The sequence below is a fragment of the Molothrus ater genome, chromosome 4, assembly GCF_012460135.2.
Source record: "Molothrus ater isolate BHLD 08-10-18 breed brown headed cowbird chromosome 4, BPBGC_Mater_1.1, whole genome shotgun sequence".
Taxonomy (NCBI): Eukaryota; Metazoa; Chordata; class Aves; order Passeriformes; family Icteridae; genus Molothrus; species Molothrus ater.
Genome location: NC_050481.2, coordinates 54,245,522 through 54,376,160, shown reverse-complemented (window position 1 = coordinate 54,376,160; position 130,639 = coordinate 54,245,522). Strand labels below are relative to the sequence as shown.

General features: G+C 38.8%; 5 protein-coding genes across 5 annotated transcripts in view; 4 read left to right on the top strand and 1 right to left on the bottom strand.

Annotated features, from left to right (window-relative positions):
- Positions 1-13,763: 13,763 nt before the first annotated feature.
- On the bottom strand, positions 13,764-39,354 carry SEPSECS (Sep (O-phosphoserine) tRNA:Sec (selenocysteine) tRNA synthase). Its single transcript, XM_036382867.2, has 11 exons — positions 39,227-39,354; positions 37,692-37,846; positions 35,294-35,412; positions 35,048-35,206; positions 34,352-34,505; positions 30,782-30,884; positions 28,588-28,717; positions 28,373-28,464; positions 21,311-21,404; positions 20,614-20,704; positions 13,764-19,476 (listed from the first exon to the last, which is right to left on the bottom strand). Exons 1-11 carry the CDS (start codon positions 39,338-39,340, stop codon positions 19,227-19,229), a joined length of 1,461 nt encoding a protein of 486 aa, XP_036238760.1. The 5' UTR covers positions 39,341-39,354; the 3' UTR covers positions 13,764-19,226.
- A 3,127-nt stretch (positions 39,355-42,481) lies between these two features.
- On the top strand, positions 42,482-63,344 carry PI4K2B (phosphatidylinositol 4-kinase type 2 beta). The gene is given in 11 exon segments (XM_036382019.2): positions 42,482-42,634; positions 42,636-42,792; positions 46,853-47,010; positions 51,944-52,144; positions 52,661-52,792; positions 54,114-54,267; positions 54,975-55,042; positions 55,533-55,629; positions 58,071-58,204; positions 59,278-59,337; positions 61,871-63,344. Coding segments are annotated over 11 exon segments (1,476 nt in total). The 5' UTR covers positions 42,482-42,493; the 3' UTR covers positions 62,045-63,344.
- A 292-nt stretch (positions 63,345-63,636) lies between these two features.
- Positions 63,637-74,110, top strand: ZCCHC4 (zinc finger CCHC-type containing 4). Its single transcript, XM_036381992.2, has 13 exons — positions 63,637-63,724; positions 63,910-64,028; positions 65,558-65,640; positions 66,322-66,597; positions 67,091-67,171; positions 67,482-67,554; positions 68,035-68,185; positions 68,699-68,799; positions 70,005-70,126; positions 70,707-70,782; positions 71,269-71,320; positions 72,018-72,162; positions 73,878-74,110. The coding sequence occupies exons 1-13, from the start codon at positions 63,637-63,639 to the stop codon at positions 73,999-74,001; spliced, it is 1,491 nt and encodes a 496-aa protein (XP_036237885.1). The 3' UTR covers positions 74,002-74,110.
- A 1,143-nt stretch (positions 74,111-75,253) lies between these two features.
- On the top strand, positions 75,254-92,624 carry ANAPC4 (anaphase promoting complex subunit 4). The gene is made up of 28 exons (XM_036382642.2): positions 75,254-75,432; positions 76,031-76,136; positions 77,016-77,148; positions 77,767-77,841; positions 77,969-77,995; positions 78,095-78,139; positions 79,618-79,702; positions 80,067-80,177; positions 80,742-80,825; positions 81,082-81,168; positions 81,897-81,961; positions 82,055-82,097; positions 82,196-82,272; positions 82,718-82,818; positions 82,903-82,954; positions 83,242-83,297; positions 84,477-84,523; positions 85,445-85,501; positions 85,662-85,718; positions 86,287-86,380; positions 87,038-87,135; positions 87,666-87,727; positions 87,820-87,858; positions 87,951-88,052; positions 88,676-88,753; positions 89,471-89,641; positions 90,809-90,932; positions 91,284-92,624. The coding sequence occupies exons 1-28, from the start codon at positions 75,325-75,327 to the stop codon at positions 91,497-91,499; spliced, it is 2,400 nt and encodes a 799-aa protein (XP_036238535.1). The 5' UTR covers positions 75,254-75,324; the 3' UTR covers positions 91,500-92,624.
- Positions 92,625-129,991: 37,367 nt separating this feature from the next.
- SLC34A2 (solute carrier family 34 member 2) overlaps positions 129,992-130,639 on the top strand; it is a 17,931-nt gene continuing 17,283 nt past the window's right edge. The window contains exon 1 of the mRNA XM_036382503.1: positions 129,992-130,045. The gene's annotated coding sequence lies outside the window, so the exon portion shown is untranslated. The remainder of the gene's footprint in view (positions 130,046-130,639) is intronic.

The window sequence follows — 130,639 nt, the reverse complement described above, 5'->3', positions numbered from 1 at the left end:
CCCTGCTCTGAGCTGAGGCTGGACCAGTGATCTCCTGAGGATCCTGTCAATGTGGATCATCCTGGGATCACAGAAGTCTGTGGTAATGGAGCCTTGTTTATAGACTCCATAAACAAGGATCCTGGTTGTAGGTGGTATTGCTGAGAATAAGAGATGCAGTTTTGAGGTTTTTTGCTTCCTCTAAATTTAAATTATCATTAAAAATGATGGATTATTTCAGCCTTTTTTTTTTTTGCATCACCCAGATATATTCATGTATATGCACATCCATATATATAGAAACAGAGATTGTCTGTGCATTTTCCTCTGTGTATTTATCCACTAAATGCATGTTTTATAATCCTCAGTGTTTTGCAAGGCTACAGGGTAATCTGCTTCATTCAGTAGTTACTCTTGCTCAGGAAATGCACAACAGCCACAAATGCTCCACAGCTTGGTTGCTGGGTAAACTGTAGCTCATTTGTATTCAGCACACTGTGTAAAAGTGATAAGAAGCCAAATACTCCTAGGAAACAGCACAAATGAAATACAGCACGCAGGAGGCAAAGTATTTATAGAAACAAAATATCAGCATTTTCCACACATTTACACAAAGCAATTTCAGTCTTTTCATAGGAAAAAAAGAACATCTCTGGCACTCATTTACTCATTTCCCTGCAGTCATATATTTTGGCCAAAAAGCACTGACTACATGGAAAACCTTCAGGTCATAGCAAATTAAAGATCAATGACAACCTAAAATAGATGCTGTCATATTTTCACTCCTAACATGTCTTTGCAATAAGAGCATTGTTTTAGCAAGTAAATAACGTGACATTTCTGCTTGAATGGGATTTTAGCATTGTGGCTGAACCCTGTCCGCAGATCCCCAGCCTGTTATGAGAGAAGGAATTATATCTATGTTTAACTCCTTGGGACCTCGGGATTGATTCACTGAAGCCCATTAAGTGCAAGACAGAGGCTGCCCATTGGAAAAGCAGCTGACCGCATCTGCCTTTGTGTGCACTTCTCAGCCACGGGTTCTGTTTGGAGCTTTGGGATGGGGAAGCCTGGCTATGTCCAGGTGTGATGCCCACTACAGCCCTTGAGACAAGCCCCTGTGCCACCAGGGCTGAAATGCTTCAGGTGTGCTCCAGGGAAGGGCTCTCCCCACTCGTGCCAGACTGGCTACGCTGGCAGAGGGAGAAGCAGGTAGGGCCACAGGCTCCCATTGTCCCCCAGTGCCCGGTGTTGTGGCACAATCCCCTCAAGCCACTGAGCACAGAACCCTGTGCCACTGCCTCTGGCACCCAGCTGACAGTCACTTGTCCTCTGTCTTTGAGTGAACAGGTAGGAAGAGAGAACTGTTTTTAAAGTGTAATTGGTTCTTCAGTCTATCACTGATGTTTTGAGACTCTGACTGTTATGTGCCATCAGCCCTCCTGTCACTCATAAAGCCTTATGAGCACCATTAAGCCTATGCAAGGACTGGAGCAAAACCACAGTAATTCCACAGTAAAGTGATAGAATAGGTAACCCTTTTTTTGCATTAAGCTTAGAGAATAAACACCTGTGCAACTAATTTCAAGTAGTATTTCCATTTGACTAACATGTGAGTGAAGGTTGGGAGACACCACTTAGTTGTACCTTCTCCTAAGATCCCCTGGCTTTAACGATTTCCTATTTGTGGATTTTGGGTGTAGGGCTTTGGAAATTCATGGAAAATATATGAAAAAATTCCATCTGAAGTGTGAATTTAGCTTTTATTGACATTTTATTATTGGAATTTTCATTAGGAACATTGAGAAACAGGAAGAGCAAGAGAAAATGCTGTCTAGTACAAAGCAAAGAAATAAAACAGTGGAAAAAAACTTGGAAACAGCAGAAAGACCTAAAAATGTCTTTTTGTTGCCATAGCGTACAACTGAGACAAAAATGTTTTAGACAGAAATTGTCTTATCAATTAGCAGAAAGTACACTAAATTTAATTGTACTAAGTAATCATTTGCACATCTCTATTTTACACATCTCTGTTCTCTTCAATCTTTACCAACATTGAATAAGCAACTAAACATGTAGTGGTCAGTCCAGTCCAATGATTTATAAAGAGAAAAACAAGGCTTGGACAGCAGTGGAGGCTGTGCAGCAGGAGCCACAAGGTGCTGTTGTGTTCATAGTTCAACAAAGTATTTTCTTGAATCTATACCTACACTGACAGTGTCTGCAGGTAAAACAAAGACGTTTACAAAATGTGTTCCTGCAGAACAGGTTTTGTGCAAAACTTCAAATCTGTTCCTACCTGGCAGAGGATTGACAATATGTACCAGTTCTAGACAAGTCTGAAAAAATGGAATAAACTGGGGTAAAAAAGGATGCAGTTACAAAAGCTGATCCTGAAGCAGCTGCAAAGCAGCAAAGCTAAAACTCTTCCTGGCTAAAAATGTGGAGGATTTGCAAGTTATTTGGCTTAGGAGAAATTGGTGCTGCGCTGTTTCTAACAAAATTTCTGAGCGCTATTCCTTTGGGCACTGGAGAGATTAAGAAAACAAAGATAGTTTCTGGGCTTCTAACAAGCCTTTTCTAGGCAGCCTATTTCCAAAACTGCTTTTCTGGTCTTGGGACCATACTTATTTTGGGTAGGTCTGGCTTTCTGCTCAGTTCTGTGTTTTACTCTTCCCTTACACCTATAGTCATAATTTCTCTGCCCAGACCATTTGTTTTCTTCAGTGAATATGTCATACACTGTATCTGGTGCTGATAATAAGTGAAAGATGTTTGCTTCACCAATTTCTGTAAAACAGCAAGATTTGTATGAAACCTACTAGAGACATTGATGAATATTCATGCTCAGGACATTTGTTTCACCCTTCAAGATGCTTGCTGATTTACTGGCATCTTTAAAATTAATGTGTAGGCTCATTATGTTTTGGATCATGTGGCTAAACCGATCCAGTTTCCCCAGAGCTGTAACAGGGATGTCAATGTTTCTCAGCGTGTACCCAAACAATATCTCTTTTCCTCATATCAGATTTCTATTTCCCATGCCAGGATCCTTTTTATTTTTCAATACTCATAAATCATACTCATGCAACAAGACAATTCCTTTTATTGTGGAATCTTATACGGGGTCAGCAAGATCTTATCTAGAGCAATGCACACATGTTAGAAGCTGAAGTTTAGGAGTTGTACTTTTCAGTTAAACTCACAAAGACAGGCTGGGAAAGTAAGGTTAAACCTCTCTGTACAGGGTGCAGGTGCAGAGCACTGAAACTTCAGTAATGTATCAGATAGACCTTGGAGGGCACAAAACACATCCTTCCCACAGCAGGAGGATGGATCAGTAACAACAACTAACCCAGGGTAGGCTGGAGGGAAAAAAAGAAAACCTGACTTAGAGATGCAAGAATGAGGACAGAGGCATCCCTTCTTGTGCCTCGTCTGAAGTCAAACAGGCTGCATAGCTTGGGAATTTGGGCATCATCTACAGAATGTGATTTTCAATAGTGAGGTGGCTGCCTGTCAAATAACTTCATTGTTGCCCAGCTCTGGTGGGTCCTAAGGTCAAAAGGTGCCGATGTCCAAAACAGCCCAAAACTAAGGGTTTCAGATCAGGCCTGCTTAAATTCAAAGGTGATGCAGAAATGGGGTGTTTATTGGTGTCTGCCCCCATGAAAGCCTTGAGCCACTCTATTTCATTAGAGCATAACAAGGGATCAAGACATTCAAGAAATGCAGTTCTGGACACCATTTTTAAAACATTATGATGATCACCATGTTCCTCCCTCACACAGTGCTTTTCTGATCATCATTCAATGAGGAAATGACAAATCTATTCTCAATATTTCTCCAAAATATTCTCTAAGCCTTGGGGAAAGAGTCTGACTCTGAGGCTTAGAGTCTCCTCCTCCCTGGAAGGAGGAGAGATGCACTTCATCCTTCCAGATGTGACAAACAGAAAGAAAAAAATAATCCCCTCAACATTCATTAAGCTGAGCAGAAGGAAAAAATAGCTTGACAACCTTTGGCCTCCTAATTCGGGAGGTAAAGAGCAGTGTTCCAAGGATGCCACTGCTCTCTCTCCAAGTGCATAGCACAGGTTCCCCAGCTGAGGCCAAGCCAGGAGCCTTCCATGGTTGCCTGCACCTCCAAGTGAAGCACTCCAGCCCTTTGGACATGTCAGAGAGCTCAGAGTATCTATGCCTTTAAGGTCAGAAGGACTTCTGGCAGCTACCTTATATATACTCTAGAGGCTGTGGATGATGTTCAAAATGGTTAGAGAGCACAGGATTGCACAAAAGACTTGGGGGTGATGGTTGATGAAAATCTTAACATGAGCCAGCAATGTGCAGTTGCAGGCCAGAAACCCAAGAGAATCCTGGGCTGTATCAAAAGGAGAGTGGCAGCAGGTCAAAGGAGGTGATTCTCCCCCTCCATTTGGCCCTTGTGAGACATCACCTGAAGTACTGTGTACAGTTCTGGTGCTGCCAACCTAAGGAGAACATGGAACTGCTGCAGCAAGTCCAGAGGAGGACCATGGAGTTGGTAAGAGGACTGGAGCACCTCCCCTGTGATGAGAGGCTGTGAAGGTTTGGGCTGTTCATCTTGGAGAAGACTTTGTGGAGACCTCATAACAACCTTACAGTTCCTGAATGGACCTGCAGGGAAGACAGAGAGGGACTTTTCATCAGGAACCACAGTGATAGGGAGTATTGGGCACAAATTGAAAGAGAGGAAATTTAGGTTAGATACTAGGAAGATATTCTTTACTGTGAGGGTGGTGAGACACTGGATCAGGTTGCCCAGGGAGGTTGTGGATGCTCCAACCCTGTCAGTGTTCAAGGCTAGGCTGGATAAGACCTTGAGCCACTTGGTCTAGTGGGAGATCTCCCTGCCCCTTGCAAAGGGGGCTTAGGACTACAGGATCTTTAAGGCCCATTGTAACCCCTTGACATTCTATGATGCTAAAATGCTATGATCCTGAAATACTCACTTCTCTCTTTCCTGGCAATTAGGAATCAAGCCTCTGGGGATGCAGTGTCTTACCAAAAGTGTTCTGGCCTACATATACCCTCTAAGAGTCGAGAGGTAGCCAAGGGACATGGACAGACCATGTACTGCAGGGGTGCTGGAACTGGCAGCTTTCCTCCTCTTGCAGGGTATGCCCTGCTCCAGATCCAGGCTAGCAGAAGTACCCCAGTCAGAATTTGCTAAGAGTTAAGTCTATTGCTTTTTATAGGCAGCACTGGAAAAAAGTCTTACCAAAGCTGTTATAAATGCAAAGATGCACCCTGAATATCACAGCTATGAGAGGAGCTATGTTGGTCTCCAATGTGGAGGCTTGGCTCATGTGGTCCCACTGGTCCAGTTGGCACTGGCACTTTCTGCTCCTGCATGGGGCTCAGAAAACACAAAGTGCATGCTGACAGCTGGATGTGATGAACCTTGCTCTCCCCATCAGTGCAAATCTGATGTGATGGCTTCCATCAGGGGAATCATCACTGGATAACTGCAAGCTGGAGTTGCAGGATATTGCCCTGAGCCAGTCACTGAAAGCAGAACACACCTATCAGTTTGAATTCTGAATCAATGAGCAAAAAGAATATCCTTGCTTAAGATAAAAGACTGCTATCACCAGATCTGCTCTACACCATTTGACAGATTTTGCTTTATGTTTATATAACCTTTTCCTTTCTTTAAGTTTTTTGCTTCTGCATTCAAATGCAGAATTTTATACAAGTTGTAGTAAAGATGACTTTGAGTGAAAATGATTCATTTGTTTTGGAGCACTGTTAAGACCCATTTCAGAAAGAATGGAAAAATACAGTCATGATAAAAGAACTTTGAATGAGGACAAAGGTAAGCTCTTTGGGAGTGCAGCCAAAGCTCTGGGTGTGGGAATCACGTTCCCAGAAGTTCCCACTTGACAGCTGGCTGCAAAAGACTGGAGCATGGGGAAAAACCAGAGACTAGTGTGCAAGAGCAACTAAAGGTCAGAGCAGCAAAGAAGGAATATGAAAATATGAGATCATTCTGTTGGGAATTGTGTATCTATCAACAAAAGGCTTTGAGAAAGATCTGTCAGGAAAATGAGGCATGCAGGAGAATTTGCTTGAGAGACAAACAGGAGGAATCTTGCATTGAAATCGGAAAGAGCAGCACCACCTATTGGTGACCATTTGGGGTGGCAAAATGCTGGCATATTCCCAATTACACTTATGCAGATAAAAGGAGAAAAGCTGCTGCTACTATGACATCTGTTTTTTTAATGGCACCTGAAATATTTATAAAGATGGGAATCTTAGTTGCTCTTGTGACAGAGTTGATGTTAATTCTCAATAATGTCCTAAGTACTCAAAAAATATATTGGTTTGAGCTTAACAAGACAGTATTTGGCCAGCATTATATCTGGCCTAACTTAAATTAAAATAAGAGAAAATCCATAGAAGAACCTTTCCCCTGTGTCTCACACTTACAAGTATTTAAAAATACAAGCAAAACTCTCCATATGCACTAACAAACATCAGAGTGGAAAAGACTACAAGACAAATATCTGTAATAAAGAACTTGGTGCTTTCTCTCCGAAGTGTCTAATCAATCAAAATGTATTTTGCTCTGCATATTTGCCTATTATATTTGCTGACTTGTGTGAGTAAAGCTTATAAATATTGACAGTCTTGTGCTTTTTGGGAAAGAAGTTTTCAAGTAAGGAGCCATCCATCATAGCATCAGTGCTCTTAGGAGCTGTTTAGAAATAAACTAGGACTTCTTGGGTTGTTCTAGCGGCCCTCAGCTATCATTTATCATTGCTATAGGAATGGTTACCCTCAGTAAAGGGGTTTCTATCCCAGCACATGTAGCTTGGATATGGTGCAATTAATTTGTCTATTGCTAGAGTTTTGTACCTCCTTGATGTTTCTTGTAGGCAGCTCCTCTGGGCACTGACTCTTCCTTATCCTCACAGCAGCCAACTGAGTCCAGCTCCCCTCCACCAACCAATCCACTCTTTTATATCACTCTTCTGACTGGCTACAGCTGTGGCCTGGTAAAGTCAGGCCTGCTCCTAATCCTTAATAATTGGCTCAGCTGCAACTCTTTAGGAGGGAGTAAGATTACTTTCTATACTACCTTTATTTATGTTACACCCTTATGTTCTATCCCCCTGTGCCCATCTTCCCTTATGTAATTTTTTTTTGGTGTTTGAGTTTGTTGTTTAGGTGCTTTTTTTTCTTTTATGGCTGGCCTGTCGGAAACCTCCTCTCACAGGAAGCAGACTTGTGTGCAGTTCAGACAGGTTAGATACTAGTGGGACAGACTGATGTGGAGAGAGGTGATGAAGGTCCATCAGGAGCTGCAGTGGATGCCCAGGTTGATGCTAAGTCCAGCAAGAGCCTCAGCTTTCCCTGAGGTTCATTTGCTGTTTGTCAGCAGCTGGTGGGATCAGGCCACGTTCCTGCAAGCTCTATTAAAGCATAACTGGATATGTTCAGTGGTGCTCCCAAAGAGCACTGTTTTATCTCTTGCCTCAGTTATCTTTCCCTCATTTAACAGCTGGTTCAATGACAGCTACAGGCAAGAGGGAGCAATTCTGCAGGGGCCTGCCTGAGCCCTGCCCTCGCACCCACACAGGCTGGCCTGAGACACAGAGCTTGGGTCTCTGTCTGCTGCAGCTGCAGGTTACTCTGGAGGAAAAGCAGCTTAATTTCTCTCTGTTTGACATTTCTGAATGCAGTGGTTAATTCCATCAACTAATATATTATATAACTACACTATGGTTCTGTAATAAGCGTATTAACATAACTAAATTATTATCTGAATTTTGGAAAAAACTTGGAAAGGTGTATCCATGATATTTTCTGAAAAATCCTTTCCTTAGGATTTTTCCTCCTGAGAAGCTGAGAGGCCTCAGGAACAAAATGTAGACAATGGTTATCTGCTGCTGTGGAATGCAACAGGTGCATCTGTGATTGGTCTCATGGAGTTGTTTCTAATTAATGGCCAATCACAGTCAGCTGGCTCAGACTCTCTGTCCAAGCCACAAGCCTTTGTTATTCATTCTTGCTTTTTCTATTCTTAGCTAGCCTTCTGATGAAATCCTTTCTTCTATTCTTTTAGTATAGTTTTAATATAATATGTATCATAAAATAATAAATCAAGCCTTCTGAAACATGGAGTCAGATCCTCATCTCTTCCCTCATCCTCAGACCCCTGGAACACGGTCACAGAAAGGTACTTATATACTGAAAGTGGTCTTGGAAAATGTGCAATCTCAGGGGAAATTTCGTGTAGTATGGATGAATTGTGGCTTAGATGAGCAGGACTTACGGCACCTATATTTTAATGATTCAAACTACTCTCTAAGAAGGATTTTAAAATAAAACATGTCTTAGAAATGACTGGTTTGGATAATGGTTGCCTTAGTTGAGACTTTGCAGTAAAATTGAAAACAGACCTCAGCAACAACCTAAGTTTGGACAAAAATTATAAACTCTTTGAAAAACAACCCAAATCTCTGTGTATAGAAGAAGCATATGATTCCTCTGTTCTGCACTCTGTGTGTTCTATCCTGAGATAGAACCAGAAAGAGAATGAATGTTTCAAACTAACTGATAACACTGAATTTTTCCTGAAAAAATCTTATTTTAGACACCTGGTTTTCTGGAAATCTACAAGTAACAGCTTACAAAAGAATAACATTTTATAATGTCAGTAAGTTATTTGCTTAATTTTCAGCAACTTGTATTAAATTTTCCTAAAACCATAGACTTCAAAGGTAGGATTGGTAGCATGCAAGAGGCTATGTAACAATAATTGCTGAGATATTATTTTTAATTATTTGAAGTGTCTGTTAATAGTCCTGAAAACTGACTTTTTTTTTTCTGGCAGTGCATATTCAATAAACTGAGAGCAGCAGAAGTGGTGATGGCTCTCTTCACTGCTCCTCCATCCCTCTGGTAGGAAATCAGAGATCTTTTCTAAGCTCCTTTCACCTTAGGCCATTTGAAATTATTGAAGGAGCTACCTAATCAAACCCAGTAGCTTGCAACTTGGGAGCTGCTGATTTTATACCCATATATTGCCATAATGTGGTATTGAGTCTTGTGGGTCCTATACCAAACATTATTCAGGAAAATATGTATTTATTGTATTGTCCTTGTTTAAGTAAAAAAAAAAAAGTTTAAAATGGAAGATTCGAAGCAATCTGCATGTGAAAGAGAGAGAGGCAAGGACAGGGAGAGTGTGTGTCCTGAGCTACCCATCTGTACCTCACACTTTGACCTGCTGCTTTGGGCTTCTGAGACAGCCAAAGGGCATAACCAGCACAGCTACATGAAAGGCAATCGGTCTTCTCAGGAGATCTTGCTGTCTTGTCCTTGTTACCTATAAAATGGGAAAGATCCTTACTCAGCTCATCTCACAGACTGATGGAAAAATCCATGCTTTCCATTTCAGGCTTTGGAGACCTCAGGCAAAAATAAAAGATACATGCAACCAAAATTATAAAATAAAGAATGAAACTGAATTTTTAAATGAAAACATTTATGGGATTTTTTGTACATGCAAAGGCTTCTCTGAGATCAGCTCTCCTCTTTTGCCACTGTGAGTTTCTGTTGGTCTTTTTGGAAGGACTTGAACCAAGTCCCTGATGACATATGTGTTCTTAGTCTGGACCAGTGACATGATCAGTCTCCTGAGTCATCCCTATGCTTTCATGACACAGTGCTTGCACTGCTAAGTCTTACTGAGACTCACAGATTCCTAAATACAAATGCCTGTTACTGTAGAGTAAGGCAGAAAAACAGGAGCAGTTACAATCCCTGCACAGCCCTGCCACATAGGACACACCACCAGGATATACTTGAGCATGGGGCTGTGTAGCAAGACCCTAAACACAGGATTTCTGCCAAGGAAATCTGTTTATCTCCAGCCAGCACAGGGGTGAGGAAGAAAGAAAGGAGCTACAGCACTGCCCTGTACATGAAAACAATATCAGCCCTGCATGCAGGAACAACAAAACTGGGGCAAACAGTGGGGAGGGAAAAGTTGAAGGTGCCTTACAATTTAATAAATTCATGCCTGATTAATAAAGGAGCAGAAGTAAATGCAAGAATCCACAGGCCTGCCTATACAAAGGACTGGGGGAAAGCCTAAAGTAAGGCTAATCCCTTCACAAGCCCCTACAGTTCTTCTACTCCTCACTGAGTTTAAGACCCATTTAAACCTTATCCAAACAATTCCAATCAGTGCTTTATGGACATCAGCTGCAGCCATGGCACTGACATTAGCCCTGGAGGCAGCACCACCTGTGTGTTCTCCTCTGACAGATACCACAGGTGGAATGAAGCAGAAGGTGGAATGCAGCAGAAGGTGGGATGGAGTTGCAGAAATTCAAAGCAGCAGCAAGCAGAAAACCAAATTTGTAAGGTAAAGAGAAGAAGAACACACAGCCACTGTAAGAAAAAAGGCAGGGGGTGACAGCAACCTGGTAAAGTGAAAAAGGAGGAGAATGGGTAAGATTGGAAAGGATCACAGTCATTTGGTCCAAACTCCCTGCTCAAACAGGGCCATCCTAGAGCACATGGCACAGGACTGTGTCCAGATGGTTCTTCAGTATCTCCATGGAAGGAGTTTCCACAAGCTCTTTGGGCAACCTGTTCCAGCACCTGGTCACTCACACAATGAAGAAGTTCTTCCTCATATTGATGAGCTTCCCTCTCAGTCATCTCATCTTAGGGTTGAACAGGCCCAGCTCCCTCAGCCTTTTCTTGTAATAGAGGTGTTCCCATCCTTTAATTATCCTGATAGCCCTCTGTTGGGCCTGTTCCAGGAGCTCCATGTCTCTCTTGTACTGAGGAGCCCAGAACTGGACACAGAACTCCAGATGAGCTTCACCAGGGCTGAGTAGAGGGGCAGGATCACCTCCCTCAGCCTGTTGGCAATGCTCTCCCTAATGCACCCCAGGGTATCCGCTGGCCCTCCTGGCCACAAGGGCACTGCTGGCTCAAGGACACTTGGTGTCCACCAGGTCCTTCTTTGCAGAGCTGCTTTCCAGCAGTTTGGCCCCAAGCGTGTGCTGGTCCCTGGGGTTATTCTTCCCCAGGTGCAGGATCCTGCATTTGCCTTTGTTGAATTTCAAATGGTCCCTTCCTGCCCATCTCCCAAATCTGCCCAGGTCCTTCTGGAAGGCTGCACAGCACTCAGGGGGATCAGTCCAAAGCTTCTACCCACTTTATGTCATCCATGAACTTGCTGAGGAGGCATCTGACCTTCATCCAAGCCACTGATGAATAAATTAAACAGTACTGGACCCAGTATTGAACCTTGGGGGACACCCCTTGTGACAGGCCTCAAACTAGAGCCCATAGTATTGATTATGACCCTCTGGGATCTGCTGTTCAGCCAGTTCTCAATCCATGAGGAAGGAGGAACTGTTAGAAGAGTGAAAAGATTTATCATTAAAAAAACCCCTCTGCTCTTCCCAATGTGTTTATTTTGAGAACACATTCATTGTGCAGGTGCAGCTTATCTCTATAGCTCAGAGAAGAGAATAGATCAGCTTTCTGCTGTCACCTCGACTGACAGACAGCTGTTGCTGTGGCAGAGTGACAGCTGAAAAGCCATGTGATTGATTCCAACACCGTCTTGCTCGATTGAGGCTTGTGTTCACTCTGCCTTTATTGAAGTGATTTCTTCTAATTGTCTATTTAACACATTAAAAAATACTGGGAGATACAGGTCAGTGCTCCAGTAAGCTGATGTTCGGGCAATGTTTCCCAGGTACAAATGAAGATTTGCTTACGCTCAACACAAAGGCTGAAGAGAAAAAAATTAATGATCTTATCAGGTAAAGCAGGTGTTGTGGTCACACCACCAAGGTCACTAGCATTAACAAAACACTTTGAAAACAGAGCTGTGGCGTGTTCCCAGCAAGGTGCTGGAGGGTTGTAGAGATAATGTACTCAGCCTCGAGGGGAAAAAATATGATGTGCTAACACTCGCTAACAGCTGTTAATGGCAGAGAATTGTGGACAGGAGAAGGATGTTTGACCTAGCAGTCCTTTGGAGGAAAATGTAAACAATTGGCTCGATTCCCCACTGTCTTGCCCCTACTATGGCCTTCTATGCTTATGCCAAGTAAATGCAGCATATATGCTAAATGCTCTCACAGCAAAAGAGCTGAGCTTTGCCACCACTTGCATGGATGTAAAAATCTACAAAAACTGCAAGGTAGAGGAAAACTAGGGCGTGCAAATGTAGGGAGAGGGGTTTATGCAAGAACAAAGCAAATAGGGATACTCAGAAATGCAGATATTTAGCAACTAAATGTAAGTGGCATATTTTAACTCTGCTAAGTGGTGCCCCAGGAGTCCTGAGTCACTGCTGCTACCTTCCATGACAAAAATACATTGCTACTGCCTCTGCTTCCTGAGCCCTGGCAGGGCCATCCCATCTAGGAAAGAGAAAACACCACTCCCTTCTGCATCAGCAGACTGGACACCCCAAGGCCAGCTGCACACTTTGCTTCTGCCTAGCTGACACCTGCAGGAGGGCCACCACAGGCCCTGCCTCCCTTGCAGAGCAATGGCATTTCAGGATGAGGAGCACAGGCTGTGCCATCATCTGAGCTCAAACACCCTCGGGTCCTGCTCCACCCCTGCTAGCAAATCCACACATGCCTTACAGCCTTGCTTGAGGCTGCAGCAGTGTTTCACTCGCCATAACTTTAAATACTGATAAGGGTGTAGAAGCAATAAAGAAGCATTTATACTGCCCATTGCAGTGCAAAAAGAGATGGAAAGCAATTTACTTGTAAATGAGCATATGGATCCAGAAGTCACTGGGTGAAGCCAGCACAAGACACTCTGAAGAGCCCACAAAGACCTCCACTTTCTCAGTGACACAGCACCACTGAGAAATATCTCCCTTCAAGAGGCTTTGGATTAATGAGGCTGAAATTCCTAAGCCTGTCTCCAGAGATGGAAAATGAACTAACTCTGTGGGGCCCAATGAAAACATGCACTGCTAGGCCAACATGAGGTGCTTCTTTTCTGAAACTTGAAGTGCTATCCTTTAGCAGATTTAGACACAGATTTAACATTCAGCAGAAATTTTTAGAAACCAAACCAAAGAGAAAACCAGAGCGTGACAGCTTGTGCCATCTGCATGGGATACGAGCATGAGTTTTAATGACACTAGTTAAAACATTATTAAAAAAAATATATTCAAATCCATTTACTGATTATAAGCCCTCTAACAAAAAAAAAAGCTAGTGGCATGTGCACTTGCACCTGCTGCTGTTGTGTGCTCCAGCTGACTTCTTGCATAGGAGGTTCTGCATCAGTGGGATGGCAACTCACTGCTAGGCATCCTTCCTCCCTTCCCATCCTTTTTCTGCTGCACTAGTAAAGCAGAGTCTAAAAAAACATACCCAAAATTACCCAGTGGGGTGAGGGCCAAACTGAAAATGCATACTATTAGAGAGTAGGCTACCACAGTGATGAAATGAGAGCTACATTTTGACAGTATTCTCTGGTGCTTGCACTGTGCAGGAGGGCAAGACTTTACTACGCAGACTCTGATCCTTCTGGACTCAACACCTCCTCAATGGCACAGCAAGCATTTCAGGCTATTTCTATTTTTATGAAGTTTCTAGACACTTTCCTCATCTTCCATTTAAAAATGTGTCTTTACTGGATCCCAAGCCTCTCCACCCACTAAGCTATTTGCAATTCCTCTACCACTATTGAAATAGATGTCATATAGAAGCAGAAGCCACAAGAAAACAATGAGTAGTAAGCAGATCTGTATTTAATAAAGAATTTATACAGTATGTTGCAATTTTTAAAAGACATTTCTATAGAAAATAACAGACATATTATTTTCCCTCAACAGCTACATTTCTCAATTTGACATATTGTAGACCAAACTAAGCTCTTTTCCCTTCTGCAGTTCCTCAGACTCCAGAAAGTTGCAGGTTCAACTCCTCAACAGTAGCTGTGTCTGCAGACTAGTTCCACTTCCCGTGTGCTTGGCAGCCCAATATCAAAGGAAAGCAGAAATGCTTTCCCCTACTGGGCACTGAATTCTCCTGCAGCCAGAGCTCAGGACTGCACCTGTGACCCACCAGCTGCAGTGCTGCAGCAGTGCACCTTGCCCCAGTCCCTACAGAGGTAGCACAGAAATAGTTCAGGTAAGGGACAAGGATGGCTGCAAACGTTCTTTACATGAGTTTCCATAGCAATATAGGCTTTATACATCACAAGAGCCAAACACATCGAACCAACATAGAAAGCTTCAAAAGTGTTGGAGACCTTGCTCCTTTATCCTCTATTTTGGCCATGTATTCCTCTGGTACACTTCAATCACAAGAAATTTACCTCAGAAAGAGTTTTTGGAGAAAACAGATCAGGAGTAATGCTACATGTTCATCTTGAATTCCCAAGTGGTGTGCTCCTACTTGGGGTACCCCGAAGAAGATTAATAACACTCACACACCTCTGCTGCTGTCATTGTACGTGTACATGACCAATGCCACCCTCCAAACAACACAGGGGTAAGACAGCTGCCTAGTATCTGTAGCCCTTTGAGAACAAGTAATAGGAATGGCAGCACCCAGCTGAAACCCCTGATTCTTTCTATTCACGTTACGTTAAAAATCAAACAGTTATAACTCTGCCTGGATTAGAATACAGGATCTAAAGGCAAATTAAATTCCACCATCCACATTAAGAAATCAATTCAGCTTCTGAACTGGATCCGCTTTGAATTTAGTTGAAATGCGGTTTGATGAAAGACTCCTGTTCAGCAGCAGATATAATTATCACACCCATCTTAATTAGACCATGAACTTGACTTTAGGATCCCCAAAGGAGTATTGAAAGCTTGGTCCAGTTACACTGAACTTGGTCCAGAACACTGAAGCTTATCCATCAAGATAAATATATTACCAGTTCTTTGATACAACAGATGCTTGATGAGTAATGGAGCAAATGCCTTTTTAAGCATGGTTTTTTAAAGGGATTATTAAACTGCACTAAAGTGTGTGCTGTTATCGTTGAGAGGGAAAAAAGTATAACATATGAAAAACAATTACTACAGAGCACACGGAACACAATTTTTCAAGCACTAGTTTCAGAATTAAAAACATTTAAACAAAGGTTCTCTGTGGAGTGTCACTTTGTAACCAATTCAAGGCTTTAAATAGCTATTGTTTAAAAAAATTGTCAGCTATAGAAATTGTTTTCCCTTCAGATTCCAAATCCTGTCAGACCAGGGTGATTAAAATGTTGCATTAAAAAAAAGCAGGGGGAGGCAATCTAATCTCCCCTTATAAAAGTAAAAGCAGCAACTCAGTTTTTAAAGTATCATGACCAAAAAGCTGTAGCCCATCTATCATTCACATATGGATCCATGTAATGATTCTTCAATTAGAATTATTATCTGTACAGCAGCTGAAGACTGAGAACTGCTGATACACTGCAGATGAGAACATTTGCTAGTCTCTGGGCTCCAGCCTTTCTTAAAAAATGATGATCACACAATATAGATTGCTCGGTTTATATGTGTATTAAGCTGCAATGCCAGCATTTACATTTGCAACATTACAATTTTGCTTTCTTAGGCTCAAGAGAATTTGCTGCATCTGGTAGATTTTATTTGCTTTGTATCTTAGGCAATTGTTACGAGCAAAGCACAAATAGGCAATATTATTGCTCCAAGTCCTTTGTTTTGTTGATTATCTCAGATACTACAAAAAAAAGTAAACTAAGAGTGGGCCTGTGAGATGGGTCATTCAGTGTCAATTCACTTGCACTCTATTATCCCAGAGCTATTTTTATAAGGCAGAGCCATCTGCTCCCTCATTTCTTCCACCTGTATAGATCCAGATAGTCTAAGATGCAACATTAGAGGGAAAGAAAAGCATCTCACACAACAGTTGCAGGCCCTGTTTAAGAGGAGAAAGCCACTTTGGTGATTCAGGCTGCAGCAACCTGAGCAGTCCCTGCCTACCCTTGCACCCGAGCTACATGCTGTGACCCAGAGATGATGGAGAAAGGTAGATACATAAATAATAGCTGTGAGACAGCCTTACTAAATGGGCATCTCTGCTTGGTGTTTCTACTAAGGATTCCTGCTCTATGAGCCCTGAGTATGTTCTGGAGCCCAGGCAGCCTTCCCAGATGTCTCCCTCAGAATGTAGAAGCTGGAGGCAGCAGGTTGGCTCTTACAGATTTTTGAGCCACGTGAAAGCCTTTAGTGATGTGCGTATGTAGAGATTAGAAAAAGGGCTGCAACTTAATTAAGAAGCTTTTCTACTTCACTGTACAATCCTGGAGAGATCTTCATAGAAGGCAAATACTGCTAATGTATTTGTTATTTGTTTTACACTGCACAGTTTGGCCACTGCCATCTTTCACAGGACTGCTTTTAGTGGGCAAGAGCTGCCATAGCCATGAAATCTCCCTGTAACTCTTATACAAAGGAAATGAAACCTCTGCTCATGGGTACATGCTCCAGTGTTATTTCACTACTTTATTATAGACATTACTGAACAGAGACTAAGAAATTTATACCCTTACTTGAAAAATACTTTTTATTCTCTACTGAATCTCCTGTTTCAGATACACTGTAAAGAAACATGTCTTCTCCACTTACTTGAAAGGATATTGCCATTTGAATTACTTAAAATTTCCTTATATTTATGTGACATTATAGAATGGTTCTGTCTCTAAAAAATTAATATTAATTAAAACTGAAGACATTTATGGGGATAAAGCAAGCAAACAGAACTGAAAACTGGTACAAAAGCTTACCAAAGCAATATAACCCGAACACTTAGTTCAAGAGTTCTTACATTGTGGTGGGACACATTTCTCAAAATATTTTAGATTTTCTCACTTCAGGTGGCTTCCCTAAGATCTGTGAAGAACTTAAATGATACAAAATTTAATTTTGTATTTGTTTTTAATTAAAGCCATTGCCTTATTTTTTTAATAAAAAAAAGTTTAAGAAGTAAAAACCAAAAACTATTTAGGTCTATGAACTCTTTTTCAGAGCTTTGTTGAAATTTTCAGCTTTGATTGCAAATGGGAAACATTTCAAAGACAGAAAAAAACATTAATCAAGGAAGCAGTTCAATCTGTGTTAGAAGTGACTGAATTACTTTCAGCAGACAATAAATTATGAGACCAAAAAAGGCAGAAATGTCTTCCTCTCAGAGAAGGCAAATGCTATTTTCTTTATTCAGAATCAGTGTACTACTCATCAAAATGCTCATTTTAGCTGCTGTCACACATCTCCCTAAACTCTTGTATTAATAGTGCTACCATTCACATTCTATGACTGGTCATCTAAATCAGTAACTTATACTCATTTAGGCAATATCAAAAATCAGGAAGAAAGGTATTACTAAAACCTGGTGGCTTTCACTGGCTGCTCCAATATACAGAATACTGAGGCAGTAAGCTGCAGAGATGTGGCTCCAAAGTTTGTGGAAGTTTTACTGACTGGAAAAACTGAGGTACAGCATGTTCTCATAAAAAAAAAAAGGTGGGGGGGGGGAGGGAAATGAGGGAGGGAGGGAGGGGAAAGAAAGAGGGAGAAAGAAAGAAAAGACAAGCTATTTACATCTCCTTACAGCCACAAGGGCTCAGAGGCCAAGTTACCTGACATGTCTCCAAGGATGTGTTTGTGCAGCAAACAACAATGGTGACTGCAGTCTGGGGAGCTGTACCTGCACAAGCTTTAATCAATCTCATGTGTACCTCCAGCAATAACAATGTGGAAACAGCAGTTCAACTTAAGCTGAAGATACAAGGGACCTCATTAAGAGAGAGCACCTTCATGATGATCAGCACATTATTAACTCCCACATACTAGCATCACCTCTTGCATGAATTCATTTGAATGTGCTGGACAGACAATCTCTCAAAAGCATCACTGTTTTGATAAAGTGATTTACAGAGGGCTCTGAAGGATACATGCCTCAGATCTCACTCAACAAAGTAACTAAAACATTTCCTGACACTTAGAACTCATTAATGGTGGTATCCTGAACAACACTATGTTACAGACTAACAAAGAAAATGTCTTCGAACATGATGCTTACTTTGAACAGTAAATTACACAGAAGCTATGTACAATGTAGTAACCACGTTTAAGAATAACTACACATTTTGCAACCTGCAGCACTGTCACTCCAGTGATATGGAACCTTTGTCTGAGGAACAGACTCTGAATCTATTGTTTGCTTAATGAATTCAAATCAGCAACTGCACAGATCCACAGAAGCAACAGTGCCAATGGCAGGAGACACTACAAAAATGGAAGTATATCTATTTCAACAACAGTGGACTAAAAATGCCAAAATACTCTCAGATCTCACTGGCTCTTAAAACTGCCTTACTCCTACGTGGTATTCCTCCTTTCCAGTGAGTTTTTGATCTGATCACCCTATCAAATCAGAAGAACAACAACAAAAAAACCAAAGCCAAATACCCCCAGTGACTGTACCTCTTCACTTCACAACTTCACAACCCCTGACATTCAGTATTAAAGCTCCTTTGGGCTGCTGAACTAAGCAAATGTTTTCAAGAGCTGAGTACTGACAGGATATGAGGTACTCTAGGTTCCTCTTTGCCACTGGAGGCTGACTAGTTCTAGGTAGTTCATGACAGGTGAGAACACCTGAAAAACATTACTATTCCAACTCTGTCATTTACCATGCAGTCTGAACACTGTATTTAGTAAGTGCTATCCTAACATTTGCATAAATCTTTGAAAGAAATTAAAAGTGACACATTCATTTATGAAAAAAGTATTTTGAGAGCAGAGAAATGTTGCTTGGATGGTCTGTATCTAGGAGGGAATTCAGTCACTGCCACAGACAATACTGTTAAACAAAAACATGTGAATAAAGATACTGTGATTTGGTAAACACTGTCCAAATAGCCACACACAGATTGAAAGGCAAACTGTAAGTCTTTGAACATAAAGCTTTACTTTGGCAGATATTAAGTGCATTTTTCATACACTGCAAAATAATTTGTGTCTGGTCCCTTGTTCTTGGAGAGAGTATCACCTACTTTCTTACAGCTGAATTCCATCCAAATTTTTATTATTGTTTTCAATAAAAAGAACATAAGATCAAGAATAAATTTCTGCAGTGCAGATGCATAGTCCTAGCCCAATACAAACCTGACATATTTCAGACAAAATCTTATCTTCCTGTGTTACTAAATCTGTATCTTCTAGTCTTCAAGTTGTTCTGTAGCTGCATTAGCATCACTGATTTCATTTATAGTTTTTTCTTGCTTTGCTTCTTTTCTAAAAGTCTTCAAACACTTGTCAAGTCTTTTCAGGAATACATCTACATCTTGCTTTTTAATTCCAATTGCTGAGGCAGCATTGAGGTAAGCACAAGGATAGTCATTTGTATGTGACATAAAGCCTTTAAAAGTGTAGTTATTCACAGTTTGTACAGACCCACAGGGAACAACCCTGAAACAAACAAACAAAATCACGATTCAGTTAAAGATGCCTTGACATTTTATGTGGTACTCTAGGTTGAACACAATTACAAAAGTTCCTATTGAAGTAGGGAGTTGCTATTCCTACCACTGATGCTCAATACCAGCATAACTTAAAATCTGTTGAAATGCCAGGTCAAACAGCATATATTACAAAATATTTACTTATGTAACAAAAGGGAAAACCTGAAACTTTCACATCAGGGAAAGATTTTGAAAGCTTTAACTTCAAAAATGTAAACTCAAAAAATTTCAGCCTAAAATGGTTAAAATTACAGGACCAGCCAAGGTTAGGGCAGGCAAATTAAAAAGTGCATCTAACCACAGTACATATAGATTTACTGTCATTCATCTGTGCAGGAAGTGGAATAATCCAGGCTAATGAAGCATACCTTCTGATGTGGAAACATTCAGCTCTGCTACAAAAAAATAACATTAAGGCTATGGCAGAAGTTAGCATGGCAGCAGTAATATGCAGATTAAGGAATGCTGCCAAAACAAATTTTTAAATCATTCTCTTCTTCTAAAAGGTTTAAACCAAAATCATTAAAGATTATTTGGCTTGCATTTCATTTTAACAGTGTCTCTAAGAATAAATTCAGCTCAGACTGGCTCAGATTATAGATTTTTAATTTTAAATTTTTTTTGAACACAATTAGTTCCAGAAAGCAGAATTTTTTTCCATTTGACAAAAAGCTTTGTAGGATATTAAAAGCTTATTCTCTTGACAGCCGGCATAACCATATTTGTGCTGCAATAAACAAAACAAAGATCCTCCATTGTAGCTTACACCTATATTGTAAGATCAGACAACATCTGAAAAGTAAATGCAATCAAGGGATACTAGGGAATAGTGACACTAAATTAAATGGGCATAGATTATCTATTTAGGATACCAAAGTAGACATAGAAAGCCTCACTGCCAACTCAGGCAGGGAGATATGACTGCTCTATAACAGTGATGACAAAGGGTAATTACTCTCTAACTCGTTAGGCTGCCTTCTGTAATCGTGACACAATTGGTATAAAACACTTCACAGGATTTCCTACGATATATGCTAATACATCCCCCCACTCCCCCAATCTTTTAAATTCATAATATCCTTACCTAGCTCCAGAAACTTGTCTTGTGAAAAGCATAGATCCAAGCTGGGTAACAGCAGCATCATTAGTTTCATCTAGAGTCTTCAGTGACATGGCTAAAGTAACATAAGGTCAGGTTAAAACTGCTACAAAGCTACTTTTTCTCCAAAGAACTACCACAAATGACAAGTTGCTTTCCAACAGCAAGAATCTAGTCACATACTTGTGTTCACATACAAAGGAAAAAAAAAAAAGAAACACATAATTTTTAATTTTTCCACAAGCTGTCACAGATTACTTCCTGGTTAGACTGTATGCAGATTCTGCACAGGTGGGCAGTATTATTTTGGTGTTGAGCAGAATTTTTGGTTAAAACAAATACCCTGAGTAGGAATTCCATAATTTCTTTTACAACTAAGAGGATGAGTAATTATACCCTAATTTAATTTTAAATCTAATTTTTATGAAGTATTACTACATGCTAATATCTTCAGCCTGTCTTGAATTAATTTCTGTCAAATGAATATGTTGGACAGGAGCAAAATAATGGGTCCAAGTTGCTACACTACTTTTATAGTAGATAACCTTTTTAGTAACCTTATTGAATTATTATTCAATTGAGTAGAGTGTAGTAACGTTTAATATGTAGGAATGGTATGTGGAAATGCATTATGAATCCACAGTATATTAGATTTTTTTAAAGTTAAAACCCCAACAATTACCTAAGGAAATGGGATTATGTGGTGTGTCTAACAGTCTCTCATTGTGGTTATCTGCCAGCTTCTTCAGCTCACTTGAAAGATATGAAAACATCTCCTGAAAAAAAGATGCAATGTTTTTATTATTAACTATCAAACAGAGAAAATAGCATCTATTTCACAAAACTGTTATGTCTCCTTTACATCCTACAGGTGCTCAGTTGATTCTCTTTTCATGTGTACCAAGTGAGTGGATCAGACAATTCTCTGAAATAATTCTATAAAGGAACAGCTCCATTTCCTGAGCACCGTTCTTATCTCTCAAGCTGATACAAAAGTCTCTATCTGGTCTAATATATGTGCTTGGGATGTCACTCATTCTCTCTGTGGCCCTGAAACCTAGGGAGGTAAAAAGTTTTGAAGAGATTCCCACTGCAGAGCAGGTCTTACCCCACACTACTTTTCAAGAGCCTCCCCATGCCCTAGCCCCCTAAACCACTGAGAATGAACTGCTGCCATCACAGATGGCCACGTTTGGGCAAATTGCTCCTTACTTTGTCTTCTCTCCTTTAATACATTCCAGACTAAAAGCAGTATATCTTGCTACCATGTATCACACAACCACATTTCCCCCTAGTGCAGAGATTTCTTTTTCTGTATGAGAATAAAAATCCAGTCTCTTAAAGAGACTATAAGTACACATTTGACTGTATTTTGTTTCACACAATATACACTCTCCTGAATACTCAGCTCTGTTGAGCAGTCTGTCCTTTCCCTAGGACCCCACTCCTGTTCAAGCTGACTATAAGAATGGAAATATCTGAATTTCTGCTATCACTTAATTGGATTGCACCTTTATTGTGAAAGTGTCATAAGACTGAGATTCATAAATACTTTGGCACAGATACAAGCCACACTGCACATAAAAGGCTGTTTCTCTTACTTCATCTGTATTTTATATCCTCCCTCTTCCCCTGTAATAAGCTCTGATAATTGCTCATGCTCTTCCTCAGTTTAATATATTCCTCTTCAGATATCAGCTCAAAACACTTATGGGCAGAGTGAGAATAAACACCATTCTTATTGTAAGCTTTAGCATTTTTTCCATCCTTTTTAATGCTTAGTCTCTCATAAAAACTAGCAAAACCATACAGACACTGGGTAGCCTTTTTAAAAGATATTAAACACCAGGCTTCTCCTCTTTGAGGCCATAAAAATTGTCCTGCTTATCTGCTTCAGTGTGACTGCCTGTTTAAGCATCCTCATCAATTTCTGGACCTGACAAGTGATTTTTCATTCTTTAAATAGAATTACCTCTTCTGTTTGTAGAGCAGTATCCTGCTTTGACCTATGGACTCTGACAGATATAAATTACAGCTTGTGATCAACATTATGCTTTTGAACAGAACCTCCCCAAGGTCTTAGGAAACCAAATGAGGTTTGTGGTACCTAAGTTAGAAGAATGTTACAGCTGCTTTTCTTGAACCCCTGCAGGAAACCTTGCCTCCCTTCATGAGCAACTAAATGAACACAGCTCCCCACCTGTACTTCCTAATATCACAGAACAAATACAGATGGAGAGAAAAAATACCCTCTTACTGTCTAAATGAATTAGGCTATTGACACAACTATCCACAAAAGCATAAAGCTTCTGTAATACTTGAAAAAACCAAAAAAAATTGAGAGGTATCTATGTTGAATTATCAAAATTGAAATCTGTGAAGAATCATTTTTATTTCTCAGAAATCAAGTGATTTTATGGTTTTAGTTCAGAGTTTATTTACGGTTCACTCACAGAAGCTGAAAAATATTCATGATTCAAATGTTCAGACACTCTGGTCCCTCACTGTATTTAAGCACATTATTAATTTGTTACTTTCTATAATAAGCAGCACTAGCTTATTATGGAAAGCATAACAAGCATCACTAATATACTAGCCTTTTATTAGTATTTATTTTGAAATACAAATCATAAATTAATTTGTGCTCCCTCTGCTGGCTATTTACTTCTAAAACTGAAGCAAACTATTGTAGAAATACACAAATTGTGAGATAAATTCAGATATAAATTCTCTGGAGATACTATTGTTGAAATTAGTACTGAGAAAAAATATACTGGAACAAGACCAATTTCCAAATAATTTTTGTGTGTTTTATCTAGGAAATTCTCTGATACATCTCTTAAAGTATTACTGAAAGGACTGCTGAAAGGAATACTGGAATTATTACTGAAAGTTGGTATAAAAAGTTACCCACTGCATAAATATGTTATATTTATTTAAATCTATTCAATGAAATTAGGTTACTAGATTTTTTTAAATCTAGTAACCTAACATACATAGGAATTTGTTAAAACAAAGGATAATGGAAAGATGGAAAAAAACCCCAAGTGTGTATTTTCATTAGTTTGACTAAAGCTACATGAACACAAATTCAAATTTTCCTGGTTTTATGAACAATATTTTGCATCTTTCTATTGGAAGCCCTCTAGACATTTTCTAGTTTCAAAAGTTTGTTGCAAAATAGATTAACTTCCTTTCCAAAAAAAAAGGATTAAAGCAATATTTTTGTGAGGTCAAATCTATAACCAACCTCCATTATAAAATATTTCTTATATATGGAAAATTTATAAGCACCCTAAGCAATTATATATAATTGAGCTCCTACATAATAGATTTTCTGTAGCAGGAAGTCAAGTTTTCTCCAAAGAAGCCAAATATTATGCTGAAGTTATACTGAACAACTCAAGCACTAAATGTCAGTTAAGTTTCATTATTAATTCACTCCTTTACCTTAGAAACTTATCAAAAAAACTCATTAGGCTAGACGAATGCTAAACTATGTGCCTTTCACTTCTGGTTCTTTGAGCACTTAAGCCAACAAAACACCTTAAAAAACAAAGAACAAGTCAGCAACACTGTCTGCATCAAACAGGCCAAATAACTCAACTTTTTGGATGAAACAGTCTACTTTCACATACATATACAAAAATATTTTCAAGAAGCGTTGTAACAATCATTAAAAATATCTGAATCATACTATATTTACACTATAAAACTATTTTTAATAGAACCTACACTAGTATAGGTGACTCTTCATTTGCTCCATTGTGATAGGCACTGTTCTTGCAAGCAAAAATAACATGAGGAAAACAAGTGAGGAAAAAGCCAACAACTCCAGAGAAAAAGAAAATGCAGGTACTGAATAAGCCATCAGTCCCATACCAGCTGACAAAGAGGTAATTGATGAAGGCAGGAAAGTTTTTGTGCAGAGCTGAAACTATCCTAGCTGGCTCTAAGCACCCAGCTTGCTTACACCCTGAGTTTGTAACACTCTGCCTTCCTCCCTGTGTCACTGTCACCTGAAAAGACGAGATGTCCTCAGGGAATGGTCACAGAGCTGGGGATGGTGCAGAAGAGCACATTGCACAGGAGTCATTTTACAGCCTCTTCACCCTCCACACAGACTGCCAGCTCTCCTACACTTGCCTGACCCTGATCTGGTCCCACCTCACTTTGCAGCAGCAGCTGTTTTCTGATGCAGCCATCACACCTCTCCTGCTCTGAGCTGTGATCTGACCAGAGCCCCTGGTGCACCACCCCCCCCAGCAGAGGGGCTGCAGGGCTGAGCATGGACACCCAGGAGGAGGCTTAGTTTCTTGAAATGCAGCCAAACACATGACAAATACATGTGTATGTGTGTGACACCTGCACATACTACACACCCTCCTAGGCAGATTCTCTTGCACTGCAAGAATTTTTGTTATGGATTTACACTAGAAAGTTTTAAAAACATGAAATTAATTACAGAACCTTGAAATCTTTATATCATCAGTATCTAACAAAGCGCCCAGTAAGCCTTGCCAATCTGATTTGGTAACACTAACATTCACATTTTTTTAAAGGTCTTTCTTAACAACAGCAATCAACACATTTTCCCTTCAGCACTTGTGAGACCTTCAGTTCAGACTCTGTGACCCACACTTTAACACACGTTTTTAGTATGGAGGCCTCTCTGAAATTTCCATTTGTGCTTGGCATTTGTTTAATTACACACAATTTAAAACAGGTAACTTAAACTAATTTGCCTCCAGCTACTCTAAAGTTTGAATATGGTTACATATACCTCACATGAGGAAAATCCTCCAATATTCTCATATTTGACATGCTACAGTGTAACAAGCCAACTAAGGAAAAAAAAAGAGGAGTAACAAATGTCTACCTTGCTTTGAGAATAGCTGATTTTTTTACATTTTAATGTCCCTCAATAAATGTCTTTCCTCTTCTTCCATTGTAAGTCGAGCAGCAATACAAACTCATACTGAACTATGCAAATAATTTATTCCAATCAGAACAATTACATCAATGATAACTCATGAAACATAAACCCAGTATTATACTGAATTGTAAAACCCAAACAACTTCCTCCCACTCAGTATGATTTTAAATATTTTAGATACATACTCCATAAGGACATAAAAATAACTCCAGTTTTACTCTCAAAGTATGCAGACAGATGGATACCAATATAAAAAGCTCTATCACATCCCACAGTAACACAGAAATGCATTTAAGAAAATGAGAATTATCTTGATTGTTAAGTCTAATGAGGAAATCCATAACTGCTGTAAACAAAACCATCACCTCTTCAATAATACTGGTATAATAATTAGTTAAGTGGATTAGAAGGACCATACTGGATAATAGCAGGTATTAAACCTGGCCTGTAGGGTTCTGAATGCAAACCCTGAACACAAAGCTCTTGTTCTCCATGAAATTTGAGATGATAACTAAGCCTGCTTATGCCATTACACAGTGCAACAACTATATTTACTTCACATGGCCTGGTTTAGACACACACATACATATATGAAAATAGCAACTTTTATGACCTAGAAATGTAAAATACAGGACATACATAACCTGTACTGAGGCATCTAAAGTTGCTATAAAAATACAACCTTTACATTAAGTTCTTTAAGAGCAAAGATATTAACAAATTTGACTATGGACCAACCGTTATCTGCACTGCAAAAGGACTGAGAATCATCTACTGAGATTAGAAAACCACTGTTATAACCATCACATGAACATATAAAAAGGAATTCTGAAAAAGTCAGTACTTCTTCATATTACTACCTATAATCTCATACTCTTGGACAATTGCACACTCCACAATTCCCAGCCTGTCAAAAAAATCTCACTCCATGTACATCCCTTCTTGTATTAAATAGCTAATCTGTGTAGAATAAAAACTGGGCAGATTATTTAGTTGTTTGTGTGAGACTAATCTCTTCTCAGTAATATTCTGGGCTTTCTGGCCTAAGCTCAAATAACCTGAAGTAACATCCATATGAATAAGGATCAGGTAAAAAGAGAAAGAAAAAAAAATACCCTGAAGTTTTTTATAGCTGATTTTTTTTTTGTGTGAGTAGGTGCAGCTGCACCAATATAGAAAGGAGTACTCAATGTCAAGCTATAAATAGTTCCCGCTGGAAGCTTAATAGCTCTGCCTCTGCTTCCTCAGAGCACAGGCAATAAACTACCACTATTGCACTTTTACAATTCAGGAACAAACAGATTTAAGCAAAAATGTTTCTCTTTCCACAGCAAATCCAATAAAAGAAACATATTTATGCCATATATAAGGCTCCGTTTATAGTGTATATTCTCATTTGAAATAAAAAGGCCTGAAGTTGTAAAAATATGATACTGTATTCACTTTAGAGTTCTACTTCCAAGAAAATTAGATGACTCAAAGTGTACAGCTATTCATTAAGACATTTATGAAAGAATTATTATTTATGACTCGGACAATATTTCTCATGCCCTTTATACATCAGCTACTGGTAGAAATCTAACAACAAAATCAGCTTCATAGAAAACAATAAATTCACTTGAGATTCTTCTGGACATAGCAGTAAAGGGGAAAAATGCAATTTGCTTTTAATGAACACACAAAACATAAATCAGAATACATACAACAGTCCAGAATAAAATGCTGCAGTAGAGGCAAAAGTAACTGCTTTCAGTGTTTCACAAGCTGGTTTCACTTCAGTTGCACAGATCACTTCTTAGTCATTGTAAGGCTGCTAAGTTGGTTTGGTTTTCTATAGCCTAGCTATTCCTATGGGACCTCAGTTCCAGTACAGAGTTTATGGATGCCCTTTAACCAGCTAGAAATAAGTCACAGCACCAAAAAATACTGCTCTGCCACATAATCAGAGACAGCAGCAAACTGTCAGCAGAAAACAACTGGAACATAGTTTTCAAATAGAATAATGAAACAGATAATGCATAGCTTAAAATTATTAATTTAATAGTACTTAATTCACAGCATTTCCTTATATGAAGACTCTATAAAAAGAATCTTCACGTAAAAAATCAGACGTATTAATTCCAGAACTAAGGATAACTCAAGATACACAATTTCCAACCTGACATGCACTGGATTTTTTGTGCAGTGCAATTATATCCAACTTAAAACCTACAGTCTGTGAAAAGCAGAGAAGAAACTAAGCTGTGTGTTTAGATGAATAACTAAAATGACAATATTCTTCTCTTTTTGTGGCAATGCACAGTATTTATAAGCCAACCAGAAGCTGTGATTCTCCAGAGAATGTGGCACACAAACATTTAATTAAGCACTATCACAGCACAAAGGCACAATAGGGACAAAAGAGGAAGAGCACAGACCGGGTTACTCTGGGTGTCCAATGTCCTGTCCTGGAAGCAGTGTGACCATGATAAAACAGTACAGTATTTCTCCATTTCAGTTTTTGTGGACAAAATCCTACTATATTATTCACATTTAGGAACAACAAACATGAATACTGTACAAGGTAGTACAGGCCCTCTGTTTAGCCTCCTGGATTGAACAAACAACAACATGGAAATCATGCTTACTCATGAGCACCATTTAGACAAGAAGTAATTGTATCACACTGACTTTCCAGATTCAGAGCTCTGGCTCAGATTAATTCAATGGCTTTCTAGACAGAAACTGGATTTACTACACAAAGCAGTTTTGCAACAAGACTTTGTTAACAGCTGACTTCAAGAAAATACTGCTTGCCAAAAAGCTTACCTTTCTCTCTTTCAGTAACTTTTTGTAGCCACTGGTTCCCAGAGACAGAAGTGTAATGAGGACATCTAAAGAAGGAGACGCAGATGCTCTTCCTGAAAAAAAAACCCAATGTACAGATTAAAGTGGCAAAAAAAAAAAATTATGTGAAAGAAAGCTGATAATCGAGTTTTCTACAGCAATTCTGTATGGCTGAAATCAGCCCATGAACTAGTTACCTGGATACATTTTGCTGATCTCCTGAATGAAGGACTCGTTGAAGCCAGCAATGATAGCACCACCTACTGGAACCATAAAATTTTTGTCCAAGCTCTGAACAAAAGCATCTATTCTGCCAACTCGAGCACCCTTTATCAAAAAAGACAAAAAAAAAAAAAATCCACAACATACATTAGAACTAAGGGAAATGGCATAGCATAATAACTATATAAAAGTATAGCTAAAATAAATATAATTCCTGAAACTCTCAGATACTGCATTTGTGATCAAAACATAAAAATCACGGTATTACCTCTTTTAGCACTGCTTACTATTAGTACCATTGTCTGCCTAACAGAGAACCTTACAAATTCCCATTTTGCTATGATTTAAAATATCAATTTTAGTTCCTGCAAGTCTAAGTGTGGCTCCATTTCAGCAACAATCAAAAAGAAATGCCTCAATGGGAATTATACAGTTAAAACTGTTCAATCCTGAACACTTCTTACAATTCTCACAATAAAAGGCTACAAGTTAATGCTTCATTAGCAAAGCTTTTTTCAATATATAAATTTTTTTATATAAAATTTTCAACATATATAAATTTGCATTAAACAAACAGGCTTATTACAGCATTCCTTCTTCTAAGGCTGCTTTCAAAAGCAAGATTCAAGTACCTTATAGCAGATATTCCCCACATCTTTATACCAAACCACTCATATTTTCAAAGGAAAAAATGTAGATTCTGCAGTACACCTTCAATTTGAGTGGCATGTAACTATGAACTGTACAATTAAAAAGTATGAAGCATAAGAACCTGAAAAGTAGGTTAAACCCCATACATATCAAAGTATATGCAAATACACATATTTTTAAAACTACATACTAAATGTAAGAAGTAGAAACATAGTTAATACCTGTGGCAAACAGACAGAACAAAAAGCAGAGCCAACTAAACCTCATTTATAAGTTCTATATTTTGATAGCTTAATGCACAGAAGACAGGAAAAACACTCCAAGTTTGTCAGCTTTTTGTTGGGAACATGAATGCCATTTGCTACCATTTGATTTAATTGACAGGAGAACACCAGAGGAAAAGCACAACATGAAATGGTAATAAAGTTTTGTAATAAAATGTAAAACAAATCAGAGCTCAAATATATACATTTGCATATGCAAGGAACAAACAACCTATTGAGTCTAGAAAAAACATCAAAACAAACACAGTAAAAATTGTATTTGTAGCATTATAGTCTGAACTGTTTATCATTAGAACATTTCATGTAGGAAAACCCAGCACTTCCACAGCCTCATTCATGTTAGTTTCTCACTAAACTTGAGCAAGTTAAATACAATAAACATGTACTAAGTACATTACAAATAAAGCATATAGCATTTTCTATTTCATAAACTCCCTCAGTCTTTCAAGATTTAGAAATGCCAACATGATGTTCTTTCACAATTGTACATTAAGCTGGTCTGTGTCCTGTAAGTAATGTCTTAGCAATCAGAAAAAAAGAAAAAAACCAGCATATTTTACATTACTAATAGTTCAGGATCCTCTGGATCCTATTAAAATATAACCCCCTATTCTTTTGAATAGGTAACAGAAAAGAGAATAATGTACATACAATACAATGAGGAAAAATGCAAGAATTCTGCTTCATGACTGATCTTAGATATCAAGCAACATCCTCTTCAAGCTAAACAGCAACAGAACTTAAACTTTTTTGAGCATAACATTGAACTTAAATCAGTTTCCTCAGCCATTCTCTGTGCCAACAATATTTTAACAGTGACAACGTCTATCAAGCGCTGCTGTAGAATTCTGTACCTTCAATTAAAAATTTGCAACTCATTCTGTTGAAGGCTTCATTTCTATTCAAGTATGATCCATTATGTCACTTTTGGTCAACAACTTTAGGAATGATTTTAAGAAAGCTTATTAAGGCTATTTTTCCATTATAAAGACACATGAACATACAAAAACCTAAATAAACTTAAGGTTACATAAAAAGCACGTAATAGAAATAACTACTATGCTTAAATTCTCTTTCTGTCTGTTGTGCTTTCCCTGAAAATTGTTCAAATGTCAGACATGCATGGGATTTCTCTCAAAGCTATGAAGCATCTGATAAAATTTGCTAGGTTGTCTACAACCACAAATTTACTTATACTTGCTAAAAAATATTATTGGAAATACACAGCTCCTACCTGCTGGATAAGATGCATACATTTTGAAGACTGAACTCCATATGCATTGTTGACAATATGTGGAATGTCATAATTAGCACAAATTACAGCCAGCTCCTCCAGCCTGTGAGCATAAAATCATAATTTAGAGAAGCATTGATTACTGTAGCTCAACTTACAAGTCAGACCATTAAAAGACTGAAAGGTCTACAAGGAAGTCAGAATGAGAAAAGTAACTCTTGATTAGTACCTCAAGGCAGTATTTGTCACCTTAAGCTAAAAAGTTAAGATGAAAATTCTATTGGCTTTTACATATCCTGCAAATTGTTGATCTAGTCTGACATTTTTCTTGCTTCACTTTAAGTTTTGTCTGCACAGCAGTTAATATATCCCAAACCATTAAGCTTTAGATACAAGCTATTTTTGTTGTTGTTGCTTTACTATTAACTGCATAGCTTTAGCTAGTCACTTTTTTTCTTTTCTCTATTATTCAACATGAAAAGTCTATAGTAGTTTCAACAGTGTCTTGGGAATCAAAAGCATCCTGTAACAGGAAGTTTTTATATTTTTCTGTTTATCTCAAAAGAACTAGTATTTTGATCCTTTGGCTGGAATTTCATGCTTCAGATAAACTGATTAAGAAAAAATAAATTCTTTAAAGGAATGGAAAGCCCTAAAATGTCTGAATATGGACATCAACAAATGGAAAATTTGTTCAGCTGTTTACTCTTCACTTGCCTTTAGAACCCCCTGAAATCTCAGTGAGCTCAACCTGGATTGATTAATCAGTCAAATTGAGGTTTATGTGAGCACACTGATCATTTTAAGTAAGATCCTTCAGCATTTTAAACATACTTATATGCAGTACCCTTTTCTGAAGCACTCCAATCATGCTATATTAAAAAAAAATACTCGTGATTTTCCCCAAACTTTTGAATCTATTTTAGAAATATAATCTATTTGAAAAAATTAGACAATATAAAATAATTTAAAGTGATCATAAAGGTAATATTACTTAAAAAAAAAAATCAGGAAACTCTGCTTCCAATGCATTTTTACTCTATCTCCTCCTGTACAGACTCTCACTGTTATTTACTGACATACATATAAAATGTGACAGAGTATGAAAACATTTTCCAAAAGGTGACATTCCTTTGCATTCTATTTCTATTACATTTTCTAGTGTTGTTCTGCAATGCAAAATTCTGCTGCAAGTGTCAAATTAATTTTTCCAAACATAAATTCTGAGGAAACCATCATTACCATATTATCCTCTAAAAAAATCAAAAGTACTTTATAATTAGGAAACACCAGCAATATAATGTACATATTGATCTTCTACAGTCAAGATAATTGTGAGGAATTGCATTTCCGATAATTTTTCACATTTATCAGCATAGAATTACAAAATATTCTGAGTTGGAAGGGACCCACAAGGATGATCGAGGCCAGCTCCTGGCCCTGCACAGCCCAATCCCCAGCAGTCACACCACACCTGAGAACATTGTCCAAATGCTTCTTGAACTCTGTCAGGCTTGGTGCTGTGACCCCTGCCCTGGGGAGCCTGTGCCAGTGCCCAGCCTCCCTCTGGGTGAGGAACCTTTTCCTGATATCCAACATAAACAAACCTCCCCAGCTCAGCTTCTGCCCATTCCCTTGGGTCCTGTCACTGTCACCACACAGAAGAGATCAGTGCCTGCCCCTCCTCTTTCTCTTATGAGGAATTTGTAACTGCAATGAGGTCTCCACTCAGTCTCCTCCAGAGTGAACAGACCAAGGGACCTCAGCTGCTCCTCATGTGGCTTCCCCTCATTAATAGAATACTTGAGGAAATCTATTATGCAGGGCAAAGTTTTTGCCTTCTGACCTGCTGGTTCTTAATCAGACACATTCCTCACCCTCTAGAGAGACTCAAAGGAACACAGTTTCCCTCTTACAGGCTTCTTGTCAAGTGCAGGCACAGAATTTCACCAAACTAGAAACAGAGAGGGTGTACAGCTATGTACATGTTTCTCACCTTCTTAAATTAAAGGAGCAGTAACCTATCTTCTACAAGTACTGAAAACAGAAAAGTCTTTTTTCCCTAAAAATATTCTATTGAACAATTAGATCCAGTGTGCAATACAGAATGAGGATGCCACAGTTTGAAGAGAACGTGTTAGTATGCAAGGGAAGCAAACGATGCACATCACCTGTATGCACCTGCACCTGTTTCCAAGGCCTGGAATGCAGCCTTGAAAATGCTACTAATCATACCATAAAAATAAAGCATTAACAGAAGTTGGCTACTGAAGTTCTTAATAGTCACAAATACAGAAGTATCTGCCACTTTATTCTTCCTTTCTTTCTCTCCTGTTTGTTAAAGTTCATGAAAAGAAAGCTTTGTTCTTTTTTTCTACTATTGAAAGTAAAAAGAGAATTCTGCTAAGTACACAGACCAACTGAAAAGGACACTTTCCCTTTGGTTCTCTTAAATACAGTAGTTTTACAAACTACTATATTTACAGTAGTTTTACAAACACCTTACAGCAACAGCAGGTAGAATACTGAGAAAGAGGGTTTATACACTAGAGAATTACCCCCATAGAGATAAATAGTACTTCAAAGGAAAGCCATAGGTATGGCAGCCATAAAACTACTAAAAATTTTAAAACACGGCCACCACAACTAAATAAAGCCTTAAAAATGCAGATATTTAAAAACAGACATTTAAAATTGCACCCTCCAGAAATGCTGTCAGGGTTTTCCTTCCAATAGGAAGATGAAGGTTATGGCCTTCAATAGTTGACAGTTTCTTTTAAACAGAAAGTACATTCAAATCTCCCTATATCTGTGGTATATTATAACATAGTGCCACTACCTAATAATTCATCTCTTAGTTGTAGAGGACAAAACAATAGCAGCACGTCAAAAGGAGGAAGCAGATAAGGAGAAGATTCATTTACCCAAGCTATAAAACAACCATTCAGTTTTGATAGCTGTGATTTAAGTTATCCAATAAATCTGCAAGTCAACTTCAAGCAATGTTCATAGTATTCTGGCAGAATTATATGGTTTTAACTCCCATCTTTCCCTCTAGCAACTAGGTTAACCTATGATAAATACTGGAGGACTTTTTAAGGTAGGAGAGGAGAGTGAAATATATTTTTACTTGCCACATTTTAGAGTCAATAACATTTCTTTCCTATGCTTGTGGAGGAGAGTAGAAAAGGCAACAGTAGCATCAAAAAAATGGCATTAGCTATGGAGCTACATTTCCTGGATTATGTTTCCATGAGAATCTACTTTTACTACTTCCATGAAATTTTATGAAAACCACGAGCAAAATGACATGAATTTCACCACAAGAGAGCAACATTAACCTCACTTACATAACAGAAGAAAAATCTTCTGTGTAATTCTCACTTTTCAAATATACTTTTCTGGAAGGGGATTAAAGAACCTTTACTAATTGTTGGCAGAAGCAATTTTAGGAAGATGGACGGTCAAAACATGGAGGTGTTGTTTGGATTTTATTGTTGTTGTTGGGGGGTAAGGAGGATGTTTGTTTTAAGAGTAACAAATAACACACCTCTTACCAAGACTGCTTACCTGTCAGGTACCCTTGGAGCAAAGCAAGATGTTGTAGAATGCACACAAAGGATATTTTCAGCACCAAGAGCCTTGATTTTGGCCTCCACTGCTTCAAGGTCTGTCCGTAGCTCATCACCTTCTAATACATTTTCTATCACTACAGGCTCAAAACCTGATCAAAAAAAGCAAGAACTTGATATAACTCAATAAATCTGACTAATTGTGGGGGTTTAGTGACAGTATACATTTGAAAAACACATTGTGCTATTATTGTTTTAATAGATTCTAAGAGAAAAGGCTGTGCAAATCAGACAGATTGTCACCTTCTGATCACAATTCCTAGGACACTAGTCTTTGCAAAAATTGGAGAGAGAGATTTGAACCATGAGCTTTGGTTTTACATAACTCTAAGGACAGTAGATTAGGCATCTTACTCTGAGGGTGAGCTGTAACTTCCTTAGTATTGTTCTCATTTGACTCCTTTATCCACCTCTGTACCACTGCACACACCTGCATTTTGCAAGGCATTAGGAAGACAGCATGCACGTTTTAATTACATGTTGGAAATCAGGAGTGCACAAATAAAGCAGAACTACCATGCCTTAGGCCTTTTTTGTATCTTACTACAAGATATGAATTGATCACTCTGATAGAGGTAAGTTCCATATCTGTTGGAAGAACACACACAGTGTCATCAATCAGTTACATTCTTACCTGCAGTTATCATTGATTTGAAGCAAGATTTCTGGTCTATACGTGGCCAGATAATGTACTTTGCCTTTGGTCTCTTGTGCCTCAATGTTAAAAAACACAGAGTTAGACTCATGCCTGTTGCCATAGGAACCACAAAGCAACTGGTCACTGTCCGGACACCTGCATGTAAAAGCAAGTCAGACATTAACATGAAGAATCCACGATGTAACTTCACAAATGAGAGAGATTTTTCAAATTTACACCTACCAGCCAGTTTTATAACATCCAGAACTACTGAATTAGTAAGTTTGTTCAAAAGGCTTGAACCTGCAGCTTTGGGCTGTACTGCAGAAATATCACCTGACCTTCCAATTCCATGGATCAACCTAGACAAAAGAAGTTGAAAACACACATCAGGATTTTCATGTTTCAAAGCCATAAACCTTGCTGACTGAAGAGAATTCAACTTGATAAATAATTGTGGAAAACTTTGTACACATCAGTACCTGCCACAATCAATTCTATTTTAACAAAGTACACATATTTGTATGAAATTTTGGGGATTTTTTAACAGTAGATTAACAATGTTTCTGCATGTAGGTAAAAACTTTGAGAAGATCCACAGCAGCAACACCTTTAGCCTCTGGCAGGTTACCTTTTAAGTTTCCTTTTTTCCTTTTCCCTTTAAGCTTCCTTTTAACACCTCAGCACTTCTTGATGTTTGTCAAAATAGCATTATAAATGCTGACATGTTCAGACACACAACTATGGAAAACAAAAATTAGTTGTCTGTAGTGTAGGGTAGCATAGGCATAGTGGTATTATAGATACTCCCTTGGCAAATGCTTCATCTCCATAAGGCAAGGAAATAATACATAGAAAGTGATATACATGGATATATGTATCGCTTTGCCCATCTTACACATCTTCACTTCATCTATCATTTTGCTATTCAATGTTATCTATCTTGGAATAATATGTTTCTCTGAATTCTGTTTATAAATTACGGTTATAAACTGTGTTTGTAAATATTGAACATTATTTAGTTCAGGAGTGGAGGATCCTGAAGTAATTTATAGAATACAAGCTTACAGAATGAATTTACCCATGGCTGAAATGCAGCAGCTGCTCAAGTAAGCTAGTAACAGTATACACCTACTTATGGCTTTAATTCCTTTTTTTTGTCTTGGCAACAGAATAAAATGCAGCCCAATGAGTATATGATATTCAGAACTTCTTGGAGCATGATTTTACATCTTAAATTTATTTTCCTGTTTCAAGTGCTAAGTTGAAATCAACAAACACTTGATAATTAATTAAAACTTACATATAATACTCCACCCAAAATATTTTCTTCCCTCATTCCTGCTATATTCTTAATAGCTGTCTCATATCAGTACTTTTTATTTTGTGCACTTACGTACTGCTTCCTGAGAAGTAATCTTCCCTAAGACTGCCCCTTTATTAAGCTAAAAGGAGAGACAGCTTGAAAACCATCTCCCTCTACCTCCATCACTCCCCAAGTCACCTGTAAAACTTATTGCAGAAATAAGTGGAGGGGAGGACACCTTGCTGTTGCTGACACTCACAGGAGAGGCAAGATGCCAGGTGACAGAGCTGCATTGGAACAGCAGCAGTGAGCACCAGTTCAGGCTCCCTCTGGCCAGGAGCCAGGAACAATTTCCCCAGCACTGTCCAAAAGCAGAACTTCCCCAGATATGCTCCCCTCCCCTACCATGCATATCCTAGCCGAGAGAGCTGCACACAAAACTAAAAAAGCCAAACTGATGTATCACTGGATTTCGACAGGAATTTATCATGGTACTGAAGGGCTTATGAAAGCCATCAAGCCTAAGTAACTCAGCCTCCATGTGCTTACCAAGCTTACTAAATTTCTGGTCTCTAATATACTTTTGTGTTTATCTTTTGAGGAGAAACATCCTGGAACTTTCACTTTGATTCACTCCTGCTGGATAAAACATCACAGCAAGATACTCAGCACAGCACTCAACACACACAATACAAAAAAGGACATTCATAAGGAAATTAATGCAGAGCCTCTAAAAGTATACCATCCAACATATCCATTAAGTAAGTCTGAAGGGCTACAAGCTAATAAAAGTACTTTTTGTCTTTAGAGATCTCCTTACTTCATATAAAATCTATTATAGATGGACTGGGGTTTCATCTGCTTATCAACTAATCACATTATAAAGCTATTAACAAATATTAAAAAATACAAATAGCTGTTCACTGTCAATGTTCAATAATGGGTAGTTACAATGTTCAATGTACAGTAGTTTTTAATAATATACAGATGAAAAGCTGCACCTTGTTATAAAAGGCATGTAATGCATAGATTATTTTAAAACAGTAAGATCTCTTCCTATTTCTGCTTCCCTTGTAAAGGACAACTCCACAACTTCAGCTTCTACAAATTCAATGTACAGGACATAATCCCGACAAAACATTTTTGCTTCATTCAAGACTTTCTATAGAGTTATTAATGAAAATTTAATATAGAAAGCTGTATCAATTCAATTATCACATTATATTATTTTTCTCAAATGCTACCAAGGTCTTAGATAAACAAACCACAATAAAATACACCATAGGAAAGCATTAATAATAACCTGAATAATTCAAAACAGTCAATAATTTGTACCTGTAATGCCTTCGGGCAACAAGACCTGATGCCACTCTTCCTTCCCTCTCACCAACGCCACAGTTGCCCAGGAAGTTATTGCTATCCATTATAGCAAGTTCATGAAGAAACAATTCAATGGTGCTTTCATCCCACCCATCTTCAGGACATTTCCCCTTAATAATAACAATAATAAAAAAATATGAAATTTGGAAATGAAAAATTAACAAAACTTTATGCAACTTGTTTGATAATTGTTACCCTTCTTTCTCATGCTAAGCAGCAGTCTGTATTTTCATTATTCTCTTTTATATTATCTAATGTTATGAAGCTGTATTCAGAGAAAAGTTAAATAATGATTTTTCCATGTGTTAAATACAATTACATTAGCACATCCCGACATTAAAACAATCAGGATATCTTTTACCTTCAAGTGTTCTCTATGGTACACACAAAACCACTGCAGGGCATACATGTTAATTACTCCCTAAAAGACTAGAGATTATTTGATGTATTCCCTAGACATGATGTACAACTACAAGAATTCAACAGCGAAAACTGCACAAAAGGCAAGATATTCAGATATTAGAGAACCAAAAACATGAGCAGAAGGGAAATATAGTTTTAATATAATACATCTTCCTATCTACACATATTACTTTCCAGTTAGTTATTATCTAATAGGGAAGGAAACCATTTCCAAAATATGTCAAAACCTGCAAGAAGAAACCTGCTCTTTCTTGTGCTCTTTACTGAATTAACAACTGCACCCATCTTTGCAAATTGCAGACAAGATTCTCAAAGCAGGGACCCATAAAACCGCGAAGATTTTTTATAGGTCCAGAGGCTTTTTCACATGCCCCAGCAACAAAACAGCCAATTCAGTAAGTCTGATTAGTTTATCAAGTGCGGTATCAAAGTTAAGTTGGAAACAGTAGATGACTGTTTCCAACACTAGACTGAGGATGCTCAAGAACTGAAACATTTGCTAATTCAATGACAATGATTTTTATACGCTGGAGGGAATGAAATACATTGGTTTGGCACCTTACAAGTATCGCTTTTTATCTCATGCAACAATGTGCTAGTATCTCACTGTTTTTAAACATTTATTTAACTGTTCTCTGGGCCTTTCTCGGGAAACGCACAACCCAGGGCAGTAATTTTCTCTTCCTGCCAAACGCGGCCTTTCACTCTGGGACTCCGTCAGGTCCCTGCCGTGCCGGCAGCGGCTCTCGCGGGCCGGACTCGGCGGTGCCGCCGTGCCAGAGGGCAGAGTCCGTGACCCGGGCCGGCCTGCGCGCTCACGGCGCTGCGCGGGGCCGCCGCGACCAGCCCGGCTCGCGGGAGGTTTCCCTGCCCGACCCGGTTGCTCGGAGGGCCGACGGGCGGCTCGAGGCCGCTCTGCCCTCGCGAACCCCGGTGCGCGGAGGGCGGGGGGTCAGCTCTGCCCCACTGCGGACGGTGGTGGCAGAGATGGGGCTGCTCGGTGCTGCCCGGGGCGGCGGTGCCCGCTCGGCCCCAGGGCGCAGGGCGGGGGGCGGCGGCCCCATTACCTGCTCCAGCAGCGCCCGCAGGCGCAGCTCGTGCGCACGGCGGCCCTGCGCCCCCTGGCGCACGTAGGCCGCCGTCACCAGCCGCTCGCTGCAGCCCTGGTTCTCCGCGTTCATGGCCGCGGCGCTCCCGACGCCGCCGCTCCCCCTCCGCGCCGAGCGGACCTCTGCGAGCAGAGTACTTCCCGCCGGGAAGGGGCGGGCGGGGGCGGTACGGTGCACGCCGCGCCGTGGAGCTCCGGGGCCCCGCCCCGCCGCCAGATCCGCGCAGCGGGCAGCGAGCGCTCCGCGGGGCCGCCCCCGTCCGGCCCCCTCGGGCCCTGCCCGGCCGCTGGGCGGGGCTGGGCTGGGCCGCCCCCGGCGCAGGTGCGGGGCCGCAGGGGAGCGGGTCCGAGCTTGGGCCTGTCACAGGCCGCGCCCCGCTGTGAGAGGCAGCTCGCCGGAACCCAGACCGCTGGGCTGGGCAGAGCCTGTTGGTGGGCTGGTTTTCCCGGCCTTGCTGAGTTTAACACTAGGCCGCTGAGAACAGCTGTGTACCTCCCTGCTGCTCCGCCGAGGCCAGGGCGTTCTCTGATCCTTGGGACCTGTCGGGGGGCACAAGTGGTTGTAGGACGATCCTCAGGGAATAGCAGCAGCCTGCTAGGGCTGCGGGCATAGCCCAAGACCGCATCACAAGGACAAAGACAAGTTACCCAGCGAGACCTAATTTTTTTTTTTTTTTTTTTTTTTTTTTTTTTTTTTTTTTAACACCAGCAGAGTATTTGCAGGCCAGGCTTTGCACCTTTGCTAGGAGCTGCCAGCAGGTGGAAGCTTCCCTGGAGCACGGGCAGCCGGCCGCAGTCGTTGTGCTTTGCCCGGCAGGTTCCCATTTGCCTCCTTGAAATAACTAGTAAGGAGCGTAAAAAATTCAAGAGGCGCGTTAAGTACGTGGTGTGTTTGTTCCAATGTTTAATTATAACCAGCCTGTATCTAGTCGACTGAATCTGTTTATAAAATCTTATCCGATTCTTCTGTTTTACAGTTTTAAGCTCAGACGGCTAATTGGCGTCTGAAGTGTACGTAGCTACCGTCCCGCTTCTGTAAGTCTAGTTAGCGTTTAAGTTTTGAACGTTTTGACAGAGAAATCTTACCCACCTGTTTGAATTGTTGGCTCATACTATAATTAACACAGTTTCATAGCCCTTTGAGCAGAACAGAGCTCCACAGGTCGAGCTCCCCGTTCGCGATGCCCGCAGTCCCCAGCGCTGCTCCTCCTGGTCCGTACCACAAGAGGGCGCTCACCTAAAGCGATAAGCGCACATTGTGCGGGAATTCCTCTTTTTTCCTTCTTTTTCTTCCGCTCCAGTGTTCCGACAAAGTGCTCAAATACATATGAGCAGATGACAAAATTTGCGCTGTTGGTTAGAAAGATAGGGACAAAAGCTATAGCAAGAGGAAAATGACCCGGCTTATTTATATGATGTAATTCTTAGGAATTTTAATCCAGGTGGCTAATTGAAAAGTATTAGCTATTTGGAATTAAAATTAATGGTTTGTTAATTACTATGACGGTAGTGTATATTTTTTTTAATTATGAGTTCTCGTAGTGTTTGAACTCTGCACTAGTGAAGAGTGAGGCAATGTAAAGGCTTTGTCAGATCAAGACCTGTGAGCAAGTTGCAGAATTCTTATTGAAGCAGAAGATGAAAACTATCAGTTAATTGCATTTAAAAATACAGTAGTATGTCTAGATGAATGCATAAACCAGAAAAAAATAAGGGTTTTAAATTTTTTTTTTTCTGGAACAGAGTGCTCACAGAAGTTGTGAATGCCCCATCTCTGCAAGTGTATAAGGCCAGGTTCAGTGGAGGTCTGAGCAACTTGTTTTAGTGGAAGGTGGCTTTGTCCATAGCAGAGGAGTTGCAAATATCTTTAAGGTCTTTAGGAAAATCATTAAGGTCCCTTCCAACCCAGGCCTTTCTATGAAATAACTAACGAGTTCTTTCTTATTTTCTTCAAAAGCATTACCTCTCAATCTTTTTAGAAGCTAGTGAATTGGCTGTTCAATTGAACATTATTGAAACAGATGCAACTTACTTGTAGCTAAAGGGAGGCGCAGTCTTACTTAACAGTATGCTGGGGAAAATGTCAGACTTCTCCCTTTTAGTTTGATCCTTTTGTTTGCTTCACACAGAAATTAACATCTGTTTAATTTTCTGTATGGAAAATTACATCCACTTGCTGTAACCTTCATATTTGTGTTTACTAGGCAACAAATTGGCTATTCATCTGGAGTCACAGCTGACTGAATTCACTTTTCATAGAAAGGAATAGGAACAGAAATGCAAGTGTGAACAGATTTTATCAAATAGTATAGATATTAATAGTTACACAGGTAAATGACACTCAGTGTAACTCCAAAGTCCACTGCCTGGCAGGCAACCCTAGACAAAACAAGCACAAGTCCGGCATTTCAGTAAGGTTATATTTTGTCGTAAATAAGAAAAGTGATTTTTTTTCCCCTGTAATCCAGATTATGCATATGTTAAATTCTTATACCATGCTCTTAACTGTGAGAATAATGAATAATAAATTTATACAATTACTAATTTTAGCTGAGAACTGATTTGCTCCCAGTATAACCCATAATCTCAATTCTGTGCAAATATTTAATGCATGTATCTTTCTCCCATATTTCACCAAAACTTGAGGAAAACCCCTCTTCAATAGACAGGATTGGGAGAACGCATCCAGGCTGAAATCCAATGCAGGGATTATAGTTGTATATGTTATATCGTTGTATATGTTGGGGTTATAGTTGCATTCGCTTTCTTCAGTTAATAACGCATGGATAGCGGGGGAACATGGAATTAATGGCAATGTATTCATACTGTTTTCTCTTATGCTGTTTTAGGCTTCGTTTGAGAAGTTACCGTGATGATGGTATAGAACAATGTTGTGCAAAGTTTGGGGAGGGAGAGCAGCTGGCTGTGGCAAGTGGTGGCCAGGAGGCAAGCATGTTCCAGGTGTAGAGCTAAGGCGAGTGTCAGGGATGTTTTAGTTAAACGTCCAGGGCTGAAAGCCGCCGTCCGAGCCCCTGACCGGTCTCTGCCCGGAGCAGCCCCAGGAGCTGGCGGCGCAGCCGCGGCCCCTTTAAGGCAGGTGGCGGGGCGGGCGCGCGCACGCGCGGGGCGGCGCAGTCGGAGCCGGAGCGGCGGGAGCGCCCCGAGCCCGCCCGGCCGCGCCGCCGCCGCCTCCTCCCGCCGCGCTCGGCCCCGGCCCCGGCCGCCCATGGCGGAGCCGGGCGCGGAGGAGCCCGACGAGCGGCTGCTGCTCCTCGTGGAGCCGCCGCCGTCGCCTCCTCAGGCGGAGCCGCCCCGGCGGGGGTCGCAGAGTGCGAGAGCCGCCCCCGGCGGGGCCGTGCGGCAGTGCAGGGGAGCCGGGGCTCGAGGAGGTGGAGGACTCGGAGGAGTCGGAGGACTCGGGGCCCGAAGGTGATGGGGAGGACGAGCCTCTCCTGCGGGCGTCGGGGAGCGGCCGCGGGCGGCGGGCGGGCGCCGCCTGGGCCAAGGAGCGCCGAGCCGCCGCAGGTACGGCCCGGCCCGGCCCGGGGACGCGCGGGGAGCGGCAGCGCCTGGGGAGGGTCTGGGGCAGAGGCAGCCCCTGCCTCGCTCTGCCCTTCCAGCGAGGCTACAAAAACACCTGGCGGGACTGAGGTGCGCTCGCTGTGCCGCGTCCGATGGCACAGCATCGGTGAGGGACAGAGGTGTGATGACCTCTCTAGACGTATGGGCTCGCTGACTGATAATGAAGATGCTGCAAAAGGGTAGAAATTGCACTGCTTTGTCCCTATGCTCAGGGCTGCATGAACTCGTTTACATCTTCATGAGTGTCTCCGCTGTCACTTCTCCCCGCTGTCTGCTCCTTTGTTGGGCCTTGTTTGTTTGTTCTGTCATGTTTGAAACTTGTGGCTTTGCCTGTTTTAAAGACTATTTTGTGGTGGGACTGGCTGCTGCTTCCCGAACACTTGGAGAAGTGTCAGGTTTTCAGTTTGACTTGCATATCCCACTAACTGCTTTTTTGGTGCCCTCATAGTTTCATCTTGAAAAACAAGTCAGTCTGTGTGTGTTGTTTTACTCATATGCTCACTTTGTAACCATCACATGCTTTAAGAGTTTTAGATGTGGGCTCTACTGTCATATTTTTGGTTTTCATAAAAATGCATCCTCTTTTTGTATTTTCAAATCAGTTCTTAAAGAGAGAAATAGAATGTGAAAGTCCAGAAATGCAAGAACTTAGTTATTAATTTGAAAGCAGATGTAAGGGTGCTAAATATTCTAAATATACTGGAAAAGTGATGAATTCCATTATATTTATTAATTACTTTCTTTTCTTTAGACTTTGAAGCTCTCTAATTCTGTGCAAGTTTCTATAAAAGTTTAAATCTAGGATGGGTTTGCTGACAGAAGTATGTGGAGTTCTATCACTTCTTTGTTTTTGCTGTTGTAATTATACTGTAGGATTTCTTGCCAGAGATTGGCAACACTGATTCTTTTGCAACAATAGAGTACTTGAAAAAAATTGAAACATCCCCCCCCATCGAGTTTAACAAAATAAGTTGTGCTAATAATTCTGTTTTAGTAACTACAGAGAACTTTTACTTGTTCAGCCATAAAGACAGAAAAATCTTGTCTTTTAAGCACTGGTCTCAAGTGTAGTGCATACCCGTAATGTAAACATGCCGTTAAACGTGAGAGTTTTCCTGTCTTTTTCCTACAAGACTTAAGATCTTCTAAGGAGATAATGCTTTTAGCAATGTATTTCTAGAAACTTTAAAAATAAGGTAATGCTTCAGAATGAAGGCTAGAGCCACGGGTCTTGCACCACTGAAGCAATTAGGATGGTGAAGGCAGTGTACTACTTGGAATCTGCCCCAAAAGTGTGTAAGAAAATCTCAGAACTGATACTGATTACAGCATCTCTTCCTTTGTTTCCTTGTCCTTACCTTTTCTGTGTGTGTGTAACCCTTGAAAGGTGCCGGATTGTTTCATGTGTCAGGTGGAGCCAACATGCACCAGATGTTATTCGTGAATCTTACTGAAACACAGTGTTTCCTTAATGGAGTTATGGTCAGAATAGGAGAAGATGCAATTGGTTAAAGTGGCTACCTTTAATCATGTTAATGTTTAAAAAGCATAAATCCAGCTTAGTGCTGAAGGAGTCCATACCTGTTACTCTTGCAAAGTGTGTTAGTTTAGCTTAGCTCATGTCACTGTTGACTTGATGAAAGAACAGGTTGAGGTGCATACATGGATGATAGCATTTGTATCTTCTTTGGCAAGTCTTCATCATTCCAATACAGAGGCTTCACAAACTTGGGCCTTGTCCAAATTAATGTGAAAAAAGTTCTCAAGCTTGTTAGTTTGACTGTGTGTGCGTGAGCCCTGTCTCCTTAGTGGGAGTTTAATGAGAAGAGTAATTTTCAACAGTAATTGCAAGAGAAACCTTAATTAGTTATAATTGTAAGTCTAGAGACTTTACTGGGAATAAGTTGTGACATAACATGCTTTCTCAGTGGAAAACTTGATTAAAATAATTTTTAAAAAAGAAACTAACTCAAAAAAACCCAAACCCTGCCACATTCAGCAAATACTATCTTCAATTAATATGGCTTATTTTCATATGGAGAGGGTTAATAAATTCCTTAAAAGTGCTAGTTTCCTTGTCAGCCTAAATGTTTTTGTACAGCCACATCACTGTTGTAACTGTGCTTCCTAGCAGCACAGTAGCAATATTGAGCAAATAATGAATTTCAAAAATTATTTATCTTTTCTTCTTTCAGCATGCAGTGTAATGGGGCTTTTTTGGTTTTAATTTATTTTTTCTGAAGTTGTCTTTTATGTTAGTAAAGACACTGTTGAAGAATTTCCTCAGACAGTGAGACTACTTAATGGTTCTAGATTCTAGAGTAAATGCACAGAAATTAAAAACTGACCTCTGAGTCTTCCACACAGTCAACTGCAATCCATGTGATACAAAGTTCATCTGTAGGTTTTCTTCATCTGGAAGGTAATTGTGCAGAATGACTTAGCACAGATGTTGCACTTCATTTGGTAACAGTATAATGCACAACACTGGTTTTGCTTTCCCTGACAAAAATATGAACTAGTTGGAGCTCAGCTGTGTGAGGTAATGTAGATGTGTGGAGATAGCTGAGGCTTGACTGTGAAATAAGAACCACTGATTTAAAATTACTTTTTCCATAAAAATAAGTTTGGTTTATTTCCTTAAGTAATTTGAGTACTTTGTGGCAGGAAAACCTTTGAACCTCTTCCCTCCCTCTTGTTGTCCAACTCTAAAGTCTTAAAGTGTAGTTTATCACAGCAGTATTGGCCAAGTAATTAAAACAGATTCTGATCTAATGGGCTGTAGCTGTTGATTTTTAAGAATGATCTATTAGCTTTAAGGTTTCTATTCCTTGTTGCAAACTTATATTAAGATTTTCCTATTTTTTAATGCTTTTTGACTATTTTTGTTTGGAGTCCATGTTACTATTTTAAATGGTACATGCAAGCAAGTGCTAATGTTCTAAAAAGCTTCAAAAACTGTCCTGAGCTACAAAAAAAAGTTTTGGGGTTTTTTTTTTTTTTGGTTGTTGTTTTTTTTTCTTTTTTCTTTATTATTTGGCTCTCCACGAACTGTTAAGGAGTATCTTTTTTGAATGGATTCTGTGTTGGTTGTCAATCCAGAAGGATGTATATTAAATTTCTTCAGTTGCTGAAATGGGAACAAAGCAACTTTATCTGTAAATGCTTTATTTAGAATAATGTAGCTGTTTGTTAATGGAGAAATGAGCCCTAATGCACAGGCCCTTTAGAATGCAATCGGTGAACATGTGAAACAATCCTAGCCTTAAAAGAAGATACAATAATCTACAGTATCAAAACTTGTGAAGAAATATTTTAAAAATTGTAAAGTCAGTGGTATTCTGGCACCTTCCTTTCTACTTGTCTTTCTAAATGCTTGCATGAAGTCCTAGAGTTTGCACAAATGTCTGCACAGACCTGACTTCTGGTCAGGCAAAGAAATGCTACAAGTTGCTTACAGTGTTAAATTTAAGGCTGGAATGGTGCTGGAGTGCAGGAGTCACTGCTGTGCCACTTGTGAGTGCTACATGTAGCAGATTATTCAGTGGATTAACTTCCTTGCATTTTAGCAGATAATAAACATGTTAGCCCAGCTCTTAAATGAATGGTACAATTCTATTCTAATAGTGGATAATGGGCGGGGCACAAAAATAATGTGTAAAATCTTTCATGCTTTTTTTATGTTGTGACTTCGAACTTTTTTTTTTCCTTAGACTTGTTTCAAAAATAAATATTAAAAAGAGAAATCCTTGAAAATTGTAAACACTTAGCAGTGGCAGTCTCAAATTTGTTGTTGCAGATTTGGCTGATTTACTTGAAACAAGAAGTTGATTAGACATGGATAAATGAGTGGAAAAACTTGCACTGATTGAATGGACCAGATTTTTTAGCCTGCTGTTGGATGGGTATCAGCAGGGAAGGCTGTTGGCTTATCAGGGTATTTGCTTATACTTAATTTGTAGTACAAGTTGCACTTAAGACTGGTTGTTTTCTTGTTTTTCAGGGCATACAGGACATACTGCAGATATGAATATATTTTTAGATGATCCAGAATTTGCAGAAATTGTTCTGAGGACAGAACAAGCTATAGAGTGTGGAGTTTTTCCAGAAAGAATCTCTCAAGGATCCAGTGGGAGTTACTTTGCTAAGGATCCAAAAGGGGTGAGCATGTTACTGCAAAGTCAGACACACCATCAGCAGCAAGCTGAAAATGGAAATTCAAAAATTCTGTCTAGATGCAAATTAATTTAAATAAGTTATTTAATAATTTATTGTGTGCCAAAATTTATTTTGGAAAAGTTAATGCAAGTAATACTTAGATTTCTAATTATGTCTTGCTACATAATCTAAGGCAAAATAACTATTATTTCTGCTGCAGCTTTATCATCTTTTTAATGATCTGTAACAAAGGAAAATGGAGAGAAAAAAAAGAGCCTCTAACATCTGAAAGCAATTCAGGAATTCCCTTGTGTAGAATCTTGTTCTCTTTATGTTTTAACTGATTTTTGCCCAACTGAGCTCCTGATTTCAGTGTGGTTTAAGTTTCTTTAGCTAAGCCTCTTATAGTTTTCTCTCTTTTCTTGTTAGCTGGGCCTTTATTTAGGTCATGTCTCCTTTCTCATATATGATTGGTATATGGGCAAGGAGAATGATATCATCAAATCTACCTTTTAACTTGTACCTGTCTGCTGGATCTTAGGTGCAAGATGTGGTTTCCCCTCTGCAAGATTTGGTTTTCCCTTCTGTACTTGGTAAATGGTACCTTGAATAGTGATCATCAGTGAGGTGTCCTAAATTTACTTTGAGACAGAGAAGAAATAGTTACCTGAATCTCTCTCTTGAAAAGTAACATGCAGTGAGCATTATTTAGTAAGAGGAAATGATGTCTCAGACACACTTTCACATTGTTTTCTTTAAATTAGAAATACTTTGCTACTGACCTGTTTCACAAAATAAGACCTCCAACTGCTCAACTTTTGTTAATTTGTCACATATGATTTTATTTTAAGCTCAATCAACAGCTTTTAGCTCTTAGATAGATGTAGATGTTCATTAATCCTGAAGATCCCAGTTGTGCTGGAAATGGAACACTTTGAATGCCTAGGCTTTCAGGGCATGTTCAAGATTTTTGTCATTCCCATGACAGTAATTTCCCTTTCATTCAGAAGGTTGTATGGTTTTTGTTTAGATTTTAGTCATATTATTGGTCATTAGAAAATATATTCCTGTTTTGCCAGTTAATTTTCATAGTTGTTTAGTTTGTTTTAATGGCAGTTTTCTGGTGATAGTTTTTACACTTTATTGAATAAGTGGTTTTGTTTGTTTTTTTTTAGTGGAGTTACCTGACATTAATATAAATAAATATGTCAATTTATGATTTTATTTTTATGTGGCAGAACCACCCCTTCAAAATCTTCTGAAAACTGCAGTTCATATGCCTGTGTTCCAGGAAAGTTTGTTAATAATGATCCCCTTCATTCTGGTGGAGAAAATAAAAAGGAGGGTCTCTCTCTTTTTGAAACCTGAAGGAAAACAAATCTTTCTGTAATGGCTTTGTGGGATTCTTGCTATCACGTGCAATGCTGTAAATATCAAAACTTCTTTAGAGTTCCAGCTTCAGGTCACTCTTTTATAGTAGCTTAGATCTCAAGTTCTTTGAGTTTTTCTTAATGCTGTGCAATCAAGATTTTTTTATTCTTAGAAAGTTAGTAGACAAATCACTAGGGAAAGGAAATCATACCATATGTGCAAATCTGTTTTGTCTTAAGCTTATCTAGGTTGATTTTGCTGGGTTTTGGTCACTAGCAAATGCCTGAGGTACTGAGCCCTCGCAGTGGTGAGAGTGTGTTTGTGCATCATTTTAGTGTAAATATAACCATAGTACTTTGAATGGGCCATATTATTCCCTGTTTCTTATGTGATGATTTTCTTATTTGTTTCACTTTTCTTTTGCTGTGTTGTTTTTGTTCCTACTTAGTTTCCAGTAGTGACTTGCCCTCCTCCCTTATGCAGGTCATTGATTTGAATATAAGTATTTAGGAGAAACAAAGATTGAGAGAAGAAGACTGATTATTTTATATGGTTCAGAAAAAATTTATTGCAAAATACGAAAGTAGTTGGGATATGGGACTGGGAGAATAATGATACTGAGTGCTTAGCAGACTTTAAATTTTGCTTTCACTATTTGCTTTTGTTCCAGAGCTTGTCTGTGTTTGCTATCTATATTAAAGGTCTGATAAAACTTCGTTTTGTCAATAGTGCAGCTTTCATGTGTAGAATGGATTTCAGATCCTGTTTGAGTATTGCATCATTCCACTTCAGACCGGTTCTGTCACTTTCTTTCTCCTATTCCTCTTGAGTAATCTCCTTTCTTATTCTGGAAAGGAGCTCATTAAAGATGTGCTAAGCCTTTTTACTGGTCACCTTCTGAAGTGCCCAAAATGAATACCAAATTACAGATAAAATAAGCAGTTTCCATTAGGTCACCTTATATGCTTATTTGGTTCTATCAGAAATATAAACTTCAAATTGCATAATTAAAATTAGCTTTTTGCATTTATTGGCTAAAGTTATATGGCTGCATACTGAAATGGAGTTTAGTACTTAAGCAGCACTATTACAGAAGGCTTGAATATATCTGTGTTTGTTGTTCATTATGTAAGCAATAAGTAAAAGACATGATGTCTATTACAAGTTGTTCTGCAATATGTTCCTGACAGTTTTAACTAATTGCCAGTGTTAATAGAGTCAGTCTATAAATGCGTTTTTACTGACAAAATTAGGACTGGCCTTGGTCGCTTGTTCTATAGATTTAACTTTTTTGTTCTGTTCTGGTCCTCGACAGCAGTGGCTCTGCAAAGTTTAGCAAAAGTTCTAACTTCAGCAAAGCCTTGAAAACCATATCTAGATTTGACTGTACAGCACAGTACAGTCCAGACTGCTAACAGAATGAGCTAAGCTCCTTTTTTAAATGGGCACTTACTAGGAAGTATTAGCCAGAGAGTGATTCAGAAGAGATAATTAAAGGTTTGGCATGTACTTCTAAATACACCACAGTGATTCCAAGAAAAGCAAAGCTACTAGCTTTGTTTTAAGCAGGTAGATACATGTGATTCAATAGGAAAAAAATAAATAATTTTTTAACAATTCTGAACCTAACAGTACGATTTTGACTAAAGTAGTATTCCAAATGCTGTGAATTAAAAATAAAAAAAAAAATTGTAAAGTATTCAAAAAACATGCTGGCCTCTCACATTGCATAGCATATTTATTGCATTTGTATAGGTCTAAGTGAAATTTTGTCTGTGCAGGTGTATTCAAGGTTTTGAATGCAACATTAGAATCACTGATAACAGCACACCAAACCCAAGAGAATTCTTGTCAATTTGTTGCTCGAGTCTGTTGATAGGACACTAATTCTATAGTATGACTGCAAATAATAGCATTTTGTAACTTAGTTTACTTTAGCTAATGAGAATTAATCAAAATAGATGGATGAGACATACAATGCTACTAATGCCTGGTGTCTTGTGTATTTGTTTACAAACTGAATGAATTAAATTTTCTGTAGTTAGTCTTGGGCAATCTTAGACAAAGCAAGATTGTCTTGGAAAAATTGGTTGAAAAATCTCTAGAACTTAAACCAGCTGGTCAGATCCTCTCCCAAATGCAGCTGAATCAGCAGCTACTGAAGAATACTGCTGGTTTCTGACTGCCAGCAAACGTGTTCATGACCTGAGTGTGAATCAGCTTTGAGTCTTGGTGCAACAACCGGTAGTGTTCAGCTTACTGGGATACTCACTTTTTTCCTATGGATTTAGTAAAGTACTAATATGTGAAAATGCTTCTTAAACAGTTGTCCTTAAGTATTTATCAGAAAGAATTTTATTTACTTGCCATTGTGCAGTGAGAAGGGATTTACTTGCCATTGTCCAGTGAGAAGATGCAGAATTTCTAAGGCATTCCACTTGAGCTACTGAAGAGTCATTATGAGAACTTTGTGTACTAGGCCAAAGTTTATCACAGACAATTGAAAAGTTATATATTTTAATGTGGAAATAACCCTGTGGACTGAGGTTAACAAATATAGAACCCTGTGCAGAAGGCACCTTGAGAAATTGCCAATTTAATGCTTGTGCTGTGGAGCAGCATTGTTTTAACATAACTCCTGAGGAATGTCTAACTAACCTTTTGTTAGTTGCACCCTGTTTAGGAGACTGCAGAACCTGGCTGGCTGTTCCAGTCTCAAGCTGCACTTAAGTTTCTAAAGGATTTCTTTTTTTGCAGCTTATCTGCTGGGTTTAACCCTGTCATATTTTGGCTCCTTAACAGTAAATGTGTTGTTCTTTTTTTTTCTATAGCAACATATTCTGTAGTTCATCATGCCTCAGTTTGCTCTTAGCTTAAACATTCACTGTTCCTACTGTCCTTCATTATTCACATATTTTGTGCTTATTCTTTTTTTTTCCAGCTTTCTCCAGTTTGTTAACAGATTTCTTAAAGCATAGTGTCCAAAATTGGGCTCTGACTAATTTTAAAAACAGGGCTCTGACTAATTTTAATATTTACTGTGTGTCTCTGATGTTAATGATGGCTGATGGTCATTTTGATCCATTCAAACTCAGGGTAATATGAAAAGTAGATTTAAAATAAAATAAATCACTTGATTTTTAGTGTTCTATATGTTTGTCACTTTTGTGGGGCCATTGCATCTCTGAAATAAGTGGTCAGTGTGTTCTTGGTGGGCTGAAAATTGTTTTTAAAGCTATTTTCAGAACCTCCTTTTTTAAGAACATAAATATATATTTTAAAATGCAATCCTTTTGAATTTTGACAGAATGTTTTGAAAAAGTAAATGTTAGTTTGGATTTTCTCTTACGAAGAGCTTATTTTGAATTTGTACTAATCCTAAAGAAGCACTTAGTGATAAATTTATTTGGAATTCTGTTTTGTTAGTTTCATCATCTGAAAAGAACAACTGTAAAACACACTGGATATGATTTTACCAATATTTTCAAATAACTACTTTTAAAACTAATTTTAATATTTTGCAGCTCAAAGTGCTCATATTTTAATTTTATGTTATTTACCTTAGAAAATTGTTGGAGTGTTCAAACCAAAATCTGAAGAGCCTTATGGACATCTAAATCCAAAATGGACCAAATATTTTCACAAAATATGTTGTCCTTGCTGCTTTGGCAGAGGCTGCCTCGTTCCAAATCAGGGATATCTCTCTGAAGCTGGTGCCTATCTTGTGGATGAGAAGCTGGGGCTTGGAGTTGTACCTAAAACTAAGGTAAAAGTTAAAACACATAAATTTCTGAATTAAAAAAAAAGTTCTGACATGTCTGTCAGTCTGTGAACTGTGGTTGTATAGATAGCCTTGTATATCATGTGTTATTTATAAGTTATTTATAAACTTCTGCAAGTACAAAGGCACAGTGGTTTGATGTAAAAAAAAGTGACTGTGATTTTTGATTTAATGGATAATTTTGAGATCTGAATTGAATCTCTTCTTTGGAACCACTTTCTAGCATTTTCCAATACCTTTTGTGCCTCATGTTTTGATGAGATTCAAATTGCAAAAGCCAGCATATAAAATTCTCATTTTTGTTTGGGATATGTAAAATAGAGAACATTCACCTTTTCATATAAAATTTATCTGTTGAAAATGCCTGATGCTTGCTTTTTATTTTTAATTTTTTTTTATAACTGAACATAACATGAATTGTAAATTTCCAGTTGAAATAATGAGGAATTCTGAGCTGTGTTTAACTTTGTTTAATTTTAAGGTTGTCTGTTTAACTTTAAGGTTGTCTGGCTTGTCAGCGAGACCTTTAATTACAGTGCAATAGATCGTGCAAAGTCAAGAGGAAAAAAATATGCTTTAGAGAAAGTGCCAAAAGTTGCTAAAAAATTTAATAGAATTGGACTACCTCCTAAGGTAAGATCAAAAATAGGTAATTTGTGCATGTCCTGATTCTTACATAAAACTTTTTTTTAAAAAAGGAGTATTTATAAGTAACTTCCATGATAGAAGAGAAAAACTTGCTGTTTGTTAAAAACTGTGTGAAATTTGATATGTCTGTTTCCATGTAACATGTATCCACTCTTACATCATTCCTTCTTCTGAACTATTTTAATAATCTTTTCACTTTTTGTTTCAGTTAACAGTTGAGTTTTCTGCTGGAGTAGTAACATATAAATTGTTATATATCTCATTTTTGCTCTATTGATTCTTTACTACCTGTCCTTTCAGTGTCATGTTTTGATATTGTCAGTCTGTTTTTTTCCCTGCAGTTTATATAATTTAAAATGTTTTAAGTTTTTTTTTTTGCCTGCTTTTGTTTTTATTCTTTTGGGTACCCTGCTGTTGTGTTCTCCCTACTTCCCTTTTGTCTTAAGTGAGGACTACACTGACTAAAAACCTCACATCTTTCTTGCCTAATGAGCCTTACTGTATCCCCAGAATATCATTACAGTGTTCTAATCCTAAGCTTCTAAAACACAGGTTACGTACAGTTGGGTAATCCACTTGTGGCAGTTCCCAGCAGTTTAGATCCATGTGACAGGGGTTGTGCAAGCTTGGATGAGCATGGTTATTCCACATGCTGTGTGTTTATCTGTCTGCATTTTAGTTCTGAAATAGAAGTTCTTGAGTTTCAATCTTGAGCACCTTTCACATATGTATGAAGTCTATGCCAGCTCTCCTGTTCTTCCTTGGACTCTTGGGAAATGTATTTCAGCCATTTTTTGCAAAAAAACATCTGTCTTGAAGAAAGTGGTTAATGCTGCTGTTCTTATCAGTGATGCTTTAAGGCTTTTCAGAGAGGAAGATTTTTCTCTTGTAATTTTTAGTGAGTGTTCTCTGAACTACTGAAACAAGTTTTCCAATGAAAAAGAGAAACAGGTGTTACATCTTCTGTTTCATATATTTCTTGTAATACTAACTGTTCATTTACACTGAGCTGCCTGGCTATATTTTATTCCTGGTAAGCTCACTGAGTATTTTAAACAAGTATTTTTTAAAAAATCACCACCAGAACCCCCAGAAACCCACCTTCACATGATTTGACTCTTACCTTTTTGTTACAAATATAGGAATAAAAGAGAAATTTACTTACTATTTAATTTAATTTATTTTAATGTCATACTTCCTGTGTCTGAACTTTGAAAGTATATAATGAATTTTTTCTGGTAATGTTGAGATTACTTATGTGACCTACCCATGTGCATTTTCCAAATACAGTTTCTTAATATTTTAGGTTGGCTCCTTCCAGCTGTTTGTTGAAGGATATAAGGAAGCTGACTACTGGCTCAGGAAGTTTGAAGCTGATCCTTTACCTGAGAACACAAGGAAAGAATTTCAGTCACAGTTTGAAAGATTGGTTGTCTTGGATTATGTCATCAGAAATACAGGTATTTGTTACTGTCTTTTGGTATTTGTCTATTTTTGTGAGGCAGAAAGCAATGCTGCCTGAAAGCCTGTACTTAAGGCTTTTAATGCATTTCATATGCTTTTCTCATATTGATTGAAGGCCATAAAGGTCCTACAAATCCATGCAGTCATCCTCTGTCTGAAAGACCTTGTCAGAGTGTTTAATCTCACAGTTTTTCTGAAGAGTGCAGGCATTTTCTGTTTCTTGCCCTTCTGTTCAATTTTGCCCCTTCTCCATCTTTGTAGAGTCTGTTTTCTCCATGTAGTCAAAGGTCACATTATCTACAATTTTGGAGGCCTCCTCCATTTCCTCACCAGCATTAAAACAAGCTGAAAAATTAAGTAATTTGAGTCCGATAGTGTTTTCCTCAGGAAAAATGCACACCCAACCAGTCTTTCTGCATAAAATGTAAGAAGATAGTTTCTTTTTGCCTTCTTGATATTTTGCTGCATATTCAGCCAGTTGGGGAACCTAAAGAAGGAACACATGGTAAATTTGGTCTTTCCACTGAATTGGTTGCCTGTACATTTCAGTAAAACTAAACCACATGTGATGGGAAAAACCCTTTTTGAACAGTTTTGCCTAACTCCATGGGTGAAGTGTCAGTTTACAATACTGTTGTATGTCACTCTAGATGATGATTTTTTTATAAATGACATGTTGTGACATGTATTTTCCTGTTTAAAGACAGAGGTAACGACAACTGGTTAGTCAGGTACGAAAAACAAGATGATGCACTTGATCTGTCAGATAAGGTAAGAATTGTACTCTGAAACTTATATTCTTTAAATTGTTTAGTTTTGTAACTTTTCTTTCTGAAGATTAAGGGCATATCCTTAAGCCTGGTGCATGGTCTCAAGAAATATGATAGCTACAAATTATTGTGGGCAAAATGAGTGGAAAAGCTGTTTTGATTAGACTAGGTAGAACAGTGCTAGAAACTATTTTTATTGTTCTGTATTTTCACTGTACTAGCTCTGGGCTATAACAGTAACAAAATCCACTGTTGCTCAGGTACATTTCTCATCCCTTTGTGCTCTGCTTATCTTGTGTTTGGGGAAGGGCTTCTCTTTCATGGTGGCAGAGTAAGAAATTATGCATGGTGGAGTTTATTTGGCTACTGGTTTATATTGTTTAAGTTGAATTTAAGCAGTGAAGCAACAAAGTATATCATTTAGTGTTTTTAATGAGTTTTGCTGTTTGTGTAAGCATGTATCACTTACTTTTTGAATATTCCTTCTGTAGGATAGCCAATGGACTACAACTAAAGAATCTATTAAAATTGCTGCAATTGACAACGGTTTAGCATTTCCTTTTAAGCATCCTGATGAGTGGAGGGCATGTAAGTACTGCATTCTTCAATCATTTTCCTTTTGGGAGTGTAACTTCCAAAGAAGTAATTTTTCTTTGTGTTGTTGTAGTAAGGAGGTAAGAAATCACCACTGTAACTGTCTATTGAATTTTTAAATAATGTACTCTTCTTCAGGAAGTTAGCAACAAATGCCATTTTTGCAGTGGTATATGTGATTTGGTTCTTGTTGATATTTTTTACCTTTAAGCAATATTAATACATGGACACTCATAAACATAGTAGTATATGTACTGGTGGAATTGGAAGGATTTAGCATCGTGTTTCTCACACAGGTTTTCTTGAAAAACATAGTGGAAAATAACTTGATGGCAAAGATTTGCAAGTTGTCCATCTGTTGGCCAAATTTCTATTTCAAAATGAAGGGTACTCTTGTAGGGGGACAAGTAGGCAGGTTGTTTTTCTTGTTTTCAGCTTTAGCTAAGGTTGTTTTTTCTTGTTTTCAGCTTTAGTTTTAAGCTTTAGCTTTAGCTAATTTAACTTTGTAGAAGTTAGTATTTAGTCAGTCAATTTTCCATCTGATTGAAAATACTATGCCTGTTAAAATGAGGTTGTTTTTGACCACATCTCTGACTACTTATCATTAGGAGGGAAGTGCCCAACAGGGCTTGCAGTGACTTCTGTGGGCTATTATCCAGTCAGGTAATTCTGGCAGTTAGGTGTGGGCTAGTTATGCTGTCAAAAGGCTGGTTAAGTACTCCACCCAGAGCTCTGTGCAGTCTCTGTCTTGATTCTAAATAGATGCTGTCCTATATATCTCTTGGCCACAGTCACTTCTCTAGCTGTTCTAAAGACACAGAAATTATTGCTTATTTTATACCATCTTTACTTCAGCATCAAAAAGAATAAACTTGCATGATCCTTTAGAGTTCTTTTGCAGATAGACCGGTGTGTGATAGTTTTGTCAAAGTAAACTTGTAGCAATATTTTTACAAACTGCAGTCTCTTACCCCCTAGAGCATGGTTTTGATGACTAGAGCTACTGGGTCACTGAGAATAACCTTCTCAAAGTGAGAGAGCAGAATTTGCAAAAGGCATGACATTGGTCCAGCAGGGATGAACAGGGAAATCCTGACTGAATTGGGATGCAAAATTTAAGTACATTTTTTTTAAAAAAAGAAAAGATATAGAGACTTCCCTGAAAAAACAGAGAATTTTTCCAAAAGTGCAGTTATGGAGTTTGGAATGTTGGAGCTTGGCTGGAGTACAGAGGACATAAAGAGCAACAAGAAGGGGCTGGGTAAATTAGAAGTGAGAGTGGGACTTAAGAAAAGTACAGAAAAGACATAAAGGCATAAGAAAGAACAAGTTACTCAATGCTGACTTAGCTTCAGTTTTCACTTGCGAGATTTGCTCTCTGTCTCTTGGATCTCAAAGCTGAGAAGTAGAGCCCGTGGGAGTGAATCCCCAAGGCAGAAGAAAGGGAGCACTTGAGCAAGGTGGTCATACAGAAGTTCATAGGAGTGGATGGGATGCAGTGGAAACAGTGGCAGTGGTGCTGTTTGTAAGACAGTTTCCTCATCCCTCTTGAGAGACTCCAGTAATGTGAGAGGTTGCTCAGTCTCCGTGAAGAGTGTGGAATGAATCATCCTGGAGGCTGCGTTTAGGCTCATGAAGAACAAGGTGGTGATGGGGAAGCCAGCATGGATTTACCAAGGACAAACTGTGCTTGATAACTAGGCAGCTTTTAATGATGACTGCTTCAGTGGCTGAGGGGAGGGTAGTGAATACTGATTTTTCATTTTTTTTTTCCTTCACTTTGGCAAGGACTTCTACATGCTCTGTCATAGTATTATTGTAGGGAAATGTGAGATATGAACTGAGCAGACTGTGTATGTGAACTATGTGGAAAGCTGGCTGGACTGTCAGACTCAAGGGGCAGTGGGCAATTGTGAGCAAGTTTGGGGGGTGGCCTGCTGCTAGTGACTTTGCTCAGCTCCTGTAGTTAACAGTTTGATGTCTTGTTTAACATCTGGTAACGTTAATTGCTTTTGCAGTATAATTTGATAAAAGCTGTCTAATAGCAATTACATGAAAAGTAATGAATCCTTTTCTTTCAACATACTCAGAAAAAGGCATTTAAAAAAATTTAAAATATATTAAAAATAGTAGCATTTGATTGCAGCTATTATTTCACTCCAAAGGAAACTGCCTTACTAAACTAGGGGGAGGCCTCAACCGTTGCTTACCATGTTTAATTTATATACCTTTTTTGCTTATTATATTTCACTGTTTGAAAAAATGGCTTAGCAGTTGTAAAGCTGCTCTGGTAATTGCAGCCAAAAGCAACGTATGGGGTAACAATGTTGGGAAAAAGGGGTGTTATCCAAGGTGAGAACTTGAAGTAGGTACTACTGGACTCAGATTTTCATTTTTGCTTGTTTATCATTAAGTGCACTGTTTTTCTGCATTAGATCCCTTTCACTGGGCTTGGCTTCCTCAAGCAAAAGTTCCTTTCTCTCAGGAGACCAGAGACCTGGTTCTTCCTCGCCTTTCTGATATGAACTTTGTACAGGACCTTTGTGAAGACCTTTATGAGCTATTTAAGGTGAATCAAGTGCTTCTTTGAATTAACTGTTACTAAAGTAGCTGATACTTGTCATGGGACAGTTACATTCACAAAAGGAATAATCATCTAACTGCTGAATGCCAAGATACTATGCTGTTTTAACATTGGCATGGTAGAAAGGGTTTATGTATTAATAAGGAAACTGTCACCAAGGTGGTTAATTGATAGTAATTAGCTAATCTGGAAAAATAAATTAATTATTCTGTATCTAAGTTTCACATGATTAATTAAAGCTAGTTTACTCTTACATCACAGATCTGTGTAAAAACAGCATTTAACATACCTATGTGGTGTGTATACACTTAAAGTGTAGCTGTGAGGATATCATGTATTTAAGATAACTTAAAGTACTTCCATACCTTTCATATACTTAATTTTATATGCATATATTGTGCTAAGCTGCTGCTGAAATCCTGATCATATTGAAAGTCAAACTCACTTTAAAATACTGAAACTGTCTACAGTATTGACATGTAAAGAGTGTCCTTCTTTAAAACATCTTGTAACCATTTGTGCCAGATCTTCAAGTGAAATAATCCCATAAAGGATTGAAATAATTGGAAATATTAAACTTTTAATGAAAATGCAGGTGTAATGTCAAAACTAGATCCTGAAACACAGTTTTGCTATATTTGCATATTTGGCTCATTTGTGTTCAAAATGCCTCTAGGTGTGTTAGTAAGTATTGTTATATCTGAAGGAGGAAGTATTTTTCTGCTGGAGTCATCATGAAAGAAAGAGCACTGTAATGTGTGATAATATTAAGCCTGGTGTCTACCACCTGTTGGTATTTACCAATGCCCAAAACTGGTATCCACTGATGTATTTTATTTTATGATGTGGAACAATCTTCATTTTCACATATGTAAACTTGATGCAATAAATTGACCTTTTTGTGATCCATACTGACATTCAATTTGAAGCTGTCAAAAATTATTATAGTGTGGGTAAATATGAATATGCATATTATGATATTGATGAATTTGCATGCTGAATATATAGCTAAAAATAAATTATTTATTTACTATAAACTGTTTGTTTTCTAAATAAAGACTGACAGAGGATTTGACAAGGCTACTTTTGAAAACCAGATGTCTGTTATGAGGGGGCAGGTAAGACTGCTTTTTTACATTTTTATGTATTTAACTTGTCATCACTCCTCAGCTGCTTTCTTTAGAGCTACAAAAACTAACTCCTATGAACGCCATTTGAAGGAATTTTCATCTGAGAAGACTAAATTTCTTTCTAGAGTTTGTTCTTATTTGTGGATAGATAAAGCAGTAGAAAGTGTATGCTGATTTTTTTTTTATTTTTACAGAAAGTGCTTTTATTCTAATTCTGTTTTATTGGTTTTGTGGGGAAAGGGGGGACATAACTGTATATTCTTGGCAGGTATTTTAAAAATGAAAAAGAGTCCTAAATTTGGAAGGAAAATTTGATGTCTGATTTCATGATGCTATTAAAATAAATCTGACTTTATTTTAGAGGGTCAACCTGATAATTAAAAGCAATATTAGGTAATAAAATTTCTTCATCCTATCAAATATTGAAACCATACTTCAAAACAGCCCAGCCATTTTCAGTTTAGAAATTTGATCCTATTTAAATGCTGGGCTTGTTTGGTTTTGTTTTCTGGATTTTTTTGTGGGTTTTTTTTTGTTTTTTTTTTTGTTTTAACACTAAAGTAAGTGAGGAGGGGGTTTCTCCATTCCTCCTATTTTACAATTTGACTGATGTCAAATACTAGAGAAAAAGCTTTAGCAAAGAATAAATTTAGTTCATTGTAGGTATAAGAGAGTGATTTCTTCAAGTGTAGGGCAATTGAACTAGGCAAATTAATAGTCCCATTTGCCCTGAATTTATTGAAACTTAGTCCTTGTGTTCATAAATTCAACATGGATAGTTTTAAGACAATTTCTAGAGTGTCTTAACTCAATGTTTTCTCTGTAGAATTTCCTATATCAAGATGTACCTTTCACGAGACTGCAGCTCAGCTTAGTCAAACATAATCCCAGTTAACATCTTTTGTGTGGTAGCTAAAAGACAGCAAGCCTTACTTACTAAATTGAATATTAGGAGTTGTTTCTGAAATAAGTCTTCTGAGAAGTTTGTGTAGTCACTGGAAGGCTGGTTCTTGAAGTACTCATGCATCCTAAACTGTATTAAGTAGGTTTTTTCTGATGAGACAATTGGCTTCAGGGACTCTGTTATTTAACTAAACACTTGAGGAAAAACATGATTGATATAATTGAAAATGGTGTAGCTGAGGTTGTCAAAATTAATTTTCCACTATAAAGGCTGCATATGGACCCCTTCTTCACGCACTGTCCCTCAGGTGGATTTTAGCAGATATTTGTTTTAGTTTTGGGGTTTTGTTTACCTCTCTCTAACTATGTAAGAGTGTGTGTTTCACTGTGGGAAATGTCAGGTTTTCAGGCATGGAGGAGATACAGATAATGAGTAATCCTTGGATGCTATTGGAAATACATTGGCAGACAATGCCTTTTAGCACTGATTTTAAACTTGGTTTTGGTGTAAAACCAAAGTATGTTACTAGGGCATTATAGAAGACTTGGCTATAGACTTTAGATCACATGCTAAAGAATTCATTCAGTTGGGATGAATTTGCAGTATATCCAAAGCATTCAAATATATCCTTAAAAATGAGAAATTAAGAATTAGAAAATGATGAATCTAGATACAGAAACTGTAGGGAAACATACCTTGCATGGAAGAGTCAAGGTCTTTAAATCTAAGATAGCAAACATAGTTAGAAGCCTATTTCTGTGAAGCATAGGAAAATTTTGGGACGGGTTTCAAACCCAAAAGAAACAGTTCTCTCAAGAATGTAGAGTCTAAGCAACGGGTAACACATCTACAAAAGGTTGCCTTAGAACTTTGAGAGTGTAAATGTCAAGTGGAGGTGCTAGCAGAACCAAATTGCAGTAAATCATGCAAAAGACTTTGTTGGGGTTCTGTAGCCATGGAAGAGCAGAAGAAGCAGAGGATCAGTCTTACAAGGAAGAAAAGGGCATTGTGCATGGGGAAAAAAGGCTTGGTATTAAGGATAATGCAAATGTGTCACTAGAGCTAAATGGAATACTTGCCTCAGTTTTCAGCAGGATAACATTGAACATGGAAAGTTATGAGGGCAGTCCATGAGCACTGAAGTTTTGGAGGAAAGATAACAGACTTCTTGGAGCTGAGGCCTGAATTTGGGTCTTAGCACTGGCTTTGGTATGAGCTAATTATATGACTGCATATCTTCTGATATGAAAATAAGTTATAGCTAAACTGCTGGTACGTCTTATGTTAAATCATGTTGATGGCTTTCTTATAGGCATTTTTTCACTAAAGGTGCAATGCTTTCAAGAGATGTGCTAAATTTAAAATATTCTTAGAATTTTCTGAAAATTTGAAGAGGACTGCATGAAATAGGAAAAGAATGGAAGGGTAGACAGCAGTAGGATGTATTCATGTTACCAAATAAACAAAACATTTCTACTTGCAATAGCTATCTTTTGAAATGAATTTATTTAGCAGTACAGTCCTCTACAGAATTGAAGAGTGGCATCTAAAATGATAAGCCTGATAGCCACAGTTTTATTTGTGCATCCTAACCTCACCTGCTTTTACTCTTTTTAGATACTAAACCTTACTCAGGCATTAAAGGATGAAAAGAGTCCCATTCAGCTTGTTCAGATGCCACGTGTGATTGTAGAGCGAAGTAGCACTGGAAGTCAGGGCCGAATTGTTCATCTGAGTAATGCTTTCACACAGACCTTTCACAGCAGGAAGCCTTTCTTTTCCTCCTGGTAGCAACAAAAATACGTGGGAAGAGTAAGTTTCTCTAAACTTTAGAAAGCTACTTCTGTGTAAAGGCTCTGCAATAATGTACTTCTGCTGTATACCAAGAGCTCTGACTGCCAACACCTCAGAACTTAAATTCTAAAGACTTAAGAAATGTAGTTTGAATGTAATAAAAGTTTACAATTTTTGTGTCAAAATTGTGAATTCTTATGTCAGGGAATGAAAAGAATTTGTCCATACTGTATTTTTATAGGCTAAATTAATGTATTCTGAATAATATTCTGGATAAGGGAAGAAAATTTGCATATGCTGAGAAACTAATTTTGAGTACAATAGGAATTTTTGTTTAATATAAATGTGAGAATCCATACACTATAAGTTTCTTTTTATATGGCCTTTAAAAAAAACCGTTTAGAATGTTATCTTTGATTGTGAAAATGCTTTTTCTTGGAATTTCTTCCTGGTATTTTGAACTGGTTATAGATTTTTGTAGACTAGTTACTTGAAAAGTCATGCACTTAAAAAAAGAAAGATCAATCTGTCCTTGAAATACAAGTTAAAGAAATGGAGAAGGGGGAAAAATGCTCCAAGTAGGCTTTTTTTGCACACAGGGACCAAAAATAGTTTAATAGTTGAATTACAGCAAAATTCAACCTAAGTAAATACACAGTTTCTACTGTGACAAAATACACTCAGTGTATGTTTCAGAGGCTGAAATGTCACTGTAGTGTTTGGCACTTGTATATTTAAGCACATGTATGAAGATCTGTGATATTTCTTTGGAGATGCATCACCATGAATGAATTGAATTCCACCATATTGTTACAGGTTTGGTTTGCCATTTATGTAAAAATGTGTTCATCTCTCGTCACCAGAGTGGTTCTTCTGCTAATGACAGAGGCACTAATGTGTTCATCACAAAGCCAGTCTGCCTTCTAAATTTCTACCTAAACACAGTTTGGGTTTTTTTGACTGGAAAAAAAAAAAAAAGAGGAAAAAAACCTGGAATACCTACAGCACGGAGAATTACTTTTGTGCCCTGGATAATGTTGTGCTCACCTGCCAATTGCCATTTGCATTTATGTTTAAGTTACCTGGTTTAAGACTTGACAGTCATGTTTCTAGGTCTGTGACTTATGTAATGTGGGAAATATTTTTATTTTAATAATTTTCTGGACATTTAAGACTGGGAAGGGGAGAAAGATTGCTGCTTTTATGAAACTTTCAGTATTTCAGACATTGCTGTATTTTGTAATTCTAAGCAATATTGTTGAACTCAGAAATAATAAAATGCTTGTATTTTATATAATTTTGAGTGGGTGTGAATATTAATGTAGTATGTCAGCAACTTCAACAACCTGAAACGTGTAAACCTTAAATGTCAAACACGGTACAGTGCGGTTCAAAAGGGAGGGAAATGCCTGCCTAAGCTCTCCCTGGCTGTTTCTGTCCGAGCAGTTTATCAAGAAATGAGCGCTGTTGTGTGTGGGGCTGCCCGCGGCCCCGGGCCTGCTCTGGGCTCTGCGCGGGGCCGCCGCTCCGCTGGGGGGCGCCACCAGCCCGCCCGCCCGCGCGGTGCCCGTCGGGACGGAGGCGGGGCCATGGCGGCGGCGGCGGGCCCGGAGCGGCCGCGGCCCGCAGCGCTCGCCCTGCTCGGGCCGGCGCCCGACGCGCCCTGCTGCCCTCACGGTGAGCCGGGCCCGGGGCTCATCTCCCCAGCGTCCCTGTGCTCAGCTCCCGCTGCGCTCCCGGCGCGGGCTGATCTGCTGCAGGCTTGCGGAGACCGTGTTCTGGAAGCTCGGCTCTTGCAGCGGAGCAGTGAAACAGGGCTGCAGGTGTTCCCTGTGTTATCCTATCCTCGCGTTTGTCCCTAGGTCCTGCACTTCTGTTTGTGAAGACCAGCCAAGGAAAAGAGGAAGGAAGAAGATTCTATGCTTGTTCGGCTTGTAGGGATAGAAAGGATTGTAACTTTTTCCAGTGGGAAGATGAGAAGGTAAGAGAGCACTGCTGAAGGCTATGCTAAAGACTCGGGCCTGCCAAGGTCATCAGAGGCCTGGAGCATCTTCCCTGTGAGGGAAGGCTGAGAGAGTTTGGGTTATTCAGCATGGAGAAGAGAAGGCTCCGGGAAGAGCTGCTAGCAGCCTCCCAATACCTGGAGGGGGCTCCAGGAAATCCGGAGGGGGACTTATTGCAAGGGCGTGTAGTGGAAGGACAAGGGGTGATGGCTTTGAGCATTCGGAGGAGAGGTTTAGATGAGATATTAGGAAGAAATTCTTTATTGTGAGGGTGCTGAGGTACTGGAAGAGTTACCAGGAGAAGCCGTGGATGCCCCATCCCGGGAAGTGTTCAGGGCCAAGCTGGGTGGGGTTCTGAGCAACTTGGTGTAGTGGGAGGTGCCCCTACCCATGGCAGGAGGGTTGGAACTAGATGATCTTTATGTCCCTTCCAACCCAAGTCATGCTATGGTTTTATAAAACATTGGCGATTTTTTTTTCTCTATTTAGCAATTTAAAAGGTATATTTTATTGTGGAAATCTCTGGTAAGTCCTATTTTCTAAACTTGGTGTAATAATTGATATTTAGCTGAGCACTTATTTCTGTCAGGAGAACATGTTTCAAATATAGCTTTCAAGAAAGGCTGTGTACATTTTGAGCAAACCTGGCATTTGTTATTCTATTGCCAAAACATATAGGAAGTTTGCCAATGCTTTGCAATGTTGAACAAAATTGGGTACTTCTGATCCCAAGATGCCCTTGTTTCCCCTAATTAAGAGAGAGATAATCTATTGGATACAAACAACAGTGGGGTATACAAAATGCTGAGATGGTGGGCCTTGGCATGGTGCTCAGTAGTCTCAGAATATCTGCAGCAATTTCTCCTTGTCATTCATTTTGAATATCACTTGTATTATGATGTCTTTTCTTGCATTGAATTTTACTGTTGTCTCTTTAAGTAAAACAGTTCCATAAGTTTTGACCAAATGTTTTGAAACTGTTGTGAAACCATGAGTATGTCTTGTGGGGACAAGACAGAAGACTCAGAGAAGAGTGTGAGAGCCTGAAATGTTAAAAGACTCAGGTGCAGATCGTAACAAGGAGCTGTCATGCCTTAAAAGTGATTTCACACTAAAGACTCGGGCAATATTTCTACTGTCATCAGCTTATCAGGATCAGATCATAGTTCTTCAGAGGGACCACAACTGCTGGCACACATTAATGGAAAGGATGTCTCTTTCTGTCTTCCTCAAAATCACCTTTTGAATTTTTCTCTGAGTATTACATGTGATAGGAGAATGAAATGCATAGTTTAAATTCACAATGAGAGGCTTGTGTTGTTTTGCAGCATGCCCCTGTGCTGCAGACATACTTGTTCTTCTGAAACAACAAAAGTAATAATTTCTCCTTCCTAAGTAGCTAAAGCATGAGACCTTTGATGCACCCTTTCTTCATGTTGAGATTTGATGTACCACACACAGCAGTAGCTGTTAGTTTTATAACTTTTCATGTATGCAAATTTTACAGGTGTCAGAAGCTAGGCTTGCAGCACGTGAAGAATATAATAGAAGTCAGCAGCCTTGTTTTACACACAGACAGAATGTGGACAGGTATTGTTAATGTATATTTTCTGCAATAAAGATGTAGTAATATAGGTAGGTTTAGGTACTCTGAATGTAGGGATAACATTTCAAGATTCTTTAAAATATGCAAAGATTAATTTGGGCAAATAAGAATTGTTGTATGGCAATGGAAAGGAAATAGCATGAAACACTGAACTAGAGCATGGTGTTTTCATCCCAGGAACCAGGAGGAGGGCATTGGGGTTTTTTCTGGGGGTATGTATAGTCATTCCTATGTTAGTGCTCAAGAGGTCAGTAGTAATTTCTGTTAAAAAAGATTTATTCCTGACTTTAGTCTACAAAAGTAACAGGCTTAACATTGTGAAAAGAAGCAAAGGTAACATAGTAACAAGTGATGTCTGAATTTCATGTGTAAACATACAGGACTTTGCTGATAGTTGATGGTGTCTTCACTTTGTAATCCAGTTATTTTGTGGAGATTCCCAGTATATTTGGTGGCAATATTTTATGCATTTCAAAGTGTCCTTTGAAAATTTTTTTTATAAATAATACTTCATTCTTGTGGAGTTTTGTGAGAGCAATGTAAACTGCATTGTCTGTTTAAGTATCTGAACTCCTAAAATATTAAAAAAACCCTCCATAGCTTCCCTTCCTCTTTGAGAGAGGCTTTTTCCAAACTTTGTTCCCTGTTGTCTTTTGTATTTAAAGGTACAAGAATTTTGTTCTGTTGCCGTTATCAAAGAGGAGGTTTTGCCAGGAATGCCAGCAATTGCTTTTGCCAGCAGAATGGAAAAAACATTCAGATCACCAGCTCCTGTGTGATATCACCACTGCCCAGCTGAAAAGTCCAAGTCAGCTTCTGTATCCACTGGAGAATAAAAAAACAAATGCACAGTATTTATTTACAGACAGAAGTTGCCAGTTCCTACTGAATCTCCTTATAGATTTAGGATTCAGACGAGTCCTCTCTGTTGGAACACCCAGGTACATCACTGAGAATTGTTACACTTTCACACAGTATTTCTGTCTCAAAGCTGTACAGCTTACTAATGATTATAGTCAATGATTTTCCCATAAGAGGTTCACTATTGGTGAGCTTTTATTAGTTGGGATTATCCAAGCATCTAGTGGGGTCTAGCTTTGAAATTATAAGATACCAGAGAAGACTGTGGCAACACGGCCAATAACACACACACTTCACACACTATGTATGATAGTGATGGAAGTGACATTGAGTTTCTTACCTTGTGATTTTTTGTGTGTGGTGATCAAGGGGACTCCACTGACTTGTCATCTTTCAAGACTAAACTATTTTTCTAACTTGGAGTACAGGCCAAATGGAATCACTGAAGTTTAGGCTCCTCAGTTTTCTCTATCTCTTTGTATTATGTTTAGTAAAGTACCAGGCATTCTTGTCTTGCAAGATCATTTCTGAAGTTGGTCATTATGTGTTAAATTTCTTCCAATCATACTTCAGGCTTCATGAAATGATCCAGTCAAAAGCATCACAAGAAGAAGAATTCAATGTTAGAGGCCTTCTGCTAGATATTGATTTCAGGTAGGTTTTAACAAATGTTTACATATCTGAAGAACATATACAAAGATGGGTGTTCTTACTTTAAGAGATAAATTGGTGGTTGTTTTCCCTTTCTTGTCTCTGTATCTCTGTTCCTGTATGCATACACAAATGGCATCCAATTGATGAGAAAAGTATACTTAATAATTTCTCAGTATTGGTATGTGTTGTCAGTAATCAGAACCCAAACATGATGTTTCTCCTGAGGCTTGTTTTCACTCTAAATATCCTATCCTAGGATAGACAAAAAGTTATTTATATTTTTCTACTCCTATCAAAACTTACTTTACAGGTACTCACAGTTTTACACAGAGGATGAATTTTGCCATTACAACATGTTCAATCATCATTTTTTTGGTGGAGAGGTAAGGTCAAGTATTTATTGAGTGCTTTGGTAAAAAAGTGCATGTTGTTGATGCAGAATTTTGTAGGAAATTCATGACTACTCTAGTGGAAAACATCATGGGAAAACATGAATTAATTAAGAACATTTTAATAGAAGCAGCAATTAAGGTGTGTAAACAGCATTAGTTAGCATAAATGTAATAGTCAGCTTTGAATTGAATGGAAGAGAACTACTGGAAAGGAGACAGTTTCATTCTTTGATTTTCAGTAATGCTTTGTATGTTAGCTGAAAAGGGCACTTGTTTTCAGTCCTTCAAATCTAGGTGCATTTTTTGTGGATTTTTTTTTTAATGCTACCCCAAGGGGAAATTCACCTCCACAAGAGGGAAGCAAAGTTCCGTCATCATAGTTGAAACTTCTGCAGTGATTGGTTTATTACCAGAGACAATGTTTACAGTTCTTGAATAATGATTTCTGGAATTAACCTCTGTTTCTTATAGGCTGCACGTGAAACTTGCAGGAAATTCTTGTGTGAAGAGAATGGTGAAAGAGTCATTATGGTAGCTGATCCCCCATTTGGAGGTTTAGTGGAAGCACTGGCTTCTAGTTTTAAAAAACTGATGGCAATGTGGAGTGAGACAGAAAAAGAAGGTATGTACTACAGCCAGATGGGTGGCTTGTGCTGTAAGATCACTTTAAGTAAAAAGTACCTATTTATAAGTTTGTGATTCTTGCTACTCAGGTGAATGTGAGCATCCTCATGTTACAATTTCTAAAGATGAACTATCATGTACCTGATTTACTCTCCTGATATTTTTAGTTCAGTAATGCCCAATTCTCAAAGTCTGTCTTAAAAACTTTTCCCTTTTTTTTTTTGCAAATCTACTTTGCAATTAAAATGGGCTTTAAAGGTAGAGAAAAATAAGCTATCAAACCAGTACATTTTCTTAGCAACCTAAGTGGATGTCAAGAATGTAATTACATGGCACTTACATCTCCACATGTACAATATGCCAAAACTTTCTGTTGCCTAAGAGAACTAGTTCTTCTGCCCAGCATGACGTACATATCCACGTTTATGTATTTGGAATGTTCACTGTAAATTTCTCATGCTACATGTACTATGTTTTTCTCCTATGTACACTAAAGCTTTTTCATTACTAGGTCATGACAACAGAGAGATGCCCATGTTCTGGATATTTCCATACTTCTTTGAGTCTCGCATTCTTGACTTTTTCCCGAGCTTCAGTATGATGGATTACCAGGTATGGCTGAACCCAGTGACTCTGCTAATTATACCAGCTGTGTGCAATGTGAGAGGAATATGAGTGAAAGCAAATGCAGTGGCAATGCTTCTCTGTAGCTGGGCCTTGTTCATGTGAAGCCTGGATTCTGTATTTCTATTAGTTGTATCTGTGATAACTTGATCATGTTCCTGTTATGTATCTTTAACTCATCTGTCATTTATCCATTATCTCATTTCTTCTGGCAGGCTTTCAGTATAACAAATTTGCACTAATTGTGACAGGTGCTTGTTGCAAAGGTGAGAGGTAACTTGTATGTTGAGTACATAATGAGTGTACTCAATAACAAATGTACATAACAAATGAAGAGTATTTTTATTCTTCACTGATGTTAAATGTCAGTGGGTAGTGCCCAGCCCTAAAAAAAAATATATGTATATTACAAAACTAAGGTTTTTCATCTCCAAAACTACTGGGATCAGAGTAGAATTGCAATGATTGAAATGTTTGGAATTACTTAATAAGTAAACTTGTCAGTGATAAAGCAATAATCTGGAATCAGCTTCTTCAGTATTGTATCCATTCTGTGCATGGTTTGGGCACACCTACTTCAGTGTGTTTTGAGAGCTCAGTCATGGGTATTCGTGATACTAAAGGTTTCTTTTTTCATGTAACAACTCTGCATGAATTTTGGCATTAATGTTCTGAACAGTGTGTCTTTTAGAATGAAAATTGTTGAAGAAAATGGAAAACTCATGCTAGGCTAGACTCTGCATTCCTTGAGAGTTTTTGTGACAAGTCTCTGAAGGCAGTGCTGGAAAAAGCAGGCTGATTAGATTTGCAACTTTGTAATTTCTCTGAGATAGGTTAAGATGTCATCTCTTGTACTGACAAACCAAGCTGTATAGATCCTTTTTTTACAGCAGGTTGCTCTTGTAATCAACTGCAGTGTTATCTTATGTATCCCATGCAAACAAGCAAAAAGGAATAAATACAATATGATTATTGAGGTGTAGTGAGTCTAGCCTAATACTATGTTTGCACAAATTTACAGGTAAATGAGACAAAAAACTTGATGTATAATTTGTAATCTGATTTGGGGTTAGAGTCTTGTATATAAACACGAAGATTTCATAAGGCACTTATAAAGATAATAAATATGTAAATAGCTCTGCCTGTGCTTGGCATTCAGTTTAAGAATCTTTGTTATGGTTTTATTTTTCTAGGTAGACTATGATAATCATGCACTGTATAAACATGGCAAGACAGGTCGTAGACAGTCTCCTGTCCGTATTTTCACAAACCTTACCCCCAGTATGATTGTGCTTCCTGAAGAAGAGGGATATAGGTAAGATATATTAATGCTCAGGTGACTTTTGAAAGAGTGTCTTTTTTCTTAATTAGGGCATAAAGTCTCCAAAGGAGTTTGGGATGGTGCTGTTCCATAGTGTCTTGCCTAACTTGGATGCCGGCCTTAAGACCATTTTTCTGTCTCATTCTGAAGTTGCATATTATATAAACAATGTGTAGGAGAGCTGAAATGTCTAAAAAGACATTTAAATTTTTCAGTGTGGAATTATGAGATTCCTTATTTTGTCTGTAGGAAATACTGTCTTACATCTACAAGACAATTTTACAGCTATGTCTGACAATCAGCTGTTAATACATTACTAAAAAAACGAACTTGTAAGAGAAGCATCAAGGAGAGAGAAATTTAGTTTCATTTACTACTGATGCTGTTGATAATTTGACCTGAATTTTACTGTGTGGATGTACTGTGTGTAAATGGCCTAAGTGCTCATTTGTGCAGCAAAGACAGAATTTTTAATTCAACAAAGCGATTTTGCAGTCCTTATATTAGTGGTTAAGGTTGTATAAAATTAATTGTTTTGTGAGCAAATAGGGGACCAGTACATCTTTTTCCCCAGATTTTGCAGTGTATGTCAGCGATATGTTAGTTCTGGTAACCAGCACTGTGAGATATGCAATTCATGTACATCAAAAGTAAGTATTTTCACTTCTTTCTGAATGGAAGTTTTAGCAGTAGTCAGATAACAACCTCTGTAATACTTGCTTTGGTAAAAACCTGTTCTGATACTGGTCATGGGAAACCCACAGCAGTTCAGATTTATTATTACCTTCAGAGTACATCTTCCATAACCCACTGGGAATTAATTTCTCTTTCCCCAATTCCTTTGTGTTGCAAAGAGGACAGGACAAGTTTGCTGCTTGCCACTTAGACCAGAGCTTACCCAGCTGTGGTCTGTTGACACATGCGTTTTTACTCATGCTTTTAAGTTGTAGAACTTGCTAAATTTCAAAATTTCATCTGTGGTTTTCACAGATTCTCAGGACTGTTGTTTCTGAGTCACAGTCCTTCTACAGAGGAGTTGTTCCTGTAAACAGTGGGGACTGTACACTAGTAGTTCTATTTTAAGATAGAATCAGTGGGGGGTTCAGTAAACAAAACCATTTATTTGCCTTTTATAGGATGGCAGACGATGGAAACATTGTGTTCTTTGCAAAAAATGTGTAAAGCCCTGTAAGTACAGAAAAATATTTTCTAAATAAAAGTACATTTAGTCCAAAGAAACTGAAATTTCAAACCAGAAGAGAAAATATTCTGTGAAAGAAGTAAAATGTAATTCAGAAGACATAGAATAAACAAAAAGTCTCAATTTCACACAAGTTACTATTCTTTAGTTTAGCTGTACTTGCACTGTGTGTAAGTGGAATAAATTCTTGCCATGGCACACTAAATCCCATTTATATTTATCATGGCAAAACAGAAATATTTCCATTTGTCATATAAGTATTTCCTAATTTTCTAAACTTTGAATTTCCTAAACAAGTAGGCAATTACTAAAATGTTTGAGAGATCATGATAAAATTATGTTTCATGCACAAATTTAGTTGCATTTATACCTCTGTATAAATTGCTGAAGCCATTATCTTTGTTACTGTTACAACAGTCAAAATCTCTGAGTACATTGTAACATCTGCACTATTTTTGTTTTGAAGATGACACACAGGATAAAAGTTCTAATGGCAAAATAGTTCACACTTAATTTGACAGTATGTCTAGTAATGTGCTAAGGGATCAGAAAGTGACCACATCGACCTTTGTAAAGCTAATCCAGAATTAAACACCTGGTAATGTGGCCTGTATTTAAAGCTTAGTTTCAGAATGTTTGTTTTAAACTTCTCCAAGATCATAAATCATGTTATCTATTTTGCAGCTTGGTTTCACTGTAACAATTGCAAGTGCTGCACTCTTCAGCAGCACAGCTGTGAGAAGACTGACAGTGGCTGTTTCGTTTGTGGCAAGGCAGGTCACAAGCGCAGTGCCTGTCCCAGTCTGTCCCGCAGCAGAGCAGCTTGTCAGTAAGTGTGATACTGCATTAACACAGTGAAATACAGCATTCCCATGAGATGAGATCTTATGGCAGGCAATCCGTTCAGAAAGAGATGATTTTCCACTTTAGGTACAGATGTCAGCTTTCCCTATTGCCCACTTGCTGCATTGCTGGGGAGTATATACTGAAGGGAGGGTGGGATAAAAGGCAGGTCACTTACTGGGGCTCCCAATTCCCTGTCTGTGGGTTTTCTTTCAAAACTGATTTATATGAATTGCAGACTTGGTGACTGCTGCATGGAGCTCTGTCAAGATGACTGAAAATTGAAGTAATGGAACACTTTTATCCCCTTTGAATTCCTCATGAAAGGGCAGAGAGAAGAGTCCCTATAATAAGAGTCACTAAGAGTCACTAGTTATTGCTTCCTGTCTCTTTTGCTTTGTTGTAGCATATTCTGCTTTTTTTCCTTCTGGTACTTCAGGTGCTTTTTGTAGTATGATCTAAATCTCCACCATTAATGAGGATCACATTGAGTACTTTTATTCTTCCATGATTTTCCTTTTGTTACATACAGAACAACACTGTACACATACCTGTATGTATCAGAGAGCCAAGTGAATGGTGTGTGAAAACATTATGAATGTTTTCAGATGGAACTAACTGAAAAGAGGAAAGGGGATTTGCTAAGAGATGATCCAGCAGATGGCTCAGTCTTTCCAGTTCGGGATAATTGATTGCACTTCTATTAATTCCTCTCCAGAGTAGTGGGTCTTTCTGTGATTTTGGACTTGAATGGCTGTAGCAGTGGAAGGCAAATTTTCCCTCCCCAAAGCTGTACCTGTGTTACACGGTGAGACTCAGACCATTATCCTCTTGGATCAGTATCCAGAGACTCATTAGATGCCTGCTGGATGGCAGATGGGTACAGGTGTATTGCTTCATATCCTACTGATACTAAACCAGGTTTTGCTTAGGAAGTATTAGACACAAAAAGTAGCAAAAAATGTTTCATTTTATATATCTCTCAAAAAAAAATTAAATCTCTTAATGTTTCTGTTTTCTTGACTAAAAAATTAAAAAGAATGCTAAAAGAATTTCATGAAACCTCATCTGTTTTTTCTATCAAGGAGGATACTGTTCTGTCAGTTGTGCCAGAGTGGTTTTAGTACTTTCAGGCCATCAGTTAGTTCTTTTGCTGATTCATTGCAGAAGATAACTTAGATTTCTTTTTCTAATAAAAATTTTGTATGGTTGTTATAATTACTCAGTGTTTTGCATTATGACATCTTTTGTCAGAGACAGAAAACAATCCACTTGCTAGTTGTATTTAGGTCCTGTACTAATTGCAGGATGCTTCCTACTGGTCTTAAACTTCACATACTTTCTTCTAAGTCTTTCTATTATATATGCATGCATTATATATTCAGCATGAAACTCTGTGTGCTTTTTTGTACTCAGTGAATGAGTTTCTTGTTTTCAATATCTGTGTAAATTTAAATGCTGAATAAATACATAAAATGAATGTATAATGGCAATAAAGTGGACAGATTTGTGAAGCTGAAAGACCATAACATTTTGAGATGTAATGTTCATTGTCCTTTTTGTGACAGTACTTCACATACTGCCACATAATTCATAATTCACACATAATGTACTCATTTAGAATACCAGCAAATGTATTTGTACAGAGAAGGGTGTTTTTCATTTTATTCTAATTTCTATGTTCCTTTTTTTGCTTTACAGACCTGACAAAAAGAAAGGGCAGAAAACTCGAAAGAGAATAAAAATGGGGATCTGTAAAAGATTAGCTATGAAACATGCCATATTCTCCAAGAGGAAAGTAAAGAATAAGAAAAAAAAGACATGACTTTTCTTGCTGCTACATAGTTGCTAATTTATTTTTTTATTGTCAGCCTTTTGTTCCATTTTCTAAAAATGTAAGTGTTAACATCCAGAATAAAACCTGATTGAATCAAGTGACAGTTCCTTTATTATACATCATTACTGGTACCAAAAAAAAAAAAAGAGGCAACCCCAAAACAGCGAAGTGAACTATCACAACCCTTACCATGTATTTGTATAATGTGATAATTTTGTATTTAGGATTAGCTGTTTGTCTAATTTGGTGGGTGTTGGATGTTATGGGTCTCACTGAGAGGTGAGGGTACTGGCTGATGCTCTGGTTTTATGTTGGTATTGGAGGATGTGGGGCAAGGGAGGAAGTGAGGGTAGGTGATGGGAAGGCACGAGTTCTAGGAATTCGGTCTCAGTTACAGTTGTGAAAAATGCCAATCACTTGTTTTTAAAATCTTAAAAGTTTAATAGTAATAAAATGGTTATAAAAATAGTAATACAATTAGAGTAATAATTGAAATTTGGATTAGGACAGTATGAGACAATAGAAACAAAGAGTTATGGACGTCCGGGTACCTTTTTCTGGGCATAAGCCTGAAAAAGGACCCCCGTTAACAGAGGATTAACCCTTAAAAGGAATAACCTGTTGCATATTCATACATCTCATACACGATGCATAAATTCCATTCAAACACAGGATTCTGTCAGGTCATCGTCAGCTTCTTCCTCATAATCCCAATGGCGTCGTCCTGCCTGAGCGAGATGGGAAGAGGTTCGTTTCTCCTGATAATGGGGCAGGGCAATAAATTCTCTTTCTCTGAAAGATTTGGGTGTCCTGTGGCTGCTATCTCAGTGCGAGTCCTTTCTTTAGAAAGAAAAGTATCCTACATAGCATAGTTTCTATTTTAACATTTTTTATAGACTTAAGAGAATTAATACAGCATTACTTCCTAACACACCACATATAATATTCAATTTAATATTTGCGAAAAGCCAATCATAAAATACGCATTTTTCACACAATCGTCTTACAGGAAGACTTGTGAATTTTTAAAAATTTCTCTCCAAGTGGAAAAGAGGCTTAAAAAAAAAGTATTTAGTACTTAGTAAGTGAGCGGAGCGGGAAGAGCCTGGCTCGGCGCTGCGGCGAGACCCGTCCCGCTGCCGGGATCTCCGCCCCGCTGCCGAGGCCCGCCCCGCTCTCAGAATTCCCCGCCCCGCTCTCAGAATTCCCCGCCCCGCTGCCGAGGCCCGCCCCGCTCCTGGCCGCTCCTTGCCGCGGCGGGAAGCGCCGTCCCCGGAAGCGGGAGCAGAGGCCCGGCGGAGCCCCGCAGCCATGCCGGCCTTCAGGCAGGTGGGCGAGAAGCAGCTGCCGCAGGAGGTCGTGTTCATGTCGTGGTCCCCCAAAAGGGACCTCATCGCCCTGGCCAACCGGGCGGGGGAGGTGAGTGCGGGTGCCGGGTGAGGGGCACGGGAGGAACGGGCGCTGCCTCTCCCTGCAGGCCCCGGTGCCTTTGCCGTTACTTGGGGCTTGTTTCTCTTAAGCCTGGTCAGGCATTTAAGGATAGCAAATTTTGTAAATCAAACGTCTTAATAATGCTCCTTCGTTTTTTGCATTCTGATTTCCGAACAAATTCACGTATGATGTGCTCCTCGCTTGTTTGTGGGATTTTAAAGTGCATGGAAGTTCCTATTTAAATTAAATTTAATTTAAATACTCTTTCCCCTGGAACTGAAGTATGTGATCGTGCATGAAGACAAGACTCGTGTTTTTGGGCTGTCTGCTAGAGAGCTGATGGGTAGACCCTGTTGGTTAGGAGCTTGTATCCTTATGCAAGGCTCAGCTTATTTCTCTGTACTGCTGTAAACTGTGTGCTGCCCTCTTAAAGAGCACAGGAGTGAATCATCTGCTAGAGGGGCAGGTGTTTAAAACACAGGAGTTAAAACCTGATAAAAAACTCCGTGCATCTTGAACTCATTTGCAAACTTTTATTAATGGGAGAATGTGGTTTAAGTTTGTCTTTAATGCATTTGCTTTGTAGGTTTTACTTCATCGGCTTGCAAACTTTCAACGTGTGTGGAGTTTGCCTCCAAATGAAAATACAGGAAAAGAAGTGACTGCTCTTGCTTGGAGACCAGATGGCAAAAGTAATGTCAAGTATATGAGATGATATGGTGCAATAAAACCCCATGGGAAATCATGAATGATGATGCCTCTCATCGATGCAGGAAATTTTCAAGTAAACTGTGTTTGAAGAGAAGGGTGGCTTAATTTTATGTAGGTTCATTCACAGCAATAGAGAGATTAACACTGTTGAATGCAATTGCAAGAGAGACTTGTAAGCCAGATTTATGTGCCAAATGCTGTTTTTCAGGGTATAGTAAAATTTTAACCTCTTAACTATGCAGGATATTTTGTATGAACTACAAAGTTTATTGAGGGAGAAAGAAGCTGTCTGATCAGGATTGATTGAAAAGCTTAGCTTACCATAGGCAAAACTTTGTAGGCTAAAATGGCTCTAATTATATACTAGAGAAGAAAAAAAAAGCCTTTTCCTTATTAATAGAAATAATGCTGAAGTTAGTAGCTTAATAAACTTATGCCAGAAATCAGTTAATTTTTGCTTTACTGGAGGTGGGAGAATGGGAACAATCTTCTTCTATGACATGTGGATAAAAATTGATGGCATCCGAAGAGTTTAAGAAACTTCTTTTTAAGCTGATTACCTGTGATTATAAGGAAGTAAATACAGAAACCTCTGCCTGCTATTTGCTACTATGGATGAAGAAAGTTAAGAAAAAGTGGTGCAAAAGTTGCTTGGCAAGTCCTAATTTTTGTTTTTTGTCCACCAAGCCTTTCTGGTGGACAATGTTATCTATAATATTGGACTCAAGTTTGCAAAATTGGAAGCCTCTACTTTATCAGAACTATTGTTAGAAGCGTTAGAAGCATGTTCAGTTCTAGGTCAGTGTAAGATACACATTTTGCTTATTGGTTATTTGTACATTTTACTTGTCTTTCTCTAGTTTTGGCTTTTGGCCTTGCTGATACCAAGCGGATTATTCTGTGTGATGTAGAAAAGCCTGAAAGCTTGCACTCCTTCTCTGTGGAGTTATCTATTACATACATGCATTGGATGGAAGTAACTGAGGAAAGCAGGTGAGTCTGAAAAGAAATAAATCACAAGCCATGTAATGCCACCTTACTGATAATTTATATGTGGAATGTTACAAGCAGTCACATAAAGTAATACAGTATTCCACAGCTGTGGGGTTTTTTCACCACTTGGCTAAAATTTTCCTTTTTTTGGAATAGACACTTTTCATGTGCTTATTTTTACTGCTGATACCTTAGTGTTGTGGTTCTTTGGGTAATACATTAAATTTCAGCATAATCTTGTGCTTCTTCTTAAGAGCTGCTTAATCTAGTGTTAGCATGTGCAGCCTGTTATATTGCAGGTTTGGAGAGAGTTTAAACAGAAAGCCTCTGACAGTAACTGATTTACAGGCAATGAAGGATTTGGTGACAAGCCTCTGAGCCAGCAGATACAAACTTTATTCACTGTACAAACTTTATTGGAAATAAAAAAGATTTTCAGTTCTTTTATTAATTTGATAACTTGATAAATTATTAAAGGTCCCATAAAGGATTATCCTCTGACATTTGTAATTTTGATATACATAATGCATTGAATATATACTCTTAACTCTGGAGTTGAAAAGAAAGTCTGTTATTTTTACAGCTTGTGTAATAAAGACAATATTATGTCTTTTTCAGTGTTCTCACTTCCTTTTACAATGCTGAAGATGAATCAAACCTCCTTTTGCCGAAATTACCAGCGCTACCAAAAAAGTAAGTGTTAGTCTCATAAGCTGGAGGAAATACCATTTGTCATTTGTTGTCATTATTTCGGTTATTCATCTTTAATGCTCAACAGCTGTCTGATTATTGTTACTGAGAGTAATTATTTTGTTTTCAGTTACAGTACCACTGCAAAAATTTTCAGGTAAGAAATTGTCATATTGTAACTCACTCTTTTTTCATTTTATTTTGTTTTCTGGTATTGAGACAAACTACATAAACATCACATGTTTTGTATTTTCAGTGAAGAAAAGTCAGATGAGATTATGAAGCTTCTGGGTGATGTCAGGTAAATTCTGGCTGTGGCTTGTTGGTTGAGGGTTTTTGTTTAGTTGCTTTTTTTAAGTGATAAAATAATGGATAATTGAGTTTACTGTTAAATTATTCATAATTGTTTTTTAAGTCTCAGAGAAATGATATGGAATATCTTTTCTTATGTACAAAGATAAAGTTCAAAGACTATTATTAAAGTTTCATCAGTCAACTTTTCTCCTTAGTTTAGAGGGATTATAAGGCAGTTTATCTGTAACTGCTGTTGTTGTCATATCTTCTTAGCAGATTTCTTGGGGTGCATTTGAAGGCTGATTTATGTGTTACTTAAGCTGGTCTTGTAGACATTTTTGAATGCTTGTTCTATACAGAGAATTCCTGGAGGTTTGTATGAGTGTGACAAATCTAAACTTAAAAGTAGCTCTGAAACTAGTTGTGTCAGTGTTGCTTTAAAATAAACATCTGTTATTAGGGAACACATGAAGGGCAGCTGGTGGAAGTGTAATTTAGCAGACTGAGACTGGCTTTGTGCAGTGCCTTGTGCTGCTTTTTTGAGGGGGGCACTTAATGTGTCTTGTTTTTTCTATTTCACTGTTCCTTACAGTCTCACCACAGAACCACCCTCCCTAATTCAAATCTGCATCTCTGTCTATCACCAGATACTCCTCTTTAAAACTTGATAACTCTTCTTACAGTAGGATTTCCTTGCTTGGGAGAGAGTGAGCTGTCTGTGGTGTAGGAGCTTTGTGAATTCTTTCTGCTGTCTTCATCTGCTCAATTAATCAAACCAAAAGTTTTTAGGATACTGTTTTCCTAAGTTCTGTGTTGACTTTAAAAGAAATATTCTGTTTCAATGTATATTTGTTTAGATAGGTAACAGGCAGAAGTTGCAGTTAATTTTCTTGTATTTGTGGGCTTTTTCCCAAGCCAGTGTAGCACATTAGTGTTAATAAGTGAGCAAAACATAGATGTGTCTGTGCCAGACTCTATTCTTTGAACTGAGTTTCTATTTCTGATGCTATTGTTACTTCTGTGGCTGTTATTACTGCTGCACATCCATTTCAAATGTTCATTGCCTCTGAAGTGCTGAGGGATGCCACTGAGTGAGTGTGACAAACTCACTCTGCATGTAAACAGGGTAATTCAAGGTAGCTTTGTAATAATGCTTTGCAGCTGCATTGGTAAGGGGAAGGTTGCTAGAAACTTGTTACTTTTAGTGAAAAAGGACTCTGTGACTATACTGTGCTATTTTTTCCCTATTCTCTCAGTTAATGTAGTAATTAATACTCTTAATATAAATGTTAGAGACAGGTTTTATCAGTAAAATCCAAGCTAATTTATTAGTTTATTTTTAAGTTTCTTGACTCATGGAAGGTAACACAATCTTTCCTTTTGTACAGTGATTCTTTAGATGAACATTATTAAAGGGAAGGAATTTAAGTACTAAGAATTACATCTGTGTGCATTCAAATTTTTTTCATTCTTCTATTTTTATAGACTTAATGCTCTTGTCCTTGGTGGCAGCTCAGGATTTATTGAGATATATGCTTATGGAATGTTCAAGATTGCTACAGTAAATGGGGTATGTTTGGTTCCTTTCCATATTTTTTCTTCATAATATGCCAAAATACAGCTGAATTGAGTGAAGATATACATATGCTTACACATAAGTGAAACTGGGCTGCTGAATTTGAAGAAACTAATTGGTTGGGTTGTTGGTTATTGATGGAAAGACCTTGTAACTGGGAAATTTAACTCTTGTTCCAAAATTCACTGTTAATACACAATAAAAAGAGTGGGTTTGCTCCTGAGCAGTAGCTGAAAATTTCCCTTTGTTTTTAGCTGCCATTGAACACAGTCATCTTTGTATGTCAGTGTGTTAGAGCAGTAAATATGTCTTAGAGAAGATGAAATGTTTTACTAACTTGTAAACTGGAATCCTTCAGGTGGCAGGTTCTTGTCGTGGACTGTGTTTGTCTAGTGATTTGAAATCACTCTCAGTTATTACAGAGATACAAAGCTCTCCAGACAGCAATGCAGAGATAATGTATTTTCAGGTAAGTAAACAAATTTAAAAACATTTTTAAAAGTAAAACTGCTTTTTAAATTGCATTCTGGTAGCTTTTTTGCTTTCCCATTAGAACAAAAACTACCAGTTCCAGCCATTCTGAAATTAACTCCAGTTTAGCTTTTGAATTTATGATGTTAACATGCAGTTTCTGATGAGACTGACAGTGGTGATCTGAGCCATTCTTGCAAAATACTTATTCTAGAATAACATGAATTTTTTCAACTATAGTGACAATTTTTCAGATTTTTCCATTCTGCACACAAGGGCATAACAGCAATGATTGTGATTATCCTCTTTCCAGAACAGTCATCCTTAAAATTATTACTGTTAGAGCTCCAAAATGTGGAACCTTATCAGGGGTTTTTATAGATGTATTAAAAATAGTTACTGCTTCTTTGAATTAAATGTATTTTCCTTTTAAAATCAACCTTAAGGAGTTGAGAATGAAGAGATTTTCTGTGCGTCCTTCCAATCTGTCTTAATTTCTGTAATCTGTATATTGTTAAAAGACAAATCATCTGTTAACTCTTGCTTTTTCCATTTGTTACAGTTGGACACTAGTCTATTATCAAGTTACTTACCTGAGGTAACTCGAATGGCCCGGAAGTTTACTCACATTTCAACTCTGTTACAGGTACAGTTGTGTTAGACCATCCTTTTAGTCTTGTGGTTCTGTAGGCTTTGGCATTCTAATGCAAGTGACATAAGTGTTTTCTTGTAAGAAGCTTGACTTGGTTTTAAGTAAATGTAGAGCTCCAACTTGGAATTTGATAATAAATTTTATATAAGCTCTACGGTGTATATTTCCTTTATATTGTAGCATCCATTTGTTGAATGTGTTGTTGAAAGGGAGAAAGGAAATAATACTGATGCCAGTTTCTGTATTACAGTATATAAAGCTGTCATTGACATGCATGTGTGAAGCATGGGAAGAAATACTGATGCAGATGGACTCACGACTAACCAAGTTTGTACAGGTACTGTAGGATTAACCAGCCTTTTGGAAAAACACTTTTTGCAGTAGTTCTGTTGTTCTTGTTAGTCTTTTGAATATCTTAATGTTTAAGCATGATGCCTCCAGATAAGAGTCTCTAAGTTCAGAGACAGCCTAGAAGCTATTGTGTGTCAAGTGCTCTGATACTGAAGGCACCTGTGTACAATCAAGCATAGTTGTATTGTGATACTTTTATTTATTCTGAATGTTTTAAAAACCATACTTTTCAGCTTGTCCAGCTGTTGATCAGTTGCTTTCTACTTAAGGCTGTGCTCTTTGTACTTAAGTCATTGATAAACGGATCACTGTAAATGTTCAGTAACAACATTTACAGCCTAGTTCAATAGAGCACGTGTAATTATCCGTGTTTAAGATGCTATTGGATTTGCTTAAATTTTGTGTTCATTGACCATGGTCAGAAGTTAGTGAATCTTGTAATTTGCTTATTTTTTAGAATAGATTCTTGGTGGCAAACTACTTAGAATTTTTATTGGGTAATGCAGTTGAAAATAACTTGAAATACTAGAGAAATTTCAGTGATCAGAAAATTTTCAGTGATCGGTAGTGATCAGTAGTGATTTCAGTAGTGATTTCAACATTCAAAGATCTGGGTGGCTTCTTTGAAATACTTTATATGGAGTGTTTGTGAGATAATTTGGTAGGCTGGATTTAATCTCTTCACCAATCTATTTCAATCATTTTGACTGACAGGAAAAGAATACAACCACTTCTGTTCAGGATGAGTTTATGCAGCTGTTGTTATGGGGCAAAGCAAGGTAGTTACTGTTGTTTTATCTGAGTATGCCTTTGCACTTGATGTTGAAACACAAAATGAAATGCCTATTTGGTTCTCTCCCTACCTCCTTCAGTCTGGAACTTCAGGCATTACTAATGAACCAACTGACAGTAAAGGTATGTTAACATTTTTTAAATGTACTAAATTAAACTATTTCAATGTCTTTTAATCATTTTTATGCTAACAGATCATTATTATATTTCTTTGTTAACAGGGTTTAAAAAAACTTGGTCAGTCCATAGAGTCTTCCTATTCTAGTATACAGAAGTTGGTTATAAGTCATTTGCAGAGGTAAGTCACAGAATTTCCAATGAATTTTAGATTAAATGGCATATTATATGCTTTGATGAAAGATAATATGCTGTCTTGGAGGTGCTTTCTTATGTAGGTGAGCTGGTATGGAAACTGTGATCATGGCAAAACATTTTACTTTTGTGTAGTAGAGAAGTAGTGAAGTATTTTGAACAATCTTCCTGGTGCATCACCTGTAAATTGCTGCCTTAATTAGGTGTGTTTAATAGGATCTGTGCAAAATATTCACACTAAATTTATGTGTCATTGAGACAATATCTGCCTTTCTCTGAAGTGATAAGGTAGTCTGCCTCTTGTTCATGGCAGACTACCTTAGAAAGCTTTTCACTTTGTGCATTAAATAATAAAAATGTAGCATGCAGCACAGCACTGAATTTCCAGAGTGTGAATAAAAAAATTATGCTTCTTTCCTCTGCTTTCCTAGTGGCTCTGAGGCACTTCTATACCACTTGAGTGAATTGAAAGGAATGGCTTTATGGAAACAAAAATATGAGTCTCTGGGATTAGATGCATCTGGAATTGACGGTACAGTAGTGTGTGTACTACCTACCTGCTCTCATTTCACTTTTGAAAGCTTAATAATAATGGTTAGCTTTTTTTTTTTTACAGAGGCTATTACTGCTGTTGGTTCTTTCATCCTGAAGGCAAATGAGCTGCTTCAGTAAGTATAAAGTCTGGAGAGTTTAAAAAGCATTCCTATTCAGTCTTGTATTGGAGGAGATTGATGAATAGAGGAAGTTGGGAGAGCAAGACTCCTCTGTTGGTGGTGAGCTTTCATCTTGTCTCCCTGCATGTCAGACATGAATAGTCTTACTTGAAACGTTGCATTGGGCATTTTGAAAAATACTGACAGAGCTTGCAGGCCTTTCTGTGGTAAAGATGGGACTTAAACATGAAGCAGCTTGTAACAGTCAGATTTTGTAATTTCTTGTCTTGTTTCTTGTTTAGAGTGATCGACAGTAGTATGAAAAACTTCAAGGCATTTTTCCGATGGCTCTATGTTGGTAAGATTGGTCACACAGTAATCATCCAGTATCTGCTTTATATTGTAAGCATTGAAATGCAGACAAGTAACTAGGCCAGTCTTAGTTATAACCATCTATTTTTTTCTATCATAGAAAATTTCTGGACATATAAAGGGATATAGCTGATGAGGCAAGAGTAATTATAATATTAAACACAGATTATAAATTTGGCAGTTCTCAATTAAATTTAGTATATGAGAGTGGGTATTGCATATACTTGACCTGTAATACTTCTCCAAACTGTTTTCTGTTTCATGAGCAATTTGCTGGTCTTGATTTGGAGAAAAATAAAGGACTTTTTTTAGTCTACACAAAACTTGAAATACAGCCTTATTTTCTTTTACTCTGTTACTTGCTGTTTTCTCCTGTCAAAGCCTAGTTACTTGTAAGGTTCTGCACAGATGTAAACAGTCTCTGAATGTCCACTTGCACTTAGTAGCCACCTTCAGTTGTGTCTGGATAGCTGCAGAGAAAGTTTTAGAAGGAAGTGAAACACACTGTATTTTAGCCTGCTTGTTTTTATAAAGTGTTTATGAATAAGTTTATAACTTCAATTTGATCTTTTTAGAACTACCTTACAAAACTAAGTGTTATTACCAGATATTGTAGAAGCACCAGATATGCAGTGTTAGCACCTACTAGCAGGAATATAATAGTTCTAATTTAAAAATTGCAGAAAGCAGAACTACCTAAGTTCTCTTTCATAATGTTATGTTCACCGTTTGTTTCATTTCAGACTAAACAGAGAACTTTATCCAAGATTTGCAGATTTAAAATTAATCCTGTGCAATTCTCTTAAACCACATTTTTCTGAGTATGACAGTTTTCGTGTATTTTACATATATCTATTTTAGTACTCTGAGTATGGACATGAACAAATTCTTATGATCTCTTTTCATAATAATTTTGTTTCAGTCTCATACAGAGTAGAATGCAGTTGGAGAAGATTAAAGATAAAAATTCTTGAAGATTTGTAATGTAAGCTAGTGAGACTAGAGAGACTTAATTTCAGTCTCGACTTTTAATTCTTCATCCCAGGCTCTTTTGCTTCTAATGAATGAATCTTTTTTAACAACAGTGTCTTATTACATACATGTGAAAAATTAAGGATATTAGAAAAACAGTATTAATGCAATAAAAATATAATTTTTCCCTCAGCCATGTTGAGGATGTCAGAAGATCATGTGCTTCCAGAGCTGAACAAGGTAATAGTAACATTTTCTAACAAGTGGTGATATCCTCGATATTCTGCTCATCTCAAAGCAGAATTAAAGGTTCCTTTTTGTTCCAGAACTTATAAGGGTAGTGTCTGTGTCACTTTTTGAGAAAGTTGATGCCTGCACATTGACACTAATATGCTGTTGTGCTTGAATTACTTTTTCTGTTTGCTTTGTTTACACTGCTGTATTTAGTATGCTGGGTATGCAAGGCCTCTGTATAGCAGCTCTTTATGCACCTTAAATGCTGAAGTTAACCAGAGTGAGATCTTAATATCTTTATCACTTTCCCCATAGAGGAGAGGGAATGTATAACAACACAATTATATAATAATACAATAACACCTGCATCGAATTTGCTGCCACCATCACACTGCCCTCACTTGAGGGCAGAGGTGCCTTCCAGAAATACATGGGCTGGAGGAATGGGCAGGCAGGGACTCCCTGCAGTTCATGAAGGACAAAATGCAAGGTTCTGTTGTGGGGTGGCTTAACCCCCTGTGAGTGCACTGCTGGAGCCCATGTGGCTGGGAAGGTGTCAGCTCTGCCAAAATGATGTGGGAATCACTGGGTGCACGCTGGGCTTGCGCCAGCAGTGTGCCCTGCCAAAGGTGGGCAGGGGTGACCAGGGCTGTAGTAATGAGAGCATGGCCAGGAGGTCAGGGGAAGCATTTATTGTCCTTATTTAGCACTTGGTTGCATCTCCAGTTTGGGACCATCCTGTACAAGACAAGAGTGGTCTGGGATGAGTTCAGCAGAGCACTCCCAAGCGGGTTGGAGGCTGGAACATTTGCCCTGTGAGCACAGGCTGAGGGAGCTGTGCTTGTGCAGCCTATAGATTGTGTGTTCTGTGCTCACTGAAATGTGTTTCTTACCCTTTGCTTTTCTCACTGTTTTTTTTCCTTTTAGATGACTCAAAAAGATATCACATTTGTGGCTGATTTTCTTACTGAGCACTTTAATGAGGTCAGTGAAACTAATTTTCCAAGTACGTGATTTGACTGTATTTTTGCTGACAATAGCTGAGTCTGAAAAATCTTAGAATAAAATAATTTGATCATCTTTTTGTTCACTGTTTCTCATTACTTTTGTATTTAAATAATGTGGTTTTTTACATTATTTTTAGGCACCAGAACTTTACAATCGTAAAGGAAAATACTTCAATGTGGAGAGAGTTGGCCAGGTAAAGAACTAAGTAATAAATGCAAAAAGAATACATGAGAAAATCCTTAGATATAGAAGCTTTTAAAGTTGTGTCCACTTTGTTTCCCTTTTTGCTCTGCGTTGCCTTTTTTTCTCTGTGTTGCACATACCAGTAATGGTAAAAAAGAGTAAATTGTTTCACCTTATTAATAGGAAAATGAGGGTTTAAAACCTTGTAGTTTCACTTTACACATTCTGTATTTTTAGGAAAAGACAAAAATATTTTGCAGCAGTAGTAAAACTCTAAAAGCCAGCTACAGTAAAACTGATATGTTGGTTATCTGTGTGGCATTAATCACTGTATTTCAAAACATTTGTGTTCAGACTTGATCTAAAAATCAGTTTCTTAGGGAAATATCACCACGTGATCCTGAACAATAATTGATTTTTCTTATTGTTTCTAGATAGGGTGGAATATTTAGTTATAAGACTATGGCATGTTTATTTACCAAGAAACATTTACTATACTCGCTAGGGGCAATAGTGAAGGTGAATTCTACTGTTCCCTATTCTTAAATTACAGTCTTAAAAATGTGTTTGTTTTCTAGTACTTGAAAGATGAAGATGATGACCTTGTATCACCACCTAATACAGAGGGAAACCAGTGGTTTAACTTTCTTAAAGATAGTACTCATCTTAAAGGTAATGTGTTTTCGTGAAAAAGAAGTGAATGCAAGATACATGTAGAATGAACCAATGTAGAAGAGTTATCTTTTTTCATTCTTGTGAGTTACTTCTGTAATGTTACTCATGGGTCTTCATCTGAGTGGAATAAAATAAATGAGCCTTGCACAGGGTTCATGTAGCTGCTTACCCAGTCAATTACCATTTTCTGGATATTGGGAGTTCCTCATCTTTTCTGTACCAGTCTCAGAAGTGTTGGCTTGGAAGGAATCCCAGAAGAGGTCTATTTTAGGATATCTTAATTCAAGAGAGTAATAGTTATGCTTAGGTACCTGAGGGAAGTGCCCTAACTTGTTCTCTTTCACTGGAGTCTGAGACTATTTTGTTAATTAGTGGTGAAAAGGAAGTAAGAGACTATAATGTGCAGATGGTCACAATTATTCTAGTTTAACTTTAGAAACCGAAGACTGTAATATCTTGACAGCATAAGCTGTGTATAATAGAGTTTGCTACAGTTGCCTTTTTCTGCCTATTTAATTTGATTAAAAGGGGGGAAATGGTAGCACTTTTGTCTGGAAAATAGTCTTTAGAAAATCTGGTTTTAGAGGTAATAATGGTGTAATATGTTTCTATAGAGATACAAGCATTTTTAAAATTAGCTTTGTCTGTTTACAGAAAGCCCACTTCTGTTTCCCTACTATCCTGAGAAATCATTGCATTTTGTCAAAAGGCAAATGGAAGGGGTCATTGATCAGTGTTTACAAAAGCCAGCAGTAAGTTCTGTTTTTACAAATGATAACTTTCTTTTAGGGATAGTGGTCAACTGAAGGAAGCAGTCACACTTAGCAAGGCCTGAACCTTTAATCTTTGCCTTTGAGTGCCTATAACTTGGGTAGAGTCCAGCTTCACTGCTGGGATATCTCAAGCCTTTGGCCAGGGATAGTACAGTGGGGGATTTTTTTATTTGACATATTCTCTTCATACGATACTGGGATCTGGTTTTAATGTTAATTTTATATATATATATGTGTGTGTGTGTGCGCTGTGTACCAGATAACTGTGTCAGCTGGCAATACATTAGTCTAATATGGAGAAACATGAAACAAATGTGTGAAGTGACACAGTGTATGTAGTATTTGCATTAGGGATGTTTATTCTAGGATTAATATTAGTGGAGTTTTCTTTCAGATGCACTCAGAGGTTGTTGGTAGGTTGGTTGGTTTTTTGTTTTTTTTTCTTAAAACCATGTATAATTATGAATAACTGCCTGTATTTTATGGACTATTTCTGTTCTATTTATTAGGATGTAATTGGAAAGTCAGTGCATCAAGCAGTCTGCATGTCTCTCTACAAAGTTTCTCAAAGGTATTTCTTTGCTAAAAGCAGCTAAAGAAATGTGCAACTAAAACTCATGCATGAGTAGCATTTCATAAACTGTTTTGGTCTTTCCTTTTCAGTGAAGATTCCACACCTCAGTTATTTAAGTTACCATTTCTGTAAGTATGCTGCTATTCCTTGTTCCTATTCCTTGTAGTTTACGGGTTATTAAAACTTGATCTAAATTTTCATTTCTTCCATCACATTGCAGGTGGAATGACAAAACATCTAACTTACATTATGTTCTCTTCACCATGTTAGAAAATTCTATTTCTAAAATACACATTTTGAGGAGACATACTGATACTTCCAGGTAAGACAAAAAGAGGGAAAAAGTGGTATGTGAGTTTTGCCACATTTGTACAGAAACATTTACAATTTAAATCTATTTGTAAAAATAAGGAATGAGCACCATGAATACAATGTCCCTTGAATTCTAGAGAAAATGAGGAGTACATTAAGAAGTGCAGCAGAAGTTTGTGTTGTATTACACTCAGTAAATCTCATCTCAAGACCCAAGATAGTTCTGGGATAAGGAAAAGTCAGACTCCATTAGATTGCTGCTAACAGAATTACTTATTTGTGCAAACTTCTGAAGAATTACAAAGAATCCTGCTTCCACTGTTGCTTTGTCTTACTCTAAATAGTATTTTTAATTAATGTCTTGCAGTCTGTAATTTAATGATGGCTTTCTCTTCTCTGTAGAGAAGAGGATGTAGTTTTCCATTTGACTCCATTAGTTATGTTTTTCTGAGGAGCAGAGGAATTTAAAAGGTTCCCATCCACCAATACCATAATTTTGGCCTGTAGCCATGTATTGTGCTGAGCTTAGATAGGCTTTTACACCATCTTGTCCCACAGTTGCCATTAGAGATTTTGGATTCTCAGTGAAGGGAAAGGTTTTTGTCACTGAGATAATTAACTCTGTTGTTCTAGGTCTGTCAGTAATGGGATTCTTGCAGTAGAGTTTGGAAACTTCTTGAACAACAGTATAAATGAGAGCTCAGACTCCAGGTCAGTATATTTGATTTTTCTTGCAGATTGCTGAATTAAAAATCATATTTCCTGTTGGTTTTCTTGCATTGTTACCTTTGAAGTTAACTCACCTGGGTGAATCGGGGTGTAAGAAATGGCACAGGTGCATGAAGCTGCAGAGTAGTGCAAATCTTACATCACACTTCATCTCAAGGTCAAGTAAATTTTAGTTTTCAGTTGAAAACTAAAGCTTTAACACAGGTGCAAGAAACAAATCTAACTGGAAACAAGTATTGTTTATCTCTGTGATGTTCTTTAAGTAAGGTAAAACTTGGTATGCCTGAATGTAGCTATCTTACAAGGCATGTGGTAAACTAGTCCTTTTTGTGTAGAAAAGCCAGATGTGATTTGCCCTCAGAACCTTCAGCTGTATTTCTAAATTTTCTTTGGTGTTTATGTTTGCTGTTTCTTATGTTTCATCTGAAACGTGAAGGTTGCTAGTAAGAGTTTTTTGTGAGTTGCTTTATTTTCCCCTTCAGAATCATTTTTCCTGCATGATGCAGGAGTCTGCCAGGTTATGGCTATCATTCAGTCATAGCTGCACAACTGACCTCTTTGATTATTTTATTATTATTTACAATGAAGCTCGTTGTTAAGTACTGAATACTTTTTAACGTGTGTGCTGGTCAACTTTAACATATTTTATTTCTACATTCTCTTATATTACTTGATGCTTTCTAAATTATTTTCGTATAGATGCTACAGTTGTTTGGATGCTCATTTCTATGATGATGAAACTGTAACTGTAGTTCTGAAAGAGAGTGTGCAACAAGAGGGGAAGGAGAGAGTCTTGGCTCAGCTGCCTTTATCTTCAGTATATACGGATGAGGACCAAGATAGGAAATTCATTTGGGATTCTGTGGAAAGGTACTGAAAAACCTTGAGCAAATCTGAAAATGTAGAACTGAAAAGCAAATTAAGCAAATATTGTGATCGTGTACAGTTACTCATACTTTGTGCGTGTGTAAATATTTTAAAGACAGAAACTCTTTTTGTGCCAGGAGAGTAGGATGGGGGAAATGGAAGCTTCCTAAATAGTTTGTTTTGTGGGTTTTGAGAGGTTGGTTTTGGTTTTTTTTTCATACTGATACTACTTCTGTACCTGCCTGTCATGAAATGGAAGGATCAGCTGAAGGCACCTTGCAGAATCAGAAATCTTCCTTAGAAGATGCTGACTTTGCTAGTCAGAATACTTCAATTGAGGATGTTTTCAGCATATGTGCTCATATACCTCTGCCTTGTAATAAGAATACACAGGTATTTCTTGATCTTTCCCTGTTAGCCACCCTTAAAAATATTGTCAGCTTGACCTTAAAACATCAGAACTGGTACAGCTGTCTGCATTGGCATAGGTAGAGGTGAAAGTGAGCACACACACAAGGGCCAGTGAAGTTCAATTAGTGAATCCCATCCTTTAGTTGCTGTGTGTTCCTTGCTTTTACTTTTCTCCCATTCTTCTCTGGTGGTTTGCTTAAGATGCATTTTTATTTCAAAATAAAGAGCCACACTGAACTGTAAATTAACTTTCTTACGCCACAAAGATCTTGTATATTGAAGAATGAACAGAAAATATTAGGAGCAAGTTCAAGCTAATCCTGGCTGCTGTAATAGGTAGGGAGTGTCTTCATACAATCCCTGTGAGGGGGGTAATGATGCATATTTGAAAGGTCATGGAGGCCAAACTTCTGTGTAAGGGAGGCACTGCATCCAGGACTGTGTTTGGAAACTCCTCTTTGTGCAGAGGAGAAGCTTGAAAAAAGCCACCCACATCCTGCTACAGCTGTTTCTTGTGGGAAGGTCAGACTTCACAACTCCCTTCTCACCTGCTGTAATGTTTTTAACTCGGTTGGAACGTGCTGTGTCTCTATAGTTGGATCTCCTGCTCTAGAGTATCATAGTGGCATTACGATGGTTTCAGAGACTTATCTGCTTCTTGCATATGATGAAATTTAGACATAAGGAACTGGAGGTTTTTTCTTAGAAGTGCAGTTGTTTCTTGTGAAGCAGCTTTGTGCTTTTTTCCTTGCTGTGCAGGCTGGATGAGCGAAGCAGTGAGATACCCACACGTACTGTCTTCTTGGAGAGTCAGTGGAGAGTGCTGGAGAACATGAAAGCTCAGTATGTTTCTGTAAATGGCATTAGAAAAGTTTCTTGTGTGGTAAGTGCAGTATCTCTGAAAAAGCCTCTCTATTAAAGGAAGTGTGCTGACTGAAGTGGTAACCTAAAAATTACCAATTTTCATTTTTTTGTTAACAAATAGATTATTTTTTTCATAATCTGCTATTAGTATGTCATACCATAATAGCACAGGATGGAAAACCTTTAACAGAAGGTAATAGATCTGCTTGCTTTACTTCTCAGTCTGTAGAGCAATAAAAAAGTTCCTAATTCCCTTGAAACCTCTATTTCAAAGATAAAGGTTATTTTCAAAGCTATTGGCTGACAATTAAAGTGCTGGTGGTGTTTTTATTTATTTGGTCATTAAAGGAACTTCTTACTGTCTCTGTAGCTAAGTTCAAACCTCCGCCACATCAGGGTGTTTGAGATGGACGTAGAGGATGATGGGGAAGTTGAGGAAGAAGAGGAAGAAGAAACAACTCAGATTGCAGCTGGGGAACCTGATGAGCCAAATCAACCTGCAGCTGGCCAGGACAGTGTGTGTGATGCATCTGCTGAAGAACTACCTGACGAAACTGAAGAACATGAGACAAGTCTGGATCCTTGAAATGGGCTTTGGTAATAGAAAAGGGACAGGACTGAACTGTAAATACTCTTTTTAATGGCACAAAGAAATTGTGTATTGAAGAATGAACAGAAAATATTAAAAGCAAGTTCAAACTCATCCTGGCTGCTACAGTAAGCAGGGACACTATCAGTACTGTCCCTGGGACTGGGAGTGATGTGGAGTGATACATTTGAAAGGTCATCTAACTAGTTAAAAAGTAATCTCACTTCAGGCTGCTGAGATGATGGATCCCATACCTCCTCAAGCAGCTGAATCAAACTGGAATTCTTTATTGCTTCTCAGCTAAGATTGTGTTCTAGAGTACCTTTATTGACTCTTTTCTGTCTGGCACACGGTTTGGTACCAGCTAAAGCTTTGAAAGCTTTTCTATTTGCCATTTTTAAAAGGTGAAGAGAAAAGGAAATACCAGCTGAAGTTTTTGTAGCTAGTCTGTTCAGTCCTGGGTACTGTTATAAAGATAAAATAAAGTTGTATATAAAACCAACAAAACTTTTTTGCTTCTCCGACTTTGTATTCTAGTAATGGGTTTGAAAGTTTCCTGTAGAACCAAAACGTAAGGTTGCAAATCAGTGTAGGGCTACTTACACAACAAAATTTACCAACTGTTAATGAAATGCATAGTTTTAAAAGCTCTTTGGATAACATCTGTCCTTGGTAACACAGCATTTCAATATATGCAGTTCTTTAGTCCTCAGTGCAATGTGTTTGTGCAGTGTGTGATTTGTCAAATGTTTGCATGTCTCATCCTGCCTAGTTTTTCTGAATTTGTTCCTGAAAGCCTGTTTTCTCAATCTGGAATTTTTTGTAATGAAAAATTTCAACAGAAAATTAATTTTTTTATTCTGATTTAGCACTGGGAGTTGTCCATAGCTCTCAGCATAATCATGTTACTTAGCAGTAGAAACTAGAAAGAGCATTTAGGAATCTAAAATGTTTTCTTCTTCCCTACTAGCTGCCATTCTGATCTGACATAAAACTCAGCTCTTTGAATTAACAATGCTGCTTAATGCATGATCTTCCTTTGAACAGTGAGTGTACCTTCTATTTGTGAGGAGGACCAAATTTCCATTCTGTGCTTTAAAAATAAATCTTTTGAAATTGCTATTTGGCATTGCAAAATTCGAATACTAAACTTATTTTAGCCTCGTATTTTGAAATATACTATTTTTAAGTAACTTTTTTAAAGTGGGCTTCTGAAGGTTTTGATCTCTTTGGGGGAGACCCTGGTAAAACAAGCTTTCAGTTTTGAAGGAGACTTAAGTTTTTCCTTTTCCTAACAACCTCCTTGAAAGCTGCTTGCTGTTCATCATTCTCATCCAACAGATGGTCAAGTTCCAGGGCACAGTGAAGCTGTAGGACAGGAGGGGCAGAAAAGCCCATCCAGAAGTGCTGTGATTTTCTGTGTAGAGCAGGTAACTCTTACTAAAAAATTGCTGTTGCAACAGAGCCCACTCAGCTTAAACCTGGCCTTGTGTTCTTCTAGGAAACTTTTGCTTCTGATCTAACTTAGAGTTGTCACATCAAGGGCTTAGAAGTAATTGTTCTGCTGTGTTTTGTGCTATATAGTTTTAGTCCATGTGTATATGGAAATCTGATCTATCCTGCCCCAGTAGTTCCTAAATTTGTGTTAGTAGCAGATGTGTCCCATGTCACAGGGGCATGTCTTTCAGACATCTCTAAGGTTGTTCTGTGCACCTTTCTAGTCCAGTCTGGGATAAACTTGAGTCAGTGGGAGCTTTGTGTCTGCCTTGGGTAAGTCCATGTGCACATTGTACATTTCTCAGTGACACAGTACACTCACACCAGTGGTCAGTGCTGCTGCATGCATTGCTGATTCCTTCTGACAAGCTTTTTAAAAATTTAATTTACTGATGGATTTTTTTAATAATAAATATGTCAGTAATGTGTTTATGCAACTGTTTTCAAAAGGTGTTAAGAAGCATTTGATCTAGAAGTATTTTAGGATTTTGGTGGTGTCTGGGTGTGGTGGTTTCTCATTTACCATTTTGCTCTCTTATGCTAACTGAAGGCTCAGTCAGCCTTTTTCTGTGGGGAGTTATAATTTACTGATAGTTTGTAGACAAAACCCTCTATATTCTCAGCAAGCATGCACACAATCCACTCTGTAATACAAATCTTTATGTCTCTTAAGGAACATTTACTGCTGCCTCTTTTTTAATATCTGTTTTGCATATGGCATTACTATCTTTTTTAAAAAGATCTTAACACAACTTTTATTTTCTGCTCTTTAATCCCTTTTCCAGACCTTTTTCCCATGCCTATTCTGCCTGATCTCTCCAAAGTTTGCCCCATTGCCAGGTGTGTGCTTCGGTCTCTCACCAGCTGGTGCTGTTTTGCTCCACAACCTGGACATGCTGTGGTACCATTGCCTCCCACTTACATGGATTTTGTGGCACATTTGCACCTTCCTGCATAAACAGCCACTTGAGCTGCTCAGAAAGACAGGAGATGACTGCAGAGCAATAGTGAACAAAAGCTTGCCTTGTGACAGATTTATGTTTGCAGAGGGGACAAGGGATGTGTAGCTTTATAACAAAAGCTATAGCTGGTCCTAATGCTCCTTGACTTTGAAAAACCTACCTAAAAAATGCCTTAGACCCTCTTTGTAAACCTTGACAAAATGGGAAAGTCATTTCTGTAAGCATGGAAATTCCTTAGCATGTGGCCTGTATTTAATATCTGTAGTCAGAATTGGGTTACCTACTGCAGCACTAACATCTGAGAGCCCTCATGCTACCTGGAACTAGCTGTTGCTCTTGGAGTTGGGGCTATAATCTCAATTTCTTGCTTCACAAGCTGTTTTAGGGGAAGAGCTGCCTGAATTTACAGTTAGCTATGTTGCTGCTGTTGATTATGTAAGAAACAAAGGCAAAGAGAGAGAGCCAGTGCCTTTTAAAATTTGAAAGGATGGACCCAGTATTAAGAACTCTCTTATTAAGAGTATTAAGGTGGAGAGAAAGAACTAGATGCAAATATTTTTAGCAATGTATCTGATGTCTTCTCCCAGGGGCTGTTCAAGACCAAGCTGGACGGTACCCTGAGCAACCTCATTTAGGGAGTGGCATCTCTGCCCATGGCAGGGGTGTTGGAGGTAAATGATCCTTAAAGTCCCTTCCAACCCAGACCATTTGATGATTCTGTGATTCTGGAAGACTTAAAATACCAGTCCAGGATTTAGGATCATGTTGATTTATCTGTGATCTCTATTAAGGATTTTTATGCTTAATTTAAATTGAGGGATCTAATGGCTTGCTCAGGAGCAAGAGCAAACACATTGAGAGTGGGTTTGGCTTGAAATTGCAAACCAGAAAGAAGTTGCAGTAGAAATTGCAGCCAGAAGAGAATGAAGAGACATTCTGTCCCCACTTTCCTGTCTCTCCAGTGCATCTTATCTTTGTAGATTACTGATATTTCCTTGACCTGAACCTTGATTGCTCAGTACTGAGTGAAGGAGCAGCCTTATCTGTCGTGGTTGAGTATATTGACATTAGATGGGCACAATCTCAGCTCTAGTCAAAGTCCTGTGCCACCCTGTACTTAACCCAGCAAAGCCAAGTGGGGTTAGCCTTTGGTTCTAAAGTCCTGCTGGAAGGAGGTCCCTGAGGAAGGGGAGAAGGCTTCCCTCCTTTCCTTCCTCCTAGCTTAATACTGAGCTACTGATAAAAGCAGCTTGGAAGATGTCAGTAAACATGCTCATCTGATTCTCGTCATAGCAGTAACAGGAGAAATATGCGTGTCTTTACAGTCAAAGAGGAGTGGTAAACAAAATCAAGGAAAATGTTTACAATTTGTTGAAATGAAGTACATCAGCAGAAGTGCCAATTACAGACTTTGCAGAACAAATCCAGCAGGAACTCTTAATTGCAAAGGCGGTCTCTTAAAGTGAAGCTTTTCAAAATCTCTGTAGCCATGGTGGAATTGGGTTGCCTCAAAGAGAACCAAGGCAGAACTTCACAGCAAGTGTATCCCTGCTAATTATAGCTGCAGGAAGGGGAGGGTGTCCCAAAAAGTAAAATTTACACTTTCCATTTTTCCTCAATGTTTATTGACTGTGTTTTTCTTTTCCTGTGTCACACCTAGAGACTTTCTGATTTAAGGTCTTGTAATAGACCCAAACTTTCAGTTTCTCAGCTTGTATTAGAGATTGCATTGCTTTTTTTTCCATAATGTCTCTCAGACGTGCTAACACGCATGAACTCGTGGCAACAGCACTTGCAGCACAGCTGTTGCTGTGTTGAGTTCGTAGTCTGGGTTGAATTTGATTTCCTAAATTGGGATTGTCCAATCTTTGGTGAGCCACTTTCAGTAGAACACTGAAACAACCAGCAGCACTAATTCAGTTTGTTGTGGCTGCCTCTCCTTTCTGCTGCACAAAGTGTATCCAGGGAATATTGCAGAGGGGGAGAATGGCTCTGAGTGCAGTCAGATCTGGCTGGAAGTGACGTTGCTGGCTTGCCAAGTCATATTCAAGTTGGGCAAGGTGAAGTCTGTTTTAATCGAACAGCATCCTTCCATGTTTCTCCTGTTCATCTGTTGCTCTGGTTCATGGGTGGGACTTGGCTGTGTCTGGGGTTGAAGAGCTGTGCTCTGCCCTGCAGCTCCAAAGCTGTGCTAGTGACAGGCTGAACTCACAAGGGAGCTCCTGGATCCTCAGGCCATTTCTGAGTGTAATTTATTCAAGTGAAAAGCTGCAGGTGTCTTAGTGAACAAAGTAGCCCACCTGCACACATCTGCAAATGCTTTTAACAGAAACCTGTCTCCAGTGTTCCTAATTCTCTCTCAGGCTGGGATCCTTCAACAGCATGAGACTGGACTGGACTCTTTGTGCACACTTTGTGCCTTGGGGAGATAACCAAAGTTTATATTAAAGTGACAATATTTTGAAAGTAGCTCTTGAGTTTACATCAGAGAAAGGTTTAAGGTGTTTTTCTTGCTTCCCTTCCAAAGAACTCCAAGGAAAGTATGTAAATTCAGACCAAAGCAGCTTGACTTTTGCAAAATCAGCACCTTCAGCAAGGTCCAGATTTATACCCTGTTTTGAGTATTACCAATTAAGACAATATTTTTTCTTACATTTTGATGTCACGTTGTTTTGAACATCTTAGGATGCTTGAAGTACAGAATCATAGACTCATGGAATGGTTGGGTTGGAAGGGACCTCAAAGATCATCTAGTTCCAGCCCCCTGCCATGGGCAAGGACACCTTCCACTAGACCAGAGCAACTTAACTTTATGGAGCTATTCTGTGACTGTTGGAAGGGAGAAGGCTGGGAGGGGTACTTTTAGTATGTAATTTGTGGTTTGGTTTCTTGTTTTAAATCCAAATGACTTTTTATTGGCCGTTATAGTTTTATTTGTGATCTAGTTTTATGGGTTTATAGCATATATGTTTTATCAGGTAGTTTTGTTTTCATTTTTCAAAGGTGCTGTAAGGGAAGTGATAACTTTAACAACCATTAAAAGATATTTTAAGGGGGGGAATTTTATAGCAAACTGCTGTGATCTTATAAATCAAGTATGACTGGACTGAGGCAGTTGAGCAAGAGACTTCTAGGTGCTACACAGAACACCACTGGTGTTTTAAGGGGATAGCATTTTTCCCTGAGTCCTCACTGAAAACTCCTCACTTTGGTTTGGCAAATACATTATTTTTCCAAGCCCTTCATTATTGCCTCCTTTTTTTTTGTTACCATCTCTTCTGGAATGAATTTTCTTACTGTTCCTTAGCTGATTTGTTGCAAAGTCAGTATTGCTTATACCACTTTGTATCCAGCATAAGTTGCTCAAGGTATCTTTGCTCACCAAAACCTTTCTGTTGCCTTTTCTCTAAAAGTAGTAATAAACAATTGCTCAATTTAGAGTGTCAAGAAGGTGCCAGACTAGGCAGTAAACTAAAGCTTCGGCACAGTATCCTGTCACTGAGATGTCAGCACTGGGAAGTGGTGCCTGTTGAGGGGGTTTCCTGAAGCTCTATCTTTAATGAGTGTTTTCTTTTATCAGTCTCTTTGATCAATCTCTTTGAGTTACTAGCCTTGTGTAGCACTTCAACACACTGGAAAATCCCATCACTCTGCAACAGGGTGAGGTCAGAGAGTATGATTGTAAGTTTTGCAGGAGGAGAAACAACTGGCAGGATGTGGCTCCTTACACACATTATCCTCCTTATCTTTTATTCTTCCAGCTGCTGATTTAATATAGCAGATTTTCTGCAGTGAAAGTCTGCTTCTCAAAGCAGCCCTTAACATGAGGTGGGAATTTGCCTTCTCTAACATCCTGGGAACTTGCCCATTGGGAAACAGCAGTGGTGGAAACCCTGTACTGGTTTCTGCAATCAGAGTGCTGGATTGCTGTTGTCTATCAAATCTTTGGAGACTGCTTCCATTTTGTAGATCTTAATCTTATTTAGTCCTATGTCAAACTTCATAGTTATTTTCAGCAGTCATAGAATCACAGGATGGTTTGGGTTGGAAGGAACCTTAAAAATGATCTAGCTCCAATCCCTGTCATAAGCAGGGACACCTTCCACTAGAGCAGGTTGCTCAGAGCTCCATTCAACCTGGCCTTGAACTGTGCCAGGGATGTACCACACATCATGATTGTTAATGTATTACATGGACTGTGATTTTTTTTGTTTGTTTTTCATTTAAATTCTCAGACTCCTCCTACATATTTAAAAGCCCACGGAAAATGTGGGGCTGATGCAAGCTGCTGTTGTTTCATGGTAGCCAGAGATCTCTTTTGAGATGTCAGGGAATGTATCACTCATAGGTAGCCACCAAAACTTTCAGGCTGTGACTTCAAAAAAATACTCTTGCAGATGGCTTGTAAGCTGCATGGATAACTCTTCTTTCAACTTTGTTCACTAATTCTTTAGAAAATGGAGAAAATATACTATGACAAAAATAGCTATAGAGTATTTTTTGAATCTAAAAGGTTCCTTAGTTAAACTTTTGGTTACAGGCAAAACTCAGTTCTGATTTTTTTCCTGCATAAGACATGTTCCTGTTCTCCAGTTTTAACCCATGTAATAGTAAGGATATGCTTATATAATTGCATCATTGACAAAGCTCTTAAACTGATGTTTAATTTTAAATCCTTGCAGTTCTACAATAGATGATTTTGAAAGAGCTGGTCGTTTATGTGATCAAGACTGCATTTTTGTTTTCAAAGAACATCCTATTAGATCAGAATTGTGACTTACTTTAAGTATAATCATTTGCAGGATCTTGATTTCTCAGTTTATGGAAGTGTTTTCAGTAAAATGGCAAACATTTGGTAGTGCCAGTTAGACTAAGCAGTGGGGGACAAAAAGACATTTTCATTCTTGTAGGCTTTCCAAGTGTTATTTAAAAATATTTATCCAGCTTTCAGAAATTCTCTAAAAATAGTTTTGTTTTTCTAAAGCAAGAAATAATTTGGAAGCTTTGAGAATAGATAAGTGAGAACATCCCTAAGAAATGAAACTGGATACAGTCTATCTTCCTACACATATGTTATCTACATTACAGTAAAAGAGTTGTTGTTCCAAATGTTGCTATCCTCCCAGTGTCTTTCATTTCTCCTTGTGATTCCTGATTATGGGATCACTTTAAGACATTTACTGAAGTAAAAATGTAAGGGAGGCACTATTTTTGTTACACATTGCTGGAAGTTGCTTCATTGTTTGGATGGAATTTACCTAAAATTTCTCAGTCATGTAAACATTTGGACAAATATTTATAGTTTCAAATAACTCAGATTCATTTAGTTAATAAAAGAAGAACTTCTTACCAGAAAAAGTTGCTTCTTTCCCAGAAGCTTGCAGCAAGGAATGTTACAGATTCCTAAAACGCACATTTGAATTGCACGATCATCACTCGTGCTGCAGAGGCCTTAGGGAGACTGGAATTAGTAAATTAAGTCCTTTTTATCTGGGTTTCCACACTTTGGATTGTAAGTTTTTTTAGTTTCAAGAGGAGTAGTAAATGCACATTCCTCTCATTATGTATCCATGTATTTGAAGTTGATGTTTTTTCATAAAGTATAAACTACAGACCATCACAAAGACAAGATAAATAGAAACAAACTGTTTTTCTAATCAAGGAATTTCTGTTTGACTTGATATTTTGATAGGGAAGGGAAGCAAGAAGAAACATGCATGTATCAAATATGTACCAAGTTTTGACTTCTGTTGCAAAACAAACCCCAGTTTTGTTACTTGGGGAAAAGAATGTACTGAAATAGTTTTTGTTTTTTCTTTAGCTAACAAAGTATTTATCTGTACTGTATGTAACAAAACACGTGCCAGACAAAGGATCAGACACAAAGTAAGGTACCTATCACTTTCTGTTCTCTACATATTTCCATAATTTTTAACAGTGGAGTGTTTTTCAGAACAGAAGTTTTCTGAGTGCCCTTGATGAAGGGGAAATATTTGGCTAAGAGGCTGTTTCTCTTAGCGTGGGTGGGATGTAAGAAAGTTCACATTTGGGAGTGGATAAAAAATCCAAAAGGGCCAGTCATCAGTAATTTGGGCAGAGAGTGGAGATTGGGAGGTGAGTGTGAGAGGAAATGGGAGGGACAGGTGGAGCCAAGGTTGGGTGAAGCTGATGAGATGAGATCTGGTGCCTCAGGAGTGTGAGCCAGTGAAGGCTTCTGGAGCAGCTCCAGCTTGAAAGATTCAAGAAGACATTTTGTGTCAGAGCAGTGTGGTTCCAGTATGGAGTGGAGCCAGGGACCTACTTCTGTTTTCTGGTTTTGTCCACATTAAAAAATTACAATAAAAAAAAAGACAAGGAAAAAAACCTTCCTTTAGCAGACATCCATCAAGGAGGAGGTCCAAACACCTTGCTGTTCCTGTCAATGTTGATACAATTGGGTCAGCAATTTTGCAGGTTTTTTATCTAACAGAATGTTAGATAAACTTAGTAAGGTGGATCCTTTGCTGTGTTGGAGCTGTAAGCACATGAAAGGAGTATAAAACTGACCTGCATCTAAAAATAGAAGTACCTGGCAGAATGTAAATGGAAATCTGCGTCATACATTTTTATTTGAACAAAACTAACTGTAAATCAGATATGGGCATAAGGAATGATTTGTCTTAAAATTAACACAGGGTTCCTATTTGAAGGACTGTATCTGTAAATCATGTCTGGACACAATGAAAGGTTTATTTTCAAACTGTTGAAAAAAAAATGCTTGTAATACTAATGCAGTGCCAAGTATGCAATGCCTTTTTTAAAAAAATGTACCTGAAGTTTTTTATCTGTCTGAAAAAAAAGTGAATTAAAATAAAGCACACCTTGTTGGTTACTCCCAATACCTGCCCAATACTGTTTCTACATGCTAATAGGGTCATCTGTTCTTAGCATAGCTCAAAAGTTTCACATAGGCAGATGGAGCTGTGCTTTAAAAGTCCTGTACTGTATCACTTAATTAAAAAAGAAAATCCAGACAGTCATCCTTGTGATGTAAGCAGTGACTTGACATAATTTTGCCTTGTGTCAATCCATTAAATGTTTATCAGCTAAGCTAGAGGCTAAGTTCCTTTAGAAGTGTGGATGGATGGATACAGACCTGGACCCACAAACGAGATATGGCATAATGGTGTAAGTGTTTGGATTTATAAAAATAAGCTGCTGAGTGCCTTCCCATGGGACTCACAGCACTGGAACAGCAGCCACCCTGCAGCGAGAGCACCACAGCACCATGAGAGGAGGGCAGGTCCAAGGGAAGCTTCTGTGAAATGCTGGGTGTGTGCTGAAAATCCCCACCCTGCCTCAGCTCACAGCGACTCATTTAGTGTCATGTCTTCTATCTTTCTATCAAGTAAAATTGGTTTTGGTGAAAGAGCAACCTGAACCTTCTTTTTTAATATAATTATCATGAGCACAGTGGGAATATGTGCAGAAAAAAACCAACCCAGGACTAATTGGGTGGTTCATGTGACTGTGAGAGGTTCTGCTCACCAGATGGTATGTCTGGAAAAAACTGGGCTTCAGTCAGGAAAAGTTTCCTGAGAATGGGACTGAAATATCTGGGCAGATGCTGCTGCTGTTTTGAGCAGATCTGAAATGTGGACCTGATGCATCCTCACAAGAGGTTGGTGAGAGGCTTGATGTTTATGTTTACTGCCTCTGGATAAAGAATTTGCTGGCCCTCAACCTGCCTGCGGTGACTGTGCACACATTGTAAGGCTGGCCTGTAAATGCAGCGTGGCCATTTGGCAAGGGATCCTGGATACCTGACAGCCCCATTGGAGCAGCAGCTGCCTCACAGCCAGAAAACAGGGAGAAAACATGGACAAAGTACCTAAGAGGGGGAAAAAGGGGGTGTGTGGGCAGGAAGCCTCAAAGTTTGGTGACTATTTCCCGACTGCTACACGATTTGCCCATTAGTACATAAAGCATTGTAAATATTTTAAAGGTCCAGGTGGCTGGCCTGTTCATTACTTTCTCAGAGCCAAACCTTAACTCTGTACCAGGGGACAGAAATCATGGAAGGTTTTTGATGCTGTTCTTTTTCCTTCATGTTTTTTCTGTTTCAGATGAAAACAATATCTATGGCTTAAGATTTCTGATTAAACCTTTGCTTTCTCATTTCCCTGTCTGTGATGTGTCACTACAGCACTATTATTCTATTATTACTTCTTGATTATTACAGCACTATTATTACTTCTTGACTTATCTCCAGTCATTAGAACCAGCTAGGAGTGGGTAGATCTGGGATGGTTAAGAGTGTTAGAGCCCAACTGGAGAAGAAATACAGAAGTATTTTTCTCTTTGAGTAACTGAAGTAGTTTAAGAAGAGGCCAGAGATCCACTATCTATTTTTAAAAAGGAGAGGTGAGGAAAAGAGGAATTACGTTGTGAAGTCTGATTTCAGAAATTTCAGAAATTCTCTGTGGGTTTCCTGTACTTTCTGTACTTTCTGGGGAGATTAGGAGCTGGTAGAGCACGTGACTGAAGTGAATATGGACCTTTAATAAGGCAGCTTTACCCATTAGTCCTATTACTTATACATTTTGACTACACAGAATGGCTTTTCCTTTTTTTTTACCCTTTGTTTTTTAGGTTATGCCTGTTCAGCCTGCCTTCAGTTTGTGTATATCCTACTCTACATATGAAGTGATCTCTCCATAGTAATTGTTTAAAAGTCAGTTTCTAAGAATATTCCACCTATTTAAATTGTTTTCAATAGTGAGAACAGAGAGCAAGTGCAGAAAATGAGAACACAGATTAAGTGGATTTGTTTTTAAATTAAATGAGTGGAAAATATTTACTGGATTCATTGTTCTCCAACTGTAAAAGCTGCTATTGAATTCCTGTTTGTCTTAAGTAAACACTTATTCCTGGAGCCTTCAAGCAATGTTTTTCTTTATATCAGGTGCACACTTCAAAAGCCAATGTCGTCTGTTTAATGTCCTGCCAGAGGCCTCATTACACTTTCTCTTCATCCTGATCATCATGTTGGGGAATCTTCTGATACCAGGCTGTGCAGGTCAGCCAGTGTCAGGAATCTTGCTTTGACCATTTGGGGTTCATCCTCAAAGTGCTTTGAGGAACTGTACTTTGCTCACTTAGAACTTAATTTGGCCTATTAAAATTTGTACTTTGTTTGTGCAGTCTGAAATGCCATGGCTGTACTATTGGCACTTCAGAAATACAGGTTTAATGCTCCCTCAGAGTTCAACCTAAAATGGTTTCTTAGTATCAAACTTGTTCATTTGTTGTTGTGGTAGTTTTTGATTATATTGGTGGTGTTCTGAAAGACAGTATTTATAGAAAGAGATCATTATAATTTATCAGATCAACACAATTAGCTGGAAAAAATCCCAGAGTTGCATTAAGAAGCAAAGCTGCTCCTTCAGTCTTTGAAAGTTTGTTGTTGCAAAAGATTGGTTGAAAAGCCCCAAAATATTGCTTCTCTCTTTAAACCCATTTAGCTTTTGCTTTGAAGTAGGTTAGTGACCTGCTTCTGGCTAATGACCTGAAAATATTATACCCTGCTACTCCACAAAATAATAACTCTAACTGAAAGTGGGGTTTGTCTGAATTACCTGGATCCAGAGGGGAGAATGAGTTTACTGCTATAAGGATTCAGGTGAAATAGCAGAATTGTTGTGACTGTTTCATTAGCATCAGGTTCCCTACATTTGTGTCTGATTCAGTTGTTAAGTTGCTTCTCACAGTGCTTTTCAGAAGAAGCCTGAAAGAACTTGACAAGTGTGCAGCTGCTGGCCCAGAGGGTGGACTGTGGGGGTGCAGAAATGGGAACAGAGATGGGAACATGGACCATACTTCTTTCCTTTCTTTCACTTCCACAGGGATTTACCTTCTAAGCCATGGCACGAAGGCCACTCCTTTTTTGAGTCTTTGCTGTATTTCTATAGTCTGTGTAAGCAGTGCTGCCTTGGAGATGAGCACCAGACAGGTGCAAAGCAAGAGAAGCAAGCCAGTTTTCCTGTTGCAGAAATCCTACTATGCTCCAGCTCACACTCTCTTCCCATCTCATTCACCTTTTGTTGCTGTAGCTGGAAGAATAAAGCACCCTCCAGCTGCATCTCTTTGCTGCCTCCAAAGAAGAAAGATTGAGAAAATAGTGCTGAAAAACTCATTCTGCCATCCTTTCTGCCAAGATTAGTGGGCAGCATGTGCTGAAAGAGAGTTTGGACCAAAGTGAAGGAGAAACTTGCATAAAAATCTAAATATAAGTTAAACAGTCATCTCTTGGTACCAGAATACAGCTGAATTTTGAACTTAATACTGAAAGCCATCCAATACAAATCTCTGCTGAAATATGATGTTTGGGGAGGATTAAGGATTCCCTCTGTTAGAAGTTCCTAAATTAAAAGTATGAGCAGCCTTTCAATAATCAGGAAACCAGGAAATACAGGGCAGTTGCTAGAACTGTTTCAAAGCAAATAATTTGATTACCCATAACTGTAAAACTTTGGCTGTTTTAAATAATTTCAAAATCTCTCTTAATTGCTTTCTAAACTTTTTAGGCTACTGTGTTTATTAATTTAGTCAAGTTCAATAGAAATTAATTTCAAAAGAAGATGATTAGGGAAGCCTTTTCTTCCTTTCCTGATAGAAACAATAGGGGATCTCAGCCTTGTTATAAGGCTTGCTTTGAAAATACCTAATAATTATAAGATTAGTGAACAACTTCTAATTGCACATTTATGATGTCTCATCTGAATTTGCTTTTTCCTCTGAAGCCTCATTTGGACCTCAATTAATTAGATGACTAATTAAAGGAAGGCCTTTGATTTGAGATCTGGAAAACACATTTGAATGAAGGCTACACCCTCTGCTTTATCTGGCAGCATCCTTGAATATTAGCAGCATGTAATGATTAGGTGTGTCAAGTTAGGAGTTGATTCATCTTCTTTAAGTGGTCCCAGAGGAAGAGGTGGAGGACAATCATTCTCCAAAGGAGGCTGAAGAGAATGAGATGTATAATGTATCCTCAGTTCCTGATGCTTCCTCAGAATATGTAGCTGCTAATATTTAAGTTCTTGAGCTCTACAACATCCCTGAAGTGCAGATGTGAAGTAAAAGGTGGGAGTGTGAGCAGAAACACAGCATGGGCATGAAAATAATGCTACCTCTGTTGGTGAATAGTCCAAAATTTGTTCATTTTATGGAGGTACAACCAAAATCTTTGGCAGGCCAGTTGGTGAAGCACTTGCATCCCTTCCACCTGTTTTGTACAGTTGTTTCAGTGAGGGTAAAGTATCAGTCCCTCCTGTGACTGATAAAAATAATCTGTGTACTTTGTGTATATGGAGCTCCTAATACCACAAGTTTTATGAATTATTTATTCTGGGAGGGTGTTTTCCAGAGCTGCTAACTACTGTTGATCCAATGTTGAATTCATGATTGAAGCTAACAATGTTCTTCAAGTCTGGTTTTGGATTGCAATCTACCTATGTGCAGGTGCCAGTAAGTCTTGAAAAGAAGTGCTGTTAAATACAGAGCAGACCCAAAATACAAAGTCATGGCCTTGGTTCCCTATATTCTGTAATAGGCTATTTTAGCAACAGTAAGAGAGCCCAAGCACAAAACTTAGTCTGGATCCCTGTGCCAGTCCTTCATGGTGGTCTTCATACACCTGGTGTGATTTTAGCAGCTCTGATATTAGAGAAGAAGGAGCTCCAAGTGTGTAGGAGGGATGATGGCAAGCTCCTACCTACCATAAATAAATAAAGGCTTAAAAACTTCATCATGGAAAGAAGATGGTTAAACATGGAAAAAAATCACAGGTAATTTTATTAATACTTTGAACCTGTAACTATTGTGAAATGAACAAATGATGTGGGATGAAGGCATATGTCTAGGATATCAGAACTATTGCTATTAAATGAAGGCTTCAGAAGCAAAGGTAAGTCCCATAATATCTGTATATGAGGTCAGGGTTCAGTTTTGAGATGATTCAATATGACAGTAACAGTCATAAAGCAGAGAGACAAGGAGTCTTCTTGCGAGTATCTTCCTGCTCCCAAAGCAAAACTAGCAACTTCTTTATCTTATTTTTAAGATGTTAACTTCAAACACAATAAGGGAACTCCAAAAGCTGACATAGAAATAATTGTCAAGAAGCTTTATTAATATTAATGCCATTTGTACTGAGAAAGTGGCAGTAAATGGAAATTGCAATTCTAATGCTGATTGTAAAATTGATGGAGGGAGAAGATAGGACCCAACCTTCTCTCCTCCTCCAAGTTGCCTTACGAAATTTCAGGACTTGGCCCACCCCTGGCTGACACATTGGTGCTGTAACCCTTGTGTTCCCAGCTCCAGCTAATGGGCTGTCTGGGAGCTCTCAGGCAGGGGAGGCAAAAGCAACTCTTCTTTGAGGGGGCTGCACGATCCTCATCTGGTTTTGGCAAAAACATATCAGTACAGCTTAGTGAGGAAATACTTTTTTTATGGTTGCTGTTTAGTTTGGTTTTTTTCTTTCCTGAAATATAACAATCTGGACATGCAGTCTTTTCCAAACACTTGTGCATGTGTAAGTAAGCACATGTGTAGTAAAAAACACTTATTCACATCCAAAAAACGGAATTGTTTTGTTGTGAGCATTGTTTCTATTTACTTAGCAGATAAAAGTTGTATATCCCAAGAATAACAGGAAACCTGGATCCTCAAATTGTAATTTTGTAGTCTGAAAAATTATTAATTTTTCTTTCCTAAATGCCAATGAAATGTTGGGGATTTTGTTCTGCAAATGAAACAATTCAATGTAACAGCCACCCTCTCAAGCACAAACAGGAGTGATTGGAAAGCAGGAATGCAGGTCTACAGTTGCTGAAGAAGTTGATTGTTAAATTCAGGAAGATGATTCTTGTATTCAACGGGGTCAGTCTTCATTTCTGATGTACAGTGATCTGAGAACATGCTATCCCTGCAGTGCTGCCCTGTCCTCTTCCCCCTGCACTGGCTGTATGTTCCTGCCCTGTAGCTAGGTGCTGGTAGCATAATGGCCAGACCAGAAAGACAATCAACAAATTCATCAAGCTGATGTCTAATTGTCCAGTTTCAGATGACCTCTTCTGAGCTCAACTTCATCTTTGTTAAAAAGCAGTGATTTAGAAGTGCTTTCCTACTCTGATAGCAATATTTGTTACTGTGCTAATGAAATTAGTAATCAGATTTGATTAATTATACTTTTCCGTAATTTAATATTTTTCTAAGCTTGAAATAATGTGAAAAAGTTTCCTTGCAGAAGTCAACTGTCTGAAATTATCTGTCATGGCCAACCTATTGACTGCTGAAATATACCTAATGAGTTTTACAGCTTCCTAAACCAGGTTAGGTGAATCATTAGATAATATTGATGGTCCTTGTTTACAGTTTCTCAAGCTCTGTGCTCTTGTTTCCTGTAATGAGTGTTAGTATAATAAACAGCATTATGCTTAGGTTAAACCCCACTGCTCAAACTCAAAGATCAGAAAGGGATGTACAAAAATATACAACTTTCTTGTAACAGACTGTAGCTGCTTGTGGGCTAGGAGGTGCTTAATAACGTGATAGTAATTCTCATTCCTGCAGGTACTCCCCTTCAAAGCAAGTCTATTGCTTTGAAATAGAAAATAACACTAGAATTTGGACATGGGAAAAGGCTGAAAAGGGTCCTGAGTGCTGGATTTTATCCCAGGGGATGAAGAAAACTTGTGTGTACTTGGTGGCACAGACTCAATTATTCCTTCATTTACTCCCTCTCCCCAAGCTGCTCATGCCCTCCCTCTGGCTCTACAGTCTGAGCTGGATCCAGCCCTGTCCCCTGTGCACCTGATGGATTTGCCATCTCTTCTGCTCTCTTTAGGAATCTTCTACCAGTCTTCTTCAGGCAAGCCCAGATGTCACCCTGAGCTCACCATGGAAACCACAGCCCAAGCTCTTTGAGATTCCCACCTGCAAATCTCTCTGCTCCTCAGATGCCACTCTCCTTTCTGCAGGTGGCCTTGTTCTGTTTCCCATCAGTACCCCAAAGACCTTTTTATCATTTTGTTTGTTTAGCTGGTACCTTTTGCAGTCTGGATAGCAACTGTGAAGTAAAATGCCTTTTCCCCTAATCTTTCCCTCCCTCTCAATTGTAATTTCTTCCCCAATCTACCCTTCCATTCAAAGCTTTCCTGTTTTCTGTCTCACACTCTTTACCAACCTTACCAATACTCCTCTTCAGGTTTGTCTCCCTCCTTTGTCATTCTAGACAATTCATCAAGTTCTAAACCCTAATCTCCTTATCTAGCCAGCCCTGGTGACCAGCTATGGCAGCAACTCCTCAGTCATAGATAATTAATTCATGCCAGACTCTGAATCTGTTTCCTCTCCCAATCTCTTGTGTCTACAGAGGGTTTTTCAGGTGAGATGGCACTCCTGGTGGTGGGCAGTGTCACTGAGACCATCAAATGCAAATACAGGAGACCAGGCTTCGCTGTTCCTATCTCCTGTGCTGTTTCCACCTGCTGCTGCCCCTGCCACTTTGGGCTGATGCAGACTTTGCAATGATGGAGCACAAAGTCTGAGAGCAGTGCTGAGATAAAGCCAGCTCAGATGACTTTATGTGTAAAATCAACTGTTGCTTTTTATTGCTGGTGTTTTTAAGAGCTGTTATGTTGTTCTGCTCTTTTTGCAGTGCTTGTGGTTACTCTAAGCACAGACATACTCCCATCTAGTACAGACTGTACAAAGGCTACCAAGCCTCAAAAATGGGCTCCACTTGGTTTAAACATGATGACAAAGGGCCAGCTGGAGTTGTCAGCAGAGATTTTTGACACTTGTTTCATAAGGGCTAAGAGTTGTCTCACAATGGGTGTAGTTCCTTATTTCCATGCTCCTAATGCCCAGAGCAGGGCACTGATAGCTATCTCTGCAGGTAACCTGTGGATGTGCTTCTCAAGGAAAAACATGGAAACATGGAAAGCTTCATAAACCAAAGAAAAGGCCATGTTAAGCCTGCATGTGTAGAAGTTATGCTGCTTTTGTTCACTTCTAAGTCCTTGTTATACACCATATAATTTCTTAAATAATATGCTACCAGGTCATGTTTTCTTCCCCAGCTTTTTGAAGCTGGACTCAATGTTCCCTAAGGGTCCCTTCCAACTTCAGATATTCTTCGATTCTAGGAAATTGAAGTGCATATTTTGTGAACACAGCTCAGCTCAGCAGTAGCTCTGGCTTGGTTAATTCTTTATACTGTATATAAAATTTTAGGGAAGTCATACACAAAACCTGTCATCAAAACATGGGAGATGCTCTCTAATATAAGATGCCATTGTTATTTTGTGAATGAGTCTAACTTAAAAAAAAAAAAGTAAGACTTTCTCTACCTCTAACACTTCAGTGCTATGGACATTGTAGTTATAATTTGTTTGCACTTGGGATTCTGGGAGAAATTATTGAAGGTGAAGAGAAAGAAATGAAGGTCAAAGATCTGTAGGATGCTAATAGAAAGTGGAGGAGAGTTGCAGAGGACCTGAAAAGGCAAGCCCCTTTTATGAGAACTGTAGGAGAGTGAAAGAAGAAGCAGAAGGCTGGCAGTGAGGGGAAGGGAAGGCAGCATTACTCAGCAGAAGAGCTGGTGTCTGTGTCAAAGGAAGGTGGGAGCGCAGCACCTTGACTGAGGTCATTACAAACTTTGGCAAGACAGGTTTCATGAAATTAGATGTTGCATTATATCTGAGTGTCACCTAGCATGAGGTAGGGTGCGGCCCAATACCTTTTGTTTAGTGAGTGCAGACATAGCAGAAACAAGTTTGAGAAATCCTGGTTCTGGAGTAGCCAAACTTCCACAAACCTGGGCTGCAGCACTGCCACTGGTGTGGGACCACCCCTTACAAATCCTTTGCCTGCTCACCATCCCAGGCTTTAATGAGGATGGCTGCTCTGCAGCAAGTGGTGGGGCTTTTTGGTCCCTCCCACTGCAGTTTCTGGAGGTGCAGGGTGCTGGCAGGGGCTGTGCAGGGCAGGCTGGGTGCCTGCTGTGCTGGTGAGTGCAGAGCTGCAGCACCCCTCTCCTGCATGGGGCATCTTTCACACCCTTGGTCTCCTCTGGGGAACCTGTGCATAGCCTGGCTCTCCTTATTACTGAGCACTCTTTGGATTTATGTATGTAAACACTTTCTGAAAGAGCAAAGATTTAAAAAGCAAACACAATGAAATAAAAGGTGCTTGGCTGTTATTTGTTGTTGTACAGAAATTCATGGTTAGGCAAAGGGATTGCATTTTTTCTATGGCAACACTATTGATTTGCTCTTTCTGGTAGGAATATGTAGTGTTTCAGTGCATCCCTGGTGATGTTATAACCCAGGTATGGTGAACAGAGCTGAGTGTGAACAAGGCTTGTGTGATCCAGTTGTTTGCCTGTGGGGAAGTAAATCTTTGACTGTCAGCCAGCATAGGTGATATCAGATGGTCACAGGTGATGCAGTTCCAAATGTAAATACATGGTGGAGATGAATTAAAACTTTACCAGCTATGGGAAAAGGGCGTTGGTACAGCTGTTGTCAGCCACTGCTGTCATATTCTTTAATGTAAACACATTTTCTTGACATGGGCAAGGTCTGGTAGTAGGAATGTGTAAGATAAATAATGGAGGAGAAACCATAGGACAAAGCAAATAGACATGGAAAGCATTCTTTGATTTTTGCAATGTTTATACTTCCACATTATAACATAATTTATATTTCTTATGTGTGAATGCGAATATCTATTTACAATTTAAAAGCCATTAAAATTTATCTTCTAATGATAATCATAGTAGAATGAATACAGAAAATGAAAAATGGATTTGTACATGGATTTGACCACAGCATTCAGTTCTGAAGTAAAAAATTATCTTGGAAAAATTACTTGTTCTGCCCTTAAATTCCATTTTTCCCAATTTCTTTTCAGTTTGGCAGGTTGGCAGACAGTTATAAGTATGCTCAAACCAGAATTTGATTACTACCAGATACTTAATTTCATTGTATGAGGAAAAATACTCAAGCCCTTAATGATGGACAGAGAGGCTTGGTGTGCCATTCATGGTTTTAACAGAGGATCATTTACCTGGAAACAGCCAATTCAAACACTTACTGCCTTTTTCATCTTCTGGTCTCTTTGTTCACAATTAAGTATTTTCTATATCCTAGTTGCTTCAACTTAATCTAAAATTATGGATTTGATGATAATTATTTGGTCAAGTTCAGAAACTGCAGCTGCGCAAATCAGAAGAGATAATAAATAATAATTTTCTCTTACATCTATACTAAATTTTTCCTAAATTGTTGCTTTTAGAGAGCCCTACACTTTCTTAAATGTATGTAAAGGTTATAGGTGTTCTTAGGCACTGAAACAACTAGAACTATCATCACAGTTAAGCAACAAGGTATGGCAGCTGCAGTCTCTGGTTTGGAGGAGACAGCAGAGTGGAGGGCAGTCTCTAATTTATTAATAAATTAGTGCCAGTGCCATTGCTTCTTTCTCCACCAGGGACAAATCACCCAAGTGTTTTGCTGGTTCTTCTTTCCTGAGTATTTAAGGGACTGTTTCATCTTGTCTCTCTGGAGCAGGTCCAGGTCTACAAATGGAAAATGCATCTATTACATTCTAATATTTATGTTGAGATAGCTTTTCTATAGGCCAGCTGATTTAACTCCTACTGTAGTGAGAAATGGGCTGTTTACTATGAGTGAGGAAATGGAACTGCAGCCTTTCACTTGCCCCTCTTTCCTGCAATGTCTGCTATGCAAACCAATGCTTGCTGGTTTGTACTCCCTCAACTTTCTCAATTTTCCAAAATAAGACCAATACTTTAGACATCCTGAACATGCAGTGCTTAATTGGTCAGAATTGCAAGTACCTGCAGTGCTGGGTATTATATAGATTTAAAACCTGCTGTTGGTTTGTTGTTGTTCTCAAAGTTGTTTCTTACAAAGGCTGTTTTATCCAGAGCTATCGCTCTTAAAATTTTCTTTTTATGAAGGAGGAAGCTCCAGCTCTTCCCTGAGAAATCAGTGGGTGGGGAGCTGGTGCTGCTGATCCAAAACTGTGCCTTTTGATCAATGGCCCAGGAATGAAGACAATGGGGGCCAATTCTACACCAGCTTGTACCTGAACATGTCTGGTCAAGGCACAGTACCTGGAAACTTCACAGGGGGTATTATTCATTCACTTGGGCTCACTCTTTCCATACTAGGAACTAGGCTGAGGTGCTGTATTGTATGACTTTCCTTTCCTTGTAGGAATGTGATGCTACTAGTTTCCTTAATATTCAGAGAAACATGTGGCTGGTGCTAAAAATAGTAATGAATAATCATGACTTAAAAGCCAAAGAAAACAAAGAGAGTACCTGGGAACCCTGAGTATGTAAGTCTTCTTATTTGGCTGGTGTTTGCCTAGCCTTTTTATTTGGTCTATCTTTTTTGAAATCAAATAAAACGTTGATAGATAGTTTCAGCTAAGCTGACTCTATCTGGAAGGCTAACAAGCTTTCCAAACAAAACAATTCTTTTAATGAGATCATAAAGCTGTCTCCTCAGGAATGAAGCAAGGTTAGATGTTCAAGGCTTAGTCTGCAGAATCTGACATTTTCAGAGGCCAGAAACACCTGAGGGTTCTCAGCTTTTGCTTTATCTGTGGCTCAGTGACATCTCAGCTGGAGGCATTTGGTCATTCCAATACTGCAAAGTAGAAGTGGAGTTGATGTGAAAAATTATATTCTGACATTATATTCCTTTTTTATGTTCTTTTCCCATTGTGTGAAATGGGGGGAGTCCATTAATATCATTCTTCTGCTGGAGCTGTATTTCAGCTCCATCTGTTTTGTTGGCTATGAGGTTGTTAGCACAGAGGAGAAGACACAAGAACAAAACAAGTTGCTCTTAGCAAAGCCCTCCAGGCATGAGTGTTACAAATGATGGTGAAAATTTATTACCTGTGTTTGGTGCAAATCTTAACAAGTGAATAGCAGAGCACAGAGGCACAGAAAAGGAGAGAGATGGTTCTGCAGGAGTTTTGTGCTGAAGTACAAGTGTATGGAGCCCACATTACAGTTTTTAACACAATCATTGCCTCAGAGGTTAAGCCTCTTGTCAGCTAATTATGAGCATCCTCTGTTGCTCTGGAAATTGCACAGCTGCCAAGTGTGACTCTGGAGCCCTGCTGCCTGTGAGCAGAGGTCTGGAGATCTGCCTCTCACTGCCTGCAGTCCCATGCCTGACTATTGTCTTTTATTTTTAATTGCTAGATTTTTTAAATGGAACTATTTAGTATTATTGTATATTTTTGTTATTATACTGCTTTATTATATATTTTAATTATATTCAGAGACATGAAGACCGTTGGTGATCAACCACATGAGCAGCTAAGAGAGTAAGGGACACGGAAGAGGTACCCTGAAATGTGCTGTTGTGGTTCCTCATGTGTGCCTGTAACTTGTCTGTTCTGGGCAGAAGATGAGTGTTTGTCATAGTAAAATTAAACAGACTGTCAGAAACAGTCTCATTAGATGTCTGTGGAATTTGGGCTTCTAAGTCACAGAGGATGGGCCCACACCAGACACTAGGTGATGGCACAGGAAAGACTTGACTAGTGCCAGCTCAGGCTCCTCTGTTCATGAACAGTGCCTTTGCACAGAGCTGGGTGTTTGGAGCAAAAATCAAGGCAGTTGCAGCACAGAAATGCTGCACCCCATCACGTGTGACCTGGTAGTTCAGACACTGCTTAGCACTGGTGTGGTGGCATCACCAACCACTCAGAATTTCTGCTCCCTCAGAGGTATCTGGGCTCTGTCCCAGCAGTTCCTGGAGACCAATGGAAGCAAGAGGAGCCTGAGACATGCTGCTGTTCAGCAGCTGGTAAAAATATCTACTTAAAGACTTAATGTTACTTCTGGAATAAAGAAAACTGCTTTAGAAGGCAAGTTGAATTTTGAGAGTAGTTAAAATAAACATAAAAGAATTTTGCAACATACACATGAATCCAGAGCAACAGGTACATCTCCTTAAAAGCTGATGCAACCTCTCTCAGATTCTTTTAGAAATACCAGAAATGAACTACAGAAAATTCAACCTAGAAACTTGAGCTAGTGCAAACAGTGAAACTGGACTATCCTTGACATTGACCAGGTGCCTGTTATGCCTTTTTAATTTTTTTTAACCTAAAAAGTTCTGCTACTGCAGAAAGATGAACACAGTGGAGTTAGAACAGAAACTCATATTTTACGGTGTCTTTACCTTAAATCTAGTATTACTCTCACTTCCTTGAGCTGAGGAGATATTGGTTAGGTTTGGCTTGGGTTTGTATCTTAACTGTACAGAACTGTAATTCTCTGATTAAAAGGGAAATAAACATTATTTTGAAAAGTAACATCTAATTTATCCTTTTTTTTTTTCTCTTGCAGTCATGGGAAGCTGGCTTCTAATCTCCCCATTCCTTGCATGCTGTTTGTCACCAGAGCAAAGCTGAGGTTTCTGTAGTATGTACAATCAACAGTCAGACACAGATGAGAGCTCCTGAGTATTTAGTCTATTTAAATATCCCACGACATTTCTTTCCTGAGCTGTGTAAATGAAAAGTCAACATCCAATATTTCTTCACCCTGCTGAAAACTGCTGATGTTTGCCAAGCCCTCTGCATCCTCCTGGCTGAAGTTTCCAAGAGAAATTGGTGTGGTTCAATGCCACAGTGCAGGGGCACCTGGACAGTATTGCTGCTGCAGGATGGGATTATACAATGTCCTCTCTGCAGCACCACTTGGGAGATGCTGTTGCACTGTTTCAGTAGATTAAAAAACCTAAATATTGATTGCACTGAACATGTAAATATATCTTAGACCTCTGTGAAGGTCATTTGTAGACCTTGAGTTCAGACTGTGGTCTAGCCAACATCCTAACTGGAAATATGGCATGCATTTCCACCTCACCCCCCCATTTCTTCTTTTTGAGGGATTATCTCCTAATATTCATAGTGCTTTTCTTTTCCTGGGTTCTGCCCTTACCCATCTGCCTTTGCTGGAAGCTCCATCTTGCCAAGGAGAAGCTCACCCCTGCTGTGTCTAAAATCATTGAGTCCTTAGCCTAGTCCAGTGGACAGAAAAGATCCTTATCACTGCCTTCTGGGAGCTCAGGATACCAGAGTTCTTGTCCTGACATAACCCATCTGTCAGCAGGGGTCACAGTGTACTGCTTAAGTTCAGAAAATGGGTTTAGGGAAAGAATTCAAATAAGCACTTTTGTATGCTGCCTCTTCAATTAGCAGAGAGAAAAAAAGCTGTTTTTGCAGAGTCCTGTGGTATGCTGCTACCTTCTGAACACCTTCTGGAAAAGCCGGTCTCTCTCCGTGGATTGTCAAGGACTAGAAAGTAAAAACAAAGGTTTTACAGAGAAGCTGTATTTGTCTAAAGAGGGAAAGTTAAGATCAGCACTAGAAACACAATGTACTTTCTTGCTGGTGTATCACTACAAATTCCAGCTTTTGACAATGTCATTAAATTCTATAGGTCTTTGAGTTGTTTGATGATACCCAGCACAGCTATAAGCACTTTTTGCCTTTTCTTGGCAATTGCTTGTTGTTGTTGCAAGCAGTCACTGCTAGATCTAATCAAGTTTAAACATCTGAATCATAAAAATGTAAGGGCAGTAGTCTAAAGGAAAGGGAATTTTAATGTAAACTAATGCTCAAAGAAAGGTGTAATTGTCATGTGGCTTTGCTTTTATATCTGAATTATATGGCAAGCAACAGCATGAGGGAGGTGTTTCCACAGGAGCATCTCTTAAAATTGTTGTCCTCAAATTACTCCTGTGAGTCAGAAGAAGAGACATGTTTAAGGAAATTATCAAAATTGGAAATGGCTTTGTACATCTGTTTATTTTGGGCTATTTAAAAGCACAATAAGCTTTACATTTAACTACATTCTTCACATGGTACTGTAATTATTGGCTATGCCCATCGTTTTTTTTCCTTTCTTCCTTGCCTTCTTTGAACTTCTAACTTTTAAACTTTCATTTCTTATGATGTTAATTTTGTTTCCCTATAAATGCCTGGGTTAAAAAACAAAAATTAAAATCTTTGCTATGAATTGCTATTATTAGGATGCAGAATTTTACACATGGGTCCTCAGTATCCTCAAAGAGTGATACACATCTGATATGGGCAACCATTTACTGACCACAGGGTTAATAAAAAAATATTTCTAGTTTATTATGTTTCTTTTTAGTCTTATTGACCAGGCAATTGGTATTTGGTGTCAAACATAAAATTTCTATATGCTAGTTACTATTGAAATTTTTGGTCATTTCTCATTGTATGAAGGGCAACTGGGTTAGCTAAATGAGGGGATGGCTGTCTCTGCTCCAAAGTCAGTTCTGCTGCACAGTTGCTTGGGTAATCAACTCCTAATCTTTTCAAGGGAAAATGATCTCAAGTAGCTCTTGTCCCCAGCAGTTGCTCTCCCAGTGACCCTGTCCATAGGTGTTTGCATGGACAGCTGTGGTTAGAAGAGAATGTAAAATCAAGCCTTACTGGGGCTTGCTCACGACCTAAATTTTCTGGGCTCACATTCCACAGATCTTGCCTCTTTTTGGAACAGCAATTTTCAATCCAAGAACCTTTCCTTCTGAAGTTTTATTGCTATGAAATGTATGAATCACAAAAAGTTTTGATGAATCAGCATTCTCTAGTAAGTTAAAGGTCCCAAACACCTACCTCCACCTCTGACCTCCTTTCCTGACTTCTTGAGTTTTGCAGAATAACTCAGAAAGGCAGCTTGAGTGATCTGCTCTCATTTCTCTTGAAGTGCTCAAATGACAAACCCCTGAATATATGGCAAATAAGACACTGAATTATTATGTTCTTCCATCAAGCTGTGATGACCATCTTGATGTACCTAATTTCCATTCCAATTTCCTGATTACCCTTATGTATATTATTGCTGGATACAAGTCCATGTTTACTGTGCTGGCCTTCTACAAAAGATAAGTAATAAATTACACAAGATGTTTTGGATCAAATGTAAAAACCCCAAAGGTAATTGGCAGGGCTTAAAGGTAGGGGGATTTTGAGTTGTTTCCTTCTCAGAATTTCTGAGAGCTGACACACTACTTTTCCTACCCAGTGATTTCTGTATGGGACAAGGATCAAATTGTGCTGGCAAGCCTGACCAAGTTTCCACGAAAGGTGAGAGGACTTTCCTGTAAGCTATTTCACCTTCTGGCTTTATATTCAAGGTCTATGGAGTGGTTCCTCCTCCTTGGAGGAGGAAAGTCCTCTGCCCTGGCTTTTTCATTTCAGGGTGGGTGTAGAAGGTTTAGCAGCCATCCTGAGCTGGCTCTGCTTGCTGTGGCTTTGGCTGTGAGCAGTGTCCTGGTCTGAGCATGCACCTTGCAGAGGTGTGACTGTGTGACTTGGCACAAGATGAAGGCTGCCCCAGGTGAAGGCTCTGCCAGCTGCTCTGTGTGACACACTTCAATAACATTTCTCTGCTCTCAGGTAGGAAAGTATTATTTACTGTAATGACTAAGCGAGCCCCATTTTCTTCTCAGGCATTTTTTCTCAGGAAACACTGTTTTTTATGCAATTGCATTGGGTGAATACTGGTGAGTTCCATGCTGCACATGTAACCCCAAATTCAGTGTTCTCTTACATGCTATTGTGTGATCTAATGACAGCTGAGGTGATGACATGCTCTGTAAGGCAGGTCTTACCTTTGAGACCTACTTAAATGGGATTTAAGAATGGATTTTTTTATAAAGTATTGCTATGTTCAAAAGCCTAGAACCTCAAAAGGTTCATGAGTGTAAAGGAGCAAATCCTCCATACAAGCCTTTTCTGTCTGTGAAAATGATAGGTGTGTATTTTATCTTTAATAGCAGATATTTTGTCTTTGCTTGTACCCCTCAGCAGAGAAGATCTACTCCATGATGTGCTTTGGGGAATTGGATTTGTTAAACATGCCTCAAATGGTCTCTTCCTTTCTTTATCACTAAAAGAACTGCAGGGAGGGGGGTATCTGTATCCTGCTGATCACCAGGTTAATGGTGTGTCTTTGAGGGGAAAAAGAAAAAAATATTTCTCTTCCAGGGGGTAAAACACAGGGAAGCAATTAGGGCCAGGAGAGTGGGAATATATAGACCATACCTAGAATGGCTCTAGTGCACTGGGGAGGCTGGTCATTTGGGAGAAGAAACTCTGTAATAAAGGTCAGGGGGAATGTGGGTCAGATGGCTTAAATGGCTGCCAGCCCAGGAGGGAGATAACCAGACTGGAAATAGAAAGTGTAGCATGTTATCCATGAAAGAAGGGAGAAAATGGTGACCAAAACAATGCAGGTGTGTTGTAGTGTGCAAGGCCTCAGAAAAAAATTGAGACAAAAATTACCAACATATACAGGTTGACAAAACAGAAAGTTGGGTGCAGGTGGGATGTGTTAACCTACTAATGTTTTGAATAATAACATCTGTTGTCTAGTCCTGCTGAATTCCTCATCTGTGTTCCTATGAAACTGAATACATTCTCAGAAAAAATAGTAATACCTAAATCTGGAGAAGTATTGGTGTGAGAAGTGTGATGCTGGTGAAGAGGCAGACAAATATCAGTCACTTGGCATTGGTCCTGAGAATTCTGCCAAAAAAACTCATGAGGACTGCAATACTAGAAATCAGTCATATAGATATATATATATCTCCAAAATGAGTGGATGGCAAGAGTATTAGCAGTCAACCATTGTTTGGTTTAGTCAGAGAAAGGAGAACAGTTTAGAAGGAGAGAAGTAGGAAGAGTAGCAGGGAGAGTAGTTTATCTATCTATTTCTGGCTCTCTGCTTTCTGTAGTGTGGAAGGCATCAGTGCTAGAAACTCTGTTGTAGCACTAATGCCACATTTTAACTCCTTGAATCCCAGGCCAAGGCTAAAATTCTTTTAGTGAAGCTTGTTTTACCTGATGGGGTTAATGTTGTGGCAGAAATGGCTTTAGTATCCAGACTGTTCTACTTTAGAACAGAAAAAATAAAGATAAGATAGAGGTTATCTCACAAAACACATCTTGCAATTCCTGCAAACCAAAGCCCACAAAAAACCCCGTGCATTTTCTTATCTGTGAAGAATTTACTGTATCACCAGGATCTGTGGACTAGACTAAGCATGTGCAAGTTACACCCTGAACCTCCAGGCTTGTGAGCTTTCATTCCTGCTGGCAAGTTGTAAACCCTTTGAGGAGGATGTGACCTGCACATCTCACCCTGCTCATCAGAGCTGGTGCACGGTTCTGTGTGGCAGCAGATCACAGCACAGCTGGATTTGCCCCTGGCTGGGGGTGAGGACCAGCTCCTACTCTGAGAGCAGAGAGCACCTCAGCCTCCTTCCCTCCCTCCCTCTGCCTGTCCTTGCAGAGCACAGTCTGCACACATGTCCTTGCAGACGCAGCTCTCTGTCACAAGTGCGGTTTTGGGGCTTGGTGGCCCTGCTGTGCCATTCCCCAGCCCTGCCAGCTCCTCCCCATCCCCAGGCTGTGAACCCCAGTTTGTTTCCCAGGGATGGTGTCCCTTGGTGGGTGCTGGCACATGGTGCTGGGACAGCTGCCTGGAGTGAGCAGCAGTGATGTGCTGGGCTGCTCCTGCATCCTTTGGAGCAGCAGCCCCTCCTGCACCTGGAGCACTGGGAGTCCTGGGGCTGCTCCCTCCTGCAGTGAATTCTCCTCTGTTGGCAGTGCCAGAGCTGCAGCTGCTGTGCTGAGGCTGCCCTGGGAGGGGGTGAGGCATGGGCAGAAGGAGAAAGGGATTTGATGGTGGAGCTCTCTGCACTGAAGGTGCTCTGTGGGTCCAGTTCAAAGCAAAGCATCCCAGCAAGGACCGGGTAGGGCAGGAAGGTTTCCACCATTACCTTGAAGTTTGTGTAAACCCAAATATTGTTTCAAATTGTGGCAGCAGGAGCTGAGGTGCTGCAGGCAGCCTGACCTGGAGGCCAAGGGGCCACTGGGAGTCAGAGGAAGCTGCTCCACTGGTGGAGATGATATGATGCTGTCAGCTGACTGAAAGGTGGCACCTTTGGAAGAATTCAGCAGGAAGTTTGTCAGCCATCTCAAACTGGCCACTCCAATGTGCCTGTGCTTACTGGCCTGGATAAAGCTGCCACCAAAGCACTTCTTTTTAGAAAGGAAGTGGTTTCAAGGACAGAAAATTCTCAGAAATGGTTGTTCAAATGGGCATCTCCCTGTCTTTGCTTTCAGAGAACAATTTTAAGCTCAGGACCACCTGAAACAGGAAACTTTTAAAACAAGGATTACAGAGATGTGCCAGTATTTGGGTATGGCACCTGTCTCAGGCTGCAGTATCTTGTCCTTCACCAGAAATTGCTCTTAACCATTTATAGCTATCTCAATCTTGTGTCTTCAACATGCATCTTATATCTTCAACAGATTGATTCCCTTTAATGTGAAATGCATTATGCAAAAATCAAGTATTATTATACTGTTATCAGGCATAATTAGACTTATGTGTTTTGATTAGTGATTACAGAAAATGTGCTGGAAGCTGTTCTATATGCCTCCTGAACAGATCATGCTGGCTTTGCACTAATGCCATTTTATGGTCTGCTTTAACTTTCAAAATGCAAGACCAGCAGTTGAATCTGCCACATAGTAAATATGACACATTTCAGAAACAATAGGACTAAGAGTCAGTGACTTTTCAGAGGAAATATCAGTAAGTCAGTAAAAGGCAAACAACAGCATGCTTGATATTACAAATAAATATGCTGTAAAAGCTATTTCTCCTTCTTCATGCTACCCTTTGCTGTGATGGTTTGCTGTCTTAATCTCTGTAATATCCAGCGACAGAAGAGCACTTCCAGCTTTGCAGGCAAGTGCATGACGTATCACACACGTGAAAGGCACACTGCAGCTGGAAACAACATCTATGGGGACTGCTTCTGGGTCTAAGAGGGGAGCTGGATAGAGCCTTGTGCACTTGTTTGGTGTGTGCAATCCTACTGTGAACCCTACCAGAAACCTTGGCAGTTTGCTGTGCTCCTGTTTTCCAATTTCCCAGGGCTTGTATTTCGTGGCACTATTTATTCACTGCTGAGAACAGCCATGTGTTTCCCAAGGCACCACATCTAGAAAGTGATGCTCAGCTGCTGCCAGGACCCTGTTGTGTACCTGCTGTGGAGTGTGTTTATCGTCCTTGGGGGAGCACGGCCGTGTCCGTGTCCCTGAGAGCAGGTGGGCAGCTCTGCCCCATCTGCACCCCCACCACTGCTTGTCTCTGCAGGCTGAGGTTCACAGTGGGTGCCTCAGACAGGCTTTCATTCCATGCACAGTGTTCCCTGCTGCCCTTAATGCACCTGGGCTGGAAAAGGATCCTGGTTGTTCTTTCTGCTGCTGTTTCAGTGAAAAGAACAGGCACAAGCATGGAACAATTACATCTGATCAAGGGCTTCAGACTGTGGAAAAGTCATACATAACATTTATTCTGAAATGTCTGCCTTGACCATCTCTGAATATCACAAGCTCTATACTTCATACTTTTTTATTTTATTCAAGAGTATTTTTCAAATGAATAACCAAACTCACCTAATAACGAAAGAATGTGCTCTGTGGCATATGATATGTGCCAAGCCTTTTTGTGACTGGCAGAGGTGAAGGCTGGCAGGTCAAATCTTATTTCCTGGAACCAGGGACAGTTTACAAGACCTGTGGAGACAGAGCTGATTAAAAAATAGCAGACCAATCCAAGCATGGTGTGAGGATCAAGGACAGCACGTAAGGTATTGTAAATGGGCTATACATTATTTATATAAATTAGCATAAAGTTACAGTTTTACAACTCTGAAAGTCTTGAGTTACACATCAGCTGTAACAAAAGCACCTCTTTAAATCTTAATATATGCAAAATGACACTTGTTACCTTCAGGTTTAAAAAAAAGTTCTTCCAGTACAATTAAGAAGCAATTCTTCTCTTCTTGCTGAACTAATTTATGCTTGTTACTTAAACAAAGAAACACTTAATTTGAAAGTAATGGAAGTCATAGGTTTGCAATAGTATAATTTTTATTGAAAGTGCAGAAACTTCAATGAAAATGCATTAAATTACTATTAAGACTGCGTTTCTGCTAACTGAAAGAGATGCTTTGCAAGACTTAAAAGCAAGAGGTTAATAAGGTCACATTATGCCAGAAATTTCCAGCTTATCAATGAGCATAATATTTGGGCCTAGGTTTGAAGAGGTTTTAAAGAGCAGCCAAACTATATATAGCCAGTGGCTTATCAATTAATTTTTTAGAGAGATAAAATTATGTTTTCCTGAGCAGAGGAATTGTTTATAATGCTTTTTAAAGCTAACATGATCCACTCTTTAAAGAAAGAAGGTCTTTGCTGTAGTATTTCCTCTTTGCACTTGAGCAACCAGCCAAAGCTGAGATCTGCTTCCTTTAGGAAAGATAGCTAATTGTGTATTCAGATATTCTTGAAGTATTGCTCTGTATTTCCAAGAAATGTTCAGATTCCTGTTTCATGAATTCAGCTTAAGAATACAACAGAGAATATTTTGTTGTGAGTGTTTGCTGGCATTTTTCTGCCATCACTGAGCCCAAAGGTTTGGATATTTATTTAATACCTTTGAGTTCTGCTTGGTGTATTCAGTAGGGAAAGCTGTTATAGATTCCAGGCATTATAAAAGGAGGTAGAGGGATTTTTCATCAGCAGAGAGCGGCAGGACAAGGGGTAATGGTTTAAACTGAAGCAGGGCAGGTCTACATTAGATGTTCAGAAGAAATTCTTCCCCATGAGGTTGGTGAGGCACTGGAACAGGTTTCCCAGAGAAGCTGTGGATGCCCCATCGCTGGAGGTGTTCAAGGTCAGGTTGGATGGGGCTTTGAGAAACCTGGTCTAATGAAAGGTGTCCCTGCCCACAGCAGAGAGGTGGGAACCAGGCAGTCTTGAAGGTCCCCTCCAACTCAAGTCATTCTATGATTTTTCATATAAAGAGACACAATGCAATAAAAGGACTTTCTATCCTTTAAGGGAAGCAAACAGCAAAATCCTTGCACATGAGCAAATGCTTTCTGTCTTGGGTTCCTCTTCAGGTTTGCCTTGTGTCTATTACAGCCTTCCTTTGTAAAAGCAGGTATCGGTCTTGTTACTCCCTTAATTACCCCTTATAAAGCTAAAAATATGTGTGTAAAAGGATGAACTGTAAACAATTAAAAAGCAGCCACGGCCTGCATGCCTTGGTCAATATAATGTCTTAAACACACACATTTACACTTCTGAGTCAATAGGAGCTGTAATTGTGTGTGAATAGGAGATTTAATCTTTCAAAAGTTTATAAGAAGCTATGTCTTCTTATTCTAGTGAAGTCACTCATTGCATGTATCTTGAAGATGGGGACCTGAAATCTATAGAAAGTCCTGGGGATAGTATTTAAGGAAAAAAAGCCTTACATTTCTTCATGTGTGACTTAAGGCTGAGACTTATATTCAATTTACACTGCAAGGAGAGTGGGAATGGTTCTTGCACCATGTACAATGTCTTGTTTTCAAGAACAAAATCCTCTAAAAGAATCCATGGTTTCAGTGGCTGACAGCAGGACTGGACTGAAACTGTTTTTGTGGCACAGGCATCACTGAGAGATGGTGCTGTGAAAGAAGGAGACAAATTTTCTGATGTTTGGCACACTCCTAATTGCAAGATCTCTCAACTATGCAGCAAGACTAGTTTGCCTAATGCAGTAAGAAAATTACTGCAGTGCTCACACAGGAGAGGGCTGTCCTCACTCATGACTTGACTTGGATTCCTTTCCTGGTTATCCTGGCAGGAATGGAATGGAATGGAATGGAATGGAATAGAATAGAATAGAATAGAATAGAATAGAATAGAATAGAATAGAATAGAATAGAATAGACTCAGTTGGAAGAGACCGACAATTATCATCTAGTCCAACTGCCTAACCAATTCAGGGCTGACCAAAAGTTAAAGCATGTTGTTTATGACATTGTCCACACGTCTCTTAAATGCTGACATGCCTGGGGCATTGACCACCTCTCTAGGAAGTCTGATCTGGGGTTTAACCTCCCTTTTGTTAAAGAAATGCCTCCTAATGTCTGGTCTAAGCCTTTCCTGGTGCAGCTTTGAACCATTCCCATGAGTCCTATCCCTGGAGAAGGGAGGAGGAGGGAGGAGAAGGGAGGAGAAGGGAGGAGAAGGGTTCATCCCTCTCTGTGTCTCTCTCTCTTTACTTCCCCTCCTCAGGAAGCTACAGAGAGCAATAGAGTCACTCCTTAGCCTCCTTTTCTCCTACATGGACAAACCCAGAGCCCTCAGCAGTTCCTCACAGGACATTCCTTCCAGTCTTTCACCATCTTTGTTGCCCTTCTCCAGATACATTCAAAGACCTTTTTATTAGATGATAATCGCAGGTAATTGCTTATAAACTACACATTAAGGAAAGTTACTGTGTTTGATATTTATTGAATACCAGATGGTTTGATTTTGCTGTTAATTTTGCAGGTCTAGTTTAATGACTTTTACAGAATTAGTGAGTTGGACAATTATTTGTATTGCAACTAATTTCAAAGAAAAGAGATTTATTCCCTCACCTTATGGCATCAGATCACGTTTAAGTGAGTCACCTAGAGCTGTCCAAAAGCTGTTTCATGAACAAAGGCTCAGAAAGGAGATTTTGCAAGCATTTTGCAACAATAAGTACAGACAGTGTTGTTGATGAAATGATTGGTAATTTTTCACCTGGAGTTTGGGGGGTTTCATACTTTATTTGAAATATACATTTTTGTGCAGAATTAGTGCATATGGCCTTTGAATGAGTAGTGTGTTCTTGAGAGACTGTTTATTTTGTCAAAAATCCTCATTTTATGCCACCCTCACATCTGCTTTTGGGCAGAATTAATTTGGGGGAAGATAAATAAGTGTGGGTGTGCCCTGTTGGCAGCACGCAGGGGCTGCACAGAGCAGGAGGAGCACACGATGGGTGGGAAAGGTGAGATGGAGCCTCTGTCTCAGCAGTCATGCTCAGCTGGCTGACAGTAATTATACTGGCTTGTCCTGCTACCAGCAGCACCATGCCCAGTGTCAGCCAAGAGTTAACAAATCATGTAGGAGGAAAACAATGGGTTTCTTAAAATTAAACATATATTGAAACTGTCTGTGAATAATAAAGGAGCCAACATCGCCTACCTTCCCAAAGCGCTTGTAAATTAAGGTTTGCCTAAGAGTGTGAATATTATTATTTATTTAAGAGCTCTCACATTTCCTTTCACTTCTCTTCCTCTTCCCCATCACTTGTTTGCTGGGAAGGTGCTACTTGCATTCATGTGTGACCAAAGTGGGAGGCAACGAGAGGCTGTGGAATATAAGATTGGTTCAGAGAGTGAACAGGAGTGGGGAATGAGGGGTGTGGTGTCAGGGTAAGGTTAGGGGAGTGACTATAAAAAGTGTAAGGAAAGGTTAGCAGGAGGGGAATAATATTGGGTTTCTTTTGTGATTAAAAATTTCTGATGCCAAAGCATCACCAGGTCTTTGTCTTGGAGATTATTTTTTAATGAATTATCTTAACCTTTAGTTAAACCTTTTAGTTATACACTCCAGACAAGAAGTGAACATTTAAAACAGCTATGGTAAGCAAAGTTTAAAAATTTATCTGGGATTTAGTAGTAAAAGCAAATTACATGATCGAACTTTTTAGCATTCTTGCTGAAATCAAATGCAGGCTACTGCTGGTACTATTTTTTCATGCCCTATTTTAGCCTGTGCCTTGTTGCCTCAGGCCATGCCTCCCCTGGGAGGGGGTCAGAAGATGTGGGAGCTGCCCCTGCTCTGAAGCCCTCACCTCCAGTGCCTGGACTGCAGGCTCCAGATGAGCACTCCCTTACATGTCAGCAAATGCTGAGAACAGTGCATCTTGTAGCAAAACATCAACTAAATAGGACGTTAAAATAAGATACTTCAGGAACAATAAAAATAACTGTAAATAGTTACTTTAATGAAAACATAGCTATCATGGAAAATGTCAACAAAATATCTCCCTTAACTCATGTCCAAGGGTGTATTTGTACTGACAAAAAATTTTGAGACATAGTGGTAATGAGAATAAACTCATTCTATACTGAAGGAACTGCTCTGCTGTTGTAAGACCAAAAGAGATTTCCCTTATTCCTTTCAAACACTACTATCTGTCTAAAATTGTTTGCCATATAATTGCTTCATAAAAACTATTTCCCTGGTGTTGAAATATTTATTTTCCTTTGTACATTTGAAAGCCCTTCCTGTAGTTTTTCTCTTTGTGACTCCTTTGGTTCACATTTTATTTCCCCCTTCCATTCCTGGCATTGGTTCTGTTGAGTGCTGTCTCTTTATGACTTTATTCATTACTCAGTTCTGGAAGTATGTTAACTACCATAACTCCATTATTTTTTTTGCATATCATTCATGTTATATGAAATGCACAGTATTGTAATAGAGAACCCTGTGATAGTATCCAGTTTCTTTATACGTGAAATTAGGGGTTTTCTTATTCCTGTCAAAGTAGACTTAGGAGTTATTCTTTACTATTCCCAACTATAGCAGAAATATTGGGGAAAAAAAGTTCTGAGTATGTATGGCAGTAATAGGCAGAAGAGTGCAGGCTAGCTAAAAGCCAGTGATTTCTTTCAAAGACAAATTTACACTTCTTAATGGAAAATAAATTAATTAGTGAACAGCAGAGTTGTAGCACTTACCCAGTGTTACAAAATCAAAGCATCCTATATAATGTCAGGGTCAAAGTCTGCTACAAATATTGTTTCCAAAGAAATACCCAGCTGGGTACCACTATGGAAGTTCATATTCAAAACCCACATCTGACTGGGTGTTTTCATTAATAAGGTTCACTGCTAAAATGTTTTTAGGAAGAATACTTTTCAGACAATAGATAAAGCCAGGACTTAAATTTTTCCAGGTAACTACACAAAGAAGGAAAACCTTTTTCTGCTGAATGGGTGTAAGTCCTTAACCAAATAACTCTTCAGGCTATAATTCCTATTGAAATCAGCACTGGCCTCTCTCTTTTATGATTGGGGCTTCGTGTTTTACGTATCCGGAAGAGGGAAGGCTGATTTACACTCATGTTGTTCCCAAATGCAGACAACTAGATTTGGTCAAGGCTTCTGAACAAGAGAAAATTGACACTTCTGTTTCCAAATGATGGAAACAATTCCTGTTCTCTTCAGTAAAGAGCCATATAGCTGTTTTCCAGATTCCCACTCTTTTGAATGTACATAGTTTAGGTGTGGATTCTTTGGATTTGTGGAATATTAAAAATTAAATTAAAATGTAGGAGAGGGAGAGATTTTCTCCTGGTGTTAGCTGAGAGCCATGCTCATGCTTGCTGACTTTTGAAGCTGTGTCTCTAAAAGAGCAACCCTCATCATGTTAATATTACTGTTAGTGAATATGTATCTTGGACTGCACTGACACACCTTTGCAGGATAAATGGCCATTTCTTTCACTTCCTTGTAATTATTTTTGTTTTAGTTGTGACTTATGTGCACTTGGTTTGCTGAACTAGGGCTTGGGTCTTACAGGTAGGATGGGGTTGACACTTGCACAGCAGGTACCCCTTTTTTGGGGAGATCTGTAAAGGAGCTTGTAGCACGGATGTTATGTGGACATGTTTCTTTTCTGTGTCATAACTTCTTGCAACATATAACAGTGACTGGACAGAGTTCACCTCTCACAGAATTTGCACATGCTAGGAATTTTTTTCTTATTCTGTGTTTAAGACATTTTCTGTGTTTGCACTTCCTGTTAAAAGCTAGATTTATTCCAAATAGCTGCAGAGTGATCCAGCACCTTTGTTTGAGGAAACCAGGACCCTTCAAATTTGCTTGCTTTCTTTACTTTATTAAGTGTTTCCTATCCAATATATATATATTTTTTAATTAAGTCAGTTGTTTCAAAGCAAGCTCCAAAGTGGAAGATGATAGAGCATTGCCTCACACTTCCCGAGCAGCAGCAGCATCTTTTGAGTGTGTGCCAACAAGCACTCTGAACTATCACTCTGACTGCCCTGGTGTTCCAGGAAGAACATCAGCTTCTCCTCTGATTTTGAATGAAGAGAAGGCTTCTGGAACAAATAACACCCACCTTCATCCCTTGTGACAAACTTCTTATGAAGGCTCTTTCAGAGTGACTCTGCAGAAGATTCACCCTGGACTTCCAAAGACAGACTGTAGATTGTCTGCCTTTGTGTAAATGACTGCTTTTTCTTTCCTTAAGTATTTTTTTTTTTAGTTCAATAGGTCTGATATAGAATTTTACTCTTTCTAAAATGTTAACTTGGTCAGCACTTAGGATTGTGTTTAGCAAATGGAATTAGCAATGTTGGAATAAAACACTGCAGAGGACATCGCCACATTCTGGGTGAGCCATGGCAGGGTACTTGGGTACTTGAAATGTGCACATTTCATAACTTCCCACTCAGAAGAGCTGGGTTTCACAACCAGTGACTCAGAAGAGAATAAGCAGTAACTCAAAGAAATACAAGTATTCCCAAGTAAAAGATTCACCTGATTTCCTGCATGTTGGGCATGACTTAAAATGTACTATTTTTAGATGTAATGTTAAAGTACACTTCTGCTAAGAGAAGTGTGCCTGTGAACCACCAAGGACAACCTTGGGTCCTTTTTCCATTACTTCTTTCCACTTCTGCACAGTTCTCCACTTCACACAGAAGAGAAATTGGTTTCCTTTTCATCCTTGCCACCTCTGTGCAAACTGCAAGTGGGGAGGGTGAGGCAGGGCTGGTGCTTCCATCCTTGGGCTGCACCATCAGCCCTGCCCAGCACAGTGTGGGCAGTGGGGTCGACACCAGCAGAGCCACTTGCAGCAGGGGAGGTGCTTGGTGGCTCTGCTGCCAGGATGTGATGCTGCACACGGGGCTGCAGAGCTCTCCTGGCCACAGCTTATTAAACATTTCTGACGCCGACGCAGGAGAAGGGGAAGTTGTGACTCACCGCTCCAAAGGCTGGGCATCTCCAGGGGACTGAAAGGTGCAAAAAGCAAGAGTTTTACTTTACTGAGTTACTAAGTCACTAAGCTGCTGGGAGATATGACTGCATACAAGCAGACAAAGCAGATCTGCTGCTTACATGGCTAGTTTACAGCGTATTTTCTCAGTGTAAGTTGCCCACTGAAACAGAAAAATATCAAAGATAATAAAGCTGCAGTGCCTAATGCAGCCCCCCCCATCCAGCTCCCTGTGAAGATGATCAGCACTAGAACAGACAGCAATGCTGGTGGCTGCTTTGTCTAATCTATAGTACCACACTGTTTTATTGAATAACCTATCTCTTTATCATCTATTTGTCTTCATCTCTAGTGTTCTGAATGTGATTATCAAAGGTGTCCTTACACCTTTAAATCTACTTTGGAAGTAGAGCCACAGCCAAAATGCTAATGAGCTTGCCTTAATTGTAAACATTGAGCACTGATAAGAATGAAACTCCATCCTCTGTTCTAAGGAGTTCTTACGTGTTTCCTACTTACACTGTTTTTATCTGATTCTCCTTCGCTTCTGTTCTTAGGCAGATTAATAGGCACCTGAACAGACAAATAACAGTACTACATCTCCTTCACACTCTTTTGACAGACTTTTGAGACTGCAAAATATTTTTGGAAAATTATTATTGGAAAAAAGATTACTGAATGATCAGGCGGACAGCAATTTTTCTGGCTGGAACAATTAGTTCTCCAGTACTCACATGAGCACATTTGTAACTTGTACTTAAATGCTGATGGGACATTTTTTAGAATGTGATAAGTGTGAAATAACCCATAGTTTTATCAGTGTTGGTTGCTGCCCACTCCTGCAAAAAGAAGTTTTATTGTGATCATTAAGTTGCAGGTAGGCAGTGCCTCTGGACTGTAAAATAGGAATGTTAGTGTGCAGTGATGAAAGCAAACTTTGCTCAACACCTGTCTATATATATTGCAGGTTTCAGTGGCTGCCCAGTTGATCCGTTCACTCTATTGTCTCGGAATTAAGTCGTGGTAAGTAAAAGCAACTAAGACTGAGTTTTCTTTTCTTCTCTTTTGAACTTTTTTAGCTTCAAATCTAAAGCTCTGCTTTTGCAGTTCAAGAAATAGTGAAAGAGAGGTAATGGGGGTACTGGAGTGGGATGTGAAATGTCATCCTCTTGTTAATATTTTTACCTTGTTTTCCTTTTACTGCATCTGTATTTTAAGGAAGTGATAAAGAACATAGTTCTGAAAATAAACTATACTTTTTTCTGCAATTAGCTAGGTTTATTCTTATTAAATATGATAAAGAAAGTATTTTGTTAGCAGCTGCCAAAAAAACACCCCCCCCCCAAAAAAAGAAATGCCTGTATCAAAAGAAAATATTTGTTTAACTATTATTTGAAAAGAAGTGAGATTTTAAGTCATAGTGATCAGTGGTATTGGATAATGGAAAATGTCTAGGATATGATTAATGAAACATTGGAAGGAAATACGGTCAGTTCATGTGTTAGCATAGATCTTCTGTAAGGGCTGTGTGCCTCACCACTGCCTTGTCAGGCTGTTCTTGATGGAAACATTTTCTTATGCTAATTTGGTTTGATACACGGAGGTAAAAGGAATACA

Coding starts and splice junctions, on each gene's coding strand:
- SEPSECS (XM_036382867.2), bottom strand. CDS start 39,340: ATGAACGCGGAGAACCAGGGCTGCAGCGAGCGGCTGGTGACGGCGGCC. Junction 37,847..39,226: donor TGCGGGCGCTGCTGGAGCAG/GTAATGGGGCCG, acceptor GTTATTATTAAG/GGGAAATGTCCTGAAGATGG. Junction 28,465..28,587: donor GATCAGCAAAATGTATCCAG/GTAACTAGTTCA, acceptor TTTTTTTTTCAG/GAAGAGCATCTGCGTCTCCT.
- ZCCHC4 (XM_036381992.2), top strand. CDS start 63,637: ATGGCGGCGGCGGCGGGCCCGGAGCGGCCGCGGCCCGCAGCGCTCGCC. Junction 66,598..67,090: donor CTCTCTGTTGGAACACCCAG/GTACATCACTGA, acceptor ATCATACTTCAG/GCTTCATGAAATGATCCAGT. Junction 67,555..68,034: donor ATCATTTTTTTGGTGGAGAG/GTAAGGTCAAGT, acceptor TGTTTCTTATAG/GCTGCACGTGAAACTTGCAG.
- ANAPC4 (XM_036382642.2), top strand. CDS start 75,325: ATGCCGGCCTTCAGGCAGGTGGGCGAGAAGCAGCTGCCGCAGGAGGTC. Junction 77,996..78,094: donor ACCACTGCAAAAATTTTCAG/GTAAGAAATTGT, acceptor TTGTATTTTCAG/TGAAGAAAAGTCAGATGAGA. Junction 88,053..88,675: donor AGACATACTGATACTTCCAG/GTAAGACAAAAA, acceptor CTGTTGTTCTAG/GTCTGTCAGTAATGGGATTC.